This window comes from Pongo abelii, chromosome X (genome assembly GCF_028885655.2).
Source record: "Pongo abelii isolate AG06213 chromosome X, NHGRI_mPonAbe1-v2.0_pri, whole genome shotgun sequence".
Lineage (NCBI taxonomy): Eukaryota > Metazoa > Chordata > Mammalia > Primates > Hominidae > Pongo > Pongo abelii.
This window is the reverse complement of record NC_072008.2, coordinates 54,257,320-54,379,215: the sequence shown is the minus strand read 5'-3', so window position 1 is coordinate 54,379,215 and position 121,896 is coordinate 54,257,320. Positions and strand designations below refer to the sequence as shown.

Here is a 121,896-nt window from a genome sequence, read left to right as displayed (position 1 = left end):
CCATCCCCCAAAACTCTTTTTCCAGGAAAAAGCAGTAAATAACCTAAGCAACTCAGTGGGATGCAAGGAGTTGGAGTGCAACTCCTAAACACTCATCATCACGCCCCGCTTCCTGTGACCCTGTGAGCACAAGGGCTGAGAAGGGTGGTAGTCTGGTTCCTCGACTATATCCCAAGGCCATAGAGAAGACTACAACTACCAAGATGCCCCTCTCCCCGCCCCGCCCCGCCCCTCCTCGCTCCCCTTCCTCCAGCTAGAAAGCGTGTACCACCGAGAAGACGAGGCAACATGGCTCCCGGAGGTGGAAGGAAGAGGCTTCACCCCTTCTAAAGCGGGAAGAAGAGCGGCCGGAAAGGAGAAAAAAGAGAAGTGACTAGAGCCCATCCTCGCTTTTATTCTCCCAGCCTCTCCCGGGTCCGGTCTGCCTCTCCCCTTCTCTCTACCCAAATCCAATTTGTGGTCTCCTCCCCTCCCCGCCCTCATTCCCTCGCTTCCTCACCCCTCCCCTCGGGAATCCTTTTCCCGCCCCCCCCTCGCCCCCCGCGGAGTGCGCACGCGCCCGCCCCCAGCTTCGCGCCCAGATCGTCGCCTAGCCTGCTCGCGCAGCCGCTATCGCGTCTGCCCACCGACGAAGCATGGGTGTCCAGGGCTTCCAAGAGTTCCTGGAGAAGCGCTGTCCCGGGGCCGTGGTGCCCGTGGACCTCCTAAAACTCGCGCGCACGGTCTCGCGCCAGCAGCAGCAGCAGCACTTGCACCGCCCGCTGCCGCCGACGGCAGCCCTAGCGCCCGGGGCTCCACGCGCCGCCAGGGGCTCCGTGCCTCTGCAACCGCCGCTTCCGCCCGCTGCCTTGGGTGCCTACTCCGGGGGCGCGGGGCCGACTCGGCACCATCACCCCGCTCACCACTTCCACCATCATGGCCAGGCGCAGCCCGGGCTGCACCCTCCGCTGCCGCCGCCGCCCCCTCCGCTGCCCGGGGCTCGGGTGCTGGTGGACGCCGGCTCGGCGCTGCCGCGGCTCTATGGCGGCTACCAGACGGATTGGGTGTGTGGCGGCCAATGGAACGCCATGCTGGGCTACTTGTCAGCGCTGTGCCAGGCTTGTGCCTATCCTGGCGGCGACGGCCTGGAGCTCGTGGTCATGTTCCCGGGGGGCCTGGGCAAGGACCGGCTGGCCGAGTGGGGCCGTCGGTGCCAGGCCGAGCGGCAGACAGCGCAACTGATCGTGGGACACGTGGGCAACAAGGGCACCCCTCCACCGCGGGCCTGGTTCCTGCCACCGGCCTGCCTGAGCCACTGCGTGAGGCTAGCACTCATCCGCTTCCGGGTCAAGGTGAGGGAGGGGCCGGATCTTAAATAATAAGCCCCACACCTATTCCCTCCCAACTAAATACCTAACCACCTACCCACTTACCCACTACCCTACCTCTCATCTACCCACCCACTTACCCGCCCAACAGCTAACCTACCTGCCTAACTACCCTCTACCATTTTATCCATTTACCTCCCCTTTCATACCACCCCCTACGGATTCACTCACCTACATGGCCATATCTTTACTCATGTCATCCCAGTAGCTCCCTTTAGCTTCCCTTATCCAATTGGCCTACCACTAGGTTTCAGCAGAATCTAGTCAGAATTTCTTTTGTAGCCTCACCTTTCTCCTGCTGTCTTCTGCCTCAAACTGAAATGCCTTTACCCTGCTTTTTCCAGTTGACATCTCTCTCCTGTATCTCTTTCCAACCTCGCAGTAAATCACTTAAGCAGGTGTGAACTGAACACCTTTATTCTACATTGTTTTTCCGTCTTCACCCACTGCTGCTTTTTTACCCATCTGTCCATTCAGCCTTTTTCATTTCAACATGCATCTTCTTCCTCCTGCCTTAGCCTAAACACATAAAAACCCACTGATTCAGTCACTGTTCAACAAGTATTAACGCACTGAGTGTAAGGGTTTTAAAGACATGTGAGACACTGCTCATGCCCTTGGAAAGTTAAATGTATACACATGAAACATTTAATTATAGCAATGTGTATGTGATTATGCCTTATGGTCCAGACAGTAAGTACAGTTCCTGTTTTCTGTATGTGGGGGTGGTGGGATATCTTTGGACTAAAGTGGTCAGGGGAGACTTCCCTGAAGAAGTTGGACCTCACCTGGGTCTTCAAAGATGGATTGGAATTGAATGAGTCACAAGCTTAGGAGGAGGCTGCTTTAAGTGGGAGGAAGAAAATGAGCAGAAGCAGAAAGGAATATTAAGTGTGCAAGGCCCCATAGGCAGTTAAGTCCAATCTGCATGTAGTTGGGTCACTGCATATGGGGTCTGGGGAACAGCTTGGCAGCATCCCCAGTTCTTGGCACCACTGCTGCTGCTCTGTTGCTTTCCCATACTCTTAGGTTTCAAGTTCCTACGTGTAGAGAATAGCAAGGCTTGGGAAGTAAAGGAGGTGGGCAGGAAGAAGAAAAAGAAAACTAGTACAGGGTTGGGTGGAACGAAACCGCAAACCTATTCCCCCAACCAAGGTTCTTGGGGGTTGTCCTTACAGTTAGACAGAACAGGGGATTGTGGGAATCACTTAAGAAGTGGTGTCGGCTGGAGTAATGAGGAGGAAAGAAATTTTAGCTCAGAGACTAAAAGACCTAAACAGAGAAGCTTGCAGTAGTTATAGAGCTTGTGGCTAGAGTCCAGTCATGCTAGACTCGTTCTCAGCATCAAATCTGTGCCTAGAGTGCCTAGATTATAGTTGTTTTAATTTAAACTAATCCAAACGTGAGCTATCTCATACAAGGTTAAAAAGAAAAAAAGGCACACATTTGCTTGCTCTTCTGACTGAACATTTTAAGGTAGATTCTTTATTCATGGCCATTCTTTCCACTTTGTTTTCACTGCTACCATCCCGGCTTTTAAGGACTTTTTAACCTCGTTGTTATTAACCTGGTTGCTGGCAATAGTGACCACATTGATGGAATATTTACTATGTTTTAGGTGCCGATCTATGCACTTCTTTTAAAAAAAATTACCTCATCATCCTCGCAATAACCTATGAAGCAGTATTATCCGTTTTCCAAATGAGGAAACTGAGGCATGGGCTTAGAAGCTTGCCCAAAGTCACCCAGAGATAAGTGGCAGGGCTGAGATTTGTGCCTATGTGGTCTTCCTCCAAAGCTCATACTCTAAACAACAGTGCTGCTCTAAAATGAATCTTTCTAAAGTGCACTGTGATTAGATCATTTCCCCACTCAGCTAAACTCTTCCTTGGCTCCTGGGTAAAAACGGGTTCAGGTCATTCACTTACTTTTTTATTAGAGTGCTTGCTGTAGACTAAGTACTAGCTGCTTGCTGAGGACTGAGAGGTAAATAAGGGGATCCCGTCCTCAAGGAGGACAAGGTTTAGTGAAAGAGATAATAAATTGCAGATACTGTGGGCTAATTGCAAATTATGAAAAATGTGGCCCCTATAGGGGGCATGGTTAATTTTGAGTAAGGGAGTGAAAGTTGGGGAAGGCTTCACCAATGGTGCTAAGCCATGAAGAGGGCTGTAGATAGTTCAGATAGCGGCCAAGGGTGTGGGGACCCGAATAGCCAGTTATGAGCTCTGAATAGATTTTGATTGGAGGTTGGCAGGAGGGTTGAACACTTGAGTATGGGTTTGTGGTTTCCAAAGTCTTTTTTGTTTATATACCCCATCTGTCAAAATCTTTAGAGAAGCAGCCCTTAGTATATTTTTGTCATACTTCACTACACAGTCTCATTTTTAAAATCCCAGCAGTTAATAAAAAAGATGGATTGAATAGATGGATATGTGATAAATCAGGTATAGTAAAAATAGTAGAATCTCAGTCACGGGTATTCAGATGTTCACTGTAAAATTATCTCAACTTTGCCATATGTTTGAAGTTTTTCATAATAAAATGTTGGGGAAAAATTCCCAGCAGTCCTCTTTAGTCCTTAGAAGCACTCTTGGGGAATGTATAAATCTTATTCCCTGTGCTAGATTATAAACAAACTCTGATCTTTTTGTATTCTCCATAATGTCCTGTGTACTTTGGGTGCAGGGTACATTGTTTTTTTCCATAATGAATAGGTCAATGATCCTAAGAGAATGGATTGTGGAAGTGACTTTTTAAGAGTGTAGTGTGGCTCTTAATATAATGGATTTAAGACCAGCTCCAAAATTGCATATCTAAAGTGTCTGTCGATGTTACCAATGAGTGAAGTTCTCTCTCGGTTCTGGTCAGTGACTTTTTTGTTGTTACTGGAGTGATGAAGAACTCCCTGGATTGTAGCACAGACTTGAAAGGTATTGATTAATAACCGATTGTGGTTTCCCTTTTCAGAGGAGTGTTCTACTGTCTTGAAGGTGGGAATTTTTCACTTGGATGATCTGCATGCCTACTGTTTCTTTTGACTGAATGTCAGTGCCTCAGAACAAAACCCACTACTGTATCTCTTCCCTCTTTGGTTTTGTTCTTCAGGCTAGACCACAAGATGGGCCTTTATTCCCAATCTCAATTTCATTTGTGATACAGAAAGTAGAGGTGGAAGGATTAAGTAATAGATAAGTTGCTGGGTTGTCTGTTTAGCTTTAGACAACTTCGGACTTCCCATGAAAAGATCCAGTGTATATTGCTGGGATGAATTTTTTGATTTGGTTGGTTTCATTTATATGCTCTGCAAAGCTTTGTAAATGATAATCAGTAGAAGGAAAATTAAGTAAACCCACAAATTGCTTGCCTGATTGCTTCCTAAGGGTCTCAGAAATAAAGCAACCTAAAGCAGTTTTAGATTGTGATTCAGGAGATAATTTAGGGTGATTAAGGGAATGAATGCTTTGTTTTAATGGTTACTGTGTAATTAGAAAAAAATGATCAGCATATCAAACTCACCATTTCACAGCTATACTTTTTTAGAATGATTATGATTACATAAAATGAGTTGATTTAAAGAAAGCTATTAAGTTGCAGTACTTGGATATGGCAGAAATCATGTTGGTGGCATATGAATAACCAGACTTTGAGAACAGATACCATTTTGTGCTTTGGTTCTCTAGAATACGATAAAGCAATGGCTGCTATGCCTCCTGATTGTTTACTTACCATTAGTCATAGACATTCTGAAAAGTCATTGACTTTTCTAGATGCTCTAGTGGTTGGAAAATAAACTAATAATTACTTCTTAGGCAACAAGTTGTATATTAAAAGCTTTTAAAATATCTCATTTAATCCTCAAGAGCTTGCAAGGTGCATGGTATTCTCCCCATTTTACAGTTGAGTAACTGAGATAACCAAGAGGTAAAATAATTTTTCTTTCTTCTAAGTACTAGTAAGTGGTGGATAAAAATTATTGTTCTAGGTTTATATTGCTCAAAGTTTACACAATTCCACCATCCTGTTTCCTTCGTTTGTACATTCTTGTGTATGATTGTACACTGTTATTGGCTAGATAATATGCATAGAAGACAAACAATCATAAGTAGATTTTTTGAGCACTTAGTTTGTGCCAGCATTGCTAAATGTACAATACTGCCAATACAAGGCAAATGTGTAAGCTAAGTGCCAAGTGAGTCATACGGTGATGTTATAGGAATTCAAAAGTAGTAATCCCTGTCCTTTCTACAGTTTCAGTCTCTGCCTCTCTGGTTTCTTTCACTTACAGCATGCACAAATAATCTTTGAAAAACAAAAACTTCCCCTTTATTTTCTAATTCCTTCGAGCCATTATCTTTATCTCCTTTCTTCCCTATTCACCATTATTCTTAAAGAAGCAGATTGTATTAATTCTCGTTCCCTAGCCTAGTGCTACTTTATATCTGATGTCACCACTCTGAAGCTGCCACATGCATTTCCATTCTTAGCCTTTCTTGGTCCTCTTTAAGATCATTAATATCAAGCCATCCTATTCTTGAACTATCTTCCTTGGATTTCATAATTCAACTCACTTCTGATTCTCCTTGTAACCCTCCAGTTCTTTCTTCTCTTTTCCTTATTCCTCTTCTGCCTGCTTCTTTAAATGTTGGTGCTCTCAAGGCTTCTGTCCTAGTCGTATTCTTCTGCTTTTGTTTCCTGAGCAATCTCATCCATTATTGTGGCTTTAAGTATAAATTAAATTCTGATGATTCCTATTGCTCTGTCTCTACCCTCGACCTCTCTCATGAGCTTTCAACACATCTTTTCAGCTCTCTACTACTTGATGTCTTTTAGGTCACTTAAACTAAAAAATACTCAAAATGGAACTCATTATGTTTCCCCAAAACTTGTTTCACTTCTGGTACTCTCTTTTTCTATGAATGGTGTCTTTCATCAGTTTCAAGCCAGAAGCCATGGAGTCCTCAATTCTTCATTCTCCTGTCACTTCCCACATTTACTTGGTCATCGGATCCTTTGAGTTCTACGTCAGAAATGTCTCCTGAGTCCAGCTACTTCTGTCTGTTTCCACCCCCATTGCTTTAGTTCAGTCTGCCAAAATTTCTTATCTGAACCAGGAAGACAGTGTCAACTTGTTCCTCTACCATAACACTCTCTGGACTCCATCTGCCATATTGCTGCCAGAGACACCATTCTGAAAACAGAAGCTGACTCTGTTATATGCCCAAAGGTGTATTTGTCCACCCTACCGAGTCCAAACTTCTCACCATGGCAGACAGCGCCCTTCACAATCTGATCCCAAACTCTCTCCAGACTTACCTGGTGCTCACCTCTGGCCACCCCTGTTCCAACCATTCTGTATTTTCTTAGTTTCCTAGACATACCGTGTCCTCTCTCATAGTATTTTTCTTATGTTTATCTTGACCTTTGCGTAGCAAATTCCCCCTTATTCCTGCTCAAAAGTTATCCTATAGAATCTTTCCTAGCCAGCCTCTGTCAGCTGTGGTAGATGCAGCCTTCCCTTTACTACCAGAGTACTCTGTTCTTACCTCTCTCATATTTTTTCTCTTTCATAGTATTTTCATATCACATAATTCTCTTTTAAATGAGTTCCAAGAGGGCGGAGATTTGCTCTAGGACTTGACATATATAAAATAATGTTTGCTGTGAGAGAGAGAGATTGGTTGATTTACCTTTACTGACTGAATCACTGTAGAGGGCTTTACAGGTCAGATAAAGAAGAATTTAGAATCAGTGCTATACAATGTTATATGTTAATTCCATCTAAATAAACTCACATTGCAAACTGAATTGCCAAACTTCTGTTACTCAGAAGTTTTGTAGCTGCTTAGCAATGCACTTATAGAATATATTCCCCTTTGATGGTAGTAATAATAGCTACCACATGGGTGAGGTACCTCACCAATATTCATTTAATCCTCACAACCACCCAACAGGAGAGGTATTAATCTCTATTTTTTCCTCTACTCCTATGACAGATTAAATCTCTCTCTCTCTCTCTTTTTTTTTTGTTTTTTTTTGGGGCAGAGTCTTGCTCTGTGGCCGAGATTGGAGTACAGTGGCGTGATCTTGGCTCACTACAACCTCCACCTCCTGGGTTCAAGCAATTCTCCTGCCTCAGCCTCCCAAGTAGCTGGGACTGCAGGCGCGTGCCACTACACCCAGCTAATTTTTGTATTTTTAGTAGAGACGGGGTTTCACCATGTTGGCCAGACTGGTTTCGAACTCCTGACCTCAGGTGATCCGCCTGCATCAGCCACCCAAAGCTCTGGGATTACAGGCATGAGCCACCACGCCCGGCCTAAATCTCTGCTTTTTATAGCCAAAAAAAAAAAAAACAGGCTCGGTGTAGTTACTGGCCCAAGGTTACACTGCTAGAACATGGTTGGACCAAGATTTGGACCTAAAGATATTTGACACCAAAATCCTTCATCTTTAACATATCTCAAAACAGTATAATTGCATTTTTATAGTTCAATTTTAATAACTTTTTCCAGAGCATTTATTCCTATATTTAGTTTGTGTAGCATAATGGCTGACAACACAGGCCTTGGAGCCAGACTGCCTGGGTTTAGACCCCTATTCTTCTAAGTACTCATTATGTAAGCTTAGGCAAGTTACTTGCTCTGTGCCTCAGTTTAACAATAATACCTACATCACAAATTTTGTTGTGAGTGTTAAATGATTTAAGTAATATGCTTGGAACATCATATGGCACGTAGTAAATGCCATATAAATGCCTGCTACTGTTATATTGACTAAAATATCTTGTAGCGGGGCATGGTGGTGCGCACCTGTAGTCCCAGCTACTCAGGAGGCTGAGGCAGGAGGATTGCTTGAGCCTGAGAGGTTGAGGTTGCAGTGAGCTGAGATCACACCACTGCACTGCAGCCTGGGTGACGGAGTTAAGACCCTGTATATAAAAAAAAAAATTATAAAATATCTTGTGCACCTAGTAGGTTGGACATTGATCACCTCACTCTCGTGCTTTAAGCTTAGCATGGCATGCCTTCATGATCTGCCCACCATTATCTAGCCTAATTTTACCCCATTTTTCTTATCAGGACAATGCTTTTCAGTTCAGTTAATATTTTTGAGCACCTGTTCTGTGCCAGACACTGTGCTAAGTACTATGAACAATGGAATTAATTTACTCAGCCAATGTTTATTGGACTCCTGTGTGCCAGGCAAAGTTCAAGACTGTGAGGATATAGCAGTGAATAAAACAGATTTCTGACCTCATGAAACTTATATTCTAATGGAGAAGATAACAAACAAGATAAATAGGCAAAATATGTTTTGTGACGTAGGAAATGCTGTGGAGAAAATGAAGTAGGGAAGTGAGATAAGGCGTGTTGAAGTCAGGGGTACAAAGCATGGTACCCTACCCTTCCAGGAGCTCATAGTCTAGTAGAGGAGACAAGTAAGAAAATACTTACGGTATAAGTCCCCAGGATCATTTCTCCGGCCCTTGTCATTAGGCCCAGGGACATAACTAGTAGAAGTGGCAGAAACCAGGATTTGCATACCAGAAGCAAAACCCTTGCCCGTTCATCTGTATCACATGAGGAAATTACAAAGGTTATGGCAAAGATGGCAAACTGGCAGCCCATAGGCCTTATGTGGCCCATGCATGTATTTTTGCATTGGCCCACACATTTTTTTTCCTTTTCTTTTTGAAAGAACTTCGTTTATTTTCATTGATCAATAGTGTTCACCAGGATCTGAAATCAAATAATGCACTTGGACTGAATATTAAGGCATCATCTAGTTGAACGAATTGAATGATTATCATTTCCTGCTGTCATTTAACTTGCATTATATGAATACACTTCTTTTTTAACAAGTTCGAATTTGTTGCCATCTTTTAAAAATTGAGAAATGTTGCAAAAAAGTCTCTTTCCAACTACTCCTGAAATATCAGATCCTCTGGCAATACTGGTTGACCCCTTTTGGTGAACCACATGGTCTTCATTTATTGGTCTCTACAGCTCCATGGTGTCTCCCTGCCACAATGACGAAGTGCCACTTGTCATTCATGTTAGACATCTTCTACAATGGCTCCCAATGAGTCCCACCTCCTGGTATTCACACCCTTTTGTAATCTCCTCCCGTCCCCCCCATTTGTGGGCTGGACCTAGTGACTTCCTTCTGATTAGCAGACTACAACAAAAGTGATGGGATGTCACTTCCAAGATTAGGTTATAAAAAACTGTGACTTCCATCTTGTTTGCACTCTCTCTCTCTTTCTCTCTGGCTCTTCTTGCTTGATCACTCTGATGAAGCAAGCTGCCATGTTGTGAGCTGCCCTATGGAGAGGCCCACAGGAAAAGAAACTGAGGGAAGCCTCCAACCAACACTCAGTGAGGAACTGAGGCCCTCAGTCCAACTACAGCCCGCAAGGAACTGAATTGCTGCCAACAGCCACGTACGTGAGTGAGCTTGGAAGCGGATCCTTCCCCAGGCGAGCCTTGAGATGACTGCAGCCCTGGCTGGCACCTTGATTGAAGCCTGTAGGAGACCTTGAGCCAGAGGACCCAGCTAAGCCATGCCTACAGATACTATGAGATAATAAATGTTGTTTTAAGCCACCAAGTTTGGGGGCTACTTTGTTACACAGAAATAGATAACTGAAACACCATTGATTGTTGTGCTTGTTCTTTTTAAATAATATTTTTGATGAATATGAAATATTTCTCATACCCACATCTGTGCAAAGTGAAAAAAATCTTTTTTATGGAAGAAGTTCACGTATTTGAACAGGAAAGAGCCTATTTCTTTGTGGAGTTGATGAATTTTCATATACGTCTAAATAAAATGTGTCTGTTGAAAGACTACAATTTAAGATACCATTTAAAAGTAAACCATTGTAAGAAATATCAGTATACAGCCGGGCGCGGTGGCTCACGCCTGTAATCCCAGCACTTTGGGAGGCCGAGGCAGGCGGATCACCTGAGGTCGGGAGTTTGAGACCAGGCTGACCAACATGGAGAAACCCTGTCTCTACTAAAAATACAAAATTAGCCGGGCGTGGTGGCGCATGCCTGTAATCCCAGCTACTCGAGAGGCTGAGGCAGGAGAATCACTTGAACCTGGGAGGTGGAGGTTGTGGTGAGCTGAGATTGCACCATTGCACTCCAGCCTGGGCAATAAGAGCGAAACTCCGTCTCAAAAAAAAGAAATATCATTATACAGAAATGATGAATGCTGAAATGAAAAGAACTTAAAAATGTACTTGGAATTTCAACAGGCTATATTTCTAGATACAGATAAAATAAGTGATGCCACAAAAGGCAATTATGTATTAAATGAAAAAAACTGCCAGGGGTTGAAAGCCTTCTTTATGCAGTAGTTTTATAAAAGTGTTTGTTGAGTACAACAGAAATTATGTTATAAACAAGCATTTGCAAAGGTAGGAAGTACTTTTGTTCAGGATGTCAAACATTGATGGCTAATCATTCTTGGGCCAGATTTAGTCAAAAAGTTAAATTATTTTTGGAGATTTACATAGCAGCTGGTTACAACAGATTAAAAACTCCATCCACATAGCTATGCATTTAGCTGTATACGTAGCCAGTGGTTCTCAAAAGTATGGTCCCAGACCAACAGCACTGTACCATCTGGAAACATGTTGGAAATACACATTCTCAGTCCCCTACCCCATCGGACCTACAGAATCAGAAACTGGCGAGAAAGGTGGGGGAGCTTATGGATCCATTTCAACAAGCCCTCCAGCTGATTCTGATACATGCTAAAGTTTGAGAGCCACTGCACTTAGGTATGATTTATGTGTTAAGAATTTGATGTAACCTGACTCTTGGACTCATCACAGGTACATCTGGAAATACCTGGATTTTGTGTGATGAGAAAAGTCTTGAGATTTTTAATAACAATTGGCCAAAATTAGTAAGTATGGCTACAGATTGTGCTTCTGCAATAGTGTTAAGAACTGTTGGACCCAAGAAACAATTTGAAGCAGAAACACTTTCCAGGGACCTAAACTTAAAGCTATTTCTGCTAAAAGCTTCAAAATGAATCAGTCAGATCAGGAACTAGTAATTAACATTGTGGTTTGCACCACAATTGAATACTTTGCTTGGTGAATTATTAGGTGCATGTTATGGAAATCTGCCCTATTACATGGAGATTGATTGGCTTAGTTGAACATGGTACTCAAGATACTGGAAAAAAATGATTTGGCATCCAAAGGGCATTCACCACACCCGCAGAGATTGAAATAAAATATTTGGCTTGTTTGGTTGATTTTACAACTCATCTAGACACTATGAATAAAAACAGCATTGTTCAGAAATACCTTCACAAATGTATGGTTGTACTTGCTTGTTCCTAGCAAAATTATGCCTTTGGGAAACTCATTTGGCAAGAGATAAACTGGCTGACTTTCCTTTGCTGAAATTGGTTTCCAAGAATTGAAAGTGATGGCCTGAATTACATTCCCACAGTTGTGGAGTTGTCTGTTGAATTCCAGAAAAGGTTCTCTGAGATATTTGATGAAAATGAACTAATATTGTTCAATTAGCCTTTCTCAGTGTTTAGAGTATGAAAGAAGAGCTACAATGGAGATTCTGAATTACTGTGCCATGGTACTGAAAATGAAGCATGATGTCATTGAAATGCCGAATTCTACAAATACCTTGGAAGTAGTTACCGAAATATAAAAAACACTATGCCAAACTTCTGTGTTTGGAAATGCCTACATTTCTAAACAGCTGTTTTCCATTATGAAATAGGATCAAATTAGTCACTTGAAGTGAAAGCATTCAAGGCTCAATTCTGTACTGCATGTTGTAACAAAAATATAAGACCTAACGTTGACCTCTTGGCACATAAATGTGTCAGGCCACCAGTTCCAAGTCAAAGGAGAATAAACTACAAAAAAAAAAAAAAAGTGTAATGATAAATTTTCTAGTTTTTCACTTATGTCTTTAATGTAAAATGTAAACTCCAGTATTTTGCATGTATAAACACCCACAGCTTAAATAAAAATACATTTCTGTGTGTGTGTTTTTTATTTTTAAACACAGGGTCTTGTTCTGTTGCCCAGGTTGGAGTGCAGTGGTGTGAACATGGCTCACTATAACCTTGAACTCCTGGGCTCAAACCTTCCACCTCAGCCTCCCCAGTAGCTAGGACTACTGGCATGTGCCACCCACACCCAGATAATTTTTAAGGTTTTGTTTTGTTTGTTTGTTTTAGAGACAGGGTCTTGCTAGGTTGCCCAGGCTGATCTCAAACTCCTGGCCTCAAGCAATCCTCCTGCCTCAGCCTCCCAAAGTGCTGGGATTACCCACCATGCCTGGCCAAATATTACATTTTTGGAAGTTAATTTTTCTTCACTCAGCCCCTTCATTCATGTTAGCTTCCCATCCGTGTAAGCATTTACAGTCCCTAGTTCAAAGACTCAGAAATTTCTTGTGATCATTGTCTTCTCTGCAGTTCCCGTCCTCCTTTCTGAGGTAACCCAGAGGTTCCCTTGGATTCTCGCTCTCTTACTCCTAAGAATACTTTTCATGATACCTCTGACTTTTCAGTCGTGAAGATTTGCTTTGGGCTAAACAAATGCCTATTCTGGTGTCTACTTGTCTCAAATTATTTCTGAGGACCTTCAGACAGTAGTGCATACCACAGACTTCATCTCTGCAAAACAGACTTTCATAGCTACTTTTTCAGTCTGTGCCAGCTATTATAAATTGTAAGTCTTAGAATTGGATAGGAATTAAGTAAATCTCCATTTTACAGATGAAGAAGCTAAGTGACTTGCCTGTGACTTGTCCCCACAAACTTTGATCATAGGTTCACTGGATGTCAAAGCTCCTGCTGTATATACTGATAACAAAAGTTAGTATCTAAAGTACAGTTTCCAGCCCATGGTTGACACACAACAGGTTTTTTAAAAATCCAAGTTTTCCCTTTTGTTCTTTAACAGAAGATTTCATCTGCAGAAATGGGCTGGCTTCTGGCAGCCTAAGAGTAATTAAGAGTACTAAAATTGGGCCGGGCGCGGTAGCTCACGCCTGTAATCCTAGCACTTGGGGAGGCCGAGGCGGATGGATCACCTGAGGTCAGGAGTTCGAGACCAGCCTGGCCAACATGGTGAAACTCTCTACTAGAAATACAAAAATTAGCCGGGCATGGTGGTGGGCGCCTGTAATCCCAGCTACTTTGGGAGGCTGAGGCAGGAGGATTGCTTGAACCCAGAGGTGGAGGTTGCAGTGAGCCGAGACCACATCATTGCACTCCAGCCTGGGCAACAAGAGCAAAATTCCATCTCAGAAAAGAAAAAAAAGTACTAAAATTGGGTACTTGCAAATTAAAATTAGTACCTTAATAGTGTGTACTGAACACTGGATCAGTATTCTACTACCTCTAGCTTGACTGCCGTATTTCATGGCAAAGACTACCACGTATGTGCATGTAGATAATTGAAATTCCTACAGTTGAGAGGGAAGGCCACTTTATCAATGTTTCTTTGAAGTAACTGTGGTTCCTAATTGCTGCTATTCTTTTAATACATTATTCTTTAGCTTTGTGATTATCAGTCTGGTCTCTTAATGGTTGGTTGGTGAACTCCACAATGTAGTGATGCATATTTGCATCAACAGTAGTTTCAGTCTGTAATTATTTAATAGTTAGAGTTCCAGTTGAAATGTAAGTCATCTATGTTTCTATTGCTGAACCAGACTTATATATAATCCATCCTGCCCTCGAATCTTCTTATAAGGTGATACTTCCTTACTATCTCTGATTTCTTTTTGCCTTGGTGAGAACAGGTAGTGAAGATAAACCACAGAACTCAGCTGGAGTCAGTCACTAGTTTGGTGTATTTAGCATGGTAGAGGGGCTTGAGGGAATATGGGACAAGCTGGAGGAAGTCAAGTACTGCAGAGGTCAGAAAGCAGTATTGCCTCTAATTTGAAGTTACTTTAAGAAGCATTTATTATACTCTTTTTATGGTCCAGGCAGAGTGCTAACATAATTCTGCCACTAATGGGCTTACAATCTAGTTATTTCTTTTATGCCCTTGTGTTTATTGTATTACTTGTGAGTTGATCTCAGATTACTTTATGCCCACTTTTCCGGTTTCCTTTATTTGAGAAACAGTGTACTTAATGGAAGGACCATTTGTTTTTTTAGAGACAGGGTCTCACTCTGTTGCTCAGACTGGTGTGCAGTGCATGATCTCGGCTCACTGCAGCCTCAACCTCCTGGGCTCAAGCGATCTTCCCACCTTAGCCTCCTGAGTAGCTGGGACCACAGGCATGTACTATTATGCCTGGCTAATTTTTTAAACAATATTTGGTAGAGATGGGATCTCACTGTGTTGCCCAGGCTGGAATCCTCGGCTCAGGCGATCCTCCTGCTTCTCCCTCTGCCTCCCAAGGTGCTGGGATTACAGGCATTAGCCACTATGTCCAGCCCTGAAAGAGCATTATTTTAAAGTCAGACCTAATTGGTTCAAATCCAAGTACTGCCATATTGCTAGCTGTGTTATTTGGGGCAAGTTACTTAAGTTTTCCAAGCTTCTGTTTTCTCTGTTTAAATAAAGGAGAGGGAGGGGGATGAATGATCTAATACCCATTTTACAGAGTTAGAAGGATAAATGAAATATGCCTAGCCCAGTGTCTATCTTGAAATGTTAATCACTACAGTTAGTTCCATGAGGTCAAAGACTCTTGGCTCTTGTTACTGCTGTGTCTCCATACCTAGACTGGTGCCTGGCATATATCAGTGCCTGGCTCAGTACATATTGGTTGAAAGTTGAAACAGTTCATTGGTTGTCTACTCTGTGCGAGTGGTCTATGTACTGGAGATAACAGCAGTGAACAAAACAGATTTTTAAAATCTCAGCCTTCTTGAAGCTTACATTCTAGTGATTAATACCTCTGGTTGTTTTTAATATCAAGTACTCTTCAAATATTTCTGAAAGAGCCGCAGTATATAATACATAAAATGGGGACTATGAGCTCAGGTTGAAGAGAAAGTTAGGAACACCAGGCCAGGTGCGGTGGCTCATGCCTGTAATCCCAGCACTTTGAGAAGCCAAGGTAAGAAGATTGCTTGTGTCCAGGAGTTTGAGACCAGCCTGGGCAACATAGCAAGACCTGTCTCTACACAAAATCAAAAATTAACCAGACATGGCAGTGCACACCTGTAGTCCCAGCTATTTGGGAGGCTGCAGTGGCAGGGTTGCTTGAGCTCGGGAGGTTGGGGCTGCAGTGAGCCGTGATCCTGCCACTGCATTCCAGCCTTGGTGACAAAATGATACCCTCAAAAAATAAAAATTTAAAAAAGTAGAAACACCAATCCTCTCTAGTTATTTGGTCTGGTCTCCACCTACCAAAATTCTGGTTTGGGGAAGCACAGTTTGCAAGCCACTTCTTTAGACTACCTGTGGTTGGAAATGAGACATGTCTTCTCAGAGAGCTGTTTTCCCCTGAGGTTTTCTTTTTTTTTTTTTTGAGACGGAGTCTCGCTCTGTCGCCCAGGCTGGAATGCAGTGGTGCGATCTGAGCTCACTGCAACCACCACCTCCTGGGTTCAAGCAATCCTCCTGCCTCAGCCTCCTGAGTAGCTGGTACTACAGGCACCCGCCACCACACCCGGCTAATTTTTTTTTTTTTTTTTAAATAGAGACGGGGTTTCACCATATTGGCCAGGCTGGTTTCAAACTCCTGACTTTGTGTTCCGCCTGTCTTGGCCTCCCAAAGTGCTGGGATTACAGGCATGAGCCACCACACCCGGCCTCCCCTGAGTTCTATAAACAGGTGTCACTTCCTCTCAAAAACCATCACCCCACTGACTGTTGAGGTGCCTTTACTCTGTGTTCCCATGGTACCCTGTGCTCCATAACTTCTCACAAGTTAAGTGTCTTGCTTTGTGCTGTCTGCATCCTGGCACTTAGTAGGCCCTCAACTCCTATTCACTGAACTGAAGGGTGAACCAGCAATTAAAAGCTATAGATAGTCGTTCAGAATCTCAACTCTTGCTTTCTTTAAAACTCAAATGTGCTGTTTTTTCTGATCAGTTGTTTGGTTATGTTATAGTTGAATCTCTCCTAAATCATTTCACTCTCCTGGAAAATTGCAAGGTTAACGACTAAACTGGACCAATTTGGGCCAGGCGCTTACAGGTGGTAACAGTGATGATAAATGTGTAAATGGAGCCAGAGTGCTCACTATTCTGACGGTCATTGTTGGCTCTTTGCCCTGTCAGGATTGAATGCTGATTGTATTTTGCTAGGAATAAATTGCCATGTTGTGTGATCTGACTAGATAAGTGTTTTTTAAACTTGCTTCATCATGAAATCATCTGGGGTTCTTGTTAAAAAACAGATTTCCAGCCTGACCCTAGACCTACTCAGACTCTTCAGGGATGGGGCTTAGAACAGCGATTACTTCCAAGGAATGAGAGTAAAAGGACTATTTTCATTCTACACACTGCCATATTGTTTGATTTTTTTTTCCCTGAATATGTTCTGCTTTTATTCAGCTTCAATTTTATCTTTTGATTAACTTATAATTCATGGTACAAAAATTCAAAAGATACAAAAGGATATATGATAAAAAATATTCCACCCCTTTCCCAGTCACTAGGTTCTCCTCCCTGGAGGGGACCAATATTATCAGTTGGTTGTGTATTCTTTCAGAGATACTATGGATATAAAAGCAAATAAATATAGTTATACATCTTATATATATATGCACATTTTACATATATACATATTCACAAAAAACACCTTTTAAAAACAGCATACTATGCATAATGTTCTGTACCTTGCACTTACCATTTACCATATCTTGGTGATTTTCCTATGTGTATAGAGTTTTGTCATTATTTTTTATGGTTTTACACTATTCCATTGTACGTATACATTATGATTTACTTAACTCGTCCCTTATTGATGGGCAGTTAATTAGGTTGTTTCCAGTCTTCACCTATTACAAATAATTCTGCAGTAAATATTTTGTGTTTGCAAAGGAGTTGTTCACACTTAGGCACTTTCATTGTTCCAAGTGCTTTACATATCTAAAAGATAAATCCCTGAAAGGAGAATTGCTGGGGCAAAGGGTATGCACAATTGTAATTTTGAAAGGTCTTGCCAAATCGCTCTCCCTAGAGATTCTACCATTATACCCCTACCAGGAATGTTTGCAAGTGCCTGTTTCCTTCACCAATACATTATTTGTTAATCTTGCACGTGAAACATCATGTTTCAGTATTATTTTAATTTTTATTTCTCTTATCACAAGTGAGTTTGATCATCTTTTTATATGCTTAAAACCTATTTGTTTCCTTTTTTGTGAAATGTTCTCTTACATTGTTAGGTTTTTTCCCTTCTCTATTAAGGAAATTAGTCCTCTGCACTGTAAGTTGCAAATTTTTTTGCAGATTGTCATTTGTCTTTTGAGCTTACTTACATTGGTTTTTCCCAGGCAGAAATGTTTGATTTTTTTTTCTTATTCATCAGTCATTTATACATTCATACTGTGGAAATGTTTGATTTTCATATAGTCAAGAGTATTGACCGTTTTCTGGGAGTGTTACTGGATTTGCTCATAAACTATCCCCACTCTGAGATTATACAAAATTTCTCTCATGGTGTATTTTTTTTTTATTTTTATTATTATTTTTTTTTGAGATGGAGTCTTGCTCTGTCGCCCAGGCTGGAGTGCAGTGGCACGGTCTTGGCTCACTGCAACCTCTACCTCCTGAGATCAAGCAATTCTCCTGCCTTAGCCCGAGTAGCTGGGATTACAGGCACCAGTCACAATACCCGGCTAAATTTTGTATTTTTAGTAGAGACGGGGTTTCACCATGTTGGCCAAGCTGGTCTTGAACTCCTGACCTCAAGTGATCTGCCTGCCTTGGTCTCCCAAAGTGCTGGGATTACAGGCATGAGCCACCGTGCCTGGCCTATTATTTTTATGGTTATCCTAGTTAAAGTGTGAAGTATGGATCCATGTTTTTCTCCTCAAATGACTCTTCAGTTATCCCAACACCATTTGTTAAATAATGTATATTACTTTTCTAATCTAAAAACTGGATTTTTTGAAACAAATAAATGGCATATAAATAAAGGGAAGGGGAACTGTTATACATTAAGGTCCTTAGAAGCCGTATCAACCAAATACAGCATGTGGATTCTGTTTGATCCTGATTTGAACAAAGCAACCATCAAAAGACATTTTCGGGACAATCATAGAAAGTAGAATAGGGACTAGATATTATGATATTAAGAAATTGTTAATTTTGTTGGGCGTAATAATGGTACTGTTTGTTACTTTAACTGTGAGAGTTAAATAATGAAGTATTTATGGGTGAAGTGATTTGATGTCTGGAATTTGCTTTAAGATATGCCAGGAATGGTCAATAGCTTATGAAAAGATATTCAACATCACTAATCCTCCGAGAAATGCAAATCAAAACCACAGTGAGATATTACCTCACACTCATTAGGATGGCTACTGTTAAAAAAACACACAGAAAATAAGTGTTGACAAGGATGTGGATAAATTGGAACCCTTATGCACTGTTGGTGGAATTGTAAAATGCTGCAGCTGCTGTGGAAAACAGTATGGAGGTTCCTTATAATATTAAAAATAAAACTACCATATAATTCAGCAATTCCACTTCTGAGTATATATCTAAAACAATTGAAAGCAGGATCTCTAAGAGATATTTGCACACCCATGTTCATAGCAGTACTATTCACAGTAGCCAAGAGCTGGAAGCAACGCAAATGTCTGTTGATGGATGAATGGATAAACAAAATGTATAGCATACAATGGAAAATTATTCAGCCTTAAAAAGGAAAGAAATCCTGTCACATGCTACAATATGGATGAACACTTGAGGACATCATGCTAAGTGAAATAAGCCAGTCAAAAAAGGACAACTTCCATATGATTCCGCTTATATGAGGTATCTAAAGTACTCAAATTCATAGAGACAGAAAATAGAATTGTGGTTACCAAGAGCTAGGAGGAGGGAGAAAAGGGAGCTGTTATTTAATGGATATAGAATTTCAGATTTGCAAGATGAAAAAATTCTGGAGATACGTTATGTAACAATGTGAATATCCATAACACAGCTGAACTGTACACTTAAAAATAGTCAAGATGGTAAATTTTATGTGGCTTTTAATCACAACAAAAAATATTAAAATACCATAAAAAGGCCAGGCACAGTGGCTCACGCCTCTAATCCCAGCACTTTGGGAGGCTGAGGCGGGTGGATCACCTGAGGCCAGGAGTTCGAGACCAGCCTGGCCAACGTGGTGAAACCCTGTCTCTACTAAAAATACAAAAATTAGCTGGGCCTGGTGGCATGTGCCTGTAATCCAGCTACTAGGGGGGCTAAGGCAGGAGGATCACTTAAACCTGGGAGGCGAAGGTTGCGGTGAGCCGAGATCATGCCACTGCACTCCAGCCTGGGCAACAGAGCGAGACTCTGTCTCCAAAAAAAAATATATATATATATATACACACACACACACACCCCCCCCACACACACACACACCCACACACCATAAAAAGGAGGGGGGCAAGGTAGATGAAACAAGAATGACTTAACATTGATAACAATTGAAAGTGGGTAATGCTTTCATGGGGATTCATTACCTTTGTATATTTAAAATTTTCCATAATAAAAAGTTCTTAAAGTTCTTAAAGCCTTAGGGGAGCTTGGGATTTGTAAACAGAGCTGAATTTGAATCCTAGCTCCACTTTTTAAAAATCGAGGTGTAACTCATATACCATAAAATTCAACATTTTAAAGTGCACAATTTAATGGTCTTTAGTATATTCATAGCGTTGTGCAGCTATCACCACTAATTCCAGAAGATTTTTTATAACCTCAAAGGGTAACCCAGTATGTACTAGTCTTATTCCCCATCCCCACAATCCCTGGCAACTACTAATTTATTTTTCCATGTCTTTGGATTTGCCTGTTCTGGGCATCTCATATGAAAGAAGTCATACAATATGGCTTTTTGTGTCTGGCTTGTTTCACGTTAGCATTCTGTTTTCAAAGTTCATTGGTGTTGTAGCATAAATCCGTACTTCATTCCTTTTTATTGCAAAATAATATTTTCTTTTATGGATATACCACATTTTGTTTATCCATTCATCAGTTGATAGACATTTGCGTTATTTCCACTTTTGGGCTATTATGAGTAAGCCTGCTGTGAACTTTCATGTACAAGTTTTTGTGTGAACATAGCTTTTCAGTTCTCTTGGGTATATACTTAGGAGTGGAATCATTGGATCATATGATAACTATGTTTAACCATTTCAGGACCTCTGAGACCACTTTTCAAAGTGACTGCACCATTTTTCATTCCCACTAGCAATTTACGAGGATTCCAGTTTCTCTGCATCCTTGCCAACACTCATTATTTTCCATTTTTTGATTATAGCCATCCTAGTGGGTGCTAACTGGTGTCTCATTTTGGTTTTGATGGGCATTTCTATAATGACTAATAATGTTGAGCAGCTTGTCATGCTTATTGGCTAGCTTCACTTTTTAGCTATGTGACTTTGGTCAAGTTCTCTAACCTCTGACCCTCATTGATCGTTTGTCTTTAAAATGAAGATAATAATGACTCCTGATGTTATTGCAAGGTTAGTGGACGTGAGGTGGGTTTGGAACAGTGCCTGGTACATAGTAGGTACTTAATTGATACCTAATACTACTTTGCTACTCGAGCTGTGGATAGCTTGCAATCTAGTGACTTCACTACATCTGCTGTAGAAGTTAAATGCTGAGATGATAGTGCCCTCTCATTTGCCAGAGCTGTTTTTGTTTTTAACAATCTCACTAGGCCTTTCTTTACTATTCTGTACCAATCAACTCCTGTTCTCTGTCCTTTCTAGTTGGAAGGACATGGTTAGGACCATGGAGATAAAAGAGTAGGATAGAACCTGTGACCTTAAAACTTGAAGATGATGGTATTGTCAAATTAGTTCTGTGACTGTGTCATCTGTCTCTGTGCTATAAGAGTGAAGAGGAGGGGAATTATCAAGGAATTTGTCCAAGAGGTGGCAGGCCTATGGAAAGTATTCAGAACATTGGGAAAGAGAGGCAGTAAGGCATTCTAGGCAGGGAAACCAAGTGAGCAAAGACAGGGAAGCAGGAGTAATCTTGGAAATGGGTAGTTAGGAAATTAGCCTGTTAGGAGAGGGGTATTGTGGAATTGTGAGAGGAATTCATGAGATTCTTATTCTATTGTTTTCCATTACCTACTCCAGAACATTTAGTGAAAGAAGTCCTATACCTGGAATCATGAGACTTGTTCTATTCTTGGTTCGGCTGCAATTAGCTAGGTCAAGTCATTTATCCTCTCTAGGTCTCAGTTGCCTATGTGATAAAATGAATAATTGGATTAGTTCAGTGATTCTTAATTGGGGGTGTGTATGAGAAACTACTGGAAACTGTTTTGAAATATAGGTGTTTGGATCACACTCAAGACATTGTTCCAGGCTGGGTACAGTGGCTCACGCCTGTAATCCCAGCACTTTGGGAGGCCGAGGCCGGTGGATCACCTGAGGTCAGGAGTTTGAGACCAGCCTGGCCAACATGGTGAAACCCCGTCTCTACTAAAAATACAAAAATTAGCCAGGTGTGGTGGCATGTGCCCGTAGCCCTGGCTACTCTGGAGGCTGAGGCAGGAGAATTGCTTGAACCTGGGACATGGAGGTTGCAGTGAGCCGAGATCAGGCCACTGCACTCCAGTCTGGGTGACAGAGTAAGACTCTGTTTCCAAAAAACAAAACAAGAAATAAATTATTCCAGCAGATCTGAGGTGAAGCTCACGTTTGTATATTTTTGAAAAAGATCTCCAGGTGGTTGTGATATATATACATTCCTAGTGTTTTAAGAGCTACCAACTTGATTAAAAATCACTAGTCCTTGGCTTTCTGGAGTTGAAATCACTTGAATGGTAGCATAATCAGCTTCAGACCAGCTAAAGATTAAGTGTTGTAGTGGAAAGGGTCTTTGATGACCCCTAGAGACTTTGATGTCAGTGTGACCCAGGTTGCTGTTTCCCAGCTCGATAGCTCTGAGTATGGCATCTTACTTTTCTGAGCCTCAGTTTCCTCATCTGTAAAATGGGGTTTCTAATACCTGCATGGTGAGGTTGTGATGAAGAAAGAGAAAATATCACACTTAGTAACTATCCCTGGTACCAGGTAAATGGATGCTCAACCAATGACTTGTATGAGTGGTGTGCTGGAAGAAACAATTATTACCAGGGGACAGCATAAAACTTTACTCCTACCCTGACACATCTGGAGTTACTCATATCTCTAGGCATAAATATGTTACAATACTTTTTGCCTCCTTTGCCTGGATATCAAATAAATATCGATCTTGCTTCACTGTCTGCTTACTGGTGTCTCTCCCCTTGTGTGTGACATGACTAGCAACTGTAACTAGACTCCTTTTCCATAATCTAGCAAAAGTTTAATGCATTGAAACTCCTGTTAAACTCCAGAAAACTACCATTCCAACTTAAATGGCAAATAGATTAGTTGAGCTGAAAAAAACTATCAAGGTCCACAGGCTCTAGAGCCAAAATCTGGGCTTTGCTCCTTCTAGCCATATGACCTTGGGGCTAACAATGTGTAAAATGGGGATAGTAATAATAGGTATGCCCTCACAAGGTTGTTGTGAGTATTAAATGAGTTAATGCACATAGTACATATTCAGTATCTGTTAGCCATTATTATTACTATTACGTACCAGGTCTTATGTGGGAGCCAGGAATACAGAGGTAAATTCTCTCTATGGTCAAGGAACTTAATCTGGTGGAGCTGGTATACAGATAATTTCAGTATACTTCAAGTACAGCGATAGAGGCATGTACAGGAAGAGTACTTAACAGTTTACCTCTATTACATAAAAAATAGTGATCTCCAGGAAGAAGCGTGGTACAACAGAAAGTGTGCATTCCGGAGTCAGATCAGCCTGGATTTGAATCCTTTCTACCACACTCACTCATTATGCAACTTTGGGGGCAGCCAATCTCTCGTAGCCTTAGTTTCCCCATTTCTAAAATGGGGTGTAGTTTCTGACTTCTCACTGTTGGAAGTGCAACTGTTTAGGTGCCCTGCGATGTAACAGTGCTACTAAGAAAAAAAGCAAAGACTTTTTAAAAACAGTTAGATAAACTTAGATTACTGTGTCTATTTCTACGTCTAAGTTTTTCATCCATATGTACCTACCTAAGATTAATGATGAGATAATATATATAAAATATGTACAGCACATAGATAAACAGCTGAGCAATAAATAATAACTTTATTATCTAACAGAAGTCTCTAATGTTATTGTTTGAAGTAAAAACTTAAGTAATATATACCTTGTTAATTTCAGTATTCTAATTTTGAAGAGCCTCAGGGCAAGTTTCATGAAGGGAGTGAAAAAAAAACCAGGGGAATAAACACAAACGCTATCTGTGTTTACAGTAATAATCAAGTTGTAGACTGGGAGAGCATTTTTGTTTTGTTTTTTAAGAGTATTCTGTTCTGGTTGGGTGCAGTGGCTCACACCTGTAATCCTAGCACTTTGGGAGGCCAAGGCAGGAGGATCACTTAAGCTCAGGAATTCGAGACCAGCCTGGGTAACATAGTGAGATCTCATCTCTGTATTAAAAAAAAAAAAAAAGTAAAAAATTTTAAAAGAATGTTCTGTTCTGTCACGTACAATTTCAAATTTCACCAAACTATAAAATTTAGTTGCTAAACCTCCTGACCTTCTAACAATATAAATCAGCTTCTGTGGCGTGACACGTTCTCTTCTTCCCTCCTAGGTCTTTCAGAGCCTTGAAGACCATCATTTGGAAGTGGTGGCGTTTTTCAGGGAAAATGGCTTCCATGGCCTTCTTGCCCATGACTCCGAGTATGCTCTCTACAATATTCCCTCTTACTACAGTTCCCATGCTCTGAAACTGAGCTGGAATGGGAAGAACCTCACTACCAACCAGTTCCTGATGCAAGAAGTAGCCAAGCAGCTGGGCCTGAAGAGGATGAATTTCCCCATATTTGCTGCACTGCTAGGTAGGTCATCCAAAGAAAAGACTGCAGTGATTGGTAGTTTCCTCTTCTGGTATTAAGACATGAGGACTAGAGTGATTTAGCCTGTCATCATTAGATTTGTCTTCTTAAAGTCTTCACGCTAAACACTGCTGGGGAGAACTCAGCATGGTTTTTGGGCTTCTTGGTAGAGCACACTAAAACTCAGCATGTTTGTTTCGTGGGTTGCTACAGGTTATTCCAGAACATTATTTAGATTCCTGTAAGCCGCCTTTTGCTACATTTTATAACTCTTTTATGCAGAGTATTCTCAAGCCAAATGTTTTATTAGCCCTAGACAACTTTGGTTCCCCACACAGAGCATTAACATTTCTTCCCCAGTGTCTCAATTTAGATCGGAAAGACAAATTATTGATTATGTTTTTCTCTTTGTTTCTTTTGTGCTAATATTTTTTATGAAAATTTCCAAATATACAGCAAAATTGAAAAAGGGCTTTGCAGTAAAAACCCTATATCCACCACCTGTATTCTGCCATTAACATTTTACTCTAATTGCCTTATATATCTATCCATTCCTTTACCCATCCATCAATCTGTCTCTTATTTTATTTATTTTTGAGACAGAGTCTCGCTGTGTCGCCCAGGCTGGAGTGCAGTGGCACGATCTCGGCTCACTGCAATCTCCGCCTCCCGGGTTCAAGCGATTCTCCTGCCTCAGCTTCCTGAATAGCTGGGACTATAGGCACCCGCCACCATGCCCAGCTAATTTTTATATTTTTAGTAGAGACAGGGTTTCATGATGTTGGTCAGGCTGGTCTTGAACTCCTGACCTCAAGCAATCCACCTGCCTCGGCCTCCCAAAGTGCTGGGATTACAGGCGTGAGACAACGTGCCTGGCCCAATATATCTCTTAAAGATGTGTTTCAAAGTAAATTGCAGAGAGTTGATTATGTTTTGAATTGGTTTTTCAAGTACTTAGCGCATGAAGGTTAGTATTCTGTCTCAGGCATGACCTTTGCTCTATAATTCCAAAGGACATGAGTTTGGATAATATAGTGGAGTCAGCACAAGTTTTGGAATTAGGCCATCGGCAAATCACTGAAGTGACATCTCCCTGGTTTCAATTTCCTCATCTGTGAAATGCAGATAATAATACCTCACGGTGTTATTGGTAAAGTGAAATGAAATAAGGTGTACAAAATGCCCAGCACTCATTAGGCAGTTAGTAATTGGTGGCTGCTATTATAAAAGGCAACATGACTTAGGGGATAAGTAATAGCATGGGCTTTGGAGTTACATTCCTAGCTTTTTATCTTGGTGTGTGTACCTATTGGCCAGACCACATTGGGCCAAGTCACGAAACATGTCTGAACCTCAGTTTCTTTATCTGTAGATGTAAATGATAATATTACCATACATAGTCATTATAAAGATGATACACATTATAAAGATGATACACATATAATGCACATGAAACATATTAAGTGATCAACACAGAACTACTTAATGTAAGTATTACATTAAGAAGATAGACCTATGTGAATTATTTGATCATTTTCTCTCCCAGGACCCCTTTCATGGCCTGGAGGTTCTAAGAAAACATTTGTACAGTCAATAAATGACAAATGTACTTTATAGGTAACCACATCCTCCCAGATGAGGACCTGGCTGCTTTTCACTGGAGCCTCTTGGGACCAGAACATCCTCTTGCATCACTTAAGGTAATGTTTCCTATTTCTTGCCTATACAGATTAGGGATATGAGGTTTTGATTGGAGTTTTGATGGAATAATTATCTTACATTAGATTTAAAATATTTCACATACATACAAAAGAAAAAAATATTGGTTATGGCCAGGTGTGGTGGCTCACACCTGTAATCCCAGCACTTTGGGAGGCCGAGGTGGGCAGATCACCTGAGGTCAAGAATTCAAGACCAGCCTGGCCAACATGGTGAAACCCCGTCTCTACTAAAAATACAAAAATTAGCCAAGCGTAGTGGCAGGCGCCTATAACCCCAGCTACTCAGGAGGCTGAGACAGGAGAATCACTTGAACCTGGGAGGCAGAGATTGCAGTGAGCCAAGATCGTGCCACTGCACTCCAGCCTGGGCAACAAAACGAGACTCCATCTAAAAAAAAAGACAAAAAAGAAAAACTTGGTTATGATCAATACCCTTAATATCTCAAGAATTCATACAAATCTATAAAGAAATATACTGATAACCCAATAATGAAATAATTAACAAAGGACAGAAGCAGAAAATTCACAAGAGAGAAAATACAATGACTAGATGTTCAACCTCACTAATTGATCAGACATGTAAATTAAATGATCAGTGTGATTTTTCTTTTTTTTGAGACAGAGTCTCACTCTGTCGTCCAGGTTGGAATGCAGTGGCACGATCTCAGCCAGCTCACTGCAACCTCCACCTCCTGGGTTCAAGCAATTCTCGTGCCTCAGCCACCCAAGTAGCTGGGATTACAGGCCTGGCTCTTTTTTTTGTTTGTTTGTTTTTTGAGGCAAAGTCTCACTCCGTCACCCAGGCTGGAGTTCAGTGTTGCAGTCTCAGCTCACTGCAACCTCCACCTCCCAGGTTCAGGCAATTCTCCTGTCTCAGCCTCCTGAGTAGCTGAGATTACAGGCATGCACCACCATGCCCAGCTAATTTTTGTATTTTTAATAGAGACAGGATTTCACTGTGTTGGCGAGGCTGGTCTCAAACTCTTGACCTCAAGTGATCTTCCCACCTCAGCCTCCCAAAGTGCTGGGATTACAGGCATGAGTTACCACACTCGGCCACTGTGAATTTTTTTTTTTTTAACTTGACAGTTGAACAAATATTGAAAAATTAGTTTACCCATTGTTATCAAGACTGTTGCAGCCAGGGCACGGTGGCTCATGCCTGTAATCAAAAATTAGCCAGGTGTGGTGGCATGTGCCTGTAGTCCCAGCTACTCGGGAGGCTGAGGCAGGAGAATCGCTTGAACCCAGGAGGTGGAGGTTACAGTGAGCCGAGATCACACCACTGCACTCTAGCCTGGGTGACAGAGTGAGACTCTTGACTCAAAAAAAAAAAAAAAAAAGACCGTTGTGAGACTGATACCCGCATACACTTCTGGTGGTAGTATAAGTTGGTGATTGTATTCTATTTCCCTTGTTCTTTCATTCTCCTAGATGACTGTTTCATACCTTCTCTGTCCTCAAGCCTCTAATACTTTCTCCTCATTTGCTCACTCTCAGTTCATGACCTCACTTCCTGTTTTACTGAGAAAATGGAAGCAATGGGAAGAAAACTTCGATGAGTTCTTACCCCCTCTTCACCTCACCTACATGAAGGTGTTATCCCCTCTGTGGCCACATATTCTGCCTGCCTCCTATTAATTGTGCATGACCTGTCCATGTTCCTATCTAAGGCCAATCCCTCTACTTATACTAGGTCCCATCTCTATTTATTTAAAAAAATTTTTTTAAGAGACAGGGTCTTGCTATGCTGCCCAGGCTGGAGTGCAGTGACACAATCATAGCTCAAGTGATCAATCCTCCTGCCTAAACCTCCTGAGTAGCTGGGACTATCAGCCACAGCTCCCATCTCCTTTGGCCAACTTAAGACCATCAGTTCAGCAATTCTCCCCCTTTTTCTCCTGCATCATCAATTTTCCTCTTTTCATTGGCTCTTTCCAAATTGTGTAAGCATGCATCTATAAAGTTTAAAAATACAACTTTATTTTTTTTAAAAAAAGCCTCTGACCTCACTCTCCCCACCCAAGCTACTGCTCTATATTTCTTCTTATAGAAAACTCCTCTAAAGACTTGTCTACACGTGAGTTGCTTACTATTCCCTTCCCCTGTTGGCTTTTCAATTGATTTGCTGAAATTGCTCTCAACAGGGTCACCAATATAACTTCTCAATTAATAAACCCAGTGGCCAGCTGTCAGTTTTCATTTTACTTGACCAGTCAGCAGCATTTGACACAGATGCTCACGCATTCTTCCATAGAACACTTTTTTCACTTGGCCTTAAGGACACTACTATCTTCTTATTTCCTTCCTATCTCGCTGGCTGCCGCTTCCCAGTCTCCGTTGCTGCTTCCTTGTCTTTTCCACTTGTTAAAGGTGGAATAGCCCAGAGTTCCATCCTGGTTCCTTTCTCTTTTCTTTTCTGGTTTGTTTTATTTGTTTGTTTGTTTGTTTGTGAGACAGGGTCTCATTCTGTTGCCCAGGCTAGAGTGCAGTGGGGCGATCATGGCTCACTACAGCCTCGAACTCCTGGACTCAATTGGTCCTCCTGCAGCAGCCTCTTAAGTAGCTGGGACTACAGGCACATGCCATCATGGCTGGCTAATTTTTTTTGTATTTTTTGTAGAGATGTGATCTCACCACGTTGCCCAGGCTGGTCTTAAACTCCTATGCTCAAGCGATCTTCCCACCTCAGCCTCCCAAAGTGTTGGGATTATAGCCGTGAGCCACCATGCCCGGCCCCTTCTCTTTTCTGTCTCCACATACAATTGATCTCATATAGTCTTATGACTTTAAATACCGTCTGTCCGTTGATGACTCCTAAGTTTTATGTCTTCAGCTCTGACCTCTCCCTTGAACTCCAGATTCTAATATCTAACTGCCAATTCAATATTTTCATTTACATCCTTTACATATCCAATAGGTATCTCAAAGTTATATGTTCAAGTGGAAATTCCTGATCTTCTCCCTAAACATGTTTCTCCCACAGCCTTCCTCATTTTTGTTGAAGGCAACTTCATCCTTCCATTTTCTTTCTCTCTCTTTTTTTTTTTTTTTTGAGATGGAGTCTCGCTGTGTTGCCCACGCTGGAGTGCAGTGGCACAGTCTCAGCTCACTGCAGTCTCCACCTCCTGGATTCAAGTGATTCTCCTGCCTCAGCCTCCTGAGTAGCTGGGACTACAGGTGTGTGCCACCACATCCAACTAATTTTTGTATTTTTAGTATAGACAGGGTTTCACCGTGTGGGCCAGGCTGGTCTCAAACTCCTGAGCTCAAGTGATCCACCCACCTTGGCCTCCCAAAGTGCTGGATTACAGATGTGAGCCACTGCACTCAGCCCATCCTTCCGTTTTCTCAGGCTAAAATCCTTGGGGGTCATCCTGACTTCCCCTCTCTCTCCCATACCCCACATCTCATTTGTCAGCAAATACCATCAGCTCTCCCTTCAAAATATACCTACTTCTTACCATTTGCACTGCTGCTACCCTGGCCAAGCCACCATTATTTCTTGCCTATTATTATAATAGCTTACTAACTATTGGTCTTCTACTTACACTCTTCCCCTTACCTCCATTTTATTCTCAATATGACAGGAGAGCAACCCTTTTAAAAAAAAAAAAACAACTGAGATCCTGTCACTTCTTCATTCAAAATCCTTGGCCGGGCACTGTGGCTAACACCTGTAATCTCAGCACTTTGGGAGGCTGAGGCGGGTGGATCACTTGAGGTCAGGAGTTCGAGACCAGCCTGGCCAACATGGTGAAACCCCATCTCTACTAAAAATTTTTTAAAAGGCCGGGCATGGTGGCTCACGCCTGTAATCCCAGCACTTTGGGAGGCCAAGGCGGGCAGATCACGAAGTCAGGAGTTTGAGACCAGCCTGACCAACATGGTGAAACCTCATCTCTACTAAAAATACAAAAATTAGCTGGGCGTGGTGGTGCGCACCTATAATCCCAGCTACTCAGGAGGCTGAGGCAGGAGAATCTCTTGAACCCGGGAGGTGGAGGTTGCAGTAAGCCAAGATCATGCTACTGCCCTCCAGCCTGAGCGACAGCGAGACTCTGTCTCAAAAAAAAAAAAAAAATAGCTGGGCGTGGTGTTGCGTGCTTGTAACCTTAGCTACTCGGGAGGCTGAGGCAGGAGAATTGTTTGAACCCAGGAGGCAGAGGTTGCAGTGAGTCGAGATCGTGCCACTGTACTTCCTCCTGGGCGGCAGAGCAAGACTCCGTCTCAAAAAAAAAAAAAATTATCCAGTGGCTCTTCATGTCACTCTCCCAATCCTTACCATGACCTACAAAGCCCTTTACTGTGGCCCCCTCTCATATCTGATTTCTTTCTTTCTTTTGCTCTTAGAACCTTTGCACTTATCATTCTCTCTACTTGGAATACTTTTCCCCTCATAGCTATTTCTTCAATCCTGAAGGTTTTCTAAAATTTCATTCTCAGTGAGGCTTTTCCTGATCACCCTATAAAAAATTATATGCACACACTTCTGCGGTAGGGATTGTTTAGAAAACAATTAGCACATACATATTTGCATTCCCTAGCTTCTTCTCTACTCTTCTCTCCACAGCACTTATCTACATCTAGTACTCTACATCTAGTACAAGCCCGGTTAATTTTTGTATTTTTAGTAGAGACGGGGTTTCACCATGTTGGCCAGGCTGGTCTCGAACTTCTGACCTCAGGTGATCTGCCAGCCTCTGCCTCCCAGAGTGCCGGGACTACTGGCATGGGCCACCGCACCCAGCCTACACTATACATTTTACTTATTTAGTTTAACTTCCCTCACCCTGTCCCAACACATCTACACTAGAATTTAAGCTCCCATGAGGGCAGAGATTTTTGTCTGTCTTGTTCACTGCTGTTTGCCTGGTGCCTAGGACAGTGCCTGGCACATAGTAGGCAGTAAATATTTAAGGAATGAATAATAAAGCCTTTTGGCAAAACAATTTATAAAAATTCAGAAGCCTTTAGGAAATTTATACCCTCTGCCTCAGTAATTACAGTTTGAGGAAGCTTGTAATTAAATAATTGGAAAGTGGGCAAGACGTCATACCTATAGTTTATGAAAGCATTAAAAACTTTTTCTTTAAAAATTTGTTAAGGGCCAGGTGCAGTGGCTCATGCCTGTAATCCCAGCACTTTGGGAGGCCGTGGCAGGCGGATCACTTGAGGTCAGGAGTTCAAGACCAGTCTGGCTAACATGGTAAAACCCTGTCTCTACTAAAAATACAAAAATTAGCCCGGCATGGTGGCAGGTGCCTGTAATCCCAGCTGCTCGGGAGGCTGAGGCAGGAGAATTACTTGAACTCAGGAACTGCACATGTGTGCACTTAATTGTTTTCTAGACAATCCCTACTGCACCACTGCACTCCAGCCTGGGCGACAGAGCAAGACTCCGTCTCAAACAAATAATAATTATAGACAACACCATGAGGGAAATTTTGTATAATCTCAGAGTGGGAATATTTTATGAGCAAATCCAGTCGTGGTGCGTGCCTATAATCCCAGCTACTTGGGAGGCTGAGGCAGGAGAATCGCTTCAACCCGGGAAGCAGAGGTTGCATTGAGCCGAGATTGCACCACTACACTCCAGCCTGGATGACAGAATGAGACTCTGTCTCAAAAAAAAAAAAAAAGTTTAGGCATCACAAAAACAGGAAAAATAATATATAGTAAATCACCATTGTAATGTCTTCCAGATCCAACAGTTACCAGTATTTTGCCACACTTTCTGGGTTTTTTTGTTGTTGCTAATGTTTTTTAAAGCAAATCCCTTTCACATTCTTCAGTACACATCTCTAAAATACTTGGGCGTTTTCTTACATAAGCATAATGCCATTATTACTCCTGACAAAATTAATGCTAATTTCTTGGTATCATCTTAATATCTAGTCCATTTTCAGATTTTCCTGATTGTCTTAAAATGGCCTTTTGTGATTAGTTCAAATCAGAATCCAAATGTCAACTCATTATAATATTACATTTAATAGCAAAAAAGCCAAAATGTCTCATGAAAGGAAGCCTGATTAATTGTGACAGTGTCATATACAGTAGTTATCTCTGCAGGAAGATGGATGATTGATATGTTTTTATTGCTTTATACTTTTCCATCTTTTCCAAGTGTTCTGTACTGAGAATGAAGGGGCAAAACTATTTTTAAAGAAAACATTTTAACTGTCTCTCTGTGGATTTACCGAATTTGAATTCCATATCTCCCCTCAACTTCACCCTTTTTCTTAGTGATCCATCTTTGATGTCAGTGTCCCTTGCTTATCTTGCCTTTCTAGGTTCGAGCTCATCAGCTGGTTCTTCCTCCCTGTGACGTGGTGATCAAGGCTGTTTCTGAGTATGTCAGTTCCATCAAAGATCCCTCAAACCTGGATGTAGTTGGGAAGGATGTTTTCAAACAGTCTCAGGTAAGTTAGCATTCACCTTCCTAAGAGTCCTCAATTTTCTAACCTTCTTCAGCGACACCAGCAGGTCCCTGATCTTTTCTGTGACACCTAAGTTTTCCTAGCTGCTTGTCTTCTCCATGCTTACAAACAAGAGCTCCAAAATTTCCTTTAAAAAACATTACACAGCCTGGATTGAAAGTGCCCTTTACCTTTTTTTCTGCTGATGATTAAAGTAATATAAGCTCATTCTAGTCCGGGCACAGTGGCTCACGCCTGTACTCCCAGCACTTTGGGAGGCCAAGGTGGGTGGATCACTTGAGGTCAGAAGTTGAAGACCAGCCTGGCCAACATGATGAAATCCCATCTCTACTAGAAATACAAAAAATTAGCTGGGTTTGGTGAGGCAGAAGAATTGATTGAACCCGGGAGGCGGAGGTTGCAGTGAGCCGAGATTGCGCTGCTGCACTCCAACCTGGGTGACAGAGTGAGACTTCGTCTTAAAAAAAAATAAATCAGTAAAGTAATATAAGCCCATTCTAGAAAATTTAGAAAATGCAAACAAATTACATAAAATCTCATTACCCATAAACAACTTGCTATAGTTACCACTCTGACATATGTCCTTCTAGTCTTTTTTTGTTTCAGTGTACACATGATAGGTCACACCTGTAATACCAGCACTTTGGGAGGCCAAGGCAGGAAGATTACTTGAGCTTAGGAGTTTGAGACTAGCCTGAGCAACATAGCAAGACCTTGTCTTTCCCCCAAAGAAATTTGAAAATAAATTTTTAAAAATGTACACATGGTCCCTGACTTAACGTTGGTTCAACTTAACATTTTTCTGCTTTCCAACAGTGCAAAAGGAATATGCTTTCAGTAGAAACTGTACTTTGAGTACCCATATACCCATTCTGTTTTTCACTTTCAGTATAGTATTCAGTTCATTACATGAGATATTCAATACTTTATTATAAAATAGGCTCTGTGTTAGATGAGCTATATGCTAATGTAAGGTATTCTGAGCACATTTAAGGTGGGCTAGGCTAAGCTGTGATGTTCAGTAGGCTAGGTGTATTAAATGGATTGTTGACCTATATTTTCAACTTGTGATGGGTTTATTAGGACATAACCCTGTCATAAATCAAGGAGCATCTGTGTATCTTAACATAAAGGAGTTCTTCCTCAATGGAAGATAATGGGCAAAGAAAAAAGACTGCTTAAAGTGAGTCCACATAAAACAAGAATGAAAATGTCATTGTTAATAGTGGAAAAAGAGCTCAACTGGGATTTTATTCTACAAAATGAAACTAAAAATTATGAAAATATTTTTAACAATTTGATTTATGTTTTCAATTTGGATTTCTCACTTATTCTTAAAATTAACATACAGTCAAGCTGACTTGTGAATTTTAACACATGTATCGATTTATGTGACCATCATCACAATAAGAATACAGAACAGTTGTACTACCCCAAAAAACATGCTATCCCTTTGTAATAACACCCAAACCTACCTTTAACCCCTGGCAACCACCAGTTCATTTTCTGTAACTATGGTTGCATCTTCTAAAGAATATCACATGAATCATACAGTATGTGATTTTTTTTTTTTTTTGAGACAATGCGTCGCTCTTGTTGCCTAGGCTGGAGTGCAATGGTGTGATCTTGGCTCACTACAACCTCCGCCTCCCTGGCTTAAGAGATTCTCCTGCCTCAGCCTCCAGAGTAGCTGGAATTACAGGTGCCCGCCACCACGCCTGGCTAATTTTTTATATTTTTAGTAGAGAGGGGGTTTCACCATATTGGCCAGGCTGGTCTCGAACTCCTGACCTCAGGTGATGCGCCTGTCTTGGCCTCCCAAAGTGCTGGGATTACAGGCGTGAGCTACCGCGCCCAGCCCAGTATGTGATATTTTGAGAATGGCTTCTTTAATTCAACATAATACCTTTGAGATTCTTCTAAGTTGTTGCGTGTTACCTGTATCAATAATTCATTCCTTTTTATTGCTGAGTAATAGTCATTGTATGGATATGCCAGTTTGTTTATCCATTCACCCCTTAAAGAATATTTAGATTTATTTCGATTTATGGTGTTATGAATAGAGCTGCTATAAACATTTGTGTACAGGTTTTTGTATGAACATAAGTTTTTATTTCCCTGGTGTAAATACCTACAAGTGGAGTTTCAGGGTCATGTGGTAAGTGTATGTTTAAATTTATAAGACCTTGCCAAAGTAGCCATTCCATTCCTTACCAGCATTTGGTATTGTCAGGTTTTTTTCCATTTATTTTTTTAATTGACAAATGAAAATTATATATATTTATTGCATACAACATGTTTTGAAATATGTATACATCGTAGAATGGCTAAATCGAGCTAATTAACATATATATATTACCTCAAATGCTTTTCATTTTTTTGTGGTGAGAACACTTAAAATCTACTCTTTTAGTAATTTCCAAAAATATAATACGTTGTTATTAACTGTAGCCACCGTGTTATACAACAGATTGTCAGTGTTTTTTATAGGTGTTCTAATAGGTGTGTAGTGGTAGCTCGTCATAGTTTTAATTTACGTTTCCCAAGTGACTAATGATGAACATTTTTTTCTTTTTGAGACAGTCTCACTTTATTGCCCAGGCTGGTGTGTAGTGGCATGATCTCTGCTCACTGCAGCCTCCGCCTCCGGGGCTTGAGCAGTCTCCCCACCACACCCTCCCAAGTAGCTCGGACTACAGGCGCACACCATCATGCCTGGCTAATTTTTGTACTTTTCGTAGAGACAGGGTTTCGCTGTGTTGCCTAGGCTGGTCTCAAACTCCTGAGCTCAAGCCATCTGCTCACCTCGGCCTCCCAAAGTGCTGGGATTACAGGTGTGAGCCACTGCACCTGGCCAACATTTTTGTTCTGAGCATACTTCATTCATATATCCTCTTTGGCAAATGGTTTGTTCATGAACAGTCTTTTCCTTTTTTTAAAAAATTGGTTTGTTCATTTACTTACTGTGGTGTTTTGAGAGTTCTTTATAATGCATATGAGTGCTCTGACAGATATCTGGTTTGCAAATATTTTCCCCCAGTCTGTAGTTGTCTTTTCTTTTAACAGCATCTTTTGCAGAGCAAAGTTTTAAATTTTTCATTAGTTTTTATCTTTTATGGGTCATGCTTTTGGTGTGATGTCTAAGAACTCTTTGCCCAACTGCAGGCATGACAATTTTCTTCTGTTCTCTTTTTTAAAAATATTTTTTAAAAACCAGAACATTGGCCGGACGTGGTGGCTCACACCTGTAATCCCCATACTTTGGGAGGCCGAGGTGGGTGGATCACGTTAAGGTCAGGAGTTCGAGACCAGCCTGGCCAACATGGTGAAACCCCATCTCTACTAAAAATACAAAAAATTAGCTGGGCATGGTGGCGCGTGCCTGTAATCCCAGCTACTCGGGAGGCTGAGGCAGGAGAATCGCTTGAAACCGGGAGGCAGAGGCTACAGTGAGCCGAGATTGCACCATTGTACTCCAGCCTGGGCAACAAGAGTGAAACTTCATCTCAAAAAAAGAAAAAGCAACAAAACAGTTATTGCGTGACCAATCATTGAAATTCTTAAAAGGAACTGGATGCTGCTACAGCTGCCCCTTTGGGTTTAGGTGTTATTCCTTCACAGAGTCCATGCCTGAATTCATGGTATATAATTTTTAGGTACCTAGTAACACCAATCCCGGTGGTATTTCGTCTTTTAGCCTTAGCACTCCAGTTATACTTTATTTTCTGCTTGGGAGGGTAGCGACATTTGCCACACATTGACTTCTGAAAGTGGCAGGTATTAGAGCTGTAGCAGCAGCGCAATGTGTGCGTCTTAATGTGAGGCTTTCCAAATGATGACGTTCCCTTCGTCACCTCACTTCTACTTGGTTTTTCTTATTTATTTATTTATTTATTTATTTGAGATGGGGTCTCACTCTGTCACCCAGGCTGGAGTGCAGTGACACTATCTTAGCTCACTGAAACCTCCACGTTCTTGCTTCAAGCGATTATCGTGCCTCAGCCTCCTGAGTAGCTGGGATTACAGGCACGTGCCCCCACACCTGGCTGATCTTTTGTATTTTTAGTAGAGACGGGGTTTCACCCTGTTGGCCAGGCTGGTCTCGAACTCCTGACCTCAGGTGATCTGTCCGCCTCGGCCTCCCAAAGTGCTAGGATTACAGCAATGAGCCACCACGCCCGGCCTGCTTTTCTTTTTTAATTACATAGTTCTGCACTTCACATTTTAGAACAAATCATCCATATTTAGTTCATTTCTGTATAAAGTATGAGAGGTTGTGTTTTTCATATAGATGTCAAATTGTTTCAGCACAGTTTGTTGAAAAGACTATCTTTTCCCCATTGAATTGCCTTTGCACTTTTGTTAAAAATAAATTGGCCATGTTTGTGTGGGTCTATTTTTGGACTCTGTTCTGTTCAGTTGATCTATGTGTCTATCCTTTTACCAGTAATACACTATCTTGATTACTGTAGCTTTATAATAAGTCTTAAAATTGGTTAGTGATTCCACCACATTCCTTCATTCATTCATTCATTTAGAGACAGAGTTTCACTCTGTTGCCCAGGCCGGAGTACAGTGGCACAAACATAGCTCACTGCATTCAATCTCCTGGGCTCAAGTGATCCTGCTGCTTCAGCCTCCCAAGTAGCTGGAACTACAGGTGTGTGCCACCATGCCTGGCTAATTTTTAAATTTTTTGTAGAGATAAGGTCCCGCTATGTTACCCAGGCTGGTCTCAAACTCCTGGGCTCAAGCAATCCTCCTGTTTTGGCTTCCCAAAATACTGGGATTACAGGCATGAGCCACTGCACCCAGCCAACTTTTATTATTTTTCACTGTTATCTATATTTGTTCCTTTGTCTTTCAGTATAAATTTTATTTTTTATTTTTTTAATTTTATTTTATTTATTTATTTATTTATTTATTTATTTATTTATTTATTATACTTTAAGTTCTAGGGTACATGTACACAACGTGCAGGTTTGTTGCATATGTATACATGTGCCATGTTGGTGTGCTGCACCTGTTAACTCGTCATTTACGTTAGGTATATCTCCTAATGCTATCCCTCCCCCCTCCCCCCACCCCACGACAGGCCCCGGTGTGTGATGTTCCCCACCTTGTGTCCAAGTGTTCTCATTGTTCGTTTCCCACCCCTATGAGTGAGAACGTGTGGTGTATGGTTTTCTGTCCTTGTGATAGTTTGCTGAGAATGATGGTTTCCAGCCTCATCCATGTCCCTACAAAGGACATGAACTCATCCTTTTTTATGGCTGCATAGTATTTCATGGTGTGTATGTGCCACATTTTCTTAATTCAGTCTGTCATTGATGGACGTTTGGGTTGGTTCCAAGTCTTTGCTATTGTGAATAGTGCCGCAATAAACATATGTGTGCATGTGTCTTTATGGCAGCATGATTTATAATCCTTTGGGTATATACCCAGTAACGGGATGGCTGGATCAAATGGTATTTCTAGTTCTAGATCCTTGAGGAGTTGCCACACTGTTTTCCACAACAGTTGAAGTAGTTTACAGTCCCACCAACAGTGTAAAAGTGTTCCTATTTCTCCACATCCTCTCCAGCATCTGTTGTTTCCTGACTTTTTAATGATCGTCATTCTAACTGGTGTGAGATGGTATCTCATTGTAGTTTTGATTTGCATTTCTCTGATGGTCAGTGATGATGAGCATTTTTTCATGTGTCTGTTGTCTGCATAAATGTCTTCTTTTGAGAAGTGTCTTTTCATATCCTTCACCCACTTTTTGATGGGGTTGTTTGATTTTTTTCTTGTAAATTTAAGTTCTTTGTAGATTCTGGATATTAGCCCTTTGTCAGATGGGTAGATTGTAAAAATTTTCTCCCATTCTGTAGGTTGCCTGTTGACTCTGATGGTAGTTTCTTTTGCTGTGCAGAAGCTGTTTAGTTTAATTAGATCCCATTTGTCTATTTTGGCTTTTGATGCCATTGCTTTTGGTGTTTTAGTCATGAAGTCCTTGCCCATGCCTATGTCCTGAATGGTATTGCCTAGGTTTTCTTCTAGGGTTTTTATGGTTTTAGGTCTAACATTTAAGTGTTTAATCCATCTTGAATTAATTTTTGTATAAGGTGCAAGGAAGGGATCCAGTTTCAGCTTTCTCCATATGGCTAGCCAGTTTTCCCAGCACCATTTATTAAATAGGGAATCTTTCCCCATTTCTTGTTTTGTCAGGTTTGTCAAAGATCAGATGGTTGTAGATGTGTGGTATTAATTCTGAGGGCTCTGTTCTGTTCCATTGATCTATATCTTTGTTTTGGTACCAGTACCATGCTGTTTTGGTTACTGTAGCCTTGTAGTATAGTTTGAAGTCAGGTAGCATGATGCCTCCAGCTTTGATCTTTTCGCTTAGGATTGTCTTGGCAATGCAGGCTCTTTTTTGATTCCATATGAAATTTAAAGTAGTTTTTTCCAGTTCTGTGAAGAAAGTCATTGATAGCTTGATGGGGATGGCATTGAATCTATAAATTACCTTGGGCAGTATGGCCATTTTCACAATATTGATTCTTCCTATCCATGAGCATGGAATGTTCTTCCATTTGTTTGTGTCCTCTTTTATTTCATTGAGCAGTGGTTTGTAGTTCTCCTTGAAGAGGTCCTTCACATCCCTTGTAAGTTGGATTCCTAGGTATTTTATTCTCTTTGAAGCAATTGTGAATGGGAGTTCACTCATGATTTGGCTCTCTGTTTGTCTGTTATTGGTGTAGAGGAATGCTTGTGATTTTTGCACATTGATTTTGTATCCTGAGACTTTGCTGAAGTTGCTTATCAGCTTAAGGAGATTTTGGGCTGAGATGATGGGGTTTTCTAAATATACAGTCATGTCGTCTGCAAACAGGGACAATTTGACTCCCTCTTTTCCTAATTGAATACCCTTTATTTCTTTCTCCTGCCTGATTGCCCTGGCCAGAACTTCCAATACTATGTTGAATAGGAGTGGTGAGAGAGGGCATCCCTGTCTTGTGCCAGTTTTCAAAGGGAATGCTTCCAGTTTTTGCCCACTTAGTATGATATTGGCTGTGGGTTTGTCATAAATAGTTCTTATTATTTTGAGATAACGTCCCATGAATACCTAGCTTATTGAGAGTTTTTAGCATGAAGGGCTATTGAATTTTGTTGAAGGCCTTTTCTGCATCTATTGAGATAATCATGTGGTTTTTGTCTTTGGTTCTGTTTATATGATGGATTGCATTTATTGATTTGCGTATGTTGAACCAGCCTTGCATCCCAGGGATGAAGCCAGCTTGATTGTGGTGGATAAGCTTTTTGATGTGCTGCTGGATTCGGTTTGCCAGTATTTTATTGAGGATTTTTACATCAATGTTCATCAGGGATATTGGTCTAAAATTCTTTTTTTGTTGTGACTCTGCCAGGTTTTGGTATCAGGATGATGCTGGCCTCATAAAATGAGTTAGGGAGGATTCCCTCTTTTTCTGTTGATTGGAATAGTTTCACAAGGAATGGTACCAGCTCCTCCTTGTTACCTCTGGTAGAATTCGGCTGTGAATCCTTCTGGTCCTGGCCTTTTTTTGGTTGGTAGGCTATTAATTATTGCCTCAATTTCAGAGCCTGTTATTGGTCTCTTCAGGGATTCAATTTCTTCCTGGTTTAGTCTTGGGAGGGTGTATGTGTCTAGGAATTTATCCATTGCTTCTAGATTTTCTAGTTTATTTGCGTAGAGGTGTTTATAGTATTCTCTGATAGTAGTTTGCATTTCTGTAGGATCAGTGGTGATATCCCCTTTATCATTTTTTATTGCATCTATTTGATTCTTCTCTCTTTTCTTCTTTATTAGTCTTGGTAGCAGTCTATCAATTTTGTTGATCTTTTCAAAAAACCAGCTCCTGGATTCATTGATTTTTTTTATGGATTTTTTGTGTCTCTATTTCCTTCAGTTCTGCTCTGATCTTAGTTATTTCTTGCCTTCTGCTAGCTTTTGAATGTGTTTGCTCTTGCTTCTCTAGTTCTTTTAATTGTGATGTTAGGTTGTCAATTTTAGATCTTTCCTGCTTTCTCTTGTGGGCATTTAGTGCTATAAATTTCCCTCTACACAGAATTTTCATCTTTTCTGCTCTGGTTTCTCCCCATCTTTGTGGTTTTATCTACCTTTGGTCTTTGATGATGGTGATGTACAGATGGGGTTTTGGTGTGGATGTCCTTTCTGTTTGTTAGTTTTCCTTCTAACTGTCAGGACCCTCAGCTGCAGCTCTGTTGGAGTTTGCTGGAGGTCCACTCCAGACCCTGTTTACCTGGGTATCACCAGCGGAGCCTGCAGAACAGCAAATATTGCAGAACGGCAAATGTTGCTGCCTCATCCTTCCTCTGGAAGCTTCATCTCAGAGGGGCACCCAGCTGTATGAGGTGTTGGTCAGCCCCTACTGGGAGGTGTCTCCCAGTTAGGCTAGTCGGGGTTCAGGGACCCACTTGAGGAGGCAGTATGTCCATTCTCAGATCTCAGACTCTGTTCCGGGGGAACCACTACTCTCTTCAAAGCTGTCAGACAGGGACGTTTAAGTCTGCAGAAGTTTCTGCTGCCTTTTGTTCAGCTATGCCCTGCCCCCAGAGGTGGAGTCTACAGAGACAGACAGGCCTCCTTGAGCTGTGGTGGGCTCCACCCAGTGCCAGCTTCTGGGTGGCTTTGTTTACCTACTCAAGCCTCAGCAATGGCGGACGCCCCTCCCCCAGCCTTGCTGCCGCCTTGCAGTTCGATCTCAGACTGCTGTGCTAGCAGTGAGTGAGGCTCCATGGGCAAGGCTCCGTGGGCGTAGGACCCTCCGAGCCAGGTGTGGGATATAATCTCCTGGTGTGCCATTTGCTAAGACCGTTGGAAAAGTGCAGTATTAGGGTGGGAGTGTCCCGATTTTCCAGGTACCGTCTGTCAGGGCCTTCCCTTGGCTAGGAAAGGGAATTCCCCGACCCCTTGCGCTTCCCGGGTGAGGCAATGCCCCACCCTACTCCGTGGGCTGCACCCACTGTCCAACAAGCCCCAGTGAGATGAACCCACTACCTCAGTTGGAAATGCAAAAATCACCAGTCTTTTGTGTCGCTCACACTGGGAGCTGTAGACTGGAGCTGTTCCTATTTGGCCATCTTGGAACCTCCTCCCTTTTCATATAAATTTTAGAATAATCTTGTCTATACATCTACAAAAAAGAAATCCTGCTGCAATTTTTATCAGAATCGCATTAAATATATAGATGAATTTGGTGAGCCTTTGAATCCATGAATATTATTTGCCTATTTATTTAGGTCTTCTTTGATTTTTTTCATCAGCTAAAAGTTTTATAGTTTTTAGCATACAACTTCTGTACATATAAAAAATATTTATACTTAAGTATTTCATATTTGAGATATCTATTATAAAGGATATTTTGTTTTTTTAATTTCTAATTGTTCATTGCTAATATATAGAAATGTGATTGATTTTTGAATGTTGCCCTTGTATTCTATGACGCTTCTAAACTCACTTATTACTTCTAGGAGTTTTTTGGTAGATTTCTTGGGATTATCTGTGTAGGTGATCATATTGTCTATGGATAATGACCGTTTTATTTTATTTTCCCATCTGTATGCCTTTTTCTTCTTGACTATACTGCACTGTCTAGGATTTCCAAATGATATGAATACAAATGCTAAGAATATATATTCTTATCTTGTTCCTGATCTTTAGAGAAAACATTCAGTCTTCATTAAATAGGATATTAGCTGTAGTTTTTGTGCATGTTATCAGGTTGAGGAAGTTATCTTCTATTCCTAGTTTCCTGGGTGTTTGTATTTTGGCAATTGCATTTTTCCACATATATTGATAGGATCATGTTGTATTTCTTCTTTAGTCCATTAATATTTTAGATTGATTTTTGAATATTCAACCATCCTTATATTCCCAGGATGTGATTGTAGTATATTAGTCCCTTTTTGTATTGCTGGATTCGAATTTCTGGTATTTCATTGAGTATTTTTGCATTTATTTTCATGAGGGATATTGATCTATAATTTTTTTGTGCTGTCCTTAGTCTGGTTTTATTTTCAAGGCAATGCCGGACTTAATGAAATGAGTTGGCAAGAGTTCTTTCCTCTTCTGTTATTGGAAGAGATTTTGTAGAATTGGTGTTATTTCTTCTTTAATTGTTTGGTAGAATTTGCCAGTCATGTGTTTGGCATGGATTTCTTTGAATTTATCCTGTTTAGAGCTTCTTGCATCTCTGTTTGTCATTCACTAAATTTGGGGAGTTTTTAGCTATTATTTCTTTTTCTTTTCTTTTTTTTTTTTTTTTTTTTTTTTTTTTTTTTGAGATGGAGTCTCACTCTGTCACCCAAGCTGGAGTGCAGTGACACAATCTTGGCTCACTGCAACCTCTGCCTCTCGGGTTCAAGGGATTCTCCTGCCTCAGCCTCCCAAGTAGCTGGGACTACAGGCACCTGCCACCACGCCTGGCTAATTTTTATATTTTTGGTAGAGACAGGGGTGAGGCACTGTGCCTGGCCAGCTATTCTTTCTTTCTTTTTTTATTTTTCTTTTCTTTTTCTTTTTTTTTTTTTCTTTGAGACGGAGTTTTACTCTTGTTGCCCAGGCTGGAGTGCAGTGGTGTGATTTCAGCTCACTGCAACCTCTGCCTCCCAGGTTCAAGTGATTCTCCTGCCTCAGCCTCCTGAGTAGCTGGGATTACAGGTGTCCACCACCATGCCCGGCTACTTTTTTGTATTTTTAGTAAAGATGGGGTATCACCATGTTTGCCAGGCTGGTCTTGAACTCCTGACCTCAGGTGATCCACACGCCTCAGCTTCCCAAAGTGCTGGGATTACAGGCGTGAGCCACCGCGCCCAGCTATTATTTCTTTCCTTTTTTCTTTTTCTTTTTCTTTTTTTTTTTTTTTTTTTTTTTTTTTTGAGACAGAGTCTTTCTCTGTCACCCAGGCTGGAGTGCAATGGTGCGATCTCAGCTCACTGCAACCTCCGCCTCCCGGGTTCATGCAATTCTCCTGCCTCAGCTTCCCGAGTAGCTGAGATTATAGGTGCGCGCCACCACACTCGGCTAATTTTTTTTATTTTTAGTAGAGATGGGATTTCATCATGTTGGCCTGGGCTAGTCTCGAACTCCTCACCTCAAGTGATCCGCCCGCCTCGGCCTCCCAGAGTGCTGGGAATATGGGTATGAGCCACTGTGCCCAGCCGGGAACCCTTCTTTCAAATAGTTACATAAAATTCAGCTTTTTGGAAAATGGAGAGCCATTTTGTTTTTAAGTTAGGCTAGAGGACCTGAAGACCTCAACTTTTGTGTTTATATACATGCACTCTGCAAATAAAGAGGCCTGGAATGCTGTATAGATCCTGGAGTATTAACACTCACAATCTAGCCAAGTGTGGTGGTACACACCTGTAGTCCAGCTACTCAGGAGGCTGAGGTGAGAAGATCACTTGAGCCCAGGAGTTCAAGGCTGCAGGTGAGCTATCATCACACCACTGTACTCCAGCCTGGGCAACAGAGGAGACCCTGTCTGTCTCAAAAATATAAATAAATAAATAAATTTAAAAATAAAAGCAGGGGCCAGGCGAGGTGGCTCACGCCTGTAATTCCAAAACTTTGGGAGGCCGAGATGGACGGATCACGAGGTCAGGAGATTGAGACCATCCTGGCTAACACAGTGAAACCCCGTCTGTACTAAAAATACAAAAAAAATTAGCTGGGCATGGTGGTGGGTGCCTGTAGTCCCAGCTACTCGGGAGGCTGAGGCAGGAGAATCACTTGAACCCAGGAGGTTGCAACGAGCCGAGATTGTGCCACTGCACTCCAGCCTGGGCACAGAGCGAGACTCCATCTCAAAAAAATAAATAAATAAATAAAAGCAAAAAAAACACAATCTATAAGAGATAACATTATACATGTTTTACAGTTTTTTATTTGTAGAGAATACTCAACACTAGGGCTGTATGGTGGGACACTCTCGTACATTCATGATGGTAGTATAACTTGAGACATCTGTTTTGGAGAGAGATTTAGTATCATGTGTCAAGAGTTTGTGAAAACGATCACACCCTTTGACCTAGTAACTACACTTCTAAAAATTTGCCCTATGAAATAACCCAGAAGACCTACATAAAAATATGCCTACGTGAGAGTATTATTTATAATTAGAAACTGAAAATGACTTTAATATCTTCCATTCTATTTGATGAAATATTATGATGGTCTTAAAATTATATTCAAGGAGACTTTTAAATAACTTTGGAAAAAGCTTGATAAATGAAAAAGCCCCTTTTTAGCCCTTTCCCTACAGAGATAAACATTAATTTTTACTTCTGTTGCCACAGATTAGTTTTGCCTTTACCTGAACTTTTTGTTTGTTTGTTTGTTCGTTTGTTTGTTGAGACAGTCTCGCTGTGTCGCCTAGGCTGGAGTTCAGTGGCATGATCTCGGCTCACTGCAACCTCCTGGGTTCAAGTGATTCTTTTGCCTCAGCCTCCCGAGTAGCTGGGACTACAGGCGTGCACCACCATGCCCAGCTAATTTTTGTATTTTTAGTAGAGACAGGGTTTTACCATGTTGGCCAGGCTGGTCTTGAACTCCTGGCCTCAGGTGAGCCCCACCTTGGCCTCCCAAAGTGCTGAGATTACAAGTGTGAGCCACTGCACCCGGCCCTCCTTTACCTGAACTTTATATGTACTCTTTTTTTTTTTTTTTTTTTTTTTTGAGACAGGGTGTCACTCTGTTGCCCACGCTGGAGTGTGGTGGCACAATTTCGGCTCACTGCAGCCTTGACCTCCCAGGCTCAAGTGATCCTCCCACCTCAGCCTCCCAAGTGCCTAGGACTATAGGCACACGCCACCACACCCAGCTAATTTTTGTATTTTTTGCAGAGATGGGGTTTTGTCATGTTACTCAGGCTGGTCTGAATTCCTGGGCAGAAGTGGTCTGCCTGCCTCAGCCTCCCAAAGTGCTGGAATTACAGGTGTGAGCCACCGGGCCCAGTTTATGTGTACTGTTTTGTGTCTCCCTTCTTCACTCAGTATAATATCTTTGAGACTTACACATATTATCGTGTATATCAATACTTTGTTCTTTTTTATTACTGTATAGTAATCCATTGTATGAATATACCACAATTTATTTATTCTTCCATTGATATATATTTGAGTTGTTTCCAGTTTGGGGCTATTATGAATAAAGTAGTTGTTAACATTCTTGTTCATGTCTTTTGGTGGATATATGTATTCATTTCTCTTGGGTAGTATTTAACTGTATCCTCCTAGAAGAAGTAGGATTGCTGTATCATATGGTAAGTGTAATTTAATTTTATAAGAAACTGCCAAATTGTTTTCCAAACTGTACCAATGTACACTCCCACCATCAATGTACTGGAGTTCAGTTACTTCATATCCTTGCCAGTGCTTGATATTGATAGTCTTTTACTTTAGCCATTTTGGTGGATATGTAGTGGTGTCATATTGTGGTTTTATATATGTTTAAGTGCCTTTGGTTTTAATGTTCATACCTTTTGAACCAATAATTTCATTTTTAGGATATTTTCCTAAGAGCATAATCTGAAATCCAGAAAAAATTTATATAGACAATATATACTCTTTGCTGTATAACTTATAAAAGCCAAATGTGAAAAATCATCTAAGTGTTGTTTATTAGGGAAGAGGTTACATAATTTATGACACATTCATAATGACAAAATATGCAGCCATTCAAAATTACTTAGATTATTATAATAAAAGCAGGATACAAAATTGTACATAAAGCATACTGTCAACTATAGAAAAATATATATATTAAAATAGACCAGCTATACATCAACAAAATTATATAAAATAATACTGTAAGCCAGGCACAGTGGTTCATGCCTATTATCCCAGCACTTTGGGAAGCCGAGGTGGGAGGATTGTTTGAGGCCAGGAGTTTGAAACCAGCCTGAGCAAAAATAAAAAAAAATTGGCCGGGCACCGTGGCTTACACCTGTAATCCCAGCACTTTGGGAGGCCAAGGCGGATGGATCACCTGAGGTTAGGAGTTCAAGACCAGCCTGGCCATCATAGTGAAACCCTGTCTCTACTAAAAATACAGAAGTTAGCTGGGTGTGGTGGCACACACCTGTAATCCCAGCTACTCGGGAGGCTGAGGCAGGAGAATCGCTTGAACCCGGGAGGTGGAGGTTGCAGTGAGCCAAGATCGCACCACTGAACTCTAGCCTGGGCGACAGAGCGAGACTCTGTCTCAAATAATAATAATAATAATAATAATAATAATAATAAATAAAATTAAAACATACTGTAAGGAAAGACACCAGTTATTTTGGAAAGACACCAAAATATATTTGGATGATGGTACTATGTGATTTTTCCCCCTTATCCCATTGTATTTTTTTGTAATGATCATGTAATCATTTTAGAATAGCACAAAATATAAGTAAGCTTTAAGTATTCCATATTTGATGTTTCATAATGCTTTTTCTCCCTGCCTAATCTTTTCTGCAAAGCGAAAATTTGCTGTCTTAGGTTTCTTTAAATATTTGATTTCTGATAATTATTTTGATTCCCAAATTATGAACTGTATTAAAAAAAACACTCTCATGTTTTTTCTTCTGAAAATCTGATGTTCCAACATCCAGTCCAGGACAGAAGATAAAATAGAGCGATTCAAGAAAGCAGTTGAGTACTATTCAGTCACAACCAAACTCTCTTCGCTGCCAGTGGGTCCCTCCTTTCTAGGTAAGGCTTCCATTTGACCCTAAGCTGCTCTGTTCATAGGGGAAACTGAGTTGGTCCCTCAGGAACTCCAGGGCCAGAGTTGAATCACTCATTCGTGTTGTATCCTCCTACAAGTCATTCCTCATCCCTGTTTGGTAGGCTTTCTCCTTTTGATTTCTGTGTCATAAGAGACGTAACATAAGAAGGGCCCTGGCCAGGCGCAGTGGCTCACGCCTGTAATCCCAGCACTTTGGGAAGCCGAGGCGGGCGGATCACCTGAGGTCAGGAGTTCACGACCAGCCTGGCCAACATGGTGAAACTCCGTCTCTATGAAAAATACAAAAAATTAGCTGGGCGTGGTGGCAGGCGCCTGTAATCCCAGCTACTCGGGAGGCTGAGGCAGGAGAATTGCTTGAACCCGGGAGGCGGAGGTTGCAGTGAGCCAAGATCATGCCATTGCACTCCAGCCTGGGCGACAAGAGTGGAATTCCACCTCAAAAAAAAAAAAAAAAAAAAAAAGAAGGGCCCTGCTTTCTCAAATTTACAGATGGGGTGCAACGCCATTTCCTTAGCTTGGGCTGCTTCTGATGCCAACCTCCATTCTGGCCTGGTATATGTAAAATATCCCTGTCTTTGGGGTCTGGCCTGAGTTGGAATTCCACTTCTGCTAATTACCAGCAAGTGAACCTTGGCAAGTCACATTTATATGAAATGTGGCTCATGATACTTACTTTATAAGATTCTTATCAGATGAAATAATTTATGTAAGGTTCCCAGCATGGCACATAGTAGCTGTTCAATAAATTGTAACTTATTTATTAATAACACTTTTTCAGGTGATATGGGGTGAGCAGAATATAACATGGCAAAATTATTAGGATTGACTGAAGTATAGCTCTTTCTCTTGGCTTCAGGTTTTCGGAATAATAGGCTTGGAAATCCTCCCCTTCCACGAAATCAAGTGGGCACCATTTCTGCTGGAAAGCCAATGGTAAGCATCCTTTAAGAAGCCTGAGATAGCATTAGACTCAGGTTGCTTCCTGATTTTTATAATCTGAGAAGTTAGGGTGATTCAGTGTTATTAGACTGTCAAGGCTATATATACTACATTACCTTCTCAACTTAAGGCTGGAAGACTATGCAAAAAAAGCATCCAAATCAGTAACCACTAGTCATTGTGAAAATAGATTAGCTAATATCAGAGAATAGTTCTAGGAGACTTCAACTGTTCATTGTCCTGTCTGTGGAGGATTCTGTTCATACATCACTGTTAGAATCATTTCTCATTATTCTCACTAGGTACTTTGTATCTCAACAATCTCCGCTACTGGCATCATCCACTGTGTCACAACTTCTGAGGAAGGCATCTTGGAGCCTTATAAAATGTTAAATAGCTTTTCTGTCTGTTTTATCGTTTAGTTTTCTCATCAAGTGCCCCAGAAAGTGAAATATCCACCACCATTCCCAGTGGGACCCAACTCATCTCTTCTCTTCTCCTCCCATGCTTTGGGGGAATCCCATGCTTTTTCTGAGGACCCCATGCTGCAGAACAGCCCCTTTGCCAGTTGGGCTGTCTCCTATGACTCTTCTGCATCCCAGTTTCCCAATTACCTGCCTTCTAAAGCCTCACCTCCTTTGGGACCAGACTCTTCCCACTCCTCTTCCTCTGATGGTGATGAGCCAAATGGAGCTAGCTCTGAGTAAGTATCTCTGTAGACACCTAAGGAAATAGATTTCTGAGGCATCTGTATTATTTTGCTTGTTAGATGGGTGGAGAGTGTGGGAAAGTGTAATTCCTGGGTTTCCTCTGTAGTGTTTTGCTCTTAGGAAAGCGAAGTAGGAAAACGTTTTCTATGCTTGCCCACTTCATGCTTATTTGGCCCTGTGCAGATGGTAATTTTCAAACACCCAGGCCACTGAAGTAAAAGGCAGCATAGTGGCTGGTTAAGGAAGCTTTGGTATGGGTATTGTGGCTGTCATTTCTTAATTTGTGAGGAGGGTAGATTAAATGTCAAAAAAAGAAAAGCATTTATAGAGTGGAAATAGTGGAATCGTTGAGTAAGCAATTTTATTGCTTAGTAACTAAGACATGGTTCTGAGGATTAAAACAGTGGGATTTGTGCTAGCTCATTTGTTCGCAGATTATTCCTCTAAGCAGATTATTCCTGGGAAACAGCTGCTTTGAGGTTGTAATTGTGATTATTTTCTTAAAACATAAGCAAACTCTAAACATGGCCTCTTACAAGGTGTAAAGGGTCCAGAGTGATTCCCATGACTTTTGATCACTTTGGTTGGTGTCAGGTGAAAGAAGCCAGGAAGTCAGTAATGGCCATTGAGAGGAAAGGTACCAGTCCAGTGCTAATCCAGTGTCCTGGCCTCCAAAGGGTTTGTGAGACCCTTTGGGTCCAGAACAGGCATCTTAAGTAGGAATATCTTTATCAATCTCCCTTTTCTGTTTGACACTGTCTTTCTACATTTTTTAGTCATATCACAGAAGCATTTCAGCACCAGCCTGAGTGGGGAAATCCCAATCGTGACAGAGGATCCTGGGCACAGCCTGTTGATACTGGAGTTTCAGAAGCGAGCCTAGGTGATGGTGAGCCCCACATCCCATCTCTGCTGTCTATGTCTACGAGGAACCACATGGATATCACCATTCCACCCTTACCTCCAGTAGCTCCAGAAGTCTTGAGAGTTGCTGAACACAGACACCGGAGGGGTCTTATGTACCCATATATCTACCACGTCCTCACTAAGGTGAGGCAGCACATCAGCACCTACCTCCCTGCTCTTAACACTGTACTTCCTACTTCCTAGGACTGTAAGTTACCAGAGAACATTCTGATCACTGGTATATGAAGTTAGAAAAAGAAGGCCACATGTGGTGGGCCCCTCATCCTACTAAGGCCTTAGGTGAGGCCAGACTAGCAGGAGTTGGGACTGTGTGGTGAATGAGTCCCCAAGAAGAGAAGTGTAATTGTGAGATTTTGAAGTAGATAATGCACCAAGTTGGTCTGGTTCTAGGGATGGACACAGTCTAAGAGGCTTTATGCCCTTTTCCTTATTTCTTTTTCTACTTCTGCAAAGCTGTTCCCCTCCTCCGGTCTTACACATATCCATCCTCCAGCAAAATGTCTAAGGTGGACTTTCCCCATTCATTAGCTATAGTTATTGTTGAGACTTTATTTTATTTTATTTTGTTTTATTTTTTGAGACAGAGTCTCGCTCTGTTGCCCAAGCTGGAGTGCAGTGGCGCTCACTGCACTCCTCTGCCTCCCAGGTTCAAGCAATTCTCTGGCCTCAGCCCTCCTGAGTAGCTGGGACTACAGGCACCCACCACCACGCCTGGCTAACTTTTGTATTTTTAGTAGAAACGGGGTTTCACCTGGTCTCGAACTCCTGACCTCAGGTGATCCACCCGCCTCAGCTTCTCAAAGTGCTGGGATTGCAGGCATGAGCCACCACGCCCGGCCATTGAGACTTTAAAAATGAAACATAGCTTCTAAGTTGGCTGCAATCAGCTAAGCTTGTTACAGCTTCTTTTTAGTATGAAACTCTGTCTAAATACAAATAAAAAATTTAGTAGGCCACAGAGGCTACAGTTTATTATTGGTTCTTCTCAGCTCAGTTCTAAACCTTGAGGTAACTCATTTTTTCCTTTTCCCTGGAACGTTCTCTTGTTAGGGTGAAATTAAGATCCCCGTATGTATTGAGGATGAGTGTAACATGGAGCTGCCTCCAGCTGCTCTCTTATTCCGGTCAGCTCGTCAATATGTATATGGAGTTCTTTTTAGTCTGGCAGAGACACAGAGGAAAATGGAACGCTTGGCCATGCGACGGCGGCTGCCTGTGGAAGGTAAGTGTAGTTCTAGCTATGACAATTCTCTCAGCACTTGACACAGAGCAGATGTGTCTGTGCAGGCACATTGGGTACCTTTGGCTATGGAGTAGTCTTTAAGAAAATGCACCATTCAACAAAATGCATACTGATACTGGGAATACATTAACTTGAGCCTCAATTCTGCAATTATCAAGCATTTAGAGTGACTACTACTTATAAGAACCATGCTGGACCAGGCATGACAACTCATACCTGTAATCCCAGCACTTTGGGAGGCCAAGGCAGGCGGATCACTTAAGCTCAGGAATTCAAGATCAGCCTGGGCAACGTGGCAAGACTCCATCACTAGAAAAAATGCCGGGTGCTGTGCCTCATGCCTGTAATCCCAGTACTTTGTGGGGCCGAGGTGGATGGATCACTTGAGTCCAGAATTTCAAGACCAGCCTGGGCAACATGGAGAAACTCCGCCTCTACTAAAAATTGAAAAAATTAGGCATGGTTGTGTACACATGTAGTCCCAGCTACTTGGGGGGCTAAGATGGGAGAACTGATTGAGTCTGGGGGGTCAAGGCTGCAGTGAGCCCTGATTGTGTTACTGCACTCCAGCCTGGGTGACAGAGTGAGACCCTGTCTCAAAAAAAAAAGGCAGGGCGCAGTGGCTCACGCCTGTAATTCCAGCACTTTGGGAGGCTGAGGCGGGCAGATCACAAGGTCAGGAGATCGAGACCATCCTGGCTAACCCAGTGATACCCTGTCTCTACTAAAAAATATAAAAAAAATTAGCCGGGCACAGTGGCGGGTGCCTGTAGTCCCAGCTACTCGGGAGAATGGCATGAACCCGAGAGGCAGAGCTTGCAGTGAGTCAAGATCACGCCACTGCACTCCAGCTTGGGCGACAGAGCCAGACTCCGTCTCAAAAAAAAAAAAAAAAAGAAAGAAAAAAGAAAAACAGGCCAGGTGCAGTGGCTCATGCCTGTAATCCCAGCACTTTGGGAGGCCAAGGCGGGCGGATCACCTGAGGTCAGGAGTTCGAGACCAGCCTGACCAACATGGAGAAACCCTGTTTCTACCAAAAATACAAAATTAGCCGGGCATGGTGGCGCACGCCTGTAATCCTAGCTACTGGGGAGACTGAGGCAGGAGAATCGCTTGAACTCAGGAGGCGGAGGTTGCGGTGAGTCGAGATCGTGCCATTGCACTCCAGCCTGGGCAACAAGAGCGAAACTCTGTCTAAGAAAAAAAAAAAAAATTAGCTGGGCATGGTGGCACGTGCCTCTAGTCCCAGCTACTTGTGGGGCTGAGGTGGGAAGATTGCTTGACCCTGGGAGGTTGAGGCTGCAGTGAGCTGTGATCGTGCCATTGCACTCCAGCCTGGGTGACAGAGGAGACCCTGTCTTACACACAAAAAGAAAGAACCAGAGGGGAGGAGCCAAGATGGCCGAATAGGAACAGCTCCGGTCTACAGCTCCCAGCGCGAGCGACGCAGAAGACGGGTGATTTCTGCATTTCCATCTGAGGTACCGTGTTCATCTCACTAGGGAGTGCCAGACAGTGGGCGCAGGTCAGTGGGTGAGCGCACCGTGCGCCAGCCGAAGCAGGGGCGAGGCATTGCCTCACTCGGGAAGCGCAAGGGGTCAGGGAGTTCCCCTTCCAGGGGTGACAGACGGCACCTGGAAAATCGGGCCACTCCCACCCGAATACTGTGCTTTTCCGACGGGCTTAGGAAACGGTGCCCCAGGAGAGTATAGCCCGCACCTGGCTCAGAGGGTCCTACGCCCACGGAGTCTCGCTGATTGCTAGCACAGCAGTCTGAGATCAAGCAGCAAGTCGGCAGCGAGGCGGGGGGAGGGGCGCCCGCCATTGCCCGGGCTCGCTTAGGTAAACAAAGCAGCCTGGAAGCTTGAACTGGGTGGAGCCCACCACAGCTCAAGGAGGCCTGCCTGCCTCTGTAGGCTCCACCTCTGGGGGCAGGACACAGACAAACAAAAAGACAGCAGTAACCTCTGCAGACTTAAATGTCCCTGTCTGACAGCTGTGAGGAGAGCAGTGGTTCTCCCAGCACGCAGCTGGAGATCTGAGAACGGGCTGACTGCCTCCTCAAGTGGGTCCCTGACCCCTGACCCCCGAGCAGCCTAACTGGGAGGCACCCCCCAGCAGGGGCAGACTGACACCTCACACGGCCGGCCAGGTACTCCAACAGACCTGCAGCTGAGGGTTCTGTCTGTTAGAAGGAAAACTAACAGAAAGGACATCCACACCAAAAACCCATCTATACATCACCATCATCAAAGACCAAAAGTAGATAAAACCACAAAGATGGGGAAAAAACAGAGCAGAAAAACTGGAAACTCTAAAAACCAGAGTACCTCTCCTCCTCCAAAGGAACGCAGTTCCTCACCAGCAACGGAACAAAGCTGGACAGAGAATGACTTTGACGAGCTGAGAGAAGAAGGCTTCAGACGATCAAATTACTCCGAGCTACGGGAGGATATTCAAACCAAAGGCAAAGAAGTTGAAAACTTTGAAAAAAATTTAGAAGAATGTATAACTAGAATAACCAATACAGAGAAGTGCTTAAAGGAGCTGATGGAGCTGAAAACCAAGGCTCGAGAACTACGTGAAGAATGCAGAAGCCTCAGGAGCCGATGCGATCAAATGGAAGAAAGGGTATCAGCCCTGGAAGATGAAATGAATGAAATGAAGCGAGAAGGGAAGTTTAGAGAAAAAAGAATAAAAAGAAACGAGCAAAGCCTCCAAGAAATGTGGGACTATGTGAAAAGACCAAATCTACGTCTGATTGGTGTACCTGAAAGTGACGGGGAGAATGGAAACAAGTTGGAAAACACTCTGCAGGATATTATCCAGGAGAACTTCCCCAATCTAGCAAGGCAGGCCAACATTCAGATTCAGGAAATACAGAGAACGCCACAAAGATACTCCTCGAGAAGAGCAACTCCAAGACACATAATTGTCAGATTCACCAAAGTTGAAATGAAGGAAAAAATGTTAAGGGCAGCCAGAGAGAAAGGTCGGGTTACCATCAAAGGGAAGCCCATCAGACTAACAGCGGATCTCTCGGCAGAAACCCTACAAGCCAGAAGAGAGTGGGGGCCAATATTCAACATTCTTAAAGAAAAGAATTTTCAACCCAGAATTTCATATCCTGCCAAACTAAGGTTCATAAGTGAAGGAGAAATAAAATACTTTACAGACAAGCAAATGCTGAGAGATTTTGTCACCACCAGGCCTGCCCTAAAAGAGCTCCTGAAGGAAGCGCTAAACATGGAAAGGCACAACCGGTACCAGCCACTGCAAAATCATACCGAAATGTAAAGAACATCGAGACTAGGAAGAGACTGCATCAACTAACGAGCAAAATATCCAGCTAACATCATAATGACAGGATCAAATTCACACATAACAATATTAACTTTAAATGTAAATGGACTAAATGCTCCAATTAAAAGACACAGACTGGCAAACTGGATAAAGACTCAAGACCCATCAGTGTGCTGTATTCAGGAAACCCATCTCACATGCAGAGACACACATAGGCTCAAAATAAAAGGATGGAGGAAGATCTACCAAGCAAATGGAAAACAAAAAAAGGCAGGGGTTGCAATCCTAGTCTCTGATAAAACAGACTTTAAACCAACGAAGATCAAAAGAGACAAAGAAGGCCATTACATAATGGTAAAGGGATTAATTCAACAAGAAGAGCTAACTATCCTAAATATATATGCACCCAATACAGGAGCACCCAGATTCATAAAGCAAGTCCTGAGTGACCTACAAAGAGACTTAGACTCCCACACATTAATAATGGGAGACTTTAACACCCCACTGTCAACATTAGACAGATCAACGAGACAGAAAGTCAACAAGGATACCCAGGAATTGAACTCAGCTCTGCACCAAGCGGACCTAATAGACATCTACAGAACTCTCCACCCCAAATCAACAGACTATACATTTTTTTCAGCACCACACCACACCTATTCCAAAATTGACCATATACTTGGAAGTAAAGCTCTCCTCAGTAAATGTAAAAGAACAGAAATTGTAACAAACTGTCTCTCAGATCACAGTGCAATCAAGCTAGAACTCAGGATTAAGAATCTCACTCAAAACCGCTCAACTACGTGGAAACTGAACAACCTGCTCCTGAATGACTACTGGGTACATAACGAAATGAAGGCAGAAGTAAAGATGTTCTTTGAAACCAACGAGAACCAAGACACAACATACCAGAATCTCTGGGATGCATTCAAAGCAGTGTGTAGAGGGAAATTTATAGCACTAAATGCCCACAAGAGAAAGCAGGAAAGATCCAAAATTGACACCCTAACGTCGCAATTAAAAGAACTAGAAAAGCAAGAGCAAACACATTCAAAAGCTAGCAGAAGGCAAGAAATAACTAAAATCAGAGCAGAACTGAAGGAAATAGAGACACAAAAAACCCTTCAAAAAATAAATGAATCCAGGAGCTGGTTTTTTGAAAGGATCAACAAAATTGATAGACCGCTAGCAAGATTAATAAAGAAAAAAAGAGAGAAGAATCAAATAGATGCAATAAAAAATGATAAAGGGGATATCACCACCGATCCCACAGAAATACAAACTACCATCAGAGAATATTACAAACACCTCTATGCAAATAAACTAGAAAATCTAGAAGAAATGGATAAATTCCTCGACACATACACCCTCCCAAGACTAAACCAAGAAGAAGTTGAATCTCTGAATAGACCAATAACAGGAGCTGAAATTGTGGCAATAATCAATAGCTTACCAACCAAAAAAAGTCCAGGTCCAGATGGATTCACAGCCGAATTCTACCAGAGGTACAAGGAGGAGCTGGTACCATTCCTTCTGAAACTATTCCAATCAATAGAAAAAGAGGGAATCCTCCCTAACTCATTTTATGAGGCCAGCATCATCCTGATACCAAAGCCTGGCAGAGACACAACAAAAAAAGAGAATTTTAGACCAATATCCTTGATGAACATTGATGCAAAAATCCTCAATAAAATACTGGCAAACAGAATCCAGCAGCACATCAAAAAGCTTATCCACCATGATCAAGTGGGCTTCATCCCTGGGATGCAAGGCTGGTTCAATATACGCAAATCAATAAATGTAATCCAGCATATAAACAGAACGAAAGACAAAAACCACATGATTATCTCAATAGATGCAGAAAAGGCCTTTGACAAAATTCAACAACCCTTCATGCTAAAAACTCTCAATAAATTAGGAATTGATGGGACGTATCTCAAAATAATAAGAGCTATTTATGACAAACCCACAGCCAATATCATACTGAATGGGCAAAAACTGGAAGCATTCCCTTTGAAAACTGGCACAAGACAGGGATGCCCTCTCTCGCCACTTCTATTCAACATAGTGTTGGAAGTTCTGGCCAGGGCAATTAGGCAGGAGAAGGAAATCAAGGGTATTCAATTAGGAAAAGAGGAAATCAAATTGTCCCTGTTTGCAGATGACATGATAGTATATCTAGAAAACCCCATTGTCTCAGCCCAAAATCTCCTTAAGCTGATAAGCAACTTCAGCAAAGTCTCAGGATACAAAATCAACGTGCAAAAATCACAAGCATTCTTATACATCAATAACAGACAAACAGAGAGCCAAATCATGAGTGAACTCCCATTCACAATTGCTTCAAAGAGAATAAAATACCTAGGAATCCAACTTACAAGGGATGTGAAAGACCTCTTCAAGGAGAACTACAAACCACTGCTCAAGGAAATAAAAGAGGATACAAACAAATGGAAGAACATTCCATGCTCATGGGTAGGAAGAATCAATATCATGAAAATGGCCATCCTTCCCAAGGTAATTTACAGATTCAATGCCATCCCCATCAAGCTACCAATGACTTTCTTCTCAGAATCGGAAAAAACTACTTTAAAGTTCATATGGAACCAAAAAAGAGCCCGCATCGCCAAGTCAATCCTAAGCCAAAAGAACAAAGCTGGAGGCATCACACTACCTGACTTCAAACTATACTACAAGGCTACAGTAACCAAAACAGCATGGTACTGGTACCAAAACAGAGATATAGATCAATGGAACAGAACAGAGCCGTCAGAAATAATGCCACATATCTACAAGTATCTGATCTTTGACAAACCTGACAAAAACAAGAAATGGGGAAAGGATTCCCTATTTAATAAATGGTGCTGGGAAAACTGGCTAGCCATATGTAGAAAGCTGAAACTGGATCCCTTCCTTACACCTTATACAAAAATCAATTCAAGATGGATTAAAGACTTAAATGTTAGACCTAAAACCATAAAAACCCTAGAAGAAAACCTAGGCAATACCATTCAGGACATAGGCATGGGCAAGGACTTCATGTCTAAAACACCAAAAGCAATGGCAACAAAAGCCAAAATTGACAAATGGGATCTAATTAAACTCAAGAGCTTCTGCACAGCAAAAGAAACCACCATCAGAGTGAACAGGCAACCTACAAAATGGGAGAAAATTTTCACAACCTACTCATCTGACAAAGGGCTAATATCCAGAATCTACAATGAACTCCAACAAATTTACAAGAAAAAAACAAACAACCCCATCAAAAAGTGGGCGAAGGACATGAACAGACACTTCTCAAAAGAAGACATTTATGCAGCCAAAAAACACATGAAAAAATGCTCACCATCACTGGCCATCAGAGAAATGCAAATCAAAACCACAATGAGATACCATCTCACACCAGTTAGAATGGCAATCATTAAAAAGTCAGGAAACAACAGGTGCTGGAGAGGATGTGGAGAAATAGGAACACTTTTACACTGTTGGTGGGACTGGAAACTAGTTCAACCCTTGTGGAAGTCAGTGTGGCGATTCCTCAGGGATCTAGAACTAGAAATTCCATTCGACCCAGCCATCCCATTACTGGGTATATACCCAAAGGACTATAAATCATGCTGCTATAAAGACACATGCACACGTATGTTTATTGCGGCATTATTCACAATAGCAAAGACTTGGAACCAACCCAAATGTCCTACAATGATAGACTGGATTAAGAAAATGTGGCACATATACACCATGGAATACTATGCAGCCATAAAAAATGATGAGTTCACGTCCTTTGTAGGGACATGGATGAAATTGGAAATCATCATTCTCAGTAAACTATCGCAAGAACAAAAAACCAAACACCGCATATTCTCACTCATAGGTGGGAATTGAACAATGAGAACACATGGACACAGGAAGGGGAACATCACACTCTGGGGACTGTTGTGGGGTGGGGGGAGGGGGGAGGGATAGCATTGGGAGATATACCTAATGCTAGATGACGAGTTGGTGGGTGCAGCGCACCAGCATGGCACATGTATACATATGTAACTTACCTGCACATTGCGCACATGTACCATAAAACCTAAAGTATAATAATAATAATAATAATAATAATAAAAGAAAAAAAAAAAAAAAAAAGAAAAATCATAAATAATGCAATGACATTTTTAGATCCCTTTCTCATATCATTGAGACCTTTAGATTTATTAGCCTTTTCTGAAAGTCACTTCCAAAGATACAATCAAATATTTTGCTTTTGGAAACATTTCAATTATGCACCATTTTTTCCAAATGCGAAAAATATGTATGACTTAGGATCGTGCTTTTTGGCAATGAAAAGGCTATTGGGAAATGCACATAATTTCTGAAGGGCCAAGCAAAGAATTTAGCCAATCACTATATTGTGTGTGTGTGTGTGTGTGTGTATGGATTCAAGTTACCTTTTCCCTCCTTCCAGGGGGAAGGGTGCAAAGATGATGAATTCATCTTCTTTTACATAAATTTGAGCTCACTTAAGAATAATTTTACTTTATATATCTTTAATGCAGAATAATGTTTAAGCAAAGAATTTTCAAGAAGAGAATAATGGCAAGTTTTTAGGGAGATTTTTTTCTAACAGCATAGCAGAAGGCAGCCTTGCTCCTGGGCTTTGTTAAGTTACATAGATTTAATTGCCTAGAGCAGGTCTTCTAGAGTCAAGTTTACTAAAATGTGGGCCTTTGGGAGCATATTTTCTGGAAATACATGCTTTTCAAATATCTCATTTTATAATTTAGTTGTATCTGGACTCTGCAGTATATGAATATTTTAAGAATTAAACTATTGATCTGAAAAAAAAAAAAAAAAAAAAAAGAAAGAACCATACTTGGCTTTGGGAACATAGAGGTGTATCTAACAGTCTCTCTCCCATGAATTTTTTGTTTTGGGATTTGAACCTGTAGGTAGTTGGAGACATTGAAGTATTTTAAGCTACACAGTGCCATAGTCAAATTAGTGTGTTCAAAAGAACATTTCTCTGTTTCTGGGAAGACAGAGTAGATCAGATGTATTTTTCCTTAGTCCTCATGCTAAGTACAACTAAAAGCCCAGGACATTATCCATAAAACAAGCACAAGACACTCTAGAAAGTAGAAATCTTGGGGCCCAAGGAATGACACAGTGGTGCAGTGGTGAGTTCCCTGAATTTTCTTTTTGCCTCACATATCCCAGACTGGGTGTAGGACAAACTGGCAGCCCATAAATGTCAACAGCTGCAGACCATTATAAGCCCACCACAAAACCTACTTTCTCTGTCCAAAGGACCAGAAAGGCACAACCTAACAACACAAAAATTTTTAAATAATAATCTCTGTACTTCAGCCAAATACCACAGGAAAACAATGGTCTACCCCTACCCCTACCAGCAAAGGCCAAATGAAGAACCTAGACTTCCATACTTACCCAGGCTGTAATGAGGTGCCCCTACCTGCTCCTGCTGGGAAGGTGTCAGATAAGGTGAAGTGGGGAGCCAGGACTTCCACTTCCACCTGTCAATAATGACACAGTGTCCCCCTTCACCCACCATAGTGGGGTCAGAAAAGGCCTACTAATACACAAGGTTTAAGTAAGATCCAGAGTCTTTTAAAATAATACCCAAAATGTCCAATTTTCAATGGAAAATTCCTCATCATACCTAGAACCAGAAAGATAACAAATTCAGACCTCAAGAAAAGAAAATGAACATAGAGATGACAGAAGTTTGAATTATCTGACAAGGATTTCACAACAGCCACCATAAAAATGCTTTGATAAACAGTTATAAACATGTTTGACTTTTGCATAGCAAAAGAAACAATCAACAGAGTAAATAGCCTACAGAATGGGAAAAATACTTGCAAACTATGCGTTGGACAAAGGGGTAATATTCAGAATCTATAAGGAACTCAATAAGAAAAAAGCAAATAACCCCATTAAAAAGTAGGCAAAGGACAAGAACAGACATTTTACAAAAGAATACGTACAAGTGGCCGACAAATATATGAAAAAATACTCAGCATCACTGACTATCAGAGAAATGCATATTAAAACCACAGTGAGCTGGGTGCAGTGGCTCACGCCTGTAATCCCAGCACTTGGGGAGGCTGAGGCGGGCAGATCACACGAGGCCAGGAGTTTGAAACCAGCCTGGCCAACATGACGAAACCCGTCTCTACTAAAAACACAATAAGTTAGCTGGGCATGGTGGCACACACTTGTAATCCCAGCTTCTTGAGGTGGTGGGAGGGTGGTGAGAAGGGGAGCAGGGCTGAGGCACGAGAATCGCATGAATCTGGGTGGTGGAGGATGCAGTGAACCAAGTCTAAAACCAACACATGTTGGCAAGGATGCAGAGAAAAGGGGATGCTTATATACTGTTGGTAGGAATGTAAATGAGTACAACCTTTATAGAAAATAATACAGAGATTTCTCAAAGAACTGAAAAACGAACTACCATTCGATCTAGCCATCCCACTACTGGGCATACATTCAAAGGGAAAGAAGTCATTATATCAAAAAAGATACCTGGGCCAGGCATGGTGGCTCACGTCAGTAATCTCAATACCTAGGGAGGCCCAAGTGGGAAGATGCTTGAGGCCAGGAGTTTGAGACCAGCCTGGGCAACATAGGGAGACCCCATCACTACAAAAAAAAATTTTTTTTAATATAGCTGAGCATGGTGCATACCTGTAGTCCCAGCTACTCTGCAGGCTGAGGCCAGAGGATTGCTTGTATCCAGGAGTTTGAGGCTGCAGTGGGCTGTGATCACTCCACTCCATTGCATTCCAGCCTGGGTAACAGAATAAGATCTCATCTTTTTTTTTTTTTTTTTTTTTTTTGAGATGGAGTCTTGTTTGTTGGCTGGAATGCAGTGGCACAATCTCGGCTCACTGCAAGCTCCACCTCCCGGGTTCACACCATTCTCCTGCCTCAGCCTCCCGAGTAGCTGGGACTACAGGCGCCCGCCACCACGCCCGGCTAATTTTTTGTATTTTTAGTAGAGACAGGGTTTCACCATGTTAGCCAGGATGGTCTCGATCTCCTGACCTCGTGATCCGCCCACCTCGGCCTCCCAAAGTGCTGGGATTACAGGCGTGAGCCACTGCGCCTGGCCATCTCATCTCTTAAATTAAAAGAAAAGGGAGTACATAAAAACAACACTTCAGACCAGTATCCTTCATCAATATATGTTATGGATTGAGTGTTACTGTCCCCCGCAATTCATATGTTGAAATCCTAACCCCCAATGTGATGGTATTAGGAGATGGGGCCTTTGGGAGGGAATTAGGTCATGAGCATGGAACCTTCATGAATGAGATTAGTGCCCTTATAAAAGGAACCCCAGATAGCTCTTTCTACTCTGCACTATATGAGGATACAATGAGAAGACAGCCATCTGCATACCAGGAAGCAGGTTCCCACCAGATGCCTCTGCCAATACCTTGATCTTAGACTTCCGAGCCTCCACAACTGTAAGAAATCAATTTCTGTTGTTTATAAGCCTCCCAGTCTATGGTACTTTGTTATAGCAGCCCAAATTGACTAAGACAATATGGATGCAAAAATTCTTAACAAAATATCAGCCAGGGGAATTCAGCAGTATATAAAAAGAATTACATGCCATGGCCAGGGCCGAGTAGGGTTTATTCCATTGTTGTAAGACTTGTTCAGTATTTGAAAAATCTATAAATACAATCCACCAAATAAACAGGCTAAAGAAGAAAAATCATGTGATTATATCAATGGATGCAGAAAAAGCATTTGACAAAATTCAATACTCATTCATGATAAGAACTATCAGGAAACTAAGAATAGAGGGGAACTTCCTGAAGATAAAGAACATCTACAAAGAACCTACAGCTAACATACAGTCATTCCTTGCCATATGTGGGGGATCGGTTCCAGGACCCCCACATATACTAAAATTCACTCATAATCAAGTCCCACAGTAGGTAGGCCCTGCAGAACCTGTGTATATGAAAAATTGGCCCTCTATATACGTGGGTTTGGCATCATGTGAATTCTGTGTTTTCTATCAGTGTTTGGTTGAAAAAAATTTGTGCGTAAGCAGACCCGTGTAGCTCAAACTTGTGTTCAAGGATCAACTGTACTTAATGGTGAAAGATGTTTTTCTCCTAAAATCAGGAAGAAGGCTAGAATGTCTGCTCTTTCTACTGCTCTTCAACATACTAATAGAAGTTTTAGCCAGACCAGTCAGGCAAGAAAATGAAATAGAAGGGATAGACATCAGTAAGGAAGAAATAAAACTGTAATTGCAGATGGCATATAGTCAGTCTGTGTAGAAAAATCACAAGGAATCTACAACAAAACTCCTGGAACTAATAAGTGAGTTTGTTAAGGTTGCAGGATACAAGATAAATATATAAAAATTGATTACCTTTCTATATACTAACAATGAATATGTGGAACTGAAAAAAGTGTAAGACCATTTACAGTCCTTCCAAAGAAAATGAAATAAAAATTTAACAAAAGGTGTTGAAAATCTGTATGCTGAAAGTCACAAAATGCTGATGAAATCAGAGATCTAAATAAATGGAGAGATACAGCTGTTCATGGATTAGAAAACTCAACATAGTAAAGATGTCAGTTCTCCCCAAATTGATAACACAGGTGTGATGCAATTCCTATCCAAATCCCAGCAAGATTCTTTGTAAATATAGACAAGATGATTCTAATGTTTATATGGAAAGACAAAGGAATTAAACTAGCTAAAATGATTTTTGAAAAGGAAGAATAAGTTGAAAGCAATTGCTGAACCTGATTGTAAGACTTACTAGGTAGCTACAGTAATTAAGATTGTAGGCCAGGCATAGCCGCTCACTCTTGTAATCCCAGCACTTTGGGAGGCCAAGGTGGGTGGATCCCTTGAGCTGTGGAATTCGAGACCAGTCTGGGCAACAGGGAGAGACCCCATCTCTACTAAAAATACAAAAAATATATATAGCCAGGTGTGGTGGTGTATTACCTGTGGTCCCAGCTCCTCAGGAGGCTGAGGTGAGAAGATCACTTGAGCCCAGTGGGTAGAGGTTGCAGTGAGCTGAGATCACTCCACTGCACTATAGTCTGGGTGTCAGAGCGAGACCCTGTCTTAAAAAAAAAAAAAAAGACTAGGCAGAGGTATTGACACATAGATCAATGGAATACAACAGGGCATCCAGAAATAGTCCCATATGAGTACTGATTTTTTTTTTTTTTGAGACAGAGTCTTGCTCTATTGCCTAGGCTGGAGCGCAGTGGCACGATCTCCGCTCACTGCAACCTCTGCCTCCCGGGCTCAAGCAATTCTCCTGCCTCAGCCTCAACTGGGATTACAGGTGTGAGCCATCACGCCTGGCCAGCAAACTGATTATTGACAAAGCTGCAAAAGCACTTCATTGGAGGAAGGATAGTTTTTTTTTTATATATATATAAATGGTGTTAGATCAACTGGACATCCATAGTTGAACAAGTACCACATATCTATACTAGTATCTAAAATATATAAAGAACTCTCAAAACTGAACATAACAAAAACAATTGAATTAGAAAATTGGCCAAAGACATGTACAGACATTTCACTGAAGAAGATATACATATGGCAAATAAAGACATGAAAAGATGTTCAACATCAGTAGCCATTAGAAAAATACAAATTAAAACCACAATGAAATATCACTACATACTTACCAAAATGGCAAAGATGAATAATAGTGATAATACCATATCCCAGAGAGGATGCAGAGAAGCTGGATCACCCATAAATGCTGGTGGGAATGTAAAATGGTGCTGCCATTCTGGAAAATAATTTGTCAGTTTCTTTCAAAACTAAAAATAGACTTATACAACCCAGCACTTACACTCTTGGGCATTTATATTAGAGAAATAAAGACTTATTTTCATGCAGGAACATATTCACAGGACAGCATTATAACCCCAAACTGGAAGCAACCCAGATATGCTTCAATGGGTGAATGATTAAACTGTGGTACATTCTTGCAATGGAATACTACTCAGCAAAAAAAAGAATGAACTATCGATACATGCAGCAACATGGATGGATCTTAAGGGCATATGCTGAGTGAAAATGCCAGGTTTTTTTTTTTTTTTTAGATGGAGTTTCACTCTTGTTGCCCAGGCTGGAGTCCAATCGCGCAATCTTGGCTCATTGCAACCTCCGCCTCCTGGGTTCAAGCGATTCTCCTGCCTCAGCCTCCCGAGTAGCTGGGATTACAGGCATGCACCACCATGCCCAGCTAATTTTGCATTTTTAGTAGAGATGGGGTTTCTCCATGTTGGTCAGGCTGGTCTCGAACTCCTGACCTCAGGTGATCCGCCCGCATCGGCCTCCCAAAGTGCTGGTATTACAGGCATGAACCACCACGCCCAGCCTGCCTTTGTGAATCTAAAAGATGTTGATTTTTTTTGAGAATTTTGTGAAATATCTTAATGTCTTTTGGGGTATCTCATTGTGTATTATAAAGCCAGATATTTACATAATTCTTCCTTGTGCTTCTTTCCTTGCCTAGCCTGGTGCATCTACTGAAAAAATAAGATTCAGAGTAACTTAAGAAATGTGTGACATTGGACCTTGACTTATTTCTCCAAGTTACTTTTTGTTTTTTCTTTTTCAAACGAAGTCTCGCTCTGTCGCCCAAGCTGCAGTGCGGTGACTTGATCTTGGCTCACTGCAATCTCCGCCTCCCAGGTTCAAGCGATTTTCCTGCCTCTGCCTCCAGAGTAGCTGGGATTACAGGCACCCGCCACTGTGCCTGGCTAATTTTTTTTTTTTTTGGTAGAGACAGGGTTTCACCATGTTGGCCAGGCTGGTCTTGAACTCCTGACCTCAAGTGATCTGCCTACCTCAGCCTCCCAAAATGCTGGGATTACAGGCGTGAGCCACCACGCCTGGCCTTATGTTATGTTATGTTATGTTATGTTATGTTATGTTTGTGTTGTGTTATGTTATGTTATGTTATGTTTGTTATGTTATGTTATGTTATGTTATGTTATGTTATTTTTAGAGACAGGATTTCACTCTGTCACCCAGGCTGGAGTGCAGTGGGAAGATCATAGCTCACTGCTGCCTCAAACTCCTGGGCTCAAGGAATACTCCTGCCTCAGCCTTCCAAGTCGCTGGGAGCGCGTGCCACCACACCCAGCTAATTTTTAAATTTTCTGTGGAGATGGGATCTCTCCATCTTGCCGGGGCTGGTCTTGTACTCCTGGGCTCAAGTGATCCTCCTGCCTCAGCCTCCCAAATTGCTGGGATTAAACGTGTGAACCACCAAACCCAGCCCCTTGATTTCTTTATCTGCAAAATAAGCATTTTGTTTTGTGACAATGTATCATAATAGTTCCCTCTCAGGATTTTTGTGAGGATTAATGAGATGATATATATAAAGTACTTGCATATCAAGCACTTAATAAACGCGTACTATTCCTGCTGCTAAAAATAAAAATTATTGTGACAGAAAATTAAGAGTTGAAATGCGATGGAGCCTGTCAATGTCCTGTGGCTAGCTGTAGAAATGCTAAGAGATTCTCTAGAGCCTCTTTTTCCTCAATTCTGTTTTCCAGTTCCTTCAGTGATCCTTAAAGAGTGGTCTGCCTATAAAGGGAAGTCACCTCAAACCCCTGAGCTGGTGTCTGCACTGACATTTCGGGAATGGACTTGCCCAAACCTCAAGAAGCTCTGGCTAGGCAAAGCAGTTGAAGACAAGAACAGAAGGATGCGGGCCTTCCTGGCCTGTATGAAGTCGGACACGCCCAGTATGCTCAATCCAGCTAATGTCCCCACCCATCTGCTGCTCATGTGCTGTGTACTCCGGTAAGCTACCTGACAGGCAGGCAGCCAGTTCTTTCTCTTTTACTTTCTTTATATTTCCTTTAAGCACCTGCTTTTATGGTATTTCAAGGTGGGGAAATTTTTATTTTATGTTTGGCTTATGCTCCAGAAACACCGAAAATGATTGTTCAGACAGCCTCCTCAGTTTATGATCCTTGGTCATATCGGTCCATGCATGGCTCCTCTTTTATATTTGGTTTTAGTTTAGTTTTTGTCTTGTTCAGTCCTCGTCCCTGATCCAATTTCCTTCTTTTATTCACCCATAGTCATCTACTCTTGGATGTTTGATGTGTGTCCTTCCAAGCCATCTTCCATATATTTATTTAGACATACATGTATTCATGCACAGTCTATAGTATTTTCTATGGGTAAACATTTTTCCTTTTATGGCATGAATGTATTGTGCTGTACATCTCATTGTTTCTTTTTTTTCCCTTTTTTATTGAGATAGAGTTTCACTCTTCTTGCCCAGGCTGGAGTGCAATGGCGCAGTCTTGGTTCACTGCAACCTCCACCTCCTGGGTTCAAATGATTCTCCTGCCTCAGCCTCCCAAGTAGCTGGGATTGCAGGCATGTGCCACCATGCCTGGCTAATTTTGTATTTTTAGTAGAGATGGGGTTTCACCATGTTGGCCAGGCTGATCTCAAACTGACCTCAGGTGATCTGCCCACCTTGGCCTCCCAAAGTTGTGGGATTACAGGCATGAGCCACCCCGCCAGGCCTGTTTCTTTTTTTCACTCAATATTATTTTTGAGGTCTGTCCATATTCATATATCAATCGTTCCTCTTCACTGTTGGGTTATGTTCTATCAAATACTAATATCATAGCATTTTATTTATTGATTGATAGATAATTGTTTCCAGTTATTTGGTATTACAAATAGTGCTGCAGGGGATTTCTTCATAGATGTCTGTGTCTCTTTGTGTTCCTGAGTCAGTTTAAAGCATATACTGAGAAGTAGAATTTCTCGATCCTGTAAAATATGCATGTAGCTTTTTCACTAAATACTGCCAAATTGCTCTAGATTATAGCTGCACCAATTTATATTCCTGTGAACAATACGTGTTTCATTTCCTCATATTATTGCCAGTACTAATACCATAAAACTTCTTAATTTTGCCAATCTAGTGTTTTCAAGTAGTATCTTTAATTTTAATTTGCATTTGACTACAGAGGAGGTTGATCTTCTATTTTCATGCTTATTAGCCATTTGAGTTTTCTCATTCTCTGAAGTGCTTTATTTGTCTTGCAAATTTTTTATTAGGTTACTTGTCTTATTTTGCTGATTACAGAAGTTCTTTGTCAGATATGTATGTGTGTACACTCAGACACACATGTAGCAAATATCTTTTCTGTATTTGAGTGTGCGTGCATGTGTCTGTGCATGTATATCAAGTATCTTTTCCAGTCAGTCACAATTTGTTTAAACTTTATATATAGTGTTCTTTGTTTACCAGAAGTATTTCGTTTTTACTAGCCTTTTAAAAATTTAACTTGGCTGGGCGTGGTGGCTCATGCCTGTAATCTTAGCACTTTGGGAGGCCAAGGTGGGCGGATCACTTGAGGCCAGGAGTTCAAGACCAGCCTGAACAGCATGGTGAAACCCCATCTATACAAAAAAAGGAAAAAAAAATACAAAATTAGCCAGACATGGTGGCGGGTGCTTGTAATCCCAGCTACTTGGGAGGCTGAGGCAGGAGAATCGCTTGAACCCAGCAGGCAGAGGTTGCAGTGATCTGAGATTGTGCCACTGCACTCCAGCCTGGGCAACAAAGTGAGATTCTGTCTCAAAAAAACCAACAAACAAAATTAGGCTGGGTGCGGTGGCTCACACCTGTAACCCCAGCACTTTGGGAGGCCGAGGCGGGTGGATCACTTGAGGCCAGGAGTTAAAGACCAGCCTGGCCAACATGGCAAAACGCTGTCTCTACTAAAAATACAAAAATTAGCTGGGCGTGGTGGTGCACGCCTGTGGTCCCAGCTACTTGGGAGGCGGGAGGATCAGTTGAACCCCGGAGGTGGAGGTTGCAGTAAGCCGAGATTGTGCCACTGCACTGTAGCCTGGATGACAGAGTGAGACTCTGTCTCAAAACAAAACCAAAAAAACAAAAACAAAAAACAACTTTATTTTTATAGATTTAAGGGGTACAGGTGTCCTTTTGTTGCATGGATATATTGTATAGTGGTAAAGTCTGGGCTTTTCACGTAGCCATCACTCAAATACTGTACATTGTACCCATTAAGTAATTTTCAATCCCTCACCCCCTTCCCACCCTTCTGAGTCCCCAATGTGTATTATTCCACTGTCTATGTCCATGTGCACACATTATTTACCTCCCACTTATAAGTGAGAGCATGTGGTACTTGACTTTCTGAGTTATTTCACTTAAGATAATGGCCTCTAGTTCCATCCATGTTGCTGCAAAAGACATGATTTCATTCTTTTTTATGGCTGAATAGTACTCCAGTGTGTGTGTGTGTGTGTGTGTGTGTGTGTATCACACTTTCTTTAATCATTCATTCATTGATGAACATTTAGGTTGATCCCATACCTTTGCTATTGCAAATAGTACTGCAATAAACATACAGGTGCAGGCTTTTTTTTTTCTTTTCTTTTCTTTGAGATGGAGTTTCGCTCTTGTTGCCCAGGCTGGAGTGCAATGGCGCGATCTTGGCTCACCGCAATCTCTGCCTCCTAGGTTCAAGCAGTTCTCCTGCCTCAGCCTCCCGAGTAGCTGGAATTCCAGGCATGCCCCACCACGCCCGGATAATTTTGTATTTTTTTTTTTTTTTTAGTAGAGACGGGGTTTCTCCATGTTGAGGCTCGTCTTGAACTCCTAACCTCAGGTGATCCGCCTGCCTCGGCCTCCCAAAATGCTGGGATTACAGGCGTGAGCCACCGTGCCCGGCCTGGTGCAGGCATTTTTGTTGTGGTTGTTGGATACATATTTTGCAAATATTTTCTCTCATTCTGCAGGTTGTTTGTTTACTCTTATTTCTTCTGCTGTGCAAGAGCTTTTTCCTTTATGCCCATTTGTCTATTTTTCTTTTTGTTACATTTGCTTTTGAGGTGTTTTTTTTTGAGATGGAGTCTAGCTCTGTTGCCCAGGCTGAAGTGCAGTGGCGTGATCTCGGCTCACTGCAGCCTCAGCCTCCCAGCCTCAAGCAGTTCTCCTGCCTCAGCCTCCTGAGTAGCTGGGATTACAGGTACACGCCACCACGTCCGGCTAATTTTTTATTTTAGTAGACATGGGGTTTCACCATGTTGGCCAGGCTGGTCTTGAACTCCTGACCTCAGGTGATCCACCTGCCTTGACCTCCCAAAGTGCTGGGATTACAGGTGTGAGCCACCGCACCCGGCCACTTTTGAGGTCTTAATCGTGAATTCTTCACCTAGACCAATATCCTGAACAGTTTTTTCTAGGTTTTCTTCTAGGATTTTTATAGTTCAGGTCTTACATTTCAGTCTTTAATCTATCTTAAGTTGACTTTTGTGTTTTTTTGTTTGTTTGTTTTTGTTTTTTTGAGATGGAGTTTTGCTCTTGTTGCCCAGGCTGGAGTGCAATGGCGTGATCCTGGCTTACCACAACCTCCACCTCCCAGGTTCAAGCAATTCTCCTGCCTCAGCCTCCCGAGTAGCTAGGATTACAGGCATGTGCCCCCACGCCTGGCTAATTTTGTATTTTGTATTTTTTTTTTTTTTGAGACGGAGTCTCACTCTGTCACCCAGGCTGAAGTGCAGTGGCGCGATCTCGGCTCACTGCAAGCTCCGCCTCCCAGGTTCACACCATTCTCCTGCCTCAGCCTCCTGAGTAGCTGGGACTACAGGCATCCGCCACCACGCCTGGCTAATTTTTTGTATTTTTAGTAGAGACGGGGTTTCACTGTGTTAGCCAGGATGGTCTCAATCTCCTGACCTTGTGATCCGCCCACCTCAGCCTCCCAAAGTGCTGGGATTACAGGCATGAGCCACCGCACCCGGCCCTAATTTTGTATTTTCAGTAGAGACAGGGTTTCTCCATGTTGGTCAGGCTGGTCTCAAACTCTCGACCTCAGGTGATCCCCTATCTCAGCCTCCCAAAGTTCTGGGATTACAGGCATGAGCCACCGCACCCGGCCTTTTTTTTTGAGCAGAGTCTCGCTCTGTCGCCTAGGCTGGAGTGCAGTGGCGCGATCTTGGCTCACGACAACCTCTGCCTTTCGGGTTCAAGCGATTCTCCTGCCTCAGCCTCTCGAGTAGCTGGGATTACAGGTGTGCACTACCCTTCCCCGCTAAGTTTTGTATTTTTAGTAGAGACAGGGTTTCATTGTGTTGGCCAGGCCAGTCTTGAACTCCTGACCTCAGGTGATCCACCCGCCTCAGCCTCCCAAAGTACTGGGATTACAGGCATAAGCCACCACACCCAGCCCATCTTGAATTAATTTTTGTATGTGGTGAGAAATAGGGGCCCAGTTTCATGCTTCTGAATGTAGCTAACCAGCTATCCCAGTACCATTAAAAAGGTGTTCTTTCCCCAGTATGTGTTTTGTCAACTTTATCAAAGATCAATTGGCTGTAGGTATGTGGCTTTATTTCTGAGTTCTCTATTCTGTTCCATTGATTTATGTGTCCATTTTTATGCCACTACCATGCTGTCTTAGTTACTACAGCCTTGTAGTATAGTTTGAAGTCAGGTAATGTGACGCCTCCGGCTTTGTTCTTTTTGTGTAGTATTGTTTTGGCTACTTAAGCTCTTTTTTGACTCCATATGAATTTTAGGATTGTTTTTTCTAATTCTGTGAAAAATTATGTTGGTATTTTGATGGGAATTACATTTAATCTGTAGATTACTTTGGACAGTATGGTTATTTTCACAATATTGATTCTTCCAATCTATGGGTATGAATTGTTTATCCATTTCTTTATGTCATATATAATTTCTTTCATCTGTGTTTTGTAGTTTTCCTCGTAGAGATCCTTCACCTCCTTGGTTAAATATATTCCTAGGTGGGGTTTTTTTTTGTAGCTATTGTAAATGGGATTGACTTCTTGATTTGGTTCTCAGCTTGATGATTACTGGTGTATAGAAATGCTACTGGTTTTTGTACATTGATTTTGTATCCTGACACTTTACTGGGTTCATTTATCAAATCTAGGAGTCTTTTGGAGGATTCTTTAGGGTTTTTCTAGGTATAAGATGATATCATCAGCAAACAGGGATAATTTCACTTTCTCTTTTCCAATTTGGATGTCTTATATATTTTTTCTCTTTCCTGATTGCTTTGGCTAGGACTTCCAGTACTATGTTGAATAGGAGTGGTAAAAGTAGGCAAGTTACTTTTTTTGGAGACAGGATCCTGCTCTGTCACCAAGGCTGGAGTTCAGTGGCACAATCACAGCTCACTGCAGACTCAACATCCTGAGCTCAAGTGATCCTCCCGCCTCAGTGTCCTAAGTAGCTGGGACTACAGCCCACACCATCATGCCCAGCTAATTTTTTTTTTTTTTTTTTGAGACGGAGTCTTGCTCTGTAGCCCAGTCTGGAGTGCAGTGGCTCGATCTCGGCTCACTGCAACCTCTGCCTCCTGGGTTCAAGTGATTCTCCTGCCTCAGCCTCCCGAGTAGCTAGGATTACAGGGGCCCACCACCACACCTGGCGAACTTTTGTATTTTTAGTAGAGACGGGGTTTCTCCGTGTTGGCCAGGCTGGTGTCAAACTCCTGACCTCAAGTGATCCACCTGCCTCAGCCTCGCAAAGTGCTGCAGCTACAGGCGTGAGCCACTGCACCCGGCCATGCCCAGATAATTTTTTAAAGTTTTTTTTTTTAGAGACAGGCTCTTACTATGTTGCCCAGTCTTGAACTCCTGGGCTCAAGCAATCCTCCCATCTTGGCCTCCCAAAGTGCTAGGATTACAGACATCAGCCACCATGCCCAGCCAGAAAGCGGGCAAATTTTTGCCAACCTTTTATTATAATTTCACATATATAGAAAAATTAGAATAATAATAGTACAGTGAACACTCATAACCACCACCTAGATTCTATAATTAATATTTATCATATTTGCTTTACTTCATATAACCGTCCATTTATTCATCTCTAGGCATCGATTTTTCCATCTTTTTTACTGCATTTCCAAGTAAATTGCAGACATCAGTATACTTCTCCCTTCACTGAGAAGTATTTATTTTGGTTCTGTCCAGCCCATGATTTTCTACCTTTATGGTGTGTGTTTTGGTGTCTTATTTAATAAATTCTCCCCTACCCCTAAGTCATAAAGACATTTTTCTGGCCGGGTGTGGTGGCTCATGCCTGTAATCCCAGCACTTCGGGAGGCCGAGATGGGCGGATCACGAGGTCAGGAGATCGAGACTATCCTGGCTAACACAGTGAAACCCTGTCTCTACTAAAAATACGGCTGTAATCCCAGCTACTCAGGAGGCTGAGGCAGGAGAATGGCGTGAACCCGGGAGGTGGAGCTTGCAGTGAGCCGAGATTGCGCCACTGCACTCCAGCCTGGGCAACAGAGCGAGACTCCATCTCAGAAAAAAAAAAAAAAAAGATATTTTTCTACGTTTGCTTATACTTTTATAATGTTGTCTTCCATATCAGGTCCTTAATACAGTAGATATTTTGTACATGCTGTGAGAAAGGATCTAACTTTATTTACGTAATACGCCAGTTTCCCAGCTTGATGTATTGAATGATCCTTTCTTTCCCCAACCTTTCTTATGTATCACGTTTGGTTTTTTTTTAGACGGAGTCTCGCTCAGTCGCCCAGGCTGGAGTGCAGTGGCGTGATCTCGGCTCACTGCAAACTCTACCTCCTGGGTTCAAGCGATTCTCCTGCCTCAGCCTCCCAAAGCTGCTTCCACATTTTCAGGTATTGGTTGTCAGAAACCCGCACTTCTCAGTACCAATTTTCTTTTTTCTTCTTTTTTTTTTTTAGAGCCAGGGTCTTGCTCTGTCACCCAGACTGGAGTGCAGTGGCGTGATCATGGCTCACTGCAGCCTCCACCTCCTAGGCTAAAGTGATCCTCCCACCTCGGCCTCCCAAGTAGCTGAGACTACAGGTGCATGCCATCATGCCCGGCTTTTCTGTTTTTTGTAGAGATGGGGTCTATGTTGCCCAAGCTGGTCTTGAACTCCTGGGCTCAAGTGATCCTCCCACACCTTGGCCCCCCAAAGTGCTGGGATTATAAGCATGAGCCACTGTGCCCTGCCTCTTAGTCTATTTTCTGTTGCTCATGGCAGAATACCTGAAACTGGGTAATTTATAAAGAAAAGGAATTTATTTCTTACAGTTATGGAGACTAAGAAGTCCAAGGTTGGGGGACTTGCATCTAGTGAGAGCCTTCTTGCTGGTCATATGGTAAAGGGGCTGATCACGCTCATGTGCTATATCAGGTCTCTCTTTCTTTTCTTATAAAGCCACCAGTTCCCCTCCCATGATAACCCATTAATCCATGAATGGATTAGCCCATCTGTGAGAGTAGAGCCCTAAAGATCAAATCACATCTTAAAGGCCCTACCACTCAATACTGCCACACTGTGGATAAAGTTTCAATATGAGTTTTGGAGGGGACATTCAACCACAGCAGGTCTGTTGTATTTACGTTTTTTTTTTTTTTTTGTAGACAGAGTCTCTGTCGCCCAGGCTGACTGGAGTGCAGTGGTGCGATCTCGGCTCACTGCAACCTCCACCTCCCGGGTTCAAGCGATTCTCCTGCCTCAGCCTCCTGAGTAGCTGAGATTACAGGCGCACACCACCACACCCAGCTAATTTTTGTATTTTTAGTAGAGACGGGGTTTCACCATGTTGGCCAGGCTGGTCTTGAACTCCTGACGTCAAGTGATCCACCCTCCTCTGCCTCCCAAAGTGCTGGGATTACAGGCGTCAGCCACCGCGCCTGGCCATTATGTGCACCACCATGCCTGGCCATTATGTGCTACGTTTTTATATCTGTATAAGTTCATTCATGGATTCTATTTTGTGTCACTGCCCATTAGAGTCCTCATCAATATCACATTGTTTCAGTTATTAAGGGTTTGCAATTTGCCTTAATATCAGGCAGTACAAATCTCCACTCTTTTCTTTTTTGAGAATTATACTAGTTATCCTTGCACCTTAGGAGCCCTTACTCTTCCATATATAATTTGTGATCAGTCTAGTTTCCACCAAAATCTTATTGGGATTTTTTTTGTCATTGAATTGAATTTATAGATTAATTTGGGGAGCTTTGACATCTTTATAATGTTAAGTCCTCCCATCCAAAGATAATAGTTTACCTCTCCCATTTATCCAGGTTTCTTCCTTTATGTCTTAGTATAATTAATTTTTTTCCATTGAGATCTCTTACATTTTAAATTAATTTCTAGGTACTTGATAGATATCGCCATGATTATGTGTGATATTCTAGTTTCTGTTATACTTTCTCATTGTTAAAAAAAAAAAGTAAGTTTTTGTGCAAAGAGGAGGTCAAGCCCTACAAGTCACCAGAGAACTGCAGAGCACTTCGCTTTCAAAATGGGCAGACCTTAGTTTGAATGCTGCTTCTGGCATTTTTCAGCTTGGATATGTCACTTTAGCCTTTCTGAGCATCTCTTTCTTCACCATAAATGGATATAATTTTACGTCTCAGAGCAGCTTGAACATTGAGATAATGCATTCAGGGACCCTACCACATACTAGATCCCCAATATATGCTAATTTCCTAACCACCTTAACATTAAGATTAGTGACTTACAAAGTTTTCCGAATAAGAATAATGAGGCCGAGCACCGTGGCTCACACCTGTAATCCCAGCAATTTGGGAGGCCGAGGCGGGTGGATCATTTTAGGTCAAGGAGTTCAAGACCAGCCTGGCCAACATGGTGAAACCCTGTCTCTACTAAAAATACAAAAATTAGCCGGGCAGTAGTGATACACGCCTGTAATCCCAGCTACTCAGGGGGCTGAGGCAGGAGAATCACTTGAACCTGGGAGGCAGAGGTTGCAGTGAACCATGATCGCACCATTGCACTCCAGCCTGGGCGACAGAATAAGACTCCGTCTCAAAAAAAAAATTTTTTTTAAAGAATAATGATAAAGATTTATTCTTCCTACTTCCTAACATGTTCCTGGGCCACAGCCCTTCATTGTCCCATATTAACTCTGGAATTGTACATTTCATTTACCTTCTTTCTAAAATATATAGTAGGCCGGTGCAGTGGCTCATGCCCATAATCCCAGCACTTTGTGAGGCTGAGGCGGGTGGATCACCTGAGGTCAGGAGTTCGAGACCAGCCTGGCTAACATGGCGAAACCCCGTCGCTAGTAAAAATACAAAAATTAGCCGGGCATGGTGGTACGCGCCTCTAGTCCCAGCTATTTGGGAGGCTGAGGCATGAGAATCACTTGAACCTGGGAGGCAGAGGTTGCAGTGAGCCAAGATTGCACCACTGTACTCCAGACTGGGCGACAGAGCAAAACTCTGTCTCAAAAAAAAAAAAAAAAAAAAAAGCAAAACAAACAAAATACATATAATAGCTCATTTTCCCATTTATTTGGTTCTCTACGTTACATGGAATAGATCCAGGAACATAAAAACAATTAAAAATAGCTTATGAATCGCCACACTGTCTTCCACAATGGTTGAACTAATTTACACTCCCACCAACAGCATAAAAGCGTTACTATTTCTCCACATCCTCTCCAGCATCTGTTGTTTCCTGACTTTTTAATGATCACCATTCTAACTGGAGTGAGATGGTATCTCATTGTGGTTTTGATTTGCATTTCTCTAATGACCACTGATGATGAGCATTTTTTCATGTTTGTTGGCTGGATAAATGTCTTCTTTTGAGAAGTATCTGTTCGTATCCTTCACCCACTTTTTGATGGGGGTTTTTTTTTCTTATAAATTTAAGTTCTTTGTAGATTCTGGATATTAGCCCTTTGTTAGATGGATAGATTGCAAAAATTTTCTCTCATTCTGTAGGTTGTCTGTTCACTCTGATGATAGTTTCTTTTGCTGTGCAGAAGCTTTTTAGTTTAATTAGATCCCATTTGTCTATTTTGGCTTTTGTTGCCATTGCTTTTGGTGTTTTAGTCATGAAGTCTTTGCCCATGCCTATGTCCTGAATGGTATTGCCTAGGTTTTCTTCTAGGGTTTTTATGGTTTTAGGTCTTACGTTTAAGTCTTTAATCCATCTTGAGTTAATTTTTACATAAGGGGTATGGAAGGGATCCAGTTTCAGCTTTCTACATATGGCTAGCCAGTTTGCCCAGCACCATTTATTAAATAGGGAATTCTTTCCCCATTGCTTGTTTTTGTCAGGTTTGTCAAAGATCAGATGGTTGTAGATGTGTGGTGTTATTCCTAAGGCCTCTGTTGTGTTCCATTGGTCTATATCTCTGTTTTGGTACCAGTACCATGCTGTTTTGGTTGCTGTATCCTTGTAGTATAGTTTGAAGTCAGGTAGCATGATGCCTCCAGCTTTGTTCTTTTTGCTTAGGATTGTCTTGGCTATGAGGGCTCCTTTTTGGTTCCATATGAAATTTAAAGTAGTTTTTTTCCAATTCTGTGAAGAAAGTCAATGGTAGTTTGATGGGGATGGGATTGAATCTATAAATTACTTTGGGCAGTATGGCCATTTTTACGACATTGATTCTGCCTATCCATGACCATGAAATGTTTTTTCATTTGTGTCCTCTCTCATTTCCTTGAACAGTAATGTGTAGTTCTCCTTGAAGAGGTCTTTTACATCCCTTGTAAGTTGTATTCCTAGGTATTTTATTCTCTTTGTAGCAGTTGTGAATGGGAGTTCACTCATGATTTGGCTCTGTTTGTCTGTTATTGGTGCATAGGAATGCTTGCGATTTTTGCACATTGATTTTGTATCCTGAGACTTTGCTGAAGTTGCTTATCAGCTAAAGAGATTTGGGGGCTGAGATGATGGGGTTTTCTAAATATACAATCATGTCATCTGCAAACAGGGACAATTTGACTTCCTCTTTTCCTAATTGAATACCGTTTATTTCTTTCTCTTGCCCGATTGCCCTGGCTGGAACTTCCAACACTATGTTGAATAGGAATGGTGAGAGAGGGCATCCCTGTCTTGTGCTGGTTTTCAAAGGGAATGCTTCCAGTTTTTGCCCATTCAGTGTGATATTGGCTGTGGGTTTGTCATAAATAGCTCTTATTATTTTGAGATACGTTCCGTCAATACCTAGTTTATTGAGAGTTTTTAGCATGAAGGGCTGTTGAATTTTGTTGAAGGCCTTTTCTGCATCTATTGAGATAATCATGTGGTTTTTGTCATTGGTTCTGTTTATATGATGGATTACGTTTATTGATTTGTGTATGTTGAACCAGCCTTGCATCCCAAGGATGAAGCCAACTTGATCGTGCTGGACAAGGTTTTTGATGTGCTGCTGTATTCGGTTTGCCAGTATTTTCTTGAGGATTTTCGCATCGATGTTCATCAGGGATATTGGCCTGAAATTTTCTTTTTTTGTTGTGTCTCTGCCAGGTTTTGGTATCAGGATGATGCTGGCTTCATAAAATGAATTAGGAAGGATTCCCTCTTTTTCTGTTGTTTGGAATAGTTTCAGAAGGAATGGTACCAGCTCGTCTTTGTACGTCTGGTAGAATTCGGCTGTGAATCCTTCTGGCCCTGGACTTTCTTTGGTTGGTGGGCTATTAATTACTGCCTCACTTTCAGAACTTGTTATTGGTCTATTCAGGGATTTGACTTCTTCCTGGTTTAATCTTGGGAGGGGTTTTTTCTTTTTCTTTTTTTTTTCTTCCCCCCCGAGACGGAGTCTTGCTCGGTTGCCCAGGCTGAAGTGCAGTGGCACGATCTTGGCTCACTGCAACCTCCGCCTCCCAGGTTCAAGCGATTCTCCTGCCTCAGCCTCCCAAGTAGCTGGGATTACAGGTGCCCATCACCACACCCAGCTAATTTTTGTATTTTTAGTAGAGACGTGGTTTCACCATGTTGACCAGGCTGGTCTTGAACTCCTGACATCAGGCGATCTGCCCGCCTCGGCCTCTCAAAGTGTTGGGATTATAGGTGTGAGCCACCACACCCGGCCTCCTGTGTTTTTAAGAAGACAAAATGGTAGGAAAAAAATGCAGTTTTAACAATTAGCATAAATCTGGTTGGAAATTTAAATTTTAAATGAAGATTAACTTATCCTTAATACTGCATTGTCCAGCAATATCAAGTAAACACCAGGCAGGAACATTGAACTATAGCCTAACTGAGTGCTAGGAGCCTATACTCCTCAATTTCTTACACAAACTGTAGGTAAAAGATTCCTAGATGGCCTAGAGAAATTGAGTCTTCTAGGAAAGGCTGATACAGTTTGAGGAGGGCAGAACCTTTGCGCATACAATAGTCATCACTTAGGAGGGAGGGATACTGAAGAACTCAGTCAGGCTTCTGGAGGTGAGGGGCAGCCCTGCTGAATGGGAGAGGCATGCATCAAGGCTTTATCATTTCTAGCAAAAATTCATTCAAATATCAACAGTTTTCCAGAGATGGAACATGAAATTGGACAAGGTTTCTCCGCTTTGTTTATGGGTAAAGTTGAGGAATCTCTCTTGAGAAACAAATCTTTTAAGAAGCAGTGGATTCACTCTCAGCTATAACAAGATATTTGGATTAACCATGTGCCATCCTGATACATGAAGAATAAAGATACATAAGAACTAGTGTTCATTCACTTGACAGAATAATTCTAAAGTCCATCAGGAAAGGCAAATGATCAAGAGTAGCTTGGAAAACGTAACAAAAAAAAAAAAAAGATATATCTTGGTCCTGCAGCAAGACTGTTATTGGGGAAAAAAAAAAAAAAAAGAGGTGTTTTGGACCTATTACATACCGAAGTGTATTATAAACTCATACCAAAATAGTGTAGTATTGTGACAAAAATTGACAGCTCATTGTTTTAGAGCAGATAATAATGAATAAGATCCTTGACACATTAGAACTTAAAATATGCTAAAGGAAGCATCACAAATCAATGAGGAAGAGATGCATTTTTTAAATAATTATTTAGAGAATTGGATTTGTATTTGGGGAGAAAACATCCATTTAGAGCCATGTCTCACATAAATTCCAGATGGATTAATTATAAAGATGAATGTAAAAAAGATAAAAGGCAGAATAAAAGCTAAGCAATGATTTGCTGACCTTTAGATAGGAAAGGGATTTTTTTTGTTGTTCATTTCTTTTAGGAAAGGAATTTTTTAAATGAGAATATACAAGCCTTAAGCCCAGAGTATTGTCAGAGACAGTAACTATCTTGGTGACAGGAAAGGCAAATACCTCAGTTGCCTGAGATATGGGCAAACTGAAAACTACAAAACACTGTTAAATCATAAAAGATTTAAGTAAACAGAAAGATACCCCATGTTTATAGATAAGATAAAATCCTTGTTGATTTCTAACTAGAAAAAAAGAATATAAAATATTGTTAAGATGGCAATACTCCCCAAATTGATCTACATATGCAATGGAATCCAAATTCCCAGCTTTCTTCTTTGCAGAAATTAACAAACTAATGCTAAAATTAATATGTAAATACAGGCCGGGCACAGTGGCTCACTCCTGTAATCCCAGTACTTTGGGAGGCCAAGGCAGGCAGATCACGAGGTCAAGAGATCGAGACCATCCTGGCCAACATGGTGAAACCCCGTCTTTACTAAAAATACAAAAATTAGCTGGGTGTGGTGGTGTGCGCCTGTAATCTCAGCTACTCAGGAGGCTGAGGCAGGAGAATCGCTTGAACCCGGGAAGTGGAGGTTGCAGTGAGCCGAGATCGCACCACTGCACTCCAGTCAGCCTGGGCGACAGAGACTCTGTCTCCAAAAAAAAAAAAAAAGCATCAATACAAGGGACCCTGATGTGGTTGAATGTCCCCTCCAAAACTCATATTGAAACTTTATCCACAGTGTGGCAGTATTGAGTAGTAGGGCCTTTAAGATGTGATTTGATCTTTAGGGCTCTACTCTCACAGATGGGCTAATCCATTCATGGATTAATGGGTTATCATGGGAGGGGAACTGGTGGCTTTATAAGAAAAGAAAGAGAGACCTGATATAGCACATGAGCGTGATCAGCCCCTTTACCATATGACCAGCAAGAAGGCTCTCACTAGATGCAAGCCCCCCAACCTTGGACTTAGACTCCATAACTGTAAGAAATAAATTCCTTTTCTTTATAAATTACCCAGTTTCAGGTATTCTGCCATGAGCAACAGAAAATAGACTAAGAGGCAGGGCACAGTGGCTCATGCTTATAATCCCAGCACTTTGGGGGGCCAAGGTGTGGGAGGATCACTTGAGCCCAGGAGTTCAAGACCAGCTTGGGCAACATAGACCCCATCTCTACAAAAATACAGAAAAGCCGGGCATGATGGCATGCACCTGTAGTCTCAGCTACTTGGGAGGCCGAGGTGGGAGGATCACTTTAGCCTAGGAGGTGGAGGCTGCAGTGAGCCATGATCACGCCACTGCACTCCAGTCTGGGTGACAGAGCAAGACCCTGGCTCTAAAAAAAAAAAAAAGAAAAAACAAAGAAAATTGGTACTGAGAAGTGTGGCTGTTTCTGATAATGAATACCTGAAAATGTGGAAGCAGCTTTGGAACTGGGTAATAAGCAGAGGCTGGAAGAATTTGGAGGAGCAGGCTACAAAACACCAGGATTCTAGTGAAGGCTTAGAGCACAAGAAGACTAGGGAGAGTTTATAACTCCTTAGAGATTGATTAAATGGTTACAACCAGAATGCTGATATAAATATGGACAGTGAAGGCCATTCTGATAAGGTTTCAGATGGAACTGATGAGCGAGGTATTGGAAATGGAAGTAAAGGCCATCCTTGTTATAAATTGGCAAAGAACTTGGCTGAACGGTGTCCGTCTCCAAGGGCTTTGTTGTGGGCCAAACTTAAGAATGATGAATTCGGGTATCTGGCAGAAGAAATTTCTAAGCAGCAAAGTGCTCAGGCTACTGCATGGTTACGTCTAACTGTTTACAGTGAACTGCTAGGGAAAAGGGAAACAGAGCAGAAACATTTGGAAAATTCACAGCCTTGTCATGTGGTAGAGAATGCAAAAGAGTTTTCGGGAGTGGAACCAAGGGTGCAGAGGAGCCACCACTTTATGCCTAAAAGGGAGCCAGGTGCTAATAGTCAAAACAATGAGGAAAAGGCCCTAACGGCACTTCAGAGATCTTTGAAGCAGCCCCTCCCTTTAGAGGCCCAGAGCCCTAGGAGGACAGAATTGTTTGGGAGTGGAGGAGGCCTGGGACACAACTGCCCTATGCCACCGCGGAAAAGCTGCTTCCCTCATCTCAGCCCCTCCAGCTGGAGCAGCGATATCTCACATGGCCCCAGGTGTGGCTCATGTCTTAGGTCAGGAAGGTACAACTCGTAAACCTTGGTGGCATCCACATGGTGATAATTCTGCAGGCCCGCATAAAGTAAGAGCTGTGGAGGCTTCGCAACCTCTACCTATTAAAAGGATCTCATTGAAAGCCTGGGAGCCCAGGTAGAGACTTGTTGTGGGGCCAGAGCCACCACAGAGATCCCCTACTGTAGCAATGCCCAGTAGGAACATAAGGTTGGAGCTGCCACAGAGTCTCCAACCAGGGCAATGCATAGTGGAGCCATGGGAGCAGGACTGCCACTGAGTCCCTAGAACTGTGAGGTTACTGGCAGCATGCATTGCCCACCTGGGAAACCTTCAGGCAGTGGATTCCAACCAGTTTGAGCAACCATGTGGCCTATACTCTGCACCCATACAGACAGGGCTACCTGAGGCCTTGCAGGTTGGGCTCCCAGCACAGTGTGTCCAGGAGGCCCCACATGGAGTCAAAAAAGATTATTCTCCAACTCTAAGATCTTTTGTTTTGTTTTGTATGTGTGTATGTGTGTGTGTTTCTTGTTTGTTTGTTTGTTTTAAGACAGAGTCTCTGTCACCCAGGTTGAAGTGCAGTTCACTGGGGCCTCAAACTCCTGGGCTCAAGCAGTCCTCCCACCTCAGCCTCCCGAGTAGCTGAGACCACAGGTACTTAACCACCATGGCCAGCTAATTTTTTTGTTTGTTTGTTTATTTGTTTGTTTGAGATGGAGTCTCGCTCTGTCGCCCAGGATGGAGTGCAGTGGCACAATCCCGGCTCACTGCAAGCTCCGCCTCCCTGGTTCACGCCATTCTCCTGCCTCAGCCTCTCGAGTAGCTGGGACTACAGGTGCCCGCCACAAGGCCCGGCTAATTTTTTTTGTATTTTTAGTAGAGATGGGGTTTCACCATGTTAGCCAGGATGTTCTCTATCTCCTGACCTCATGATCCGCCCGCCTCGGCCTCCCAAAATCCTGGGATTACAGGCATGAGCCACCATGCCCAACCCATGGCCACCTAATTTTTACATCTTTTGTAGAGATGGAGCCTTACTGCGTTGCCTAGGCTGGTCTCAAACTCCTGGACTCAAGCGATCCTCCCGCCTTAGCCTCCCAAAATGCTGGGATTACAGGCCAATTCTAAGATCTTGGAAGTAGATAACTTGTTTAGATTTCACAGGCTCACAGATGAGAGTTTGGGCTTTTGAGATAAATTCATTTTCCTTATATATAACCCACTGTCAGGCATTCTGTTATAAGCAACAGAAAATGGAGTAATAATACAAACTCAGAATTGCCAAAATAATGTTGAAAAAAAGAACAAACACTGTACAGTTTCAAAATTTACTACAAAAGTATAGTAACCAAAAACAGTGGAATAAGGATAGACATATAAATTAATGTAGTTACATTCGAGTGTCCAGAAATAAACTCTGCTATTTGTGGTCAATTAATTTTTGAGAAGGGTGCCAAGATAATTCAATGGTGGAAAGATAGGCTTTACAACAGATGGTTGGATATTAACATGCAAAAGAATAGTTAGACCTCTACTTCACACTATATACAAAAATTAACTCAAAATATGTCACAGACTTAAATGTCAGACTAAAAACTATAAAATGCTTAGAAGACGAGGTATTCTTCATGAACTCAGATTAGGCAGTGTTTTCTTTGGTATGATGCCAGAAGCATAAGTAACAAAAGGAAAAACAGGTTAGACTAGATCAAAATTTAAAATTTGTGTGCTAGAAACAAGACTACAAATAAAGTGAAAACACAACCCACAGAATGAGAGAAAATATTTGCAAACCGTATATCTGATAAGGGCTTAGTGTCCATAATATATAAAGAATGTTTACAACTCAAACGATTGGCTGGCCACACTAGCTCATGTGTGTAATCCCAATACCTTGGTTCATGTCTGTAATCCCAACACTTGGGTGGCCGAGGTGTGAAAATCGCTTGAATCCAAGAGTTTGAGGCCAGTCTGGGCAACATAGCAAGACCCCACCTCTACAAAAAAATCTTCAAAAAGCAGCTGGGCGTAGCTGTGCACCTGTGGTCCCAACTACTCCAGAGACTGTTGGGGGAGGATTGCTTACACCCAGGAGGTAGAGGCTGTTGTGAGCCATGATCAGGCCACTGCACTCCAGCCTAGGCAACAGAGCAACACCGTGTCTCAAAAAAAAAAAAAGCCTACAAGTAAAGCAATAAATGATGAATAAATCAATTTTTTAAATGGGTAAAAGATTTGAATAGACATTTCTCCAAAGAACATATGCAAATGTCAACCGGGCGCTGTGGCTCACATCTGTAATCCCAGCACTTTGGGAGGCCGAGGAGGGCAGATCATGAGGTCAGGAGGGCAGATCACGAGGTCAGGAGTTCGAGACCAGCCTGACCAACATGGTGAAACCCTGTCTCTACTAAAAATACAAAAATTAGCCGGGCGTGGCATGTGCCTGTAATCCCAGCTACTCAGGAGGCTGAGGCAAAAGAATCGCTTGAACCCAGGAAGGGGAGATTGCAGTGAGCCGAGATCGCACCACTGCAGTTCAGCCTGGGCGGCAGAGCGAGACTCTGTCTCAAAAAAAAAAAAAACATATACAAGTGTCCAATAAGCACATGAAAAAATGATCATCAGGGAAATGCACATCATAACGACAATGAGAAACCAGTTAACGCCCATTCAGGTGCTATAATCAAAAAGACAAGGGATCAGGGGTGGGAGATTTAAAAAGAAGACATCCAGCAAGTGTTGAAAAGGATGTGGAGAAATTGGAACCCTCATACATTGCTGATGGGAACATCAAATGAAGACACATGTCCACACAAAAACATGTTCACAAATGTTCATGTAGAATTATTCATAATAGGCCGGGCACGGTGGCTTATGCCTGTAATCCCAGCACTTTGGGAGGCCGAGGTGGGTGGATCACCTGAGGTCAGGAGTTTGAGACCAGCCTGGCCAACATGGTGAAACCCTGTCTCTACTAAAAGTACAGAATTAGCCAGGCATGGTGGCACATACCTGTAATCTCAGCTACTTGGGACGCTGAGGCAGGAGAATCTCTTGAACCCGGGAGGCAGAGGTCACAGTGAGCCGAGACCGTGTCACTGCACTCCAGCCTGGGCAACAAGAACGAAACTCCATCTCAAAAAAAAAAAAGTAATATAAGAAAATAGGCCGGGCACAGTGGCTCACGTCTGTAATCCCAGCACTTTGGGAGGCCGAGGCGGGCGTATCACAAGGCCAGGAGATCGAGACCATCCTGGCTAACACGGTCAAACCCCGTCTCTACTAAAAATACAAAAAATTAGCCGGGCGTGATAGCGGGCGCCTGTAGTCCCAGCTATTCGGGAGGCTGAGGCAGGAGAATGGCGTGAACCTGGGAGGTGGAGCTTGCAGTGAGCCGAGATCGTGCCACTGCACTCCAACCTGGGCGATAGAGCAAGAGTCCGTCTCAAAATAAATTAAAAATAAATAAAGACTGAGTCCTCCTTCAAAAAAGAGGATATAAAAAGGAGAAGATCAGTAACTGTGACTGTATCTATGTCCCAAAATACATAAAATTAAAAAGACTAAACGGGGAAATATTTGCAACAGTTAGGACACTGTTAATATTCACAATATATAAAGACTTAGATATCAGAATAGGTATCTAAGATAGCACAGATGGGTAAATGACAGTCTCTTCAGACTCATTTGCTTAGAAGAAACAGAAGCCATTCTAGCTCTCTCGCTTTTCCTCTCTTTTTTTTATTTTCTGGTAGAGATGAGGTCTTGCTACTCCTGGCCTCCGCCTCACAAAGTGTTGAGATTATAGGTATGAACCATCATGACCAGCCCACTCTAGCTATCTTACTGTAAAGGTATAACAGGTAGTCTCCTAGTCATCCAAGGACAAGAAAAGTAGTATACACAGGGAATGGTCCTGGAAAGGCAGCAACAGAGACTGCCCACTCTCTCATGGGCCTGCATAGGTAGCTCTTCTTTCTGCATGTGTTTTATAAAGTCGCTGCATCACTTAGCTCAAATTCTGAAGACTCCGATTGGCAAGCCATGAATTGTTTGACTTGGATCAGGTATCTTTTCCTTGTCCAAATAGCTGTCATTGTTATAAAAATGGGGCTTTACATTATCTGAGAAGGGGCATAGACAGAACAGGCAAATTAATATGTCTGTGAGTACTTGGGAAATATATGCAACCTCATCCTTGGCAATCAAAGAAATTTAAATAACGAGAGACTTATTTTCTGCCCATTAAATCATCAGTGATTAACGGTGACAATCAATGCTGACACACTGCTGGGATAGGATGTAAATTGGGTCTGGTCTGGAAAACAATTTTGCTGTATGTATTAAAGACCTTCAGAATGAATATAACCTATGACCCAGTAATTCCACTTCTAGGAATCTATGCTAAGGGAATGAATAATCAGAGATATAGGCAAGATTTAATATGTGAATATCTTTGTAGTATTATTCATAATAAAAGAAAATATATGAATAGTAATTTACAGGAATGTTTAAGCTAACTGATACACCCACATGCTGAACATGCAGTCATTAATCATGTTTTTGAAAAGTATTTAATGAACAAAAAGTTCTCATAGTATAATGTCGAGTGAAAAAAGCAAGATACGATATTCTTTATATAATATGAAAGAGAAAAAGTTGAGAATTCAGATGGTAGGAATAAAGAAGCCACAATCATAGCAGTCTTAACAGTGCTTATATCTAAATGGTAAAATTACGAATTATTTCATTTTTTTATTTTTTATTTTTTTGAGACAGAGTCTCGCTCTGTGGCCCAGTCTGGAGTGCAGTGGCATGATCTCAGCTTACTGCAACCTCCGCCTCCTGGGCTCAAGCAATTCTCCCACCTCAGCCTCTTGACTAGCTGGGACTACAGGCGCACGCCACCACACCTGGCTAATTGTTGTATTTTTAGTAGAGACGGGGTTTCACCATGTTGGTCACGCTGGCCTCAAACTCCTAACCTCAAGTGATCCACCTGCCTCAGCCTCCTAAAGTGCTGGGATTACAGGCGTGAGCCACCACACCTGGCCTTATTTTTCTTATTAATATTTTTTTTCTTGTATTACCTTTAGCCAACTCACACCATATTTTTTATTTTCTTTATGCTTTTTTACATTTTCTGAATGAGAATGAACTTAAACTTTTGTAATACACTTTTGTATATAGAATAAAATTTAAATAAAATTTTAAGTAAAATGTTATTTAAAACTAAAAGATGTGGTCTGGCACAGTGGCTCACGCCTGTAATCCCACCACTTTGGGAGGCCGAGGCAGGCAGATCGCCTGAAGTCAGGAGTTCGAGACCAGCCTGACCAACATGGCGAAACCCCATCTCTTCTAAAAATACAAAATAAGCCAGGCATGGTGGTGGATGCCTGTAATCCCAGCTACTTGGGAGGCTGAGGCAGGAGAATTGCTTGAACTCGGGAGCCAGAGGTTGCAGTGAGCCGAGATGGTGCCATTGCACTCCAGCCTGGGCAACAAGAGTGAAACTCCGTCTCAAAAAACAAACCAAAAAAAAGATGTGGGCTGGGAGCAGTGGCTCACGCCTGTAATACCAACACTTTGGGAGGCCGAGGCAGGCAGATCACTTGAGCTGAGGAGTTTAAGAGCAACCTGGGCAACATGACGAAACTCTGACTCTAATAAAAAATACAAAAATTAGCCAGGTATGGTGACACGAGCCTGTAGTCCCAGCTGCTCAGGAGGCCGAGGTGGGAGGATCACCTGAGCCTGGGAGATCAATACTCAATACTGCAGTGACCCGTGATCACACCACTGCCCTGAGCCTGTCTCCAAAAAAAAAAAAAAAAAAAAAAAAAAAGATGTGGAGTAAAGGGAGAGCTACCGAGTATTAAAGCACATTTAAAATTTAAGTCACTATGGTGCTGGCATGAGAAATAGACATAGAATAAATAGGACAGGAACAGATTTTCGTATGTATGAGAATGTAATATATGATAAAAGGAGAACTTTACCAAATTGTAAAGGAAGGATTATACCATAATTCGTTCAGTTACAAATGGTAACTAAAAGCACCTGCTGTGCCAGGCACTACGCTGAGTGCTGTTTTGGTTTTGGGGGGGGTTTTCGTTTTGTTTTGTTTTGTTTTTGAAACAAGTTCTTGCTCTGTCACCCAGGCTGGAGTGCAGTGGTGGAATCTCTGCTCACTGCAGCCTTCACCTCCTGGGCTCAAGCAATTCTCTTTCCCACCTCAGCCTTCTGAGTAGCTGGGACCACAGGCATGAGCCATGACTAATTTTTTTTTTTTTTTTTTTTTTTTGGAGATGGAGTCTTGCTCTGTCACCCAGGCTGGAGTGCAGTGGCACGATCTTGGCTCACTGCAACCTCCGCCTCCTGGGTTCAAGCCATTCTCCTGCCTTCCTGCCTCAACCTCCCCAGTAGCTGGGATTACAGGCACGCATCACCATGCCCAGCTAATTTTTTGTATTTTTAGTAGAGACAGGGTTTCACCATGTTGGCCAGGCTGGTCTTGAACTCCTGACCTCGTGATCTGCCCGCCTCAGCCTCCCAAAGTTCTGGGATTACAGGCTTGAGCCATTGTGCCTGGCCACCACGACTAATTTTTGATAATTTTTTGTAGAGATGGGGGTCTCTACAAAAAGACTAGCCCAGGCTAGTCTTAGTGCTTTTATGTGCTTTTTCTTCTTTACTTATTACAACCTTTTGAGATGTAGGTGGTGCCATCCTCATTCTAAAGATTAGCAAACTAAATCCCCTAGAGGTCCAGGGGATTTAGTTGCCCAGAGTCACATAGAAAAGGAGACTCGAGAGGCTGAGGCAGGATAATGGTGTGAACCCAGGAGACGGAGCTTGCAATGAGCTGAGATCGTGCCACTGCACTCCATCCTGGGCGACAGAGCGAGACTCCGTCTCAAAAAAAAAAAAAAAAAAGAAAAGGAATCGTGGAACTTAGATTAGAACCAAGGATGTCAGTCTCCAAGTTTGCATTCTTTGCCACGACATACTTTGTAGCTAAAGTTCTTAGCAAGGTATCTAGAATATCAGAGGCATTTAGTAAATGTTATTCTTATGTATAACTTATAGTTTGCTACATATATTAAAGCTTGTATGTAATATTTGTAGTAATGTAACTACTAATAGTAATAATAAAGCTGTCATCATTAAAATTCAGGAAATTCCTTGGGAATAAGTAATGCTGTTATTTTCCAGGGAAAATCCCCAGTGGAATCATGTAATTCCAAAAATCGCACATGATGAAGCATCAGTAAATATTGATTGATTTAATAATTATTTCCTGCTGCCCCATTTCTGAGCCTCTCACTCCTCTGACTCATTAGACCCTACATTCTGTCTCATAATTCATTCAAAAATAGTTGAATAGTAGTGTGGGCCCAAAGATGGAGCTAGCATTTCCTTATAAATATCCTGACATTGACTTATTTGTTCAGCAAACATCTATTAAGCATCCACTCTGGCATGTACTCTATTAAGGTTAGAGAGACATTTAAAATTGCAAATTAACATTAAAGTATAAACCAAACCAAACAAAAAGCTCCAATCCCTAGGAAATTAAATGTTCCCTCCTCTGTGGAGCCTTCTCTAGATTCTCCAAGGTAAATTTAGTCACTGACTCAGAGCACCCAGAACAATCTGTTCAACTTCTAAAATCACACCCCTTGCATTGTGTTAGTCTTTCTGTGAGTTCGCTGTTCTCCCACACTTGACTCCTTTAGGAGCTCCTTTAGGTCAGTTTTTCTTGCACAGTGGTTCAGGATATGACTGGTACAATTCTGCTTTGAAGGATTTTTGTTGAGTTTTGTCTTGTTTTGACCTGATTAATGCATCAGTCGCTCTTCCAATAAATATTTATTAATACCTATTCTGTGCCATGTACTTGGCTAGATAGTTCATAATAAATAAAGGATAATAAACAAACACAAGCAAAGGCAAACAGGCAAGGTCCTAGACCTCATGGGAACTGACATGGGCACTTGAAAAGAATGTGTTTTCTTTGTATTAAGTCAGTCAAGTATTTAAAGCTTATTTATTGTACTATTCAAATCTTCTGTGAATTTAAATGTATTTTAGGTATGTTTTACATATTATAGCTTAATAGTGGTATATTAAAATTTCCCACTGTAATTGCATTTGCATTCATTTTCTTCTATTTTTGCTTTACATTTTGCCAATGAAATAAGATGGAAAGGTTAAAAATGAAAGAATGGGCAAAGGTAAATCAAGGAACTATAAATCCAAAAAAAGAAACAATATTAATAACCTGAGCCAGTCATTATCAAACCAGTCCTTCTGACAATCCTGCAGTGTCTTCCTACAATTTCAGGATGAAGATCCAAATTCCTTAATCCTGTTTTTGAGTCTCTGTTCTATGGTCTACTTTCTTTTTTATTTCCCCCACACACACACTTTCTTCTTCGTCGTCTCCTCCTCCTCCTCCTCCCCCTCCCACCCACACCCCCGACTCTGTCGCCCAGGCTAGAGTGCAGTGGCATAATCTCAGCTCACTGTAACCTCGCCTCCCAGGTTTAAGCGATTGTCCTGCCTCAGCCTCCTGAGTAGCTGGGATTACAGGTGCCCGCCACCACACCCGGCTAATTTTTTTTGTTTTTAGTAGAGACGGGGTTTCACCACATTGGCCAGGCTGGTCTCAAACTCCTGGCCTCAAGTAATCTGCCCGTCTCAGCCTCCCAAAGTGCTAGGATTACAGGCATGAGCCACCGCACCCAGCCTTCTTTTCATTTTTTTCTTTAGTAACCCTATTTAATCCTCACAACCACCCTGTAAAAAGAGCAGGGCAAATTTTATTATCCCCATTTGGTAGATGAGGAAACACAAGGCTCAGAAAGGTTAAATAATTTGTCCATAGCTATCAACTAGTAGGTGGAGGAACCAACACTCAAATTGAGATCTTCTCTCTTCAAAATTCATACTCTTTCTGTTAAAACGTTCTGGGCTTTTATGTGAACTTCACTTATCCTGGGCCATGTCTTGGGTACCATGATATGGTTCATGACTGCGCTTTCCACCACCTGAAGCCCTCAGTGTTCCTCAGGCTGCCGCCAATCTGGCCTGCTTCCTAATCTCGCCTCCTGTCACTCCAAACGTGCTTAGCGTCAGCAATGTGGAAGCTGGTGCATTGTGCTGAACCACACCATCAGGCCTTCACACATCATACTCTTCGCTCAACCTGGAACATCCTTTCCCCACCTTTTATCTCACTAAATTCTACAGGCCCTTTGAAACTGAACTCTTGCTGACTTCTCTCAGGATACCATCTCTCACCTTTACAGTCATGGCCCTCTTCTATGCTCTCATAGCAAGCACTCTGTGCATTCTTCCATCTTGGTACTTAACACACTGTCCTGTCATTGTCGGTGTACATGACTCTTTTCCTCTACCACCCAGACTGGAAGTAATGAAAGCAGAGATTCTTTTTCCTTCGTTCAGTTAGTATTGCCAAAATCTAGCCAAGTACTGGCTCATGATAGGTTCTTAGCTTAATAAGTTTTTGTGACATGAGTAAGTGAGCTTTTGTGGCCTAATAACAGTGCTTTTATTTTCTAGGTACATGGTTCAGTGGCCTGGTGGCCGAATCCTGCATCGCCATGAGCTAGATACCTTCCTTGCACAGGCAGTGTCTACTCAGCTTTATGAACCAGATCGACTCCAAGAACTCAAGGTGATTTCATGTACCCTCATTTAAGTTCTTTCTCTTATGAGCTTATAGCACTACTTTAGGTCTTTTTTTATTTTTCCTGAAGCTGAGGAAAATAGTAAGTTCTGCAGGTAACTGTTTGATTTACTTTAACCAAATATTTATGTCTATGAATAAAGCCAAGAGGTGCCTGTTACACTACTCTCATACTGATAAAAGAGAATGGACAGAAAAGATGGATATTACGCAAGGAAAATAAATCTTGGCCCATAGGCCATGGCAAGGTTTCTGACTCTTACAAGATACACTATAGGAGACATATCCTAGTGTCCCCTGCTTGTGTCTATTTACTCAGACACACCTCCTTTTAGTGATATGTATTGAGTATTAAGTAGAAGTATAGGAAAGCATAAGGAAGAAAATAAACCCACCCACTGAAGGCGGTAGAGCACAGTAGTATAGAGGGGAGGCTCTGAAGCCAGGCTGCCTTGGGTTTGAATCCTGGCTTCATTACCTCCTAGCTGTGTGACCTTGGGCAGGTTACTTAATCTCTCTAGCTTCAGTTTCCTTACTTGTACAATTGTATATTAGTCTTTTGTGTTGCTATAAAGGAATACCTGAAACTAGGTAATTTATAAAGAAAAGAGGTTTATTGAGCCCATTGTTCTGAAAACTGCACAAAAAACATGGTGCCAGCATCTACTCAGCTTCTGGTCAGGGTCTCGGGAAGCTTCTACTCATGATAGAAGGTGAGGGGAATAAGACAAGAGGAGCCAGTGTGTCACATGGTGAGAGAGGGCACGTAAGAGAGAAGGGCAGCAGTGCTGTAATCCCAGCACTTTGGGAGGCTGAGATGGGCAGATCATGAAGTCAGGAGTTCGAGACCACCCTGGCCAACATGGTGAAACCCTGTCTCTACTAAAAATACAAAAATTAGCCAGGCATGATGGCGGGGCACCTGTAATCCCAGCTACTCGGGAGGCTGAGGCAGGAGAATTGTTCGAACCCGGGAGGCGGAGATTGCAGTGAGCCGAGATTGCACCATTGTACTCTAGCCTGAGCAACAAGAGCGAAACTCTGTCCCAAAAAAAAAAAAGAAAAAGAAGGGCAAGGTGCTGGGCTCTTTCTAACAATCAGTTCTTGCATGAACTAATAGAGTGAAAACTCGCTCATTACCACAGGGAGGGCACCAAGCCATTCATGAGGGATCTGCCCCCATGACCCAGACACCTCCCACTAGGTTTCATCTACAACATTGGGGATCACATTTTAACATGCAATTTGGAGGGGTCACATATCCAACTATGTCAGTTTGTGAGGATACTATGTAAAGTAATCCATGTAAAACCCCTAGAACAGTGTCTCACTTTTTTTTTTTTTTTTTTTTTTTTTCCGAGATGGAGTTTTGCTCTTGCTGCCTAGGCTGGAGTGCAGTGGCGCGATCTCAGCTCACCACAACCTCCGCCTCCCGGGTTCAAGCGGTTCTCCTGTCTCAGCCTCCCAAGTAGCTGGGATTACAGGCATGCGCCACCACGCTTGGTTAATTTTGTATTTTTAGTAGAGACGGGGTTTCTCTGTTGGTCGGGCTGGTCTCGAATTCCCGACCTCGGGTGATCCACCCACCTTGACCTCCCAAAGTGCTGGGATTACAGGCGTGAGCCACCATGCCCGGCCAGTGTTTCACATATTTTATATACACAATACTCAATAAATGTAGCCATTAATGCAGAACATCCCTCCCTTGACTTTAGTAACCTTGTTCCTTTGAGCACCCAAGGTAAACTAGAAGATCAAGTTCAATAAGACTTGCAAAATCTTAAGTGAGGTCAACTAAGGAAAGGTGAGACAGACTCAGACAACCAGTTAGTGCTTGCCTTTTGCAGTAAATGTAGTATTGCTTGTCCTAGAATAACTGCTCCTGCTAAACCACACCTAGGAGGGGACCTGCAAACACTTCCCCTTTTCCTGTTAAAGCTGTCTTCTAACACAGTGGCTTGAGATAGAAGGCTTGAGATAGTGGCTTGAGATAACCACTGTGGGAATTTTGAGGTTTTTTTCCAGTCTTCTGTCATACATTTTTTACATAGTTGAGGTAGTATTTATGTAATTATATATTGTAGCTTTTTTCCATTTCACATAGCACATATTTTCTGTGTCTTAAAAATTTTAATAAATAATATTTTATCATATGAATGTATCATTTAATTGTTATAATATTGGTGACTTAGGTTGTTTTCAGTTTTCCTCTGTTATGTGTTGTCTTACTCCATTTACAGTTGCTATAAAGGAATGCCTGAAGCGGGGTAATTGGTAAAGAAAAGAAGTTTTTTTGGAGACAGAGTCACACTCTGTCACTCAGGCTGGAGTGCAGTGGCATAATCTCAGCTCACTGCAACCTCCACCTTCCGGGTTCAAGCGATTCTCCTGCCTCAGCCTCTTGAGTAGCTGGGATTACAGGCACATGCCACCATGCCTGCCAGATTTTTGTATTTTCAGTAGAAACGGGGTTTTGCTATGTTGGCCAGGCTGGTCTCAAACTCCTGGCCTCAAGCGATCCACCCACCTCAGCCTCCCAAAATACTGGGATTACAGGAATGAGCCACTGTGCCTGGCCAAGAAAATAATTTTCTTTGGTTCACAGTTTTTCAGACTGTACAAGAAACATGGTGCTGGTATCTGCAAGTTTTATTTCTAACTCAACAAATGTGAACATTTTCAGGGTTCTTCATACATATTGCTTAATTGTAATATACATTTCTTTCTTTCTTTTTTTTTTTTTTCTTTTTTTTTTTGAGATGGAGCCTTGCTCTCTTGCCCAGGCTGGAGTGCAGTGGTACAATCTCGGCTCACTGCAACCTTCACCTCCCAGGTTCAAATGATGCTCCCACCTCAGCCTCCCGAGTAGCTAGAACTACAGATACCCACCATCATGCCTGGCTAATTTTTGTATTTTTAGTAGAGACGGGGTTTCACCATGTTGGCCAGGCTAGTCTCGAACTCCTGACCTCAGGTGATCTGCCTGCTTCAGCCTCCCGAAGTGCTGGGATTACAGGCGTGAGCCACTGCACCTGGCCATGTAATATACATTTCTTACCAGCTTTATATGATTGCCCATTTATTTCACTGCATCAGCAGCAGCAGCATTGAGTGTTCTTTTAGCCTTTACTTTCTAAATTTTTTTCTAATTTGACAGGTGAAAAAAAAATGTCTCAGGTTGGTGTCTTTAATGTTGTAATAAGTACCTTTCAAATCATCTTAGGGGAAAGACATGGATAGAAGCTGCTTATGCACTGAGATGTCTACATTGAATGACAGCATGTTCAAATTTAACTGGAAGAATCAGCATGACAGGAATAAGAGTAAATGTTACCAAGAATAGTAGTTTCTTAATAGTAATATTTCATCTGTGGTGGTTTCAGATTGAGAAACTGGATGCCCGAGGGATCCAGCTTGCTGCCCTCTTCATGAGTGGAGTCGACACAGCTCTGTTTGCTAATGATGCCTGTGGCCAGCCAGTCCCTTGGGAGCATTGCTGTCCATGGATTTACTTTGATGGCAAGCTGTTCCAGAGCAAGCTAATTAAAGCAGGCCGAGAGCGAGTATCTCTGATTGAGCTCTGTGATGGCCAGGTACCAGCATGTCAGGCTGATAAGGACTAGCTCTGATCTCCCGTGGGAGTGAACGGGCAGGGAGGGGAAAGGAGCAGAGATATTGGAGAGGGATGGGGTGGAAGCAGGAGAATGTGTCTCACTTTAACCTGACTCAGTCAACAGTGGTCCCAAAGGCCCATAGTCTGATATGTACATGTTGTAAAATTTTATGTTGGAAAGTTTTTTTTAATGAGCTTGAAGTTTTCATATCCTTTTTCTTACTCTGAGTATTTCTTATCCATGGAATATTCAGATATACTATATACCTTCCCTCCAACTCAGTATTTCATTTCTCATATTTACAAAAACTGTCTGTCTCTTTTGCAAGCAATTTTTTTTTTTGTAAAGGAACTGTGTTTGGAAACAGAAGAGGGTAGTAAAGTTGATGATAGAGTAGAAGCAGAGGATTTTTTTTTTTTTTTTTTTTTTTTGAGACGGAGTCTCGCTCTGTCGCCAGGCTGGAATGCAGTGGCGTGATCTCGGCTCACTGCAACCTCCGCCTCCCAGGTTCACGTGATTCTCCTGCCTCAGCCTCCCAAGTAGCTGGGACTACAGGCATGCACCACCAGGCCCAGCTAATTTTTGTATTTTGAGTAGAAACGGGATTTCACCATGTTGGCCAGGATGGTCTCAATCTCTTGACCTTGTGATCCACCTGCCTCGGCCTCCCAAAGGGATTTTTTTAAATGAAACATTGGGAAAGATGAGGGGAGGCAAGGGAAAGGAAACCTTACTTAACTCCTTTATCCATTTTGGTGGGGAAAGAGCTGAGGGACTAGAGCAGGGGTTGGCAGACTACCCAGCACACCTCCTGTTTTTTGTCACCATCCATAGTTTTTTGCGCTATCCATAGTGCTACAAACCACCTGTTTTTTGTAATACAGACCACTCTCTGTTTTTGTAAACAAAATGTTATTGGAACATAGCCACATTCATTCATCTACATACCATCTATGACTGCTTTCTTCTTTTTTTTTTTTTTTTGAGACAGATTCTCGCTCTGTCACCCAGGCTGGAGTGCAGTGGCGTGATGTCAGCTCACTGCAACCTCCGCCTCCCAGGTTCAAGTGATTCTGCTGTATCACCCTCCCAAGTAGCTGGGACTACAGGCGCATGCCACCATGCCCGGCTAATTTTTTGTATTTTTAGTAAAGATGGGGTTTCATCACATTGGTCAGGCTGGTTTCGAACTCCTGACCTCAGGTGATCCACCTGCCTTGGCCTCCCAAATTGCTGGGACTGCAGGCGTGAGCCACCACGCCTGGCCTATGACTGCTTTCATGTTACAGTAGCCAAGTGGAATAATTGTGACAGAGACAATATGGCCTACAAAGCCTAAAATATTTACTATCTGACCCTTTTCAGAAGAAGTTTGCAGACCTTTGTACTAGAGGTATCAGGATCTCCAATCTTGGATATGGAGGAGAAGGTTAACTTTTTATTTGTCAGATTTTTATTCTCTCTTTTATCTAATTCTGTTACATCTCCCTTAGAAAGTGACCCAGCCCAATGCCAGCCATGTAATAGACCATCAGTAATTCTTATTGTTAAATTTGTCTTCCTTGACCTAGTCAATGTACATCACAAGCCCTGAGTCAGAACTCATATGATGGTAGTGTGATGTCATGTAAAGAGTCGGGCCTTTGGTGCCAGACAGGCTTCCTGAGTGTGTAGCTTTGAGCCCTTTAACGACAGGCCTCAGTTCACTTAATGGGAATAGAATTGTGAGACTGTACCTAGAGTGCTCCATCCTGGGCCTAAAACATGGGACAAGTTTGAAAAATGGCAGCTGCTATTATTACTCTTCCTCATTTGAAGGCTGACCTGGCAACCAAAGTGGAAAAGATGAGACAGAGCATCCTTGAAGGAGTCAACATGAATCATCCACCGCCTTCTGCTCTACTTCCGTCACCTACTTTTGTGCCTCCCATGGTGCCCTCTCTCTACCCTGTTTCACTTTATTCCCGAGCTATGGGCTCCATGCCACTTCCCCCTCAAGGGAGGAGCCGGGGATTTGCAGGTCAGTACCTAAGAATGAGGTATTTACCATCCTCAATTTATGTCATAATAATCTATCCAGTCATTATTGTCAATAACAGGATCAACAGTTTCACATATATCTCATCTCATTGACTTTTTTTTTTTTTTTTTTTTTAGACGGAGTTTCACTCTTGTCGCCCAGGCTGGAGTGCAATGGTGTGATCTCGGCTCACTGCAACCTCCGCCTCCTGGGTTCAAGCGATTCTCCTGCCTCAGTCTTCTGAGTAGCTGAGATTACAGGCATGCGCCACCACACCTGGCTAATTTTGTATTTTCAGTAGAGACGGGGGTTTCACCATGTTGGTCAGGCTGGTCTCGAACTCCTGACCTCAGGTGATCCACCTGCCTCAGCTTCCCAAAGTGCTGGGATTACAGGCGTGAGCCACAGCGCCCGGCCTCATCTCATTTATATTCTGTGCTATGTAGTTTGAAGAGCAGCTTTTGTCCATTTTGACTTCTAAGACCATTCTTCATAGAGGTCGTTGGTCCCCAGGGATTTGACTCTCACCAACCAAACTCATGAAGTGACTGATGTGGAAACCAGAACCCACTTTATTACTTTAGAGAACCGTAAGTCATATGGACCGGCTCTTCATGGTTACTGTTTGTTCATTCCTTCCATATAGGCAATGCACACAGGAGCTTGCAGGAAGATCAGTGAGAGTAAACGGCCAGTGCTGGTAGGCAACAGTAGCTTGATGTATCCATTTCCACTCTGGGAATATACTTGACACATTTCCCTTCCTTCAGCTCCAGAAGCATGGAGAGAAATATGTCACCATCCATGCCACCAGAGGATTGCAGTTTAGTGAGGAAAACATACACACACACACACACACACACACACACACACATATGTACACACAAACATATATATAAATTACGGTGGCACTTGAGCTACAGTTTAACGATGAATACACAATCATGCCTAGGTTGCTCAGATACTGATCCTGATAATTCAGACAACCTGTCCCGTGGTGAAACAAGATTTTTTTTTTTTTTTGAGGCAGGGTCTCCCTCTGTCCACAGCCTGGCTAATTTTTGTATTTTTAGTAGAGACGGGGTTTTACCATATTCGTCAGGCTGGTCTGAAACTCCCATCCTCAGATGATCTGCCCGCCTTGGCCTCCCAAAGTGCTGGGATTACAGGCGTGAGCCACGGCACCTGGCAGTGAAACAGGATATTTTAGTGGAGACATTTTAACATGAAATAGCAAGATTCTGTGATTGGGTCAGAGTGTCATTGCTGTGGTTGAAGGTGTTTGTTATCTATTGCTCCTCCCTTTAAAAGTAATAAAGCTGGAAGTTGAAGTTAGTTTTTTAGGGTGACAAAATTCAGTATGGGTGGTTAGCTCAAGGCTGGGCTTAGATGAACAGTGTGAAAGTCTGCTCTGGTAACTCCCTGTTCAGTCAGATCATGATCAAGTCTTAAAAACCAGGGAGCCAACCAGTCCATCCCTTTCACATGACTTTACAGATCCTTTCTCCGTTCTTTATGTGTTGATTTTATTTTGTAAGTCTCAAAAGACAGCCTTAATTTAAGCCAGGTTCTCGGAAAGTCACCACTGCCCTACCTACCAGTGATGCTTAGTCTCCAGTTACTGGTGGTTCACAAGGAGCCTCTTGCCTCCTGAAAGCCCACAGTAGGATCCTCAAATGCAAGTCTTTCTTGTCCCTCTTAAAAGTAACTAGCACTCTAGGCAGGGAGCAGTGGCTCATACCTGTAATCCAGCACGTTGGGAGGCCAAGGTGGGCAGATCACTTGAGGTCAGGAGTTCCAGACAAGCCTGGCCAACGTGGTGAAACTCTGTCTCTACAAAAAATATAAAAATTAGCCGGGCATGGTGGCAGGCAACTGTCTGTAATCCCAGCTACTCAGGAGACTGAGACACAATAATTGCTTGAACCCGGGAGGTGGATTGCAGTGAGCCAAGATCGCACCACTGCACTCCAGCCTAGGAGACATGGCGAGGCTCTGTCTCAAACAAACAACCTTGGACTCTCAAGTTTTATAAAGTTTTATATAAATGAAGGTGTGTGTGTGTGTGTGTGTGTGTGTGTGTGTGTGTGTGTGTGTGTGTGTGTGTGTGTGTGTGTGTGTGTGTGTGTGTGTGTGTGTGTGTGTGTGTGTGTGTGTGTACGTGTGTGTGTGTGTGTACGTGTGTGTACGTGTACAGGGTCTCACTCTGTCGCCCAGGCTGGAGTGCAGTGGTGCGATCACGGCTTACTGCAGCCTCGACTTCCTGGGCTCAAGTGATTTGCTCACCTCAGCCCCCTGAATAGCTGGAACTACAAGCACGCACCAACATGCCTGACTAATATTTTGTGTGTGTGTGTGTGTGTGTGTGTGGAGATGGGGATCTCGCTATGTTGCCCTGGCTGGTCTTCAACTGGGCTTAAGCGATCCTGCCTGCCTCGGCTTCCCAAAGTGCTGGGATTACAGTTGTGAGCCACCATGCCTGGCCTAAATGAAGTACTCTTTATTAACAACCTGCTAAATGAGTTAAGGGTTCATTTGGTTTCTTGTCATAAACTAAAATTAAAGGCCTAGTAGAATTCCATATTCTATGAAGGCTTATTTTTGTGCTAAATTACAAAACCCACTGTGCTTGTGACTTGGTTCTGGTTTTCAATTGTTGCTGTTCTTGCTTTTTTTTTTTTTTTTTTCTTTTGAGATGGAATCTTGCTCTGTCACCCAGGCTGGAATGCAGTGGTGCGATCTCCGCTCACTGCAACCTCCACCTCCCAGGTTCAATCAATTCTTCTGACTCGGCCTCCTGAGTAGATGGGACTACAAGCATGTGCCACCATGCCTGGCTAATTTTTTTGTATTTTTAGTAGAGACAGGATTTCACCATTTGGTCAGGCTGGTCTCGAACTCCTGACCTCAAATGATCCACCCACCTTAGCCTCCCAAAGTGCTGGGATAACAAGCGTGAGCCACCATGCCCGGCCTATTCTTGCTTTTTAATTATAAATTACTGTTAGTTTAGTTTCATTATTTTCAGTTTAGTTTGGTTGTTTGGCTAATTCTACAATCTGTAATGATGTATATTTGTATCAAAAGTAGTTTAGGACCCGGCACGGTGGCTCACGCCTGTAATCCCAGCACTTTGAGAGCCCGAGGCGGGTGGATCACTTGAGGTCAGGAGTTCGAGACCAGCCTGGCCAATATGGTGAAACCCTGTCTGTACTAAAAATACAAACATTAGCTGGGTGTGGTGGCATGCGCCTGTAGTCCCAGCTACTCAGGAGGCTGAGGCAGGAGAATCACTTGAACCTGGGAAGTGGAGGTTGCAGTGAGCCGAGATTGCACCGTTGCGCTCCAGCCTGGGTGTCACAGTGAGACTCTGTCTCAAAAAAAACAAAAGATGTAATTTTTTGGCTTGTAATTTTCCAATAACTAGATGTTAAGTTATTAACATCTAGTTCAAGTAATTTTCCAATAACTAGATGTTAAGACATTCATTCTCTCAACAAATACTGAATGCCTACTATATGCTAGGCTCTGTGATTAAAAAATGAATCACCTGCACCATACTTGCTAAAGTAGATGTATACAGATCTCTGGCCCTCCTCATTAAATGTGCTTCCATCATGACACCTTTCTGTTATCACAGAATCTTCTTCTTTTTTTTTTTTTTTTTTCGAGACAGAGTCTTGCTCCGTCCCCCAGGCTGGAGTGCAGTGGTGTGAACTTGGCTGACTGCAACCTCCACCTCCTGGGTTCAAGCGATTCTCCTGCCACAGCTTACTAGGTAGCTGGGACTATAGGCACGGACCACCACGCCCGGCTAATTTTTGTATTTTTAGTAGAGATGAGGTTTCCTCATGTTGGCCAGGCTGGTCTCAAACTCCTGACCTCAGGTGATCCACCCGCCTCGGCCTCCCAAAGTGCTGGGATTACAGGCATGAGCCACCGTGCCCTGCCACAGAGTCTTTTTATCAGAGAGAAATGGAAAGAAGAGTAGCTAGTGGGTTGTAGGATCTTTTGGCCACCTCTTATCCTGCATTGTACTTACAATTCTTTTTTCTTCTTTTTTTTTTTTTTTTTTTTTTTTGGAGACAGAATCTCACTCTGTCACCCAGGCTGGAGTGCAGTGGCGCAGTCTCAGCTCACTGCAACCTCCACCTCCTGGGTTCAAGTGATACTCGTGCCTCCGCCTCCCGAGTGGCTGGGATTGCAGGCGCACACCACGATGCCTGGCTCATTGTTTGTATTTTTAGTAGAGACAAGGTTTCACCATGTTGGCTAGGCTGGCTCTGGAACTCCTGACTTCAAGTAATCCGCCCGACTCAGCCTCCCAAAGTTTTGGGATTACAGGCGTGAGCCACCACACCTGGCCCATTACCACCATTCTTTCTATCTTGCCAGGTCTCCATCCAATCCCACCCCAAGGAGGAAAACTGGAGATTGCTGGGATGGTTGTGGGCCAATGGGCTGGCAGCAGATCCTCCAGGGGCCGAGGATCCTTCGGCATGCAAGTGGTTTCTGTCGGTGGGCCAGGAAAGGGGTATGTATCCAAATAGGTTGATATGAGCTAGTCCCCTGGGGAAAATGCCTAGGCTTCCTTGGGAAAATGCCTAGGTATTAAATCCTTCTATTAAGGCAAGAAGTACTAACTAACTTTACTTTTTTTTTTCTTTTGTTCTTTCTTTCTCTTTTTGCGATGGGGTCTCACTTTGTTGCCCAGGTTGGAGTGCAGTGGCATGATCTCGGCTTCCTGCAACCTCCTCTGCCTCCCAGGTTCAAGTGATCCTCCTGCCTCAGCCTCCCAAGTAGCTGGGACCACAGATGTACATCACCATGACTGGCTAATTTTTCATATTTTTGGTAGAACTGGGGTTTTGCCATGTTGCCCAGGCTGGTCTCAAACTCCTGGGCTCAAACAATCCTACCGTCTTGGCTTTCCAAAGTGCTGGGATTACAGGTATGAGCCACCATGCCTGACCAACTTTCCTTTTTTTTTTTTTTTTCTTGAGATGGAGTTTCGCTCTTGTTTCCCAGGTCAAAGTGCAATGGTGTGGTCTTGGCGCACTGCAACCTCCACCTCCGGGATTCAAGCGATTCTCCTGCCTCAGCCTCCCAAGTAGCTGGGATTACAGGTGCCCACCACCATGCCAGGCTAATTTTTGTATTTTAGTAGAGATGGGGTTTCACCATGTTGGCCAGGCTGGTCTCAAACTCCTGACCTCAGGTGATACGCCCACCTCGGTCTCCCAAAGTGCTGGGATTACAGGTGTTAGCCAGCACGCCCGGCCCAACTTTCCATTTTTTAAAGTCAGTTTTCAGTTTAGTTCAGCAAATAAATAATAAATTGCCCTGCCTTAATGAAAGAGTTTTTGCCTTAGAGGAGGACATGGGATACAGAACAATTCAGTTCAGTAGAATATAGGAATGACCGAGATAGATGTTCAGTAGTAACACTGAGCAGGGGCATCTGACTGAAGAGGGTCAAACTTCCAAGAAGAGACGAATAGTTAACCAAGTGAAAAGGGGTGTGTGGGCTTTATGTTTCTCATGATCACTTTTTTTCTCACTTGCTAAAGGCATGGAAAAGAACAGACTGGTAGAGGATCCAAGGGACACAAAAAAGGAAATAAGCAAGTAAGTATGTTTTTTGAGATTATTTAGCTTCTGTTTGATGCCTTTTGCCTTTTCAGCTAAACTACAAGAGATCACATCAGGCATGGAAACCTGAGCTGCTTAGGGGAGCTTCTCAACTCCTCCAGACATTTGATTTCATTCTAGCGGTATAGTGAGGGTTAGCCTGCCTCAAGCTTTTCCCACAGGGCTGCAGAGTCTTACCCTTTTCCGAGTGAGGCCACAAGATAGAAACCAGGTACTGTGTCCTAAAGACCTACCCCTAGTATACTATATGCAGCATGCAGCCAGAAAGGGGCCAGAGTGATGCTAACAGTAGGACTGCCCATAGCCTGCCTGAGCTTCTGAGGGGCCACCAGATATGCTTAAAAAATTGGACTTTTTTACCTTTGCTGAATATATGTGGCGGGAGCATTACCATTCTGCTTTTTTTTTTTTTTTTTTTTTTTTTTTTGAGACAGAGTTTCGCTCCTGTTGCCCAGGCCGGAGTGCAATTGCACGATCTCAGCTCACCACAACCTCCGCCTCCCAGGTTCAAGCAATTCTCCTGCCTCAGCCTCCTGAGTAGCTGGGATTATAGGCATGCACCACCACGCCCGGCTAATTTTGTATTTTTAGTAGAGATGGGGTTTCTCCATGTTAGTCAGGCTGCTCTCGAACTCCTGACCTCAGGCAATCCACTCGCCTTGGCTTTCCGGAGTGCTAGGATTACGGGCGTGAGCCACCGCACCCGGCCTGCTTATTCTTAATGACTCAGAAATGTCTTGAACTTTCTCTCTCTCTCCTTTCTCTCTCTCTCTCAACAGGGTCTCTGTCACTCAGGCAGGCTGGAGTGCAGTGGCACAATCACAGCTCACTGCAGCCTCTACCTCCTTGCCTCACGCAATCCTCGCAGCTCCGTCTCTCAAGTAGCTGGGACTACAGGTGTGCGCCACCACACCCTGCTAAGTTTTTCTTTTTCTTTTTCTTTTTTTTTTTGAGATGAGTCTCACTCTGCTGTCCAGGCTGGTGTGCAGTGGCGCGATCTCGGCTCACTGCGAGCTCCGCCTCCCAGGTTCACGCCATTCTCCTGCCTCAACCTCCCAAGTAGCTGGGACTACAGGCACCTGCCACCACGCCCGGCTAATTTTTTGTGTGTTTTTAGTAGAGACGGGGTTTCACCGTGTTAGCCAGGATGGTCTCAATCTCCTGACCTCGTGATCCACTCACCTTGGCCTCCCAAAGTTTTTCTTTTTTTTTTTTTTTTATAGAGACAGGGTCTTACTTTGTTGCCCCAGGCTGGTCTCAAAGTCCTGGGCTCAAGTGATCCTCCAGCCTCTTAAAGTGCTGGGATTATAGGTGTGAGCCACTGCGCCCGGCCTTTAAACTTTCTTCTAATCCATGCCTTGGATTATATCACAGTTCCCACTGGTCCTCATTAGGTATGCCCCACCCCACCCAAATACAAACTAGGAGGACCTATTCTTGTAGTGATCCAAAATATTGTAGTAGACTCAAACTGCTGGGCTTCTTATAGTATAGCAGCTACCATTTCTTGAGTACCTACTTTCTACCAAGCCCCCTCTAGACATTCTACATGTAGTCTTTAATCCTGGGCAATTTTGTCATCAGTTCTCAATCCTAAATCTATTCTGTATACAGCCAGCCCTCACTGCATCCATGTTAATCCCCATCATCTAATGTTTCCTCAAAGAAGATAAGTTTGCTTTAATGTTATTTTTAGGCAAAAATGGAACTAGATAGTAAGTCTCCCACACAAAGCATTTCATAATGCACTCCAAAGCTAGAGAACAGTGACTTTGGTGATTTTTCCAAAGCTTCTCAGCTTTTTCTTGAAGCTGCTCAGTAAGGTAAAACGGATGCACCTAGAAGGAAAGCTGATCACCACATAGGCTCTCGTAAGGTAGTATAGCCTTGGTGAATTCACCGCGATTCAGGGTCTGGTCATCAGGCATACAGTCTGAAAAGCCTGATACTTTTGGTATAATAAGAGTAGATCTTATTGGATCTCTTAGTGAATAGATCTCTTAGTGGTTGACTCACACTAACCAAGATCATAGAAATAGCTGTGTGGATATGGCTAAAGGGTAGGGGAAGAAGGGGGTGAGAGATAAAGAACTGATCTATGATAAGAAATAGTTATTACAATGTATTACACATTTACTCTTCTAATCACTCTTACAAACACGTGAGCTCATTGAAACCACATAAATACCCTGTGAAATATTTATTATTCTCCATTTTATTATTATTATTTTTTTGAGACAGGGTCTTGCTCTGTCACCCAAGCTAGAGTGCAGTGCACTGCAGCCTCAACCTCCCAGGCTCAAGCAAATTTCCCACCTCAGCCTCCTGAGTAGCTGGGACTACAGGTGTGAGCCACCTGTAATTTAAATTAGCCACCCAGCTAATTTTTAAATATTTTTTGTAGAGACGGGGTTTTGCCATGTTGCCCAGGCTCGTATCAAACTCTTGGCCTCAAGCTGGGCCTCCCAAAGTGCCGGGATTATAGGAATGAGCCACCACACCTGGCCTGTTCCCCGTTTTAAACAGGAGGAAATTGAGACTCAGAAGAACGAAGTATCTTGCCCCAAATTATCTATGAAGTCAGTATCAGAATTGACATTACAGCCTGAGCTAACTGATTGCAAAGCCCCATGCTATGCTAATTCCAATATAGTATAACAACTCTAGTTGTTAGAGACAAACATCAGACTCAAGTGTGGCTGACTCTAGCGTACATGCCTTTAACCATTACTACTAGAGCTTGCTTTCTCTAAGGGCGAGCTACAAGAGAGGCCATGGTATCAGAAGTTTGCTTGGGGAGCATGGAATCAGAACAGTGATATTAGCTAGCTTTTTTTTAATGAGTCACCTAGGCTGGAGTGCAGTGTTGCAATCATAGTTTACTGTAGCCTCAAACCCCTGGGCTCAAGTGATCCTCCTACCTCAGCCTTCTGAGTAGCTGGGACTAGAGGTGCATGCCACCATGCCCAGCTAATTTTTATATTTTTTGTAGAGACAGGGTTTCGCCATGTTGGCCAGACTGGTCTCAAACTTCTGAGCTCAGGTGATCCGCCTGCCTCGGCCTCCCAAAGTGCTGGGATTACAGGGATGAGCCACTGTGCCCAGCCTTAGTGAGCATTTATTGAGTTCTTACACTGTGCCAAACACACATGTTCTAAGTGCTTTATATATAGTGTCTCATTGAATCCTTACAGGAACCTACGAAGTAGATACTCTTACTCTATCTATTTTACAGATGAGGAAAGTGAGAGAATAAACAAGGGATGCTAGGTGATCTTAAGTTTCTCTTAGCTAAGATGGCTGCGGACACTATTATTTGCTCTAGAGGTCACCTAGCCAAGGAAATCCTCATTTCAACTTGGTTTATAGCAAGCCATCTTCTCTGGACAGAGCTGCTGCTGACTTCTTTTTTGACTCTTCTTTTTCTGTTTCAGTCGGGACAGAAAAAGAAGAGTATGAGATAATTAATAAAATGTTCCAGCTTATTAAATCTGGTTACACTGTAATCCTGTCTTCCTGAGATTATTCCTAGGCCACAAGAGTTTTATATGTTCTTAAATTTTTTTTTTGTATTTTTATTTTTTTAAAAACAGTCTTGCTCCGTCACTCAGGCTGGAGTGCAGTGGCGCGATGTCAGCTCACTGCAACCTCCGCCTCCTGGGTTCAAGCAATTGTCCTGCCTCAGCCTCGTGAGTAGCTGGGATTACAGTAGTACACCACCACACCCGGCGAATTTTTATATTTTTAGTAGTGACAGGGTTTCACCATATTGGCCTGGCTGGTCCTGAACTCCAGACCTCAGTTGATCTGCCTGCCTCGGCCTCCCAAAGTGCCTAGGCTGCAGTGCAGTGGCACGATCTTGGCTCACCGCAACCTCTGCCTCCCGGGTTCAAGCAATTCTCCTGCTTCAACCTCCCAAGTAGCTGGGATTACAGGTGCCCACCACCACACCCGGCTAATTTTTGTATTTTTAGTAGATACAGGGTTTCACCATGTTGGCCAGGCTGGTCTCGAACTCCTGACCTCATGATCCGCCTGCCTCGGCCTTCCAAAGTGCTGGGATTACAGGCGTGAGCTACCACACCTGGCCAGCCCTGTTCTTAAATTCTTTTTTTTTTTTTTTTTTTTGTCTCTGTTTTGAGACAGAGTGTCGTTCTGTCGCCAGGCTGGAGTGCAGTGGCGTGATCTCGGCTCGCTGCAACCTCTGCCTCCTGGGTTCAAGCAATTCTCCTGCCTCAGCCTCCTGAGTAGCTGGGATTACAGGCGCCCGCTACCACGCCCGGCTACTTTTTTTGTATTTTTAGTAGAGACAGGGTTTCACCATGTTGGTCAGGCTGGTGCTCAACCCCTGACCTTGTGCTCTGCCCGCCTCGGCCTCTCAAAGTGCTAGGATTACAGGCGTGAGCCACAGCACCTGGCCACCTGTTCTTAAATTTTTAACTCACTTACTTGTAATGTTTTGATGTATTTGTTGATTCCTTCAGGTGGCTAATTCCATCCATTTGTATGGCTGTTACTAGTTTCATGTTATTTCCAGGTTGTTGGACAATACTTCACAGTAAGCCCCATATTGTACAGACTTTGAAACCAAATGATCTAGCTTTGAATCTGGCTCTGCTACTTACTAGTTCTGTGACCTTGGGCAAGTTACTTAGCCTCTCTGCCCTAGTTTTCTCATCTATAAAATTGGAGAAATTGGTATCTATGTTGTAGAGTTGTTATATGAGGACTAATAGTAAAGTCTTTGTACTTTTTTGAGCCTGTTTATTTTTTCTTTTTTGAGACAGGATCTCACTCTGTCGCCCAGGCTGGAATGCAATGGTGCAATCATGACTCAATGTAGCCTGGACCTCCCAAGCTCTAGTGATCCTCCCACCTCAACCTCCCGGGTAGCTTGGACTACAGATGCATGCCACCATGCCCAGCTAATTTTTGTAATTTTTGTAGACATGGGGTTTCACCATGTTGCCCAGGCTGGTCTCAAACTCCTGAGTTCAAACAATCTGCCCGCCTTGGCCTCCTAGGAGCTTCAGTTTTCTTATCTGTAAAAGGAACAACAGAGTATGTGGCATGTCCAACCATTTAGTAGTCAGAAGCTGTTATTATTCCCAGCATCATTCATTAAGAACCAGCACTGCACTACAAGGTAATGTAGTTCATATCATTAGCAATAGCTATCATATTCCTGGGATTTACAAAAACCAGGTGATTGTTTTTAGTTATAAAAGATTCTGTGGCTCATGCCTATAATCCCAGCACTTTGGGAGGCTGAGGCAGGCGGATCACCTGAGGTCGGGAGTTCGAGACCAGCCTGACCAACATGGAGAAATCCCGTCTCTACTAAAAAACAAAATTAGCCGGGCATGGTGGTGCATGCCTGTAATCCCAGCTACTCAGGAGGCTGAGGCAGGAGAATTGCTTGAATCCAGGAGGCGGAGGTTGCAGTGAGCCGAGATCATGCCATTGCACTCCAGCCTGGGCAACAAGAGCGAAACTCTGCCTCAAAAAGATAAAAGAAAGATTCTGTGGAATATTGCGCATAGATCTTCTGTGTTTTTTTTGCATTTGCCTGTTCAATTGTCAGCATTGGGCAGTGTTGCATGGCAGTTAAGAGAACAGACTTTAAAGGGGTAGAATCCTGGCCCTACGACTTTGTATCTGTGTCTGCTTGAGCAAGTTGCTTTAATATTTCTGAGCCTCACTTTCCTCATCAGCAAATGGGGCATGATCATATCTACCAGTTAGGATCCCCATAGTATTAGAAAAACATATTTTAAAGCTTTGTAAATAGTAGCAGTGTCAGCCAGGCGCGGTGGCTCACACCTATAATCCCAGCACTTTGGGAGGCTGAGGCGGGCAGATCACTTGAGCTCAGGAGTTCAAGACCAGTGTGGCCAACATGGTGAAACCCTGTCTCTACAAAAAATACAAAAATCAGCTGGATGTGGTGGTGCACGCCTGTAGTCCCAGCTAGTTATGGGGCTGAGGTGGGAAGATGGCTTGAGCCCAGGAGGTCATGGCTGCAGTGAGCCAGGATTGCAGCACTCCACTCCACCCTGGGTGACAGAGCAAGACCCTGTATAAAAAAAGAAAAAGTAGCTGTGTCATTATTGTGTTGTCATTGCCATTGGATTTCAGTTGGGTCTATATGTTTTCACCCTAACTTCTCAAGATAATACCAGAATGTACTAGGTATCCGGCTGGGCGTGGTGGCTCACACCTGTAATCCCAGCACTTTGGGAGGCTGAGGCGGGCAGATCAGTTGAGGCCAGGAGTTTGACACCAGGCTGGCCAACATGATGAAACCCCATCTCTACTAAAAATACAGAAATTAGCCAGCATGGTGGTGGGCGCCTGTAATCCCAGCTACTCTCAGGACGCTCAGGTGGGAGGATTGCTTGAACCTTGGAGACAGAGTTTACAGTGAGCCGAGATTGCAGACTACACCCCAGCCTGAGCGACAGAGCGAGACTCCGTCTCAGAAAAAAAAAAAAGATTGTACTAGTTATCAACCAACTTGAGGTCTTCTGGTGTTTTTGAAGAACTGAAGCCACTTCCTCAGGCTAGCTTATGAATATGCTTAGGAAGGGTCAGCCAGTCTGGGATTCCCATTTCCACTGAGTATCTCTGTTTTTAACAGGGCTCTTCAGATGGAGTTTCTAAATCCCTGGAGCTTCATCAAGGTCGGTCTCGCTCCCAGGTAAATGGAAACAGTGGCGCATTGATCAAGGAAGAGAAGAGTGATCACCGTCTTCCAGCTCCATCACAATGTGCCTTATCCAGAGACAGCAATGAGTGTAATAATGGTAACCGCTACCTCCCTATGAATAATAGGGAGAAGAACCACTTACAAGAGCAAAAGCTAGAAACTGTGGCACAACGGAAAGAGGACTGACAAGCTGAAGATGGCTTCACCAAACCAGGAAGAGGGAAAAACTTTTACTTTTCTGATTTTAGGCCCAAGCTAGAGGAGGATATAAATGCTTACCCTAGATTTCTCCAGAATTTTGGTGGGATGTCCTATTGTGTCCATCTTTTCCCCTTCCCTGCCTGTTTCTGGGACTTCAGATTCAGTGGTCTGTTTCTGGAGAAGTTCTGGTCAAAGATGAATGGCAGTAAGACTAGCTCCTAGTCTCAAATTGAATATATAGCACCAATAGTTTATTTATCTCCTCTGGGAGCCTAGTAAGGCAGTAGCTGTCAGAAATTGGGTATCATCACATAAGGTCCTATAGAAAAGCTCTAGCTTTGGTTTTACTGAGCATTTATAATGATACTCATTATCATAGACTTATAAACCTATGAGGTTGTGGGGACAGCTGTGGCTTCCTGAGGTTTTTTTCTTTTTTTTTTTTCCCTCTATGAAGTGGTATCTACCTCTTCTTCACTCCTTCCAACTTACCTACCCCTGGATTTTGTACCACCACCTCTAGCTTTGGCCTGACAATCAGATAGGTAGATGTTTTCAGAAAAGTAAGGTAGTATTGGTTATTTTAATTTTTATTTTTTATTTTATACACTTCAAAAAAACTATCAATGGCCTTTGTACTGGGGGATTCAAGTGAATCAGAAAAGTACTGGGCAGATTTTTCCTGCCTCTCAACCAGTGCATTGTTTGTAAAATAGAAGATGTGGCACAGTTCATTCACTCCCTATTGCCCACACCATGAAAGGGTGGGGATCAGTGTAATGAACTTGAGTACGAAAGGGACTCAAAAGACTCTGTGTGTGTGTGTGTGTGTGTGTGTGAGTGTGCTTGTGTGTGTGTGTGGGTGGATGTTGTGTGGGTGGGTGTATATATGAATGTGTGTATATGCATACACATACCCTTTATATAAAGAGACAGATCTATTTATCTATACATATTTTATATATATGTAAGTGTGTGTGGATGTGTGTATATATGTGTGTGTATATATATATACACACATACATACATACATACATACATACATACATGGTGATGTCCCAGAGGATTTACTCAATTTCCCAGAAATGCTTCCACTGCTATGGAGTGGAAGGTTTCAAAAGACCACACTTTAAATCTGAAATTCTTATTAAGTCACAGCCCATCACAATTATGAGAAGTTGGATGGGCTTCTCTAAATCAGACAAAAAGTACTTTCCAGAAATTGCCTGTTCAGAACAATAAACTCTTGGGTTGTTACAAGCTTAATTTTGAACAGAGCCCTCACATCCCATATGGTGAAAACAGGAGGTTGGAATGGGATTGGGAAGAGTTGGGCATTTCCTTATGAAGGTTTGGAGAGAAAAGGAGGGGGATGGGAGGTGACTACCATTTGAAAGGGCTTTCAGCCAATTTGGAGGAAATCTCTTCTGGAACTCCAGGGTCAAATTGGTTTCAGGCTAGAATTGATTGACATGAATCCCTGAAGGAGAGAGGACTAGCTTTGGAAAGATAGGGTAGGGAAGTGTGAGGAAACTGACTATTTGATTTTACACGCCTAGATTGTTTCATTTGTTCATTGACATTCTGACTACTGGATCTTTTCATTTGCTTTGCAAGGAAGACCTTAGAGGACTCTGGCCTGGGCCTTGAGAAGAATTCTATTAAAAGATTCTCAGCCTCCTGTGTGGCCAGGATCTGCCCAGGATAAAGAGGCTATTCCTCCTTGCTGGAGATAATCTTGAGACAACCTTGCATTTCCAGTTTCCCTCCTTGGGCAGCCTAAGTATGAGGGTGGGAAACATGGCTTGCAATAAATTAGCATTGTGTCTTCATTCAGGAATTGAGGCTTCCAGCCTCATATACCTCCTTTTGGGCTTTGTGATATTCTTGCCCAAGAAGTACCATTTCTACAGAAATACAACTGACTAATCTTCTAGCAGGGTTCTTTTTGAAAAACCCCATGCACCTTAACCCACAGCAGGTCCTTGGTGATTTTTGCCCAACCAGAAGACTATTTGCTTACTGCCCACTTACAATGACCAGATCACAGGAAATTGAAAACAGTGTCAGACTATTTAGTCCTAATCTGTCCCAGATTAAGAGAATCCATGATTTTCATTGGGAGGGAGCCCTGGAATGCCTTGACCCCTGCCCAGATACTTCTTACATAAACCAAAGAAAGATGACAAGAGTGTACATCTAACCAGACAGAAGTAGAAACAAAGTATACAAAAACCTCCTCTTTGGAATCAGCTCCCCTAATGTGGTCCCCCTTCTCTTGGACCTGCCCAACCTGTCACAACATCTTGAAGGTAGGACTTCTATATCCAGCAAAGGAAGGGATAGTAGTAAATTTACATGGCTTGGAATTTTCTTTCTGGAGCCACAGAGGGATGAATCCTTTGGAGCTCTAAAAGCAGCCAGTATCACTGAGCTGTGAGATACCTATATCTCCATTTTCTAATAGGAAGCACTTGAACTTAAAATTGCTAAGATATTTTTTGCAGTTGCTATTTCTGTGCATCTTGAATCTATCTGACACAATCAAATGACAGTATTGTTAACTCTCACACCATTAAGAAAATTTCTTATTTTGTAGGCATTCACTGTGAGAGGTAAAATTGCTGCTTTGGCAGGGATGATTCCAGTTTGCCAAAAGGCTTTTCTTCCTTCCACAACCTCTTTTTCCCCCAGCCCAGGGTGAAACAAGTGGGTCATCTCCAACCTTGATTTTTATTTGGATTCAGCATTTTGGGTTTGGAAGGTTACAAGAAAGAACCATAAATGGCCATATTCCTAGATTTTTATTTATCTGACAAAATACACAACTTAAAAGCCAGGAAAACTAAGGTTCATTACTGGGAGATGAACTTTTTCTAATTGGAGGACAAATTGTGGAAGGTGGGGTCTGATTTTTGCTTCACCACTTGAAGAGACTGTCATCCTTCACCTGAGGTTCCATTTCTAGCTTTTATGTGACCTCTCTTGAACAAAGTCATTTGGGAACCCCCAGAAATGACCCCTTTACATTGTAGGACCATAAGCAAAACACTCTGGTTGTGTATAGTCACTGATCCGCAAGGACTTGCAGTTTTTTATTTCTGCTGGTGTGTCTTGGGATCAGCTTATAACTCCTACTCTTACTTAGTCAGTGACCAGTCCAGTCTGGTCTGGACCAGGCCTGACAAACTTCTGCTCACTTGCATCATTTTCATTCTGAGCCAGTAGGACTTTGGGTAGACTTTAAAGCCCAAGAATTGGTACTCGCTTTGGCTAGTGACATTTGATTTTTGTCTCCATCTTGATTTCTGACATCGTTGGCCAAGTCACATTAACTTTTTTTGATCACCGAGAAAAACCGTCGAACAAGGCATTATGGAGGGTGGTTAAGGTAGAGGGTGGGGGGCAGGAATGCTTATGTAGGGTAGGAAGAATGTGGGGGTAGCTGTTTGGTTATGGTGATCCAGTCCTTTGGAACCTTACAAGGCTCCTGTGGGCATGTCAATGTTACCATTACAGCCTCTACGACCCACCCACCTTTGAAAAGTCAGTACAAGTAGACCACAGTTGAAAGTAGTTAGTATAATTCTACTAAGGTTTAATCATTATACTTGTTCACTTCCTGGTGCATATTTCCTAAATATGCTTGGGGTTTGGGGTGGGGGGTTGAGTTTTCACTGTTCCATTGCGTGTCATCTTATATTTTTCTCCATCCTGTGACTTTGGCATCTTATTCGACTTTCTATTTTCTTTTCCCTTGGCTTATTGCAGTAGTCTGCTGGTGCAGGTAGAGAGCTCAGTGCACCTATTCCCCTGTTACTGCTAATTATCTTGAATATTGTCAGAGGTTATTTTGATGTTCTAAGAATATAAAGTCATTTTTTACAAAATCATCTTTTCCAGGTTAAAAGCAAAATAAAAAAATCCCCTGTGCTAGGGTGCCCATTTCAGCTTTTGACATTGCCCCTGTACTTTTATAGATGCTCTTTTTGTCCGTGTTGGTAGTAACTAATGACTAGTGAATTTTCATGTAAATGAAGCAAAATAAATATTTCAGATTTTATTAATCTCTCATAACCCAGCCAAATCTGATGACTTCATTTTAATTGCTTCCCAGAAGGCACTTCCCCTCCTACCTTCTATTCTATTCTATTCTATTCTATTCTATTCTATTCTATTCTATTCTAATCTGTTCTATTCTGTTTTTAGAATAACACACTAGGTAAAGAAACTTTAACTGCAAGGAGTCGGTGACTTTTAGTGCTCCCTGATAAATGATGTTATTGACAAAAGTAAAAAATTATTTCATTTTTTTTCCTGTATTACTATCTCCTCTCCTGTGCTTTTGACAGTGTGTTTAGTGGATGGATAATATGTATTTCTCTTTCCCACTCCCAGATTCCAAATTCCCTGCCTTTTTGGCCCACCTCACCACAAAAGCTCCATAGTTTATTAATGTAAGTTTGAATGGATGTTTCTTTGGGGAAACTTCAGGAGTTAATGGAAGAGTTTCAGAAAGGAATGAGAATGCCGCAGGAGTTGTTCTGTGATGGAAATTGGTCTGTTGTTCTGTTAATGCTGATGGAAAGAAACTTACAACGCTTAATAAAAATCTATTCTTTTAGTAAAAAAAATTGTGAAATAATTTTGGGTGTGTGAAGTTTGATTTCTTTTCCCATCTCTGGATCCCTTTCTGCAAATGGGGGATATACTTGTCTCAATTCAGAAGTGTTGTACAGAGATTTAGGAGTCTATTTGTATAATATCAGGTCAAGAGACCAAGTACAAGAATCATCAAAAGGTAGAGCATATTTAGCCTCCTGGTTAACTTCTTTATTTGAATGTCCTAAAGGCACCTTTGTCTTGACATTTCCCAAACTGAACCCATCCTTTCTGTGCAAGCCTGTGCCTCTCCATCAGTGACACTACTTTCTACTCAACTGCCTAAACCACAAATTGACCTGGGAGTGAACTGTCTTAGACTTGTCCCTCACTTCTCAAATCCAATTGATGAAAACACCTGTTGATAACACCCAACCATTTTTCTATTTCTCACATCTGTTTCCTCTTTTCTGTCCTGGCTCCTGTGGCTTAGTGGAGGCCTCATCATGTCTTATGTGGACTGTTGCAGTTACTCCCCGTCTTACTCCTTAACTGGGCAATTTTAAGCAACATTTTATGTCTAAGTGTATGTACCTTTTTCCAGTGAAAGGGCCCATACCTTTTTTCAGGTTCTTAAAGGAATCTGTGACACAAAAGGATGTTAAGAACCATTGCTTTAATCCACCATGCTTAGTAGCTTCTAGAATAAAGTGTCCCTCTAACATGCTGCTCTCTCGACTCCACGGTCCCTTCATGATCTGGCACCTGACCACATCTCAGCTCATTTACTACCTCTGTACTCCAGCCATAATAAAATGCATCCCATACACATTAAGCTGTCAATATCCATTTCTTCTCACTTGCTTGTACCATTGCTAAAATTCCTTCCTCCCTTTGTTTCTGGTGCAGACTTAACTTATTCCCCCAAGATTCAGCTCATGTCTTTATGATTCTTTTTCTGATCCCCAATTCGGTGATGAGTATAGACTCATCACAGCCAGCCCCTCTAGTGCCTTGCTGCATCTTTGCCCCTAGATTACACTTGTGAGCAGTGATTGTGCTTAACCATCTCTGTGTTCTTGGCACCTACTGCACAGCACACACTTAGTAAATGTTTGATAAATAAGTGAAGGACAGCTAAAACACTTTTTAATAAGTCCTTTGGTACAAAGCAGATTTCAGACTTTGAAGGCAGAGGATATGGTGGCAAAAACTCAGGAAGATTGAGTATGAGGTTTCAGCCCTGGATGGTATTCACTTAAATATGTTTTAAAATTGAGCTCTGAGTCACCTTTGAGCAATAGAGGGATGCTTTGAGCAGAGTCTGAAGCCAGGACTCTAGGGCATTCTTTACTGCTTCTGCTGAGTGACTCTAGCTGGGCTTGGCCTCTCTAACCACTTTGTGCCTTGTGTGTACAGATTCTAAAAGGAAACAGCTGAGCCTCAAGGTGAGCACTAGAGGCCTGCCGAAGCTTGTAAACACTTTATCCTTAAATGAAAAATTATTTATAACATCTTTTGTCTTATAACTTGTGTTATAACATCTTTTGTTCATTATAGCTACAGATGTCTTTTCCTGGCCTTTGATCTTTGAGTGTTGGGACTGTGAAAACTTAATAGAAGGAAATCTTTAGCATTTGGCTTTTTAAAATGACCATTTATTGCAGACCTATTAGGTACCAGGCATAGTACTAAACTCTCATACATTATTTCTTATCCTTAAACAACTCTCCAAAGTACGATCCCTACTTTACATATGAGCAAACTGATTGAGTGGTGCCCAAGTTCACACACAGCTAATAAGTAATAAACTCCGGGTTCTAAATCTAAGCCTGTTTTGACTTTGATAACTCATTTCTGCCTCCCCAGCATTCCTTCCTTATTCTGGCAATTAAGCCCAGTTTTCTCCTTCGGGGGAAGTGGCCATCTATCTTGGGGTAGAGTTGGGTTGACCATCAGTCATATGGCTTCATCTCCCCCAGCACGGGGATGGAGGGGTAGGTGACCTAAGCAGGGCCAATTGTAGTGCTTTTTCATGGAGTTGAGGGAGAAAGTTACAAAGAATGAAAATATCTCTTTTAAGATTACAAGAATTAGGAATAATGTGAGCCTGGAACACTGCCTTCTGTTTACATCTTCCACAACTAGCCTTTATTGCATGTGAAAAATATGAAAATTCCGTAATAATTTAATAGCAGATACACAAAGGCATCTATTGAGGGCCTACAATGTGCACGGGAGAGAGTTCTAGACACTTTATGTACATTTTCATTATTCAGTCCTTATACATGTATAATTTCTAACTTGAGAAAAGGAGAATGTATCAGTCAGGATAGGCTAGGTTTTGCTGCAATTATAACCCCCAAATCTCAGTACTTTAACAAAAGTATACTTATTGCTCGTATGTCCAACAGGGATTGACAGCAGAACTCTGTTCATGCATGGTGACTGGTGAACACTAATAGACTAATAGAAATTCCATCACCGCCAGGCACGGTGGCTCACACCTGTAATCCCAGCACTTTGGGAGGCAGAGGCAGGCAGATCACCTGAGGTCGGGAGTTCGAGACTAGCCCGACCAACGTGGAGAAACCCTGTCTCTACTAAAAATACAAAATTAGCCCGGCGTGGTGGCACATGCCTGTAATCCCAGCTACTAGGGAGGGTGAGACAGGAGAATCACTTGAACCTGGGAGGCAGAGGTTGCAGTGAGCCGAGATCACGCCATTGCACTACAGCCTGGGCAACAAGAGCGAAACTCTGTCTCAAAAAAAAGAAAAAAAAATTTCATCACCAAGACTCCACTTTTTTTTTTTTTTTTTTTTTTGAGTTGGAGTTTCGCTCTTTTTTTGCCCAGGCTGGAGTGCAGTGCAATGGCATGATCTCGGCTCACTGCAACCTCTGCCCCCCAGGTTCAAGTGATTCTCCTGCCTTAGCCTCCTGAGTTAGCTGGGATTACAGGCGTGCGCCACCACACCCAGCTAATTTTGTATTTTTTAGCAGAGACGGGGTTTCACCATGTTGACCAGGCTGGTCTTGAACTCCTGAACTCAGGTAATCCGCCGACCTCAGCCTCCCAAAGTACTAGGATTACAGGCGTGAGCCACTGCGCCTGGCCACCAAGAGTCTACTTTCAAGGATCATTTCCATAGTTCGTTACTAGAGAAGTTTCTCTGAATGTGTAGAGCATCAATATGTTAAGTAAAAAAAGTTCCATCACTGAGTCAGGGGAAGGCATATGACCAAAATATACCTTGGCTCTTAAAGCTTAGAGTGTCACAGATCACTTCTCTCTTTTCATTGCCCAAAGCAAGCCACGTGGTTGCAGCTAATTTTATAGAGGTGGAAAAGAACAATTGTACTATGTGCCTGAATGGCGATAAAACTGGTTAAGTTTGGTGAGTCACAATGACAGCGTCACAGGAAGAAATGGTCCATTTCTGATTGACTTAATTCACTTTTGGTTGGTACCCATTACTTAAACCATTTGAGACCTTCAGTCTAAAATTTGGAATGTAATAGCTAAACATTCATTCCCGTTTCAGTGTTTCAGTAGGGGTTCTCTGCATGTGGTCAGAGGTGAACATAATCTGGTGGTAATACAAGCACTGAGCTTTTAGTCCCTGTAGCCCACCCTGTGGGGTGGTTGTGAGGATTAAATGTGTACGCAAAGGGCCTGGCATATACTACAGCCTAGATAAATGTTAGCTGTTGTGGGTTAGGGAAGAAATGGTAGTAGATGAGAGACTTATGTACACTCCCAGTCCTGACTTCCCACATTCCTTCCCATTCTATAATCTGACATCAGCCCTCCCCATCTGAATGTGGCTGCTTCCAAAGGTGACCTGTGTGCTCTCAGTCATGAAGTTCAGGGTTTCCCTACAGGCCTTATCTTGCTGAGGTCTTCCATACCAATATGATGCTGCAAAACAACCCATTTACTGAAACTCTGACTTCCCTGACACTTCTCTCTTGTTTCTCTTAACTTTTGGACTACCTAAAAATATATGTAATATTTGATAAATACAAAAGGATGTATGTAACATACATTATGAAATTCAATAATAAAATGAACACTCAAACCCACCGCCTAACCTAATAATGATCCCATCTCTCTGCCTTCCCCAGAGGTAATCAGTATCTTGATTTCATTTTATTTTTATTTTGAGACACAGTCTTGCTCTGTTGCCCAGGCTGGAGGGCGGTGGCGTGATCTCAGCTCATTGCAACCTCCGCCTCCTGGGTTCAAGCGATTCTCGTGCCTCAGCCTCTTGAGTACCTGGGACTACAGGCGCCCACCACCACGCCTGGCTAATTTTGTATTTTTAGTAGGGACGGGGTTTCACCATGTTGGCCAGGCTGGGTCTTGAACTAATGATCTCAAGTGATCCGCCTGCCTCAGCCTCATAAAATGCTGGGATTACAGGCGTGAGCCACTGCGCCTGGATTTAAATGTGATGTCTCATTCCTACCTCTCCATTGTTTCCTATACGCCATCCTCCTCAAGCTTGATTCCCTTATCTCTGATTAATGTCACCATTATCCTCATAGTCACCCAAGCCACAAACCTCAGTCACCCCAGATTCTTTCCTCATCCACAAGCTCAAACATTCTGCTTCTGCAGTGTCTCATATCTGCCCCTCTTCATTTTCATGGCTCCTCCCCATCTTACTTCTTCCTCTTCTCCTTCTTCTTTTTTCCTGCCATTCAAAATGTGACAAGTGGTTCAGCAACATTAGCATCACCTGGAAACCTAACAGAAATGCAGACTATTGGCCGGGCATGGTGGTTCACGCCCATAATCCCAACACTTTGGGAGGCCGAGGAGGGCGGATCACTTGAGGTCAGGAGTTCAAGACCACCCTGGCCAACATAGTGAAACCCTGTCTCTACTAAAACTACAAAAAAATTAGTCAGGCATGGTGGCAGGAGCCTGTAATCTCAGCTACTCAGGAGGCTGAAGCACGAGAATCGCTTGAACCCGGGAGGCAGAGGTTGCAGTGAGCCAAGATCGCGCCACTGCACTCCAGCCTGGGTGACACAGTGAGACTCTGTCTCAAAAAAAAAAAAAAAAAAATGCAGACTATTGGGCCCTACCTGAGATCTACTCAGTCAGAATCTGCATTTTGTTTTTTTTTTTTGAGACAGAGTCTCGCTCTGTCACCCAGGCTGGAGTGCAGTGGCACGATCTCTGCTCACTGCAAGCTCCGCCTCCCAGGTTCACGCCACTCTCCTGCCTCAGCCTCCCAAGTAGCTGGGACTACAGGTGCCCGCCACCACGCCCAGCTAATTTTTTGTATTTTTAGTAGAGACGGGGTTTCACCGTGTTAGCCAGGATGGTCTCGATCTCCTGACCTTGTGATCTGCCCACCTCAGACTCCCAAAGTGTTGGGATTACAGGCGTGAGCTACCACGCCCGGCCAGAATCTGCATTTTAACAAGATTCCTGTATAATTCATATGCACATTAAAGTATAACAGGCTGTCATGGTTGCTCATGCGTGTAATCCCAGCACTTTGGGAGGCTGAGGCAGGAGGCTTGCTCGAGGCCAGGAGTTCAAGACTAGCCTGGGCAACATAGTGAGACCTCATCCTCTACAAAAAAAAAAAAAAAAAAAAAAAAAAAAAGAAGCTGGGTGTGGTGGTGCACACCTGTAGTTCTACTCGGGAGGCTGAGGTGGGAGGATCGCTTGAGCCCAGGAGGTCGAGGTCGTAGTGAGCCATGATAGCTCCATTGCACTCCAGCCTGGGTGACAGAGCAAGACCGTGTCTCTGAAATAAACAAATACAGTAAAATACAGCAGTACCCTAGTTGAGTCTCAATCTTGATAGCTGTAAGTCTTCACCAGTTTATAACCTATGCCCCGTGTCAGTGCCACTCAAGCCTGGCTGCATATCAGAATACCTCAGAAATCTTTAATTTTTCATTTATCTTTTCATGATTTATAACATCCACTAGTTGTTTTTCAATATAGAAATACAAAGAAGAGGCCAGACGTGGTGGTTCATGACTGTAATCCCAGCACTTTGGGAGTCCAAGGCAGGTGGATTGCCTGAGGTCAAGAGTTCAAGACCAGCCTGGTCCACATAGTGAAACCCCATCTCTACTAAAAATACAAAAAGTAGCCAAGCGTGGTGGTGCCTGCCTGTAATCCCAGTTACTTGGGAGGCTGAGGCAGGTCAATCACTTAAACCCAGGAGGCGGAGGTTGCAGTGAGCTGAGATGGCGCGACTGCACTCCAGCCTGGGTGACAGAGCCAGACTCCATCTCAAAAAAAAGAACAGCCGGGCACGGTGGCTCACGCCTGTAATCCCAGCACTTTGGGAGGCTGAGGCGGGCGGATCATGAGGTCAGGAGATCGAGACCATCCTGGCTAACACGGTGAAACCCGATCTCTACTAAAAATAGAAAAAATTAGCCAGGCGTGGTGGCGGGCACCTGTAGTCCCAGCTACTTGGGAGGCTGAGGCAGGAGAATGGCGTGAACCTGGGAGGCGGAGCTTGCAGTGAGCAGAGATCGTGCCACTGTACTCCATCCTGGGCGACAGAGCGAGACTCTGTCTCAAAAAAACAAAAACAAAAACAAAAAAGAAATACAAAGAAGGAACTTTAAATTGGCCCATGCCTTACCCAGGTAGATCCAAATGATAGTCTTTTTAAAAAAAAAAAATTATTTGTTTGTTGATTTTGTAGAGACAGGGTCTCTGTATGTTGCCCAGACTGGTATCAAACTCCTGGCCTCAAGTGATCCTCCTACCTTGGCCTCCCAAAGTGGTGAGATTATAGGAGTGAGACATTATTATTTTTTTTTTTTGAGGTAGGGTCTCACTCTGTCACCCAGACTGGAGTGCAGAGGCACGATCATGGCTCACTGCAGCCTCAACCTCCCTGCACTCAGGTGATCCTCCCACCTCAGCCTCCCAAATAGCTAGGAATACAGAAACCAGCCACCATGGCTGGCTAATTTTTTTATTTTCTGTAAAGACAGGGTCTCACCATGTTGCCCAGACTGGTCTCAAACTCCTGGGCTCAAGTGATCCTCCCACCTCAGCGCCCCAAAGTTCTGAAATTACAGGCATGAGCCACGACACCCCACCTGTATTTAATAATTTTTTTTTCTCAAAACCATTCTTTTTTTTTTTTAAATTTTTTTAAAATTTTTTTATTTCTGTAGGTTATTGGGGAACAGGTAGTGTTCGGTTACATAAGTTCTTTAGTGGTGATTTGTGAGATTTTGGTGCACCCATCACCGGAGCAGTATATATTTAATTTTTTTTTTTTTTTTTTTGAGACGGTTCCCTCTTGTTGCCCAGGCTGGAGTGCAGTGGCGCGATCTTGGCTCACTGCAACCTCCGGCTCCTGAGTTCAAGTGATTCTCCTGTCTCAGCCTCCTGAGTAGCTGGGATTACAGGCGCCCGCTACCACGCCCAGCTAATTTTTGTATTTCTTTTTTTTTTTTTTTTTTTGAGATGGAGTCTTGCTCTGTCGCCAGGCTGGAGGGCGGTGGCACGATCTTGGCTCACAACCTCCACCTCTCGGGTTCAAGCCATTCTCCTGCCTCAGCCTCCTGAGTAGCTGGGACTACAGGTGCCCGCCACCACACCTA

The 121,896-nt window shown here is 42.5% G+C and overlaps 2 protein-coding genes across 5 annotated transcripts; one reads left to right on the top strand and one right to left on the bottom strand.

Moving 5' to 3' along the window:
• The first annotated feature begins 255 nt into the window (after nucleotides 1-255).
• FAM120C (family with sequence similarity 120 member C) lies at nucleotides 256-114,334 on the top strand. 4 transcript variants are annotated; one of them, XM_054544613.2, is made up of 16 exons: nucleotides 256-1,331; nucleotides 24,220-24,466; nucleotides 26,081-26,163; nucleotides 32,478-32,606; nucleotides 47,270-47,369; nucleotides 48,263-48,339; nucleotides 48,768-49,048; nucleotides 49,832-50,105; nucleotides 51,033-51,204; nucleotides 66,118-66,367; nucleotides 91,367-91,481; nucleotides 94,877-95,086; nucleotides 96,926-97,127; nucleotides 101,523-101,661; nucleotides 102,698-102,755; nucleotides 109,420-114,334. In XM_054544613.2, exons 1-16 carry the CDS (start codon nucleotides 636-638, stop codon nucleotides 109,672-109,674), a joined length of 3,288 nt encoding a protein of 1,095 aa, XP_054400588.1. In that variant the 5' UTR covers nucleotides 256-635; the 3' UTR covers nucleotides 109,675-114,334. The 4 variants fall into 4 exon arrangements, with proteins under 4 accessions (XP_054400588.1, XP_054400591.1, XP_054400589.1 ...); XM_054544614.2 differs by lacking the exons at nucleotides 102,698-102,755; nucleotides 109,420-114,334 and adding an exon at nucleotides 97,774-97,827 and having other exon boundaries at nucleotides 561-1,331; nucleotides 101,523-101,583; XM_054544615.2 differs by lacking the exons at nucleotides 94,877-95,086; nucleotides 96,926-97,127 and having other exon boundaries at nucleotides 561-1,331.
• LOC112130882 (large ribosomal subunit protein eL37-like) lies at nucleotides 36,185-42,185 on the bottom strand. The gene is made up of 2 exons (XM_054544767.1): nucleotides 42,128-42,185; nucleotides 36,185-36,498 (listed from the first exon to the last, which is right to left on the bottom strand). Exons 1-2 carry the CDS (start codon nucleotides 42,183-42,185, stop codon nucleotides 36,185-36,187), a joined length of 372 nt encoding a protein of 123 aa, XP_054400742.1.
• Nucleotides 114,335-121,896: the final 7,562 nt, after the last annotated feature.

What these genes read in the sequence shown, in the direction of transcription:
- FAM120C (XM_054544613.2), top strand. Translation starts at nt 636, where the DNA reads ATGGGTGTCCAGGGCTTCCAAGAGTTCCTGGAGAAGCGCTGTCCCGGG. An exon ending in TTGAGCTCTGTGATGGCCAG is followed by an intron (nt 95,087 to 96,925) that starts GTACCAGCATGT and finishes CCTCATTTGAAG; the next exon opens with GCTGACCTGGCAACCAAAGT. An exon ending in GTCGGTGGGCCAGGAAAGGG is followed by an intron (nt 101,662 to 102,697) that starts GTATGTATCCAA and finishes CACTTGCTAAAG; the next exon opens with GCATGGAAAAGAACAGACTG.
- LOC112130882 (XM_054544767.1), bottom strand. Translation starts at nt 42,185, where the DNA reads ATGATCACCTACACAGATAATCCCAAGAAATCTACCAAAAAACTCCTA. An exon ending in AAAACTCCTAGAAGTAATAA is followed by an intron (nt 36,499 to 42,127) that starts GTGAGTTTAGAA and finishes TAAATAAATAAG; the next exon opens with AAAAACCAAGTAGAAGTGAG.